The following is a 144,179-nucleotide window of genomic DNA, read 5'->3' as shown; positions in this document are numbered from 1 at the left end:
TTGGTGGGCAGAGAAGACTGCCTTCCTCCTCCTTGAATGGAATGAGGATGGGGGGATGCAGCTCCTGTTACACTGAGTGGAGGAGAGGAGTGAATGAGAAGAGAAAAATGTAATAAGATTAGAAGTGTGAATGTGTTAAAAAGTTTGTTTTCAAAAAAAGAGTAGGTTAAAATAATGATTATAGTATATTATAATATAAAAGGAGGGCTGCATATGTGTGGTGTGATTTAAAGAGCAAGAAGAAAAGTGATTGATGCAGTTTAAGAGAAGAGATTATGATAGAAAGAAAGGAGTCTCCTAAATTAAAACTTTCAATGGAACATGGAACATGTGCATTTGAAAGACACAGAGTAAAAAGCAGAAGAATAAACATTTTTCTGAAATTATCTTTTTGTTTTAAGTTTGAATATATTAAAAAAGAACAATAGGCAGAGTGGACTTAAATTCCTGACATAGCAATAGGTGAAAGACAGTCTGCTCCAGGATGGGGGTAAGAGAGAGATTTATGGTGTCCATGTGTGAACAATAAACAGATTATGTCTATTTACAGCACTAGGGAAATAGAGAAGAGGAGAGTTAAAAGAGAGGAGATCAAACTATAGATAAAATAATGAAATAGACTTTAACATTATTTGGATAGAATATAAGTTATTAATGAATAGATAAATTATAAAGTAGTATATTAAGATAAATTAAATGAGGAAAAACTAATAATAGAGTTATATTATATAGAAAAGAGTTTGAAACTTTACTAATGAAAAAGAATAAATGAAGCCATAGTGATCAATATATATAGAGATAAAAGAAGTATGGAGTAAAAGAATTTATTAATAAACAAATAGATTTACTAAATAAGTATGAATAAATAACATATAAGTTAGTTAATAAGAAAGAAAAAGAAAACCTGAAAAATTAATATTGATTAACTGAAGATTTAATTAGAAAATGTGTAAGCTTTAAAATGTATAAGAAATGTATAAGAAAACCTAAGAGCTAAAAACTCAAATTACGGAAAGGAAAAAGAATAAAATAGAAATAGAAAAATAAGTCCACTGTTTCATAGATAAAATTAGATGTTTAAAATATGCTTACAATATAGGCACATTGAACAGATAAGATAAAAAGTAAAAAGCAGCAACAATTTGAAGAAATAATTGACTTTAGATAATTTGTTTGTATTTAAGGGCAATAAAAATGTCTTTCTCAAAGTCAGCTATATCATTTATTTGTAGTAAAGTACAGTGATTCAGATGAAAATCATAGAAGCTAGGTAAATGTTAAAGAATGTGTTAGAGTGAGTTTAAAAGATAAATACATTTAAAAGTTTATGCAGTAAGAAGCTAAATTGATAAGTATACATTGCACTTTTAAAATGAAAAATGCTTTTAGTAAATAAATATGTGAATTTAATTAATAATATTAACTTTGAGCTATAGCAGTAATGATTTTGAACAGTTATACCAGATATTAGGCCACCATGTAGTATTGTTGAATTAAATCAAGTAGGGAAAAACAGATATGGAAAAAAAGAAATGCAATACTAAAATACGTGACAGAGAAAATAAAAGATAAGATAATGACAAATGGCAAACAGAAGAAACATTTGATGTAAGCAGTGAAAAAATAGAAACTGAGTATAGAAAATGTTACAATGTAAAAATGAGTGGTTAGTAAAGGAACACTAGCATAGATGAGGAGAAATGTAAAGTAAAGCATAATCTGAAGCTAAAGAAATTATTTAGAAGAACACTGAAGAAATAGAAAATTAAACATTTACATATGATAAAATGATTGTGAATTAGAGAAAAATAAACTGTTAAACCGTAAAGAGGAGAAAATAGATGAGAGGAGTCTTCATTTGATGAAAAAAAAATGGGAAAGAAGGAAAGACTTTTATGAGCTAAATTCCATATATTACTTAAGAGGACATAGGGATGGACTTTGGGGGACTGTGGTCTCTTACCTACCAGACATCTCTGAGTGCACTGGCAAATGGAAAAGGTGTTTGAAAAACACAATGGACAAACTGTTGGCTGTGGACATTTGTGAAAGCAGTGAGGCAGGCACTGCATGCCCAGGAATTACTGAGGACTGGAAAGGCTACTTATGTTCAGAGACACTAAAAAGAGGCAAACAAGCTAATGATGAACTGATCAAAGAGAAAAAGCGCTCCACCAGAACTTTACAACAGCTCAATGAAAGAGAGAGGGGGAAGCTGTGGCCCTGGACACCACTGAAAAAACTGCACCAATCTATGAACCAGTTGTCTTCTCAGCGTGTGAGGAGGGGGAGTCTGGCAGTCCATCTCAAAGCAGTCGACCTAGTCCAAATTGAGTACAATGTGACCACTCAGAGGGCAAAAATAAGAGCAAAAGTGTAGCTACCCATTCTTGTATCAAATCAGACTCCTGTCAATTTGATAAAAAGAAAAGTATCATGTAAACTGTATGAAAAGTCTTAGATGATAATATACAATGAAACTTTAAATGTGTTATGTTGAAATGATAAATTATGAAGAATGTTAAATTATTTTGGTTCATTTTCATAGGTTAATTCATAGAGATTATTGAACATAGGAGGACAAATTATAATGCATAGTGGTGACTAATAAAAGAAAAAGAGACAGCTTTTATAACACAAAAAATAATTTGGGTTAGAAGTTGATGGAATTAAATATTTAAGTTAAAAATTAGGGAAAACTTATTTTGAGTAAACTAAACCAAGATTTAAGAGAAAAATTATGTCAGAGATTAAGACAGAAAAGTGATTTATATTTAAAGGGAATGAAAAAAAAAAAAAAGGTGAAATGAACTCACAGTACTGAATAGGTCAAAAAGTAACTATTCTAAATGTACTAAAAGAATATTTGAAAGAGAAAAGTGTTTAAAAACAGAAAATAGGTTGTTTTACATATGTGAAGAAATAATTAAAAGCAAAAAGGATTAAGGACTAAAGATGAATAATCAGATCAGATAGAACCTATAAAGAAATCCAGTGATTTTTCAGTCAACTTGTAGAAAATTACAACAAAAGTTTATGAATAACCAGTTTGATGTGAGAACAGAAAGGAATTAGGAGCTGAAAATGCTGAAAAGTGAAAAATGTTAATTAATAGAAAATGCAAAATAAGAAATAGCTCAGAAATAAGAAATTACTTAGGTGTCAAATTTTAATAATGATTAACAGTTCAGGACATTAAGGGAAAACAAAATTAGCCAGCATAGGGAGGATTAATTAAAATTTAACCAGATGCAGGTCTGTTATATGCTGGAATAGGCATTATTGAAACTTTTGAGAAGAAAGCAAAAATAGAAACACTTAGATATGTAATGGCATTCCTAATTAAAGTCAATTTCAATTCAGTTGTGATTGTGTAGGTGAAGAATAAAATGGATTCTATTTGAATTTGATTTGAATTTAATTTTTGATTATGACATTAGTCAAAGCAGACAAAAGTAGATGTAAAATTTATGATTTAAGAACAGTCAGTGATAGAGAATTTCTTAGCAGAGGTTCCTAACACGCGCTGCACTTAAATTTGTTAGTTTGGATACCAAATATATTAAAGTAATTAATTGATTTCTATTTAGGTTATTAACAGAGGAGGGTAGACACTTGGTTACACTTAAAGTAAATAGGCTGTTATACATACATTAGAATGCATAAAAGGATTTAGAATATTTCGAGATGGATATTGTAACGTGTAGGACTTAGTTGTCTGCAGGTACATTTAGCTCAAGCTAAGTAAAAGACATAAATAAAACTTTTTAGGGATGACGGGTTTAGTGTTAACAAGATTCTGTATCTATTCCAGATGCAATAATAACTGATAAGCTGATAAATAAGAAAATTGATTTTTCATTAAAGAAAATAAAGTAGCAGGTCTAACAATAGTATAGAGTCACAACCTTAATTAGATTATAGTACAAATAAACAACGTACTAGTCTTTATAAACATGTGTAGCATCAAAGGGAAGCAAAAAAAGATAGGTATGATTTTTGTAATAGGAAGTACAGATTGTTGATACAACAGCATTTCTAGATATTGTCATTGGTGATGTACATGGATTGAATCAAGAGTGAAATGATAAGGAAAATTAAGCAGCAAGCAAAATGATTTGAAAAAATGATCTCCTTTTTGAATGCAGTGATTAGTGAATCGTTGTACACATGTGGCATTTGTGCAAAGTAGAATGTGAGTAAAAGATCAGCAATAGGCTTAAGGGGATATTCAAGAACTTGATTGTGGATGTTTTGAAATAATGAAACTAGCTTAGGGCAAGAGATACAAACTTTTGGGCATGACAGTTTTGGTAGATGAGTGAAGGTAATTCCATCAGCAGAGCAGGGAAGAAGAAACAGTTATTACATTTAAGACAAGAGAAGTCTCAGATTTGGAATACCTTTAGAAATAAGTTTAATGTGTCTACATTTAAAAATAAATTAGAGTACTTAAAGTCAATTAAATTGAATAAAGGTAATTAAGTAGATAAATAGGTGGATATGTGATTCAGTGAATAGATAAGTAAATGTATTGATAAAGTATTGGAAATTGGAAAAGAAAATTGAGCAATTACACATAATTGTAAGGAATGATTGAAAGAGCTGAAGATGATCCCTCAAGGCCTAGTTTAACAAAATATGTTAAAATAATATACTAGACTGGATTGATTTGTTACCTTTTGCATTAATGATTGCATGAAAACTGACAGAAACAAGCAACTAACATTGCATGAAGTACTATTGGGTCGACCCTTGCATGTAATCTCCTATTTAACCTTGTGGAATGTTTGGAGAACATTTCTAATGCATTGGAAAGAAGTTTGGTCTTTTATGAGGAAACTAACTGCCATGTGCAAAGCAATATCTGTACAGGAAACCAGAAAGGACCAGAAGCAGGAGATTAATCTGGTGATTGAGTATATCTGAGGTGTTCTGGAGAGAGTGGAGTGAAATCAGGAGAAATGGACCTTATGCCAAGGTTACCAAAGGGGATGCCATCAACTGGGTACCATCGGGACCACAGCACAAGACAGCCAAAGGAAAAACACTCCAGCAAGAGAAAGTTAACAGGAAACAGAGGAGGCAGAAAATCCCAAAGCTCAAACCAACAAATTGCAAAGTGTGACAGAAGAAGTTCATCAGAACAGTTAAAAGAGTAATTCTGATTATATACCTGAGTGAAATATACAGAAGGTGCCACAAATTCAAGTGATGATAATCACCACAACTTCAGGTTATAGACTCTCAACATAAAGTCTTTAGCAACACTTTTTAAGACTAGAACGAAACAAAGAATGCTCGCAAGTATGTGCCAGATTTAGGGTCAAAAAGATGAACTAGTGCTAAAAATTTTTATAGTTTAGATAAAGAAGAGGATGATGAAGAGGATCCATGCCTTGGGTGTTAAGTGCTAGTAACCTCTACCCCAAAACGGCGGCTCTCTACGATACGCAAAGTATCTGAGCTGAAGATCAACGTACTCTACGGATTATGTTTTGTGGGTGTTAGATTAGAATATTGTGTTGTGACCCTAGATTGGGAGATTGTGCATGTTTATTTTTTGTTTTAGTTTTATTCTTTACTGTATGTTAAATAATCATGACCCCCAGAAGCAAATAGATAACTAATTGTATGCTTAAAATACTACTTTTATGATGATATCAACAAAATAGAATCAAGTCTTTTACTGTGTCCTCGTCAGAACAGGACACAGAGGTTTGGCGTGATTCTATTCCAAAGTGCAATTACATAATTTGGTCATTTGTAATAATACTGTGACATATATTTGTCATTAGGTAATATGGCTGAGGGCTAGATCATGAAGTTGCACTATGGGCCAAAAGCAAGAATATTAAGACTTAAAGTCTTAAGAGGAGGGATTATATGAGGTGGATTTTGTGCTCTTTGGAGTGTGAAGTTAATCTATATATTCAGGTTATATGTGTATAATCTGCTTGTAGACTTGCATACCATTAAAACAATTGGAAAGGGGAAATGGCCTGAGGAAACAACTAGGGGTCATAAAAGAAGGGATGAAAAGAGAGTGGTAAAAGAGCCTGAGGTGTCTCAGGAAACAGATGTCAGAGGTGGTATTTGGGGTCAGGGGTTAAACTAGGAGGTATCTTGTGTAATATATGGAGAACAAAGGAAAACAACGGATGTAAAAGGGTATTTAAATAAGCCAAGAACAGGAGTGAGGCAGAATTTTTCAGACAGAGATGCTACTGGGGGTCTCCTGAAAGATCTCCTTTGTTGTCGACAATAAAGTATATTCTTCTGATATTCATAACCTCCAGACTGAGTTTGATTTAGTAAGAGAAAAACCAAGAAAACCACTACAGTAGCTATACAATATGCTAGATGCATGAGCTCACTGTGATTTAACTATTACAGAAACAGATGTAACTGGCTATATCATATCTAGATAAATATGCCTAGATATCTATATCATATCTAAAAAGCCAGAACAATTTACGTTTTTCTGCCTAATTTGCATGTATGCTTTGATATGATGCACATTTTATCGATTACAGTTATTTTATTTCACCAAAACTACACATATTTTATACTGTGGAAACAAATGTTAAGCTTCATTAGTAGTTAGAATTATTCAGTTTCGCGAAAGAGTTGTATTATTACCTCATCAACTTCAGCTCTTCAAAATAATGAATAAATGAAGTGCAGTGGCGGATTTTTTTAAACATCATGTGACAACAGTGCCACTCCCACCTGCCGGTAGATACAGGTACTGCTGAACAGCTGACCCGACACAAACACTCCGTGAGGTGGAATGTGCGTGATTTACGCAGTTATTTTCAGTACTTAGATAACAAATTAAATGTTATACACCATTATATATATACTTATATATTATATATTATATATACTTATATTTTTATTTAAGTGCAACATATTGCAAAAGATCAGGGGCTTTTGACAATACATCAGGGGCTTAAGCCCCCAAAGCCCCCGCCCCCCCCTCGCAACGCCACTGCATTACAGGCTGAATCACTGCAATGGTTTGAAACAAAACTTAATGTGTGTGATCTAGATCTGACATTGACCAAACTTCGTCAATTTGAGCCACCTTCTGGGTAAAATTGACAAACAATTAAATGATATGAATACAAATCATACAACATTTTTCAAATTACTTTTCAATAGTTTTGTCTATTGTCATGGGACTGGTCTTGCATTATACAGAGAACCTTGATATAATTTATAATTAACACAACTTCTGTTGGAAAATAGGAATTATTTTTTTTTATCATTTTTGTCTCTTTTTCTTTTAATCAAACAATTATTTGTATTGGTCATGTAAGGGTCATATATTAACTGAATTTCTAATGTTGTGTGTGAGTGCTGTGCATACTAATTAGCATTTTTGCAGAAGTAGATAGATGCGGGTCCAAAATTAAATTCAGCTCTGCAGAAACTTCCTGTCTGAAGAGAGGTGTTAAAACTGAACACAGAGCACAGAAAGTTGCTTTTTTGTTGTGCAGAGAATTCATAGAAAAACAGGAAGCATGTCTGGGGTGCGGCCAATGGAGGTCTGAACAATGACTGACAAATGAAGTTACACTAAAACTCCACCTGTTAATATCAGTTGTGTATAAATGCTGGAGTCAGGAAATGTATGTGAGTTGCGAACCTCCTGAATATAAATCTTGTATTGCATTGGGGTAACGTAACCCAGAGCTCTGTCATCGAATAATTCATTTGTATCTAATAAATTACTAATATTTTTGGCATTGAAGAAAACCCTCTCCAGACCTTTTCTTAATGAACACGCATGGAATTGACAAGATATTCCAACACTTCCTTTCCACTATCTTGAATTAGTTTGAAAATCTGTTGTTTTGAACTTTCCATATATTGTTAGATTAACTTCTAATGGTTTAGGAAAGCAATATGGTCCATAAATGCCCACATTTTCAAGTTGACATTTTAAAGGATAGCTAGTTGAATTGGGTAAAGCAGTCCAAATTACAAACAGTCACTCATGTGGGTTGCCAGATTGACTCAGGAATTGACAATGGGTCTTCCAAATGCATCTCCAATATCTTGCTGGATTTTCAAATATGTTTGGTAATAAAGCTTTTAGATGGATGGCTCGGGCCAATAACCTATTGACAATTGGGTAAATTTTAGATGGATGTCTGCTGGGTCAATCTTACTGACTGTTGAAACCATAAACCTTTCCCATCCCTCCATTAATATAACTCAGTGGTGATATATCCTCAACCCAATTGTTTAAGTTAGTCATATTTCAGATGTTCTTTATCCTCCTCAGATTTCATCGCCACTAAACTGCTTCATTTTTGGTGGTTTGTAAATGCCTTATTGTATCTACAGAGTCTATAATTTGCTGTAAATTATTTTATTTGAAGCAACATGAAATGGGATATAATCCAGTTAAATGAAAGGACAACACCTTGCATAACATACTTGGATTTTATTTATCATAATGTTTAATATTAATATTTTGTTAATGGTTTAAGGGGCCCATCACAATATTTTTACTCTCAGATTTAAAGAAACATATTGTGGTATTTTTCTGCTTTTAAAATTGCATGCGGCACCAAAGTAATGAGAAGTTATGGAGCACCTGAGAATATTTTGCCTTTGTGTTTCCAGCATTGCCTTAAATAGAATTGAATTTGTGAGAGGGCGAATGCATTATAGATAATGTTGTATTTCATATGAGAGAAAGCCATCAGGATATTCCAATGGGGATGCAGAATGTGAACTGAAAACAAAAACAATTGCATAAGAGTAAGACAAAAACTACCGGAACAAATAAACAAATCCAGGGACAGTGACCCGCCTGAGCTATGGATATTAAATTTATTGAGCCAGAGTGTGCAGACAATGTTTATGATGTATGAAATTATCTAATAGAATGCAGGATTTGTGCAGAGCCGCGTACCGAATTTAGTTTTTATCATTCTGCTCTGGTGGATGTCCTGGAATATAGTGTTCTGCGCATAAGAAAATATCCACCATCTGTCAAATAATAATCTAATTCCATTACATTAGATTTAGATTAAGTCTGTATTAGGACACATTAATATTCAGTAGACATATGAAATTGGAGAATATCTGAGCTGAGCCGTAACAAATCAGGCTTAATTGTATTAACACACAAGGGTCTATTACATTTTACACTCACTGAGGGACGGTTGTCAAGACTCTCTAGGCATAGTGTTAACTTTTAGCAAAGACTATAGACAAGACATGTCACTTGTCTTGTCAGTTTTGAATGGGGAAAAGTATAATGGTTAATATGGCAAATGAAGCCCCGCCTACCAGTACAGGAGCCAATCATCGATCGCTATAGACTGACAGAGAAGCTTGGACCAGACGTGTGCTTTAAGACAGTTTGGTGGTCAACAAACACACTGGCATCTCAGTAAATACTTGCTTCACACACATAAATATATTCACATAAAACTTGAAATCTACTTTAACTGAATCAAAGGCACTTGAAAATAAAGTTTTTGGTTTTGTAATCTGTATAAAACAAACGCGAGGTACTGTCCATCCTGTCAAACATACATTACATGACAGCAACAACTTAATTGCCCACAAACTTGTAAACAAAGAAAAACTTGTAAACAAAGAGTCAATATAATTTCTGGAGAAGATTCGCCATCAACAGACTGCGGACACGCACATCAACATTGCATGATTTTTGTGACACTATATCATTCATTCATTTTCTTGTCAGCTTAGTCCCTTTATTAATCCGGGGTCGCCACAGCGGAATGAATCGCCAACTTATCCAGCAAGTTTTTATGCAGCAGATGCCCTTCCAGCAGCAACCCATCTCTGGGAAACATCCACACACACATACTCATACACTATGGACAATTTAGCCTACCCAATTCACCTGTAACGCATGTCTTTGGACTGTGGGGGAAACCTGAGCACCCGGAGGAAACCCACACGAAGGCAGGGAGAATATGCAAATTCCACACAGAAACACCAATTGAGCCGGGGTTCGAACCAGCGACCCAGCGACCTTCTTGCTGTGAGGCGACAGCACTACCTACTGCGCCACTGCCTCGCCGACACTATGTCAATAATTAATTGATTAATTAATAATTAATTAGGCAGAAGCGATTGTAGGGGGGCTTATCTCCTTGTAAGGTAAAAAAAATATAACACCTGATGTTTCTCTCTCTGTCAGTGACTCGGTGACAGTAAAACGAGTATAGTGGTTCTATCACTGTGTTTAATCCTTTCTGTGCAAGACTGTATGGTAGAGTAAATGCCATACAAACTGTAAAGTGTTTTTATAGGTAGTTCATTTGAAATAAAAATAGCGAAATCTTTTTTAAAAGTTACATTTTTAGGAGGAAACAGCTGTGCTGATCAGGTGTATGCCGAGAAAACCCGACTGCTCCTCTATGACATTGGGATACAGCTAATACAAGGTTATCTATATCAAAGAACTACAAATAAGCAGATATTATAACAATTTATCAATAAACACACATCTCGTTCTCTCGCTGTCCACGGCTGTGGTTTGCTGATCAACTGAAAAACAAAAGAGGGGGAGGAGCTAAATTCTGCCACCAATTTCATTTCAAATTTAAAAAGGAACTGAGGTGAGAATTTAGTGTACAGTTTATGAGCTAATCGCAAAAGGTTTAGGGGGCTGATTAGAAACATAGGGGGCTACAGCTCCCCCTAAAACAGGCATAGCAATGCCCATGGGGTAGGCGTTAATAAAATATAATTTAGTGGGTAATTTAATAAATAACAAATAATACTCTTTACAACTGCTGTTTTTACCAAGAGTATCTGGCTGCAGCCTTTATGATGCAAGCTGAGATTGCATCACTGAGCAATGCAATGTCAGACACAATGTACTCAAATGGAGTGAGTGACGTCACTGTGAGGAGTAGGGTTAGGGGTGGGGTTAGGTGAGCACATTAAAACGCATTGGATGCAACTCAGATTGCATTGCACTAGTTCTGCATCCAGACCCCTCTCGTTTTTGCATTACTATGATGGTTGGGTTTAGAGTTGGGCTGGGGGTAGACATTAATAAAATACAATAAATGGGCAATTTAAATGAGTAGTTGATTTAGTTTCATCAATTTACATCAGTGATAAAGATAAAGTCAAGGTTTTACTAGGTTTTACTACCAATCTCTGCTGATTTGTTATCACTTATACAGTAGTGGCCAGCATACAGTACGTCAATCACACATCTCGCTTTTAAATGAATATTTTCTATTGACTTTATTTTTCACGTACGAGCGGGTGCAGCCATTGGAATCTTTTTGGCTCGAGACTTATGGTCTCATTCATTTTTGTTGATTTTTATACATTAAAAATGGCTTGTTATGCTGCTTCAAGTTGCTTCACTTATCTTTTCTTATTATATTCTTCTACTTTTTATGTATTGTCATGAACACACTTGTTTGTAAGGTAGTTTAACCATTTTCTGACCTTTATTATTTCTAGTCATTTCTCCCTTAATAAATAATATACATAATTCTCGTTAACTTCCGGCCGCAACTGTATCTGATCTAGCAACAACCGGATTAGACGATCATTATCCAGATAATGATAATGTGTAAAACGTCCATAAATGAGGTTGGTATCGTGATATTTTTCCTTTCGAGAGCGCATATGCATTAGCTTGGGCAACCTGAAAACATCCAGATTTTATTTAGATGTTTAGAAACAAAACATATGAGACGGTTGTTGTTTATTTTTATTGGTGGATCCAAATATGTAATCATAAGCTTGGCAAACAGTTTTGGAGAATTTGATGTTTCCCCATTTAGACAGAATGCCCTAGCATATTGCCCGGGAAGTATTTCAAATATGGCCGTCAAGTGAAATGACTTGCTTTTAGTCAATATATTGTTTTGATGCATTGATCTGTACATACTGTATTTTATTTAGGAATCAAAGAATAATAATTAAGCAATATCACACCATTGCATTACACTGCTGTGTTATACAACAATTCATTAAACAACAAGTTGCGACATCACAAACTCTTTTTCGGGGCTTTAATATGCTACAATCAGCATTTGAAGACATTATAATTTCAATAGCGTCTGTGCTTAAGTTAATCTATTTTTATTATTCCCGAGGTTTCCATAATCCTGGACTAGGCCGTATCCTGAGCAGCTGCTGTGGTGGTCATGGAGGAGTGGAGAGCATGAGACTGATTCCTGTAAGACCCTAGTGACAGTTTACCCGCTAATGACCACTCCTACCTGCAGCTTCTTCACGATGAACGTCCAGCGCTCTCCAGCTTCTGGTGCGTGGACTGCAGCTCTGCACAAGAAGTTTGGCTAGAGGAGAAATGGGAGTGTCAAACTGAACATGGTTTCTGAACATGGAACTTTTTTCCTTCATTTTCATCAATTGGTGAAGTTTGTTTCTCGTCGCTGTCGCCACTGGCTTGCTTGATTTGGGAGCTGCGCATTGATGGATTTGCTCTTCAGTGTTTGGACTTTAAGCAGTGAAAATTAAACTACACTGAACTGAACTAAATTAAACTTGAACTCTGAAAACTGTACTGACAATTTCAATTTACTAGAACTTCTATGTTAAGATGCTTTGACACAATTTACATTGTAAAAGCGCTATAGAAATAAACATGAATTGAATTGAATTTACTAGAGATGCATTTATAAAACATAGTTGAGTTTTTTGCAGCTGGTAATATTAAATGCATTCGTATTGAGTTTTCATTTCAGACATACTTTTTGATTGCGTTTTAATGCTTTGTGTTTATTAATATGTAATGTTAGAAGAATATTGGTTAAAAAGCTACGGGCCCTATCATACACCCGGCGCAATGCGCGGCGCAATACTTGTTTGCTATTTTCAGCTTGGCGCAAGAGTCGTTTTGAGGCGTTTTGCACCACGCTCTTCAAATAGCAAATGCATTTGCACTCATATGTGCGCCCATAGGCCTTCTGGTCTTCTGGCGTTTTGAGGCGCACTGCTGGCGTGTTGCTATTTTGAGAAACTATAATAGATTTTTCATTAGACCAAAACAAACCCGGTCTAAACTCCAGTGCAGAGTTGCACCTCGCTTACACACTGCTTAATAGCCTACACACAAGATGTAGAGCAATATGCAAATATCTTTACATATGAAAAAAATTTTATATTAAGGATAGGCCTATATATAGGATATAATAAGAATATATATAGGATATAAATATAAAGGATTAAAATATTACAAATCATATTATTTTCTAGCCTACATAAGTATGAAAAACCACTGCTTTTATGTCTTCTTCATCTCGAGGGGCTTTTTCAGTTCATTCATAACAATTTGCTTTTGTATAATGTTATTATTATTAGCAGTATTATTTATTATATCCTTATTTATATTTGTTTTATTAAAAACAAGCTTAGATTTGCCCACCTGCAGGTTTTAGACCATATGGGGCACAGCATGTGTTTTAGGATATAACTCAGGTTTTTGAACACACTTCATTATTATTATTCATTTATTCGTTTGCTGGAAATTAGAACTGAATTTAGAAAAAAGTTTTGAAACGAATATTTGTGCTTAACAAACAAAATGTATTATTTATAGGCTAATTGATGTCTGTGCGTAAAGGTTTCCCTATCCACGAGAGCGAAAGTGAAAGTAGATCAATTATCTCTCATTCTAGCATGGTAGATGTTAAAAAAACTGTTAACTGTTTGCTTGTGAAATGCTCAGTTTTTCCACTTACACTTACTTTATGTCCTGTAAATATCAAATGCACTTATGGCGCGATGCAGCTGGCTCTTAAAGGGAATGAGAGATGAGACTTTGATTGGTTTATTCTCAAAACACACAACTATAACTCATTAAGAAAATAAACTCAACACTTTTAGACCATGCGCCACAGCGCAAAGCGGATTTTCCCATCCTTAAATTAACAAATATGGATTCTGAAATGCCCTTAAAGCGTTTGCGCCTTGCGCTTTCCGTTTTGCGAATGGAGCGTCAAAATAGAGCCCTATATGTTTCTTTATTTTTCATGTTCCTGGTAGAACATTACTAGTGTGGACAGTTTACTGAAAAGCAATTAAAGTAGGAGTGCAAGAGACAACATTTACTGCTGTCCTTAGCAGCAGCTGATCGATTGGCAGCGAGGGCCGCAACATAACACAGGATAATAATGATTGGTGTGTGGATGAATGACAATCCAGGGGAGTAAACCTAAAAAACAGCGAGAGACAAGAATGGAAAGAGAGAAAAAAACACACGCACACAGACACATCGTTAAAGGGTCAATTTGACTCTAAACATGGGTTGATAGCTGCAGCTCCAACCACAAAAGTTTGCAAAGCTATTTGCAAATGTTTATTAGAATTATGGTTTCAGAAATACCAAGAATCAATTAATGATGGCAATAATGGTTGTTTTCACCATGGTTCGCTATGGAAAATGCACCCCTGACATTAGCAAATACTTAACCCTTTAACTGCTCCACTTAACTCCTAATGTAACAAGTTAACACTCTCAATGCATTTTTTTCAACACATCCCATAATTTCTAAAATATCAACCTCTTACCATAAACTGACATATAAACTATTTGGTAAAGTACTGGAATTAATCCATATACTATGAAAATCAGAATATATGAAGTGTAAGACCGATTTATTTCCAAACACAATCAAAATAAAACATTTTTGAATACTAAATCATCTATAGTTATTGAAGTATGCCATACATTGTTTCAGATTCTCATTTCTACATATACATCAAGTGTAGTAGTACAACAGGATTGTGTATGTTAGCTTTTTTTGTAAACCAAAAATGCTGTGAAGTGTAAACCATTATTTAAAACAGTGATCCTTTACATGGCTTTAACAGGTATTATTTAACAGTCAAAATATGGTCAACCATTTAATAGAGCAGGCAGTTGGAGGATTAAGCATGTTTTGAACTCAAGGAGACTACAAACCGTCACAAAAACATATCCTTCACAACCAACCCAACCCCTGACCAAACCAATAGCAAGTGGATTCAAAACACTCTGCAAAACAAAAACAATATTTGGGAGAATAGTAAAGTGAAGACTAATGTGTCATTTACACTAATGCATTTTTGTTTTAAAATGCATACGCTTTGTTACAATTCTGTCTACAGTCCACACTACTCTTGCATCTTCCTCCTGCAAGAATGGATTGTTTTAAAGGGCACCTATAATGCAAAATCAACTTTTGTAAGCTGTTTGGACAGAACTGTGTGTAGGTTTATCATATTAGGGTCATAGAAACACAGCAAGTATCTTTTTTTAATTTCCTGACATTTAAATAGAATCCAAATTCCAACGGAATTGATTGATGGGATCGTACTAACCATACCTGTCAACCCTCCCATTTTCCCCATAATTCTTCCGTATTTTACTGTTCTATCCTGCTATCATCCTGTAGAGGTACTTTTTTCCATTTTTTTCCCGTATTTTTTTTAAATGAAGATTGGCAATAATATTCGCGGCCCATACTGCTGAACCACCAGGGGATTGCCCCTCCTGTGCAATCCTCAAAACAGTCAAATAGCGGTGCGTGGCTGTTAGCTGTGCGCTCCATAGTGATAAATAGACGCTGTTTCCCAAACGGATTCTGTACACGCAATTTGAAGCGGAGCAAAGGTATGGATTTTGGGTGCTGTTTGAACAGACATAAACACATAATAATAATAACATCTGATGGCGATCTTGGTGGTTTTTTTTTTCAAACACAACAAATTTTGTCCTAAATGAGCATAAAAAGTTAGCAAAGCAATTGAACGCTTTCAATATAACTTTAAATGTGTGCAATTTTTAAGTGACACCTGTTATTTAATGTGATTAAACAAAAAATCTAAATAAATAAGAGATTCATTCGCTGCTCTTTAATCAGAATGTGTAAGTTATACAGTGAAGAAAAGAGATTTGATAACTTGTTTCTATTTATGGTTATGGTGGGCATATCCCTTATTTTTACATCCGAATGTGGACAGGGATGTTATTAACATGTCTCGTGTATAAACATGTCCACAAAACAGGATTTGCAAAGAAACTGTAATTAAAAGATGTTCAAACTCTCTGTTGTCTACATCAAGAATGAGTTTTACCAGTTTAAAACAGTGCATGTTTGTTGTACAGTATAGACAGTAAAATCACAGTCACACTTTACAATAAGGTTCATTAGTTAATGTTTATTAATGCATTTACTAATATGAACAAACAATGAACAATAATTTTACTACTGTATTTGTTCATGTCAATTAACGTATGCTAATAAAAAAACTGTAGTTCATTGTTAGTTCATGTTTACTCATGGTGCATTAACTAATGTTAACAAGCATGGACTTGGATGTTAATAATGCATTAGTAAATGTTCAATTATGATTAATAAATGCTAATAAATGAAGTGTTGTTCATGATTAGTTCATGTTAGTTAATGCATTAAATAATAAACCTTATTGTAAAGTGTTACCAAAATCACTATGTAATTCATAACTGAATCACTACAGCCGCATAGTGTCAGTAAACGCATGTGTACTGCAAACTTTGTGACAGCATTTGTGTATGACTCATCATTGCAGAAAGACTTAGAATACTCCACTACTAATACATCAAATAAACTTACTTGGTATTTTTGATTGAGCTATATTTCAGCATCATCCATGTCTGTCTCTATCACTGACTGCTGTTTATCTGACATAACACATGTGAAGCAGACACACACATGGAAATGCTGGGTGAGGAGAAGCAGCTCATTTGCATTTAAAGACCAGGCTATAAAAACACCAACAATTATCTCAATATGAGCATATTCTGTGTTATATAATACATAATCTGATGAGTATTTTGAGCTGAAACTTTACACACATTTTGGAGACACCACAGACTTATCTTACCTCTTGTAAAGGGGGTAAATAGGAGACTTTAAAAAACAATATGGATGTTGTTTTAGTTTAAAAAAATGTTGGTTTACCATATAACTCAGACAAGGAGCTTTTCTTTGAAAACACCATTTTTAAAACAAAAATGCACTAGTGTACAGTAAATGGCATACTCTATAAGGTGTGCAAGGGAGAGGGATAGAGAACATTGGCATAGAACTGTGGCAATGCTAGAGACAATGGTGAGGCTGAAACCGAAACAGAACAGTTCATTAATGGCCTCAGTGACCATGCCAGGGAGCTCAGTGTATTGAGTCTGCGTCTATAGCTGTGAATAGAAGCAAAAACTGTTTCTACAAGGCTGTAACTGTGAGCACAGATTAGGACAAGCAGAGGTTCAGGGCCAACTGTGGTTGACTCAGAGCAACCTATGGGGCCAAACTTTTCATTTATTCATTTTACTTTGGCTTACTCTCGGCTTACTTTTTGATTTGGCAGAGATAGTCACAGTGGAATGAACTACCAACTATTCCACCATATGTTCTACGCAGTGGATGCAGATTCAGCTACAACCCAGCACTAGGAAACACCCACACTCTCACATTTACACACACTCTCATACACTACAGCCAATTTAGTTCATCTAATTCACTTATATTGCATGTGTTTGAACTGTGGAGGAAACTGAAGCACCTGGAGGAAACCCATGCAAACCCAAGGAAAACATGCAAGCTTCACACAGAAATGCCAACTGGCTCAGCTGAGACTCGAACCAGTGACCTTCTTGGTGGAAGGCGATAGTGCTAACCACTGAGCTACCGTGCCTGGCTAAACATTTATCTTTTGTGCACACAAGTTCATAATTTCAAATGGAGGCATGTGGCATGCATATCCCAAACAGGGAGCAATTTCGTTGGTATGCACCTGCTTTTTCCAGGTGCAACGCAGTATGTTGATAACATCTCATTGTTTTGTCACGTGTCATGTGACAATATCCAATTCATCATCCTCACATTTTGTATGGATTACTCACATTTCAGTAATAACAACAGACCAATTACATCAGACTAACATAGTTCAACAAAACACTGCAGTACGTTTTAATTTCCTACGTAAATAAAACTTCTATCAGAGCTAGGGATTTGTCAGTAGTGGATCCTTGACGAGCACAACTGATGTTTGCTTAGCAAAGCTCAGAAACACATTAAAATTAGTGAAGAAAGAGATTTTCCTCATGGTTTTAACATTGATATGTGGACGAGTTCTGGAACCACAGCTGTAGTGGATGTTTTTGCCTTGGGAGGAGCTGGTAGGAGAAGAGTGAGTGGTGAAAGATGGCATTTAACAACACAAGCAGTGCAGTAAAATGAAAGTGAACTCTAGGACCTTCATTGAACCAAAATATGGTGGTTACAAGATAGAGTATTCAAATCCACCAGGGCAATTGCCACCAGGGCAATTCGACTGATCTTCTCAGCAGAAATGTATAATTTTTGCTCTTGTATTAATTTATATGGACAGTCGTTCTGTCACATGGAGGAAGGAAATGGAAGAAAGAGGATAAAAATGCAACAATATTTACTACAGAAAAAACACAAACAAAGATATTCCGACCAGAAAATTGGAATAATCTAAATAGAGCGAGAACATAATAACGAAAAAATTGGGAAACATGTTATAGGTTATAACACTAAAATCAAATGCCAAATGGTTTACCATGAAAGCTGTAGGTGACCTAAGTTCTACATTTCTCAATCCTTGCAGGGTTTTCCTAGTGTTAAAAAAGATGATTCTCCCATGTACCTCTAATTTAAATGCCTAATGTTACGTCAAGAACTGCTTTTTCAAAGATTACTCTTGTATGAAATGTCATAGCTTTGACCTTCTTTAGTGAAGTGCACTCATCTCTAGGGCCCGGCTGCCCTTCTTCATAACCTGGAACATTTGAGAAAGAAGCTTTACTGATTCGCTTTCTCCCGAGTGGAGCCTCTTGACTTCTCAAGCTCATCAGTGCATTAAAGTGCAGAATTAAATTCCCACAATTATCAAGAGATATTTGACTATTTAGGCTGTTTTTGCAAAACTGACTGATTGATGAAGGCTGATTACAGCACTTGAACTAGATGGGTCCTCCTGTCCAGGGTCTAGTAAGGTAGGAGCGAAGTAAATATACCTTTATGCCAACAGGATAATCTTCTGTGTACTTAAACAAAAACAAAGTTATTTCATGCAATTACCAAAGATGTTAGTTGTTGAACTTGCTCTACAGATTTGCTTAAGGGCCTACTCGCACTACTCTATCCGAAATTTGCCCAGGCCCGTTTCCCAGATCATTTGTGAAGTGTGAGTGCTCTAAATCGGGTGCAGACACGGTCAACTTGGCCGGCCCTGGCTCAGTTGGAAGAAGTCTGCCTGAGCGTGGTTCACATGGGCTTTGGAGCGGTATGCTTATGTGTGAGTGCAAAACGTGCCTAATCTCAAAACTAAAAGCAAGACGTGACTTTTAAGAGACTGTTTCATACCTCAACGAAAACAGATAAAGTATTTATTTTAACGGCACAAACCAGCACAAATTAGGGACAAATGAATGACTCCAGTTTTGTACGGTTTAGAGGAAATGGGGTGGAGAGTGACGCCACAGCTTCCGAAATTTTTTGCTTATATCTAAATGAGGAAAACAGATACCGTGTGGCAAAGCATTGGCGCAGTAGGTAGTGCTGTTGCCTCACAGCAAGAAGGTCGCTGGGTTGCCGGTTCGAGCCTCGGCTCAGTTGGCGTTTTTGTGTGGAGTTTGCATGTTCTCCCTGTGTTTGCGTGGGTTTTCTCCGGGTGCTCCGGTTTCCCCCACAGTCCAAAGACATGTGGTACAGGTGAATTGGGTAGGCTAAATTGTCCGTAGTGTGTGAATGTTTGTATGGATGTTTCCCAGACATGGGTTGCGGCTGGAATGGCATACGCTGCGTAAAAACTTGTTTGATGAGTTGGCAGTTCATTCCGCTTTGGCAACCCCGGATTAATAAAGGGACCATGCCGACAAGAAAATGAATGAATGAATGAATGAATGAATGAATGAATGATACTGTGTTTGTTTTAACAGCACAAATCGAGAACAAACAACCTGTGCTGATTTGAAGTCATTTGCGCAACATGGGTTGGAAAGTGGCATCACACGGTTAAAAAAAATACTGCTTAATATCTCAGACCCCAAACCAGCACAAACGTCTGTTTTTGTGGCACAAATTAGCACAAACGTAGCACAAACGAATGGCTTTGTTTTAGGGATTATTTGTTTTTATGGGGTGCCAACTTCACAGAGGTCTGTTACCTATATATATATATAACTATTATACATATTATTATGGTATAATTCCAACTATAACTATCCCTATCTCTAAGTACACAGGTAATTTACATTTAAGGATGTATGTACACAGTTCAGATCTCTTGGTTTGTTTAGTCCAGACCAAAAAAAAAAAAGTCTTGTTCTCTTATCATTAACATCATAAAAAATCTATAAAATTATAAAGTTTTTATAAAATACTTTACAATAGAAAATTATTATCTGAAATATTTCAGTGGCTTAGACTTTATGGCTGTATGCCTATATGCTATTTATATATTATACTATTTATATAATCTACTATTTTTTCAGTATTGGATTGCAGCTGGAAGGGCATCCGCTGTGTAAAACATGAAACAAGATCTCAAGCTCTGATGAATAAAGGGACCAAGCCGAAGGAAAATAAATGAATGAATATTATACTAGTGTATGTTGTTTATAATTTCAGTTTTTCTCAGTCGCTTCGGTGCATTTCTTACAACACTATTTACATTTGCACAACAGTTAATGCATTTCTCAAAACAATTAGTCATTTGTGCACATCATAGTAGCAGTTTCTCATTCCTTCCAACAAATTGCAAATGGTTTTGGACATGCAATTGCTTTCATACAACTCTCTGCTATTTATAACATTATCATTTGCTTATGTCATGTCAGTCAAAATTAACTTAACTTGTAAATGCTGAATAGTTGTTTCATTTAAAACTAATAGTCCTCATTTCATTACTTCAGTCATTATATACAAAAATGTTGAACTAGTGTTCAAAATCTGAATAGTATCTAATAATATCTAGTGCTGTCTTGAGCATTTTCAGGAAGTGTCGCCAAAATCTGACATTTTTTTTGCATTGCATTTGCATCTTGTTCTTAAACAATGGTGTCAGGACTTTTCATCTTGATGACACTGACAGTTTCATTGACATCAATACTTGCTTTTGAGGAATGAGCAATCCATTTTGAGCAAGTGACACGCTTTTGCAGGTTATCAACTAGGTTTTGCAGTTTGTACTAGTTGTTTTGAGAAATGCATTAACTGTTGTGCAAATGTAAATAGTGTTGTGAAAAATGCACCAAAGCCACTGAGAACAACTGTAAAATACGTTTACAGTTGATGTAATTCTTTGTGTTATTGTGATAACTGATCATAATATAGATGCGACCTAAAATTGCAAGGGAAAAAGTCTGAACTGTGCTATAAAAAGCATATATTCTTTATTCCATGGTGGATTCAGGCTTCCATAAATAATACACATGAATAAAATATTTTAAGGGGAGATTTGGCTCAGGACCTTTCTTGAAATCATAAAGATTGCATCGTCCCTGAGCATTTCATCTGGATTTTTTGAACTTTTAAACCATGTGTTGAAAGCAAAAAAAAAAAAAAGATTTTATATATATATATATATTTTTTTTTTCACAAAATAAATAAATAAATTTATATATATATATATATATATATATATATATATATATATATATATATATATATATATATATATATATATATATATATAAATGTATTTATTTATTTATTTTTTTTGTGAAAAAAAAAAAAAATTCTGACGTTCTCCAATAACCTTGCAACTAAACTCCTAGCTCTCTCCAAAAGCTCCCTCTTAAATACTTAATTTCCATGAATGGAAAAAGCTTGTCAGTGGAAATATTTTTTTTAAATCTCCACCACAGTCTAATGCATGCTTTCAGACTCCACAAAGAAAATGCAAACAGTCATTACAGTATATCCTTATTACATCAGAAGCAAGCTGTTATTGACCATGCAGAACCTAAAGCAATATCTGTATATTTAACCTACTGTTTCTTATAGTAAGCAGCATTCAATATTTGTCTCCTCTCAATTTTAAATGTTTTTTTTTTTTCCTGCAGTAAATGAGAGGTTTGTGCAAGGTAAAACTGTGCAGCTCAGCTCTGTCAGGGTCCTGGAAATGTTCTGTGCCAGCCTGCTGAATAATACATGTTTAAATGCTTCATGCAGAAGGACGACCCTGCGGTGTCCCTTCATCACAAGCCTCCTACAACCACATAATTACAAAGTGCCTATCACCACAGCTGCGTCCAGAATAATGAAAGGTTGGCCAGCATTAAAAAGTGAGCAATTGTCTTTTTCTGAGGAAAATATACTGTGGTTTGACATATGTTTGTGTTTGTACCTAGGAAAACCACTGGAGTAAAGTCTGCTCACTGGGTTTATAGTTTTACCTGCAAACTACAAGGCTTATGACAATTAAAGGGACTGAATGTATATGCAACATAAGCTCATTCTGAAAACGTAGCCCTGTACATATTTCTGGAAATCACAAATAATGGAGCCAGAGTGGTTTCATTTTGTCTTTAAAAGGTGGTAAGACGCTGTTTTTTTTTTTTTTTTTTTCGTGCTTACCAGCCAACTACTTATCTCCATATGGACAGCTTTTCCAATATTACCAGTTTTTCCAGTAGCTCGCTATGTAAGTCAGTGGACTTGAGACGCAGAGAGGAGTTAACCACGATGACAAGGTTTGAGTCCGGTGAAGAATGGTTCAGGTAAAACAAAAACAGAAGGCAAAAAATAAAAAGAACAAGTAAATAACAGGGTGAGAATGTGGCATATCTAAAAATGTGGTAAAAAATCAGCTGAGGGCTTTTCTTTTGCTGGATTGCTTTTTAAAAATCTGCGGTTGGGTTTAGGAAAGGGGGTAAGCGGGTCAATCTGTGCTTTTTAAAACACTATTAGTTGGGTTTAGGGAAGGAGGAGGGTGGGTCAATCAGTCAGTTAACATTGGCCTCTGGTGGATTTAAGCGACAAAAGCAGGTTTAAACGGCACTCGCGAGAAAAAATTGAGATCTCAAAAAGCATACACAGTGGCCTCTGGTAGAATTGTGAAAACAAAAACTGCAAAAAGGTACCTCCTGGGACGTATTTGACGCTCTCCAGAACAGAAGAGGTGCGTTCTAAGAATTAGCCAAGGGTGTGTCTATCTATTAGTCTGCTTCCCTGTCTGTCTCTTATATTCTGTCTACTATCTGTCTGTCTGTTTGAAGTCTGTTTTAAAACAATGATGGTGCAAAATTGCCCCCAATAGCAGGATTTTCATTTGGTGGTCAACAAAAAGGTGGTTAGTCCTGGGTCATTCAAACTCTAGATCAATACAGTTCTTTTCTCTTCTTGGATTAAGACAGTAAGTTATGGATTGTTTGAGCACAACATGTAACCTGTTTTTATTCTGACATAAGATGCAATGTGAGTGCAGGCCATCGAGGGAGAGGGCGGTGGGGACAAGGGCACTTCGGTTAGGTTTAAGGCAATTGTACCTAATGTGAGTACGCCATAAATTTGGACTGTCAGTGAAAATCCTAATAGAAAATGTTTACAAACTAGATGTCATAGATTAGAGAGGAATAAATGACTACACATGTGAAATCTGTGTAATCTGTTTTTGATGGCTGGTTTGTTTTTGAACTATTGTTAGACATCCAGCTTATTGGAGCTTCAAGTGATTCAATTGAAAGTCATGTGAGTTTTTTTTGACAATGTTTTAGTGGTTCCATATCGATTTTGAATGCCTGATGACTGTTTATGGAGTGTCAGAAAGCTTTTTGATTTGTATACAGAAGATGAACAAAGATCTAGGGCCCTATAATACACCCAGCACAATAAGGTGCAAGACATTTTTGGCATGATTTGTTGCTATTTTCAGACCAGCGCAATGGTAATTTTCCTGTTTTGCATCACATTATTTAAATAGAAAATCCATTTGCACCACTTTGTGGACTTATGGGCTTGCTGGTGTAAAATAGAGGTGTGTTAAGGCACATTGTTGGTGCATTGAAAAACTGAAATAGACTGTGCTATTGACCAACTGAAAGCTGGTCTAAAGTCCAGCGCAGAGTGTGTTAGTTGCACCTGTGTCCAAGAGAATAAGCACAACCCCGTTAGGCCATGTGCCAGGGCGCAGAGCGTATTTTTCATCCTTAAAATAGCAAAACTTTATTCAGACACACCCTTAATGCTTTTGAGCCATTCGCTTTAGACTTTGCGACTAGATCGTTAAAATCGAGCCCCTAAGGTGACTAGGTCAACATAAGTGTAAAGGGTGGATCAGCCCATTAAATTAAAAAAGCTCAATTAAGAACATAACAAACCTTTTCACTGTCTCTGCACATGTATAGATTTAAAGCAAAATATGAATTCATAAAAAATGTTTCTTAAGGGACCATAGCATTTGAAAGTACAACCATTAAACACAGAAAAGCACATTCCTCTCATCGGTGGTTTGCACTTGGCAACCTTTGTAAAAAAAACATGAGTCTCAAATAACTCGCCATCAGCAGTGTCTCCGTGAACTCTTCAGCACATTCAGGTGCTGTATTTCACTCTGCTGTCTTTATAAGGATCAGCAAAGTGACCTTGACATCTGTTCATTGTTAGCGTCATTGTCAGAAGTTAAACTGGACATTTAATGGGATCACTTCTGACTTGTAAATAAGCTACACGTGTCCTCCCTGTAAAGATAATAGGATATATGTACTTGACACTCAGGCTTCAAAAGATAGACTAGCATCTGATGCCAGGGACTGCAAGTGTCCTTGTTAGTGCACACGCTTCCCTTGCTGGTAACACCAGTTCAAATCTTTCTGAGTTGGTCAAGTAGAACCGGAGGTCTTAAATTGGTGCAATGACCCAGATGGGAGTGAGGTTTAGTGGGGTGAGGGTAATGGAGGTCAGCTAGTAAAAGCTGTTAAGCAAAATTGTACTCATCTGGCTTAAAAAGTGCACAAAAGACTTCAGTGTTTAGCTTCCTATACCACACACAGTACAAGACCATTGTAAAAAATAGCCATTTTGTCTGCAATACCATCTGCACAGGAATTCCTGGCCATATTTGATTGTTTTTAAGCAATTAATGACTCCTGTTTTACAAGTATAATACCTACAGGAGAAATTGGGAAGTGTTGTAACATGGGGTTAGTTGTCCACTGGCCATTTGACCAGTCATAAACTGCACTGGAGCTCACAGGAGAAGTTTAATGTGTCTACAAGTAAGATTGTGAGTTTAACCATTAAATAAGAAAGTATTTAAGAATCATTTTATCAGGATAATGTGGACATGTTTTTGCAAAATAGCTGATACAGATATTTTTGACTTGCTTAATCTGAAGAGGGAATTTATCTAGTTTGATTTGATGCTGGGCACTCATGCAAACATTAAACCCATAAGCTAAAAGAATTAGCTATGTTATGGCTTCAAATGAGTTTAGATGCAAAAACCTCTAAATGTCATCTGAAATTTTTCTCAACATAAACATAGAAGGTTGAGAATTTTTTTTTTCTATGGAGATTTCAGATGGCACTTGCTTTAGTTTTTTCATCTGAACTCTTCAAATGTTTATAAAAAATGTACCATAACCAACCCCTTATGATGAGTCAGCTTTTTTTCTCTTAATTTTGGTACATTTCTCTTTCTTTGTAGCATGCCTAGGCAGTGAATTGATTACATTTTTGTCAGTTTTTATTCAATTAAGTTCTTGCATTAACCAGAAAGAGTCAATATTATTTCACTGAATTTTACACCTATTCGCCAGCTAGTGTTACAACTCAAATTTATATTAGAGCTGTGAGAACAAAACTTTTTATATTTGGTATTAATTCACATATTCTGTCATTGTGTAGCACAAGGTAAAGTGTTTTGTAATTAATAGAAAAATGTGGCTACAATTTCTGAAAGTTGATCTAGACTGAACAATCACACTCAACATACTGAACAATCAAGATATCTCGACTAAACATTACTTAAAATGTTGCATTTTAGCCCCATAACTCATAAATACTTTGTATACCTTATTTGTCTTTTAAAAAAGCAATAAGCTCAAGATTAGAAGTGTTTTGAACTAAGAGAATAAAAAAAAAAACTTTTTCACAATTTTTTGTTCTTTTGTTTGACCATGCAAGGAGTTCTGCCTTGCAATAGGAGAACTAATGTTCTGATTGGGCTATATCAAAATTTGTAATTTCCGTTGTTTTTTTTTATATAATAATTTTTTAAAGGTTTTTTACCTTTACTTGATAGGACAGTAGAGAGTATTGACAGGAAAGCAGAGAGAGGGGAAGGATCGGCAGGACCGCCGGGCGGAATTGAACTCATGCATGTGTCGACGCACTAACCACTACACAATTGGCGCCGATATTATTTCCAGTGTTGAGGGTAGGCTACACATTACAAGTAAGGCAAGTTATAATGTTTCTTTTTCTGACTGACGAATAAAGTAACTAATTAAGTAATAATTGTTGATTTAGGGTTTGCATGTTCTCCACGTGTTTGTGTGGGTTTTCTCTGGGTGCTCCGGTTTCCCCCCCAGTCTAAACACATGTGCTATAGGTGAATTAAATAAGCTAAATTGGGCGTGGGGTATGTATGTGAATGCAAGAGTGTATGGGTGTTTCCCAGTCTTGGGTTGCGGCTGAAAGGGCATCCGCTGTGTACAACATATTCTAGATAAGCTGGCGGTTCATTTCGCTGTGGCGACCTCTGATTAATAAAGGGACTAAGCCAAAAGGAAAATGAATGAACGAATGAATGAATGAATGAATGAATGAATGAATGAATGAATGAATGAATGAATTAAGATTAATGTAGTCAAGTGAAATCCAACACAAGCTCAGAGCAAATCGTAACAAAGTGGCTAACTTGTATGAATTTCTAATATCTAATTTGTACAATTTAGGGGTGGGGCTGGGTGCCATGCCTCCTTTTAAAAATCAAATCTAATAAAATTAAATCACTTTAATTGTTTAATCGTAACTATTTTCGTTTAGTAAATCGTACAAATTTCTATGAATTAGCTACTATACTGACAAAACGTACATTTTCCTCATGAGATCAGGCTGGTGGAATCATATACTTAATGAGAGAATGTGTTCATTATTTTGAACACATTCAAGAGAAGAAAAAGGGCATTGACTCAATGGACAGTGATTTTACTTAAACAATAAGACAAAGTACTAAAGTAGCAAACACATTGCTTTAAACTGTATACAAATTCAAATTGCTCAATAATCTGTATTTATGGCATGTACAGTTGAAGTCAGAATTATTAGACCCCCCCCCCCCCCCCTCTGAATTATTAGCCACCCTGTTTATTTCTGTCAATATTTTTTAATAATTCTGACTTCAACTGTAGCTCTCGGATCAGGATGTGTTCAGAAGTCCCAAATCATACATTTCTTTGTTTTTTTTTGTTTTTGTTTTTTTAAGATAAATGACGGTTTAGGTTAGGTGTTGCAAAAATGAATGAAAAGTAATGTGATACAGCCTGATCTCATGAGGAAATGTAAGTATTTTAGGTTTTGTCAGTTTAGTGGCTTATTTGTACGAGTTCAGTCGTACGAAAATGTATGATTTTAAAAAGGAGGCATGGCACCCAACACCAACAGTCATTGGGTGATGAGCAAATTCTACTTAATTGTACGAATTAGATCGTACAAATTAATATGAATTAGCCACTAAATCAAAAAGTTACGAATTGTCGTGAGATTGCATTGAATATATACCATAACAACTAAATAAATAGCACAACTTGTAACTTTTTGGGGGAGTAACTCAAAATTCTAATGCATTACTTTCAAAAGTAACTTTCCCCAACACTTTTTTTTTTTAAACCATCTTTGCTGGAATTTTGACCATACAAGTTACAGACCTTCAAACAAAAAGTATTACTATCATCCCCCGTCTCCCCTAATTCTCTTCTCTCTTGAACTCATCACTCTTGTTCAGCTTTGTAAAGTTGCACAGCAAGCAGCTACACAGTATACCGAGGTCAAAAAGTGCTCATTATGGTGTGACAGTCCAAGAGCATGACATGAGATACTGCACAGTAATAAAGGCAAGGCTTCTGCTGCACGATGCAAGTCCACAGAGAGCGAGCTGTTTGCATTCTTGCTATCAGACAGCTTCATCTACACCTCAGCTTTATCACACTCCTTTATAATAGACTGTTACTCAGGGAAGAATTTAGCGGGGCACATCATTCGGAACTTCTGAAGAGGATGCACCTTGTCAAAATGAATGAAAGGCATTGTGCGTACTGAACAGATTTAAGCAAAATGAAGTTCAGCAACAGGAATGCTTTATTACACGAGTTAACCTTTGAATGGGGTTGAGAATATGAACGTTTAACTTTACAAATATGATGCAGTTCTGAAGCTTCACCCAACATTTCGAGATTTATTAAGGGAAAGGAGCCCTCTGGGTGTCAGCGTGTTTAAATAAATCAAAATAAAGAGACAAATGCATTTATCAAATGTGGCAATTTGCTTAATGGGTTTAGACAGAGCTGGCGTTTCTCTCTGTGTTTGGATGCAGATGACTGGCGTCATATTTTCAGTGTTGCTCCAGGGGATATGAGCTCAGTCATTTTACAGGAAACTCTCTGTCTCTTTGTTGTAGATAGACACGGCTTCTGGTGATATAAATCACCAAGCACTAATGAATTCTTAGCAATGCTTTCATTTTATTTTTTGACGACAATAACGTGCACACATTACAATCTAGCAGTTCTCCACATTCACTGAATAATAGGCTAAAGTTTATTATTATGACCATAATCATAATAAGCATTAAATTGAATTGATTTTGTGATGCAATATAAGCTGTAAGCAGAGACAAAAATAAATCATTGAAAAAAAAAAGAAAATCATTGAATTAATTTTAATTTCATCTTTATAAGGATACAATTCACCCATATCCATCCCCCACCATCACCCCCCACCCCAACCTTATTTTTTTAAAAAAATAACATTTTGTTCATTTATAAAGTTATCGTCTTACAACAAGAAGGTCGCTGATTCAAGTCCCGGCTGGGTCAGTTGGCATTTCAGTGTGTGGAGTTTGTATGTTCTCCTCGTGTTTATGTGGGTTTCCCCCACAGTCCAAAGGCATGTGAATTGAATAAAGTAAATTAGACATCACCAGGTAGCAAAGAACTCTGGCCCAGATTTGGCCTAAAGCTGACACAGCAGGCATTCATTTTGCACTGGCATACAGCATGTGGGCCAAACATGGCCCAGGTTTGGCAGAGGTGGCACCATCTTTAACGTGACACACAAGATTTAGACCATATGTAAAAAATGTTGTTAAAAATTGATATGTGGCCCACATAAGTTTGGCCTGTCTTCACCCACATTTAAAATACATTAAAATAATTTTTGAGTAAAGAAAAAGATTCTACCAATCAGGTCACTTTGAGAAAAAAGCACACCCATAGTGTGCCTAAAGCGCAATGCTTCATGGGTTTATGAATTTAATTGCAATTGTGACGCACCAACATATCTGGCCCAGTTCAGGCCCATTTATGAGTTATTAACTTGGCTGAGACTTGGCCCAGATATGGTCCATGTTTGGCCCTTGTATGGAAGCCAAACTTGGTCCAGTCATGTACAGTAATTCACCGCAGCATGTGGGCCAAGCAAAACCTGATTTTGTGGGCCAGAGCTGGGCCAGAGAAATTTTGCTATGTGGGTTAGTGTATGTGTGAATGAGTATATGGATGTTTCCCACACTCTCGGAAATAAAGGTATGTGAGCTGTCACTGGGATGGTACCTTTTCAAAAGTTACAAATCTTTACCTAAACGATCCATGTTAATACCTCAAGGGTACATTTAGTGCCTACATTTTTTTGGTACTAATATATACCTTTGAGGTACCAATATGGACCATTTAAATACAAATGTGTACGCTTTGAAAAAGTACCACCCCAGTGACAGCTCACATAAAGTACCTTTATTTCTGAGTGCAGCAGGAAGGGCATCCGCTGTGTAAAACATATGCTGGATAAGTTTGCGGTTCATTCTGCTGTGGCAACCCCTGATAAATGAAGGGACTAAGCCAAAGGAAAATGAATGAATAATGAATGAATGAATGAATGAATGAATGAATGAATGAATGAATGAATGAACGAACGAACCTAAAAAACATCAACATCAGCTATCAAATTATTGTATTCAGTCATATGCAAGAAATGCACTGTAGGCTATATAAAACCATAAACGTATTGTTTTACTTTTTAATAATGGAGACTGAATATTTCAGCAAGAGGAGGAGGATGTCAATATTTTACTACTCCAGAGGATCCAGGACAACAATGCAACCTTGTGAAACAACAGTGCCACCTGCAGATTAGTTTGTGTAAGAACATTCTACTAACGCATGCAAGTATACAAATTTGAGATCTACCTTCCTTGTACAGCTATTTAATATTAGATATACCATAACAATGGATGACATCAAGTACAATATAAACAAGAAAAATGATATAAGAATATCTAAAATATGCTAAAATAAGATAATAAATAACAGGGTACAGAGGCAAAACTCATTAATTCATTTTCTTGTCGGCTTAGTCCCTTTATTAATCCGGGGTCGCCACGACGGAATGAACCGCCAACTTATCCAGCAAGTTTTTACGCAGCGGATGCCCTTCCAGCCGCAAGCCATTGGAAACATCCACACACACTCATACACTGCGGACAATTTAGCCTACCCAATTCACCTGTACCACATGTCTTTGGACTGTGGGGAAAACCGGAGTACCCGGAGGAAACCCACACGAAGGCAGGGAGAACATGCAAACTCTACACAGAAACACCAACTGAGCCGAGGTTCGAACCAGCGACCTTCTTGCTGGGAGGCGACAACACTACCTACTGTGCCACTGAGAGGCAAAACTATCAATATTAATAATATTTACAAAGTCTTTTGAAGTTTTCACAGTTCTTACACTGTTTTTGCTGTAAACATTTTGTTGTAGTTGTAGTTAAACAATTAAAGTCACAAAGAAAATTCTGCAAATTAGGTAATGATGAAGAAAATGCAAATTTGTGAGTATAATATTTACCCAGTAAATAAATAATAAAATTGCCTATAAATTCTGTTATGTTTGTTATGAGAAAAGTAACTAAATCACATATGGAAAAAATTAATGTTGAATTTACATTTTGATGTAAAAAGACGGATAAATCAGACAAAACCCTTTAACATGTGGCCATTTGATAAAAAAATAAAATTATCGATTTGATGCTTGAGTTACAGAAGACACAATTTGATTTAGGATTACCAAATGTAGACGCAATCTTGTTACTGGGGATAAATAAAAATTCGTTTGACATCCTTCCCTGTAGAGGCGCGACAGAGGCGCCCGGAAGTGCCTCTCGCTGGTGTCATTAGAGCACGCGCAACTTCCGTCTGGTTCAAAAAATTCTGCACTCTCCGGTATTCGGTAAAGCAGATCTAATCTTCTGTTCGTTTACTGCCTGTTAGTCATCCAGTATGGAGATACAGAGTTGTAAGTATTCGTGCTTTTCACAATTTTTGAGTTTGTAGGTTTTGAAGTGTTTGTATGTCGATGAATTTGTGGAAACGGGCGTCCCCGTGGCTTAGCTAATGTCAGCACACTGCAGAAAGACGCGTGTTTTATTCCCCTTAATAACTTTATTAAACTATTTCTGTATGTGGGTGTTTTTATTTGCTGTGACGTGACAGCCAAATCAAGTGCCTGCCAAATAGGGTCTGTTTTTATGTGCTTCGTTGTCCATATCAAATTGGTGTTATCGTTAAAGGGAGAGTTCACGCAAAGAGAAAAATTGTCATTTATTTAGTTTTCTTGTTCAACTTTCTTTGTTCATGGTGTCCGCGGGGTTTTTAAAAAAATATAAAAAATGATAAATATATTTAGATAAATTTAAGACTCTTTTAAAGCATTAACAAGTCTTTTGCTATTTTACAAGGAATTCACTTTTGTATCAGTATGCTAAAGCTTGCCCGAGTCTAATCTTGGAATATTGGGATGCTGTGTAGTTTATGAAATCAAACAAATCCTGCTAAATTTGACATCACGCTGCTTTGTTTACTGCAGTAAACCTGATAAACACTTATTCCTGCTGCTGTAAAGGCTAGATTAATATTTTTATCTAGTTTATAAATACAGTTAAGGATTAGTTTCTTGCAATCAGTATTTATAGTCAGTAAATATATTGCAAATTAAAATGTTAGCAATGTTACTCGTTGAAACATGAAGTGGTAATGAGGTATGCAAAGAGTCTTAAAAAGGTCTTAAAAGGTTTTGAATTTCAATCTCTGTATATACCATGTTGTGTTGAATGCAAAGCCAGATATTTTGAGGGACTACTTTTTTCTTCTTTATGGATGTGTATTGTGTTTGGCTACCGCCTTCCAAAATTCTTCAAATTAGTTTTTGTAAAACAGAAAAAAAGTAAATCACTAAATGAGATAAAAGTCAGTTTGGTTTTATATTTGCACACAGACTTTGATAATTTATATATATATTTTTAATATAACTTAATTTCAGAAGTATACTTTGCAAATTCTTAATAGGGTAATCATATAAGCAGCTTATGACTATCAAAGTGCAAAATTAAATAATGCTAATGACCAAATATTTAAAGTAGCATGTCAAAGTGTCACTGTTCAAAAATGAGCGAATGTGTGAATATAAACAGGGTTCATACAGTCATGGAAAAGTCATGGAATTTGTACATTTTATGTTTAAATATTTTCCAGGCCTGAAAAGGTTTTGGAAGAACAAAAAAATCCACAAAACTAGACTGTCTAAAACTAGAAACTAGAAAACTAGAAACTAGAACTCCAGGAATGTTATAGGCTTTAATTTTAAAAAGCATTAAACACTGTAAACCTTTCAAATGTCTCATAACAGGTATTGAACCAATGACGCTCGGCTCTCCAACCTCTCCTAAGCCTGGGGCTCAGTTTTTACCGGGGTTTCTAATGGGAGACCTGCCTGCTCCTGTCACTCCCCAGCCCAGGTCTTTTGGTTTGACAGGTGGAGCAGAAATCAGGTCTCCTCTTCTTGCTGGTAAATGCATATAACAATGCTTGTTATTGGTTACAGTGCTTTGTTGATACCTTAATTATGGTTATTTTTATACTTATAAGCAAAGTTGCTTTCTTACAGATTTAATGTTCTTTTTTTCCATCAGGTGGGTCTCCTCCACAGCCTGTAGTCCCAACACCTAAAGATAAGAGCGGAGCCCCTCCAGTCAGAAGCATCTATGATGACCTCAATGGCTCTGCTGTGGGAATGTCACCACTTGCTGCTCGCAAACAAGTGAGAAGTGCTAACAAATATGAAAACTTTAGTTATTACTATTATTTTGGTTTGTGTAATTATGCAGTCGTGGATGAAGAACAAAAATAAATACTTAAGTGCGGTAAACATAAAGTATTATTGCAAGCATAGTGTTATGTACCATGTATTTAGTTTTTGTTTTTGACTTATGAATTAAAAAAAAAAAATGATAGTTTACCCAAAAATTAATTACACCATCCATTAATCATTTCCACAGGTTCCATACCTGTTTGAGTTTCTTCTGTTGAACACAAAGGAGGATATACTGAAGAAGGTTGGCAAAAAAGCCATTGAATTCCATAATATTTTTTGTTCTGACTATGGCTGTCAGTGGCTGCTTTTTCCAGCATTCTTCAGAATATCTTGCTTTGAGTTCAACTGAAGAAAAAAATGCAACAAAAATTTAAAACCACTTGAGTGTGAGAATTTTTCTGTTTGTGCAGGCTGTCCCTTTAATGAATGCTTATTTTGCAAGAAAACATGTTATTTTATTGCTGATAATTACACTATTACTGATAATTCTAGTGTACAACACTATGCTAACATTCTAGGTCAATTTTTTGAATGACTTTTCCTACAACGTAAGGAGTCACATAACCACATACTGTTAAGGCAGATTTATTCTTATTATATTATGATGTATATTTGTTATGTTATTATGATATTATGCTTCTGCCAGGTGCACGGGTATGGTCTGGCGCAGGCTTCGCATACATATGCTCCTCTACACATCTCAACTGTTACAGCTACACGTTACTTTACAAAACTTGTCACAAAACCTATCGCTATATGTAACTTGCCAACTATGAGGGCAAAAACATAAAATAAATAAAATAATAATAACACAATAATAATGTATTAATAATATATATATATATATATATATATATATATATATATATATATATATATATATATATATATATATATATATATATATATATATCATTAATCGGAATCGAGTTAAAATGTTAAATTAATCAAGATTTAGATTTTAGGCCACTGTAGCACATGTTTTTTTCTTAAACTTGCTGTATTCGACAAAAATATTAAATTGTGGACATGTCTATATTCGAGCATTTCAGATGGTTTCATTGTCTTATAAGAATTTGTTTTCACAGCCATTTGCTGGAGTTCACACACCATTGTCTGGTCTACAGGGTACACCAGGAACAGGTAAATATGCTTATTTAGTAGAGCTGTGGTGAAAAATCTCACAAGAAATCAATTCTGAGATTTTCAAAATGCCTCGCTGTTCTGTCTTCAATCGATTCTGAGTTTTTAACATCAGATTTTGCTGTATGCTTTACAAACAGGTGTGCTCTACTTTTATGCAATTCTTTACATCTACTACTTGAACTTAAAATAAACATTAATCAAGTTAGGAAAGGTTTAAGCCACAGGTGTCAAAGTCGGTTCCTGGAGGGTTGCTGCTCTGTACAGTTTAGTTCCAACCCTAATTAAACACACCTGATCTAACTGAGTCCTTTAGGCTTGTTTAAAACCTACGGGTGAGTGTGTTGGAGCAGGGTTGGAAATAAACTTTGCAGGGCTGCAGCCCTCCAGGAACTGATTTTGACACCCCTGGTTTTAGTGAAAAACGAGTTTTCAATGAGTTGTTTACATTTAATCTCGTGACATAAAGGCACGACTTTGCTGAACACGCAATTGATCTTTCTTATGAGTGAACAGTTAAAAATTATAGCCTAGAACGCCATCTGCTGTTAAAAACTAAGCTCAGCCTCAGAATTGATTCTAGAGAGAATATCGATGAGAGAAGCGATTTGCTACAGCTCTGTTATTTAATTTAAAAAAACGTATTAATTGTTCACTGTCTAAAAATAGATGCCTAATGCTATTTTGTTCTATAGTTTCCAACTTTTTTAGTCCCGTGAGTCAGCAGAGGAAAACAACCCTTTCACCAGCTCAAGTAGATCCGTTCTTCACACAAGGAGATGCTCTGTCCTCTGAAGACCAGCTCGATGACACCTGGATCACAGTGTTTGGGTGTGTATGTTTTACTTTTTTCTTTTTTTTTTTTTTTTACATTTTACTTTTTGTTGGTTATCTGTTGTATTTTTTGTACTTTATTTCTTGCATTACATTAAGTCATTAATCTCATCACAGTTAAGATGTTTTTTTTATGGCATCCACGTTTACATATGAATAACATTTTTACTTCTTTGTCCACAGGTTCCCTCCAGCATCTGCTTCATACATCCTTTTACAGTTTGCACAGTATGGAAACATATTAAAACATGTAGTAAGTACAGGTCAGGTTGCATCATTGCATTCTGGTTTATTTATGATTTATGGTCCATAAATGTATATTTTTTTTCATTCCAAGATGTCTAATACGGGCAATTGGATGCATGTTCAATATCAGTCAAAACTGCAGGCGAGAAAGGCTCTCAGTAAAGATGGAAAGATATTCGGAGAAGCCATAATGATTGGCGTCAAACCATGTATCGATAAGGTAATTCCCTTTGGAAAGACTAGCATTGCAGATGCAAATGCTCCTCTTTGTAATGGTGGTAATGTTAAATTGCTTGCTTGTTTTATTTGTCAGAGTGTAATGGAGAGCTTGGACAAGGGCAGCACTTCCAGTTCTGTGTTCACACCACCGGTGAAGGCTCCATGCACCCCGAGTCACCCTCTATCAACTCCTCGATCCGTCATGAGACCCCTCAGTGCTGCTTACAAAGCATCCAGCAGTGACTACCAGGTAAAGTGGACTGGTAACCTCCCTCACACTGTTATAAACACAATGGTAGAGTAGAAGAAATGAAATGAGTTATAACTGACAAAGGTTTTGAGATCACAAATGTGATAATGTTTTGTTTTGTTTTTTAAGTAATTTTTCCTCCAACAGTGATGTTCCAAAGGTCGAGCAGAACTTTTGTACACAAAAAATTGTTTTGTTTCTTAATTCATTTGCAAATTCATAAAGACATATTTGTTTCTAAATGAATCAGCCATTTTTGAGTAAATGATTCAGTGAGTAAATTTGTACATAATTTGTTTTGACAAAACGAAGAAAAAAAATAGTACACTACCGGTCAAGTTTGGGGTCAGTATTATTTTCTTTTCTTTATTTTTTATTATTAATTTTATTAATTTAAATAAAATGATTTGGTTCATCAAGGTGGCATTCATTAAATATAGAAATAATTGTTAAATATTTATTAAGTATTTATTTATTACTTATTGTATGTGTTATGGTTATTTAACATGGAAACGCTAGGGTTACAGCAACATTTAAAATTTTATGACATTTTTGAGAATGGTGGTGGCAATAGAGCAAACAAACAACCAATTATGCCTCAATAATAGTATTTATTTTACAAGGTGAGTAAATGATAACAAAAAAAGTTTAAAAATAAAGAAAACAAAATAAAATAAATGGTTGTAATAAAGGGGAAAAGGAAAGCGGCACCAAAGAAAATAATATAACAAAACAAAACTCTAACTGAAAACCCACAATCTCTAAATTATCTAAGAAAAGAAAGAAAAAAAAAAAGTCTTCAGCGTTTTCACACCCTATCTAAACTATTCTGCTAACCAAAATGCATAACAAAACTTACAATGAGTGGCGCACACTTCTAATCTAGTGTGTATAATACATTCGTAGAACTTTCGCGTAGCAGCATGTGGGTCACGTGACATCTACCCTGTTCTCGAATTCCCATTGATATTGTGGATCTGGCGATCAGAATGAAAACATAATTAGAAAAAACAATTGTATGGTAGATTCCAGCGCAAATGATAACAGAACACGCATGATACAATAAACTGTCAAACAGCCCAGCAAAACACACAAAAAGAAGAGCAAGCAAAAGCAAGCTATCTTTCCATGCTGGTTTCCTTTTAAATGGGAAATTCACCTTCTGATTGGGCATTGATGATGATGTCAATGAAGTATTAACGATGATTGACATCTAGCTCAACTAATGGGGAGCTAAATCTGGGCAGGCCTTAGGAATGACAGCTAGAGAGAGAAAGAAACAAAAACAAAACAGGCACAGACACTGGGCCTTAACCATATGTAGTTTCAAATGAAATTATTACCCCAGACATTATTGCTTTTAATACCATTACCATTAATAATAATAATTAATATTAGAGTTATTTCTGAAGGATCATATGACTCTGAATACTGGAGTAATGAAGCTGAAAATTCATTAAAAATCCTTGAAAAAAAATATTAAATTGTATAAACTACTTTTAAAGAGTCATTTTATAGTGCAATTTTATCACAATTGTACAATTGAACTTTGTTTTTGATGAAGAAAATGCAGACTTGGTGAGCAGGAAAAGCTACTTTTAAAGCATTTAAAAGTCTTACTGACCCAAACATTGACCGGTAGTGTATATATAATAAAATATAAATAATATCTAATAAAAAAAATATTTTGTCTGATTTAATTTTCACATAATGGGCGTTTAATATTGTTTTATTAATTTTAGTTTTCACATTTGAACATGAAATAAGTTAATGTCCACCCACCCCTAGGGGCACTTATATATGAGCTTTAGAATTAATAGTAGCTTTTATGTCATATTGCAAAATTGTCATAATAATTCTTAGTTGACTGACTAGTTACTGGATGAAACTGAAATGTGCTCAAAGGATTTTAGCAGCATCATTTATGAAGCGCTTAGCTTTTTGTTTGTGTTTGTTTTCATTTATAGGTTGTGTCAGATCAACAGACACCAAAAAAGGATGAAAGTTTTGTATCGAAAGCAATGGAGTATATGTTTGGATGGTAATCTTTCACACACAGGGTCCTGACGAAAAAGACCATCAACAGCCTCTTATATGTTGACATTGATTGCTCTAAAACAAACTCATTTTGGGGTTTTCTGGGCACAAGAATTGAGCGAATACACAAGCACTTTATCTCTTCGTTTGCGGACTGATTGACTTTGTGTGCTGTTTTCCGGAAGATGGACTCGAGTGTTTTTCACATGGACTGCTTTCAGCTGCTGAGTTTGGAGTTGGTCTTTGCAATCTGTCCTTAAAATCATACAGATTTAACAACTTAATCTTGAGCGTTAAGTGTTTTAGCTCATGCCATAAAGGAGGATCTGCTGGAAATGTAAGGGTCCAAATCATGACAGACTCCCATAATGGACCCTGTTTGTACAACATCAAATTCTTGATTAACGTATTCATTGGTTACACTCTTAATTTATGGCTTTGTGTATAAAACAAGAACTCCTATGGAGGTCATTAATGATGACTTCAGCTTTCTGAGAACAAGGCCTTAAATTAGGATTTAATCATCTTCTGATTGGGTTATATATATATCTGTTTTTAGGTTGTTGTGGCTTTTCACTGACTTTATTAACTATTTTAATAGAACCAGAAATTCATTTTTTAAGAAATGTCTGTTTTTGAAAAATTCTTTCTCTTTAATAAATACTCTCTGACTAGAAACTGTAGTTTTTTTTTTTTTTTTTTGAGCTGATGTAAGTCTTGTTTACAACTGGGCATAATGAGGCTAAAGCAAAACGTTACAAAACTGCTCCTTCAGGGCAGCATTTTTGATTCGAGAATGATGCAATTAAAGTCATAATGTGGAAACGTTGCCATCCTTCAAATTAAAATGAACACCCAAATTCCTGCCCTTGCTGATTTGAAAATTTTAATTTGAGTAAGAGGTTGCTTGTAATCTGGAATTTGTAAATGAATGATTAATGTTTTTTCACACCAAAGGCAGACAATTACTGAAACAGTCACAAAAATGGTTTGAGCAAGTGTCTGATCCTGTTTTGTTGAGTCAGACAGCTGACACAAGTGTTGGTAGACTTGAAGTGAAGCATTTAAAAAAGGAATAACTCTTTAATTACATTGCAAAAAGGTTATACAGTTGTACAATAACACTTTTCAACAATCTCATCTACAGTCACAAATGCAGCTTTATGGCAGTTATTCCTATTGATAGTTTTTAAAAAATCCAACTGAATTTTTATTTATAAGCCTATTTAATAAAATGATAACAACATAATCAGACTGATTTTTAAGATGTTTTTATGCATTAACTAAGAAATTAACATCACCTACAGTTGAAGTCAGAATTATTAAACCCCCTTTTTACTTTTCCCCCAATTTCTGTTAACGGAAAGATTTATTTTAACACAGTTTTAATAACTAATGTCTGATAACTGATTTATTTTGTATTTGCCATGATGGCAGTAAGTAATATTGGACTATATATTTTTCAAGACACTTCTATACAGCTTAAAGTGACATTTTAAAGGCTTAACTATGTTAATTAAGTTAACTATACAGGTTCGGGTAATTAGGCAAGTTTATTTTGTAACAGTGGTTTGTTCTGTAGAAAAAAAATAATAGCTTAAAGGGACTAATAATTTTGACCTTAAATTGTTTTTTTTAAAAAAAAGTAAACTTTTATTCTATCTGAAATAACACAAATAAGACTTTCTCCAGAAGAAAAGTATGATCAGACATACTGTGAAAATTTCCTTGCTCTGTTAAAATTATTTGGGAAATAATTAAAAAAGAAACAATTTCAAAGGGGGCTAATAATTCTGGTTTCAGCTGTAAGTTTTATTAAAGCTTTTGCAGTTTTCATGGTGAGTTTAGTTCATTTAATGTCAACTATTTGCTTTATTATTAGCTTAATTTCAACGAATTTAATGTAAATAAGCCATTAGATCAATTTTCAGAGTTTTCAAAGTATATGTACTTAATTTCTTAATAATCTTAGATCACTACACAAACAAATATATACAATAAAATAACCAAAGCAGTTCGAGGTCAAATATTTTATTTAAATGACATTAAAACATATAAACTATATGTTATAATATATACATACAAACTCTTACCGGTGACATGAATGTAATTTGACTTTATTTAAAGGCCCACACAAAATCTGCGTGCACGGAAATCCACAGATTTGTATCCAATCAAGTCTATTTTTGTTGTGTAAATGTGTGTAAACTTTTATATTTATTACATTTTTTAGTTTCAGTAGTATCATTGACTAATATAAAAATGTTCATATGGTTTATTTACAATACAGTTTGTAAAGTGATAGTTTCTACCTTTTAGTTAATATTTTATATGAGAGACTTGCTTTGTTTACTAATTAAATGCATCTAATTGGATTTGCATTGTAAACATCAAATAAGTTTAAATTTATTTATTTTTATTTAATATCTTACGTTTTTAGTTATGATACACCCAAAATCATTCAGCATAAATCTGCAGGATTTTTACAAAATTCTGCACACAAATAGTAAGAAATGTCCGCAGATTCTCTCTGGCCCTACTTATTACTAACTAATTAATAAATGAGTAAGTAAGTGAATTCCTTTTTGTAATGAACAGAAAAGCTGTAATGTAACTTAGAATAAACAGTTTTGCCAATAATACTCTGTAAAAAAAATGCTGGGTTTCACAATTGATTTGTGTTGGTAAAACTTGAAGAAATTAAGCCTATTTTTACAAATTTAAGTGGGCTGAACATAAAACAATTAAGCCCCCCCAACCAAAAAAAAAAAAACCTCAAGAATTGTTTTTTTCAGCTCATTTTTAAAAGAACAAACAGCAAATGTCATTTTTAAAAAACATTTATTTGTGATTGTTTTCTCAAACTAACTAAACATTTTGTACAATCAAGGTTGCAATTTTCCCCCCATTTTTGAACCTTGCTGTCGAAATGAATTAGCAAACAAATAAAATTAAAATACAGCTACTACAATAATAATAATAATAATAATAATAATAACAATAAAACAATATTTACAAAAAAATTATAATTACCTGCAGTACATGATAATACAAATCAATAATCTGATACATTTATAGTGGTCTTTTACATAAATATGAAACCAAACCATATTGGTGGTCACAATTAAACCTGTTTGCACAGATTTCTTTCTATAAATCAGTTAAAGGGAGAGAGTCTTCCTTTTTTTCAAAATATGTGATCATAGGTTGCCACGTCTCAAAAAACTTTTTGGACAGATCCCTTCATTAAGCAAATGTCATTTTTGAGTGTATTTTAGATCAATTTATTTAAGTGAGTCTTCATGTAAGAAACTGCATTACCATAGAATGGGAGCTTGCAAAAGACAGTTTTACTCATGTTCAGGATCTTTTTTTCTTACAAAAGAAGACAAAGAAAACCAAGAAACAAATCAATAAAGCTGATATTTTACTTCAAAATACAGCAAAATTAATTTCGTATGTACTGAGATGTGCAAATGAGAACAAATTGGCATGCGTAGCCTCATTCCTCTCAAACACTCTCACACCTCAGCGTATTGAATACATATATCGAATTATGGATTCCGCGTGTACTAGTCTCATTCATACGGATTCATTTCTATTTTTCTTTCCTCAAATGTGTCATGTATAATGAAATCCAATATATAATTTTCATCATCTACAAAGATCACATCTTGACCCATACCTCACACATGCACCTTCAGGCATTATTGATGCTTTTTCCTGCCATTATTTCACAAGATTTGATTCGAGACTCAAAGGTTAAGACTTGTAGTTGGAACAAATGTTTTTTTTCTATTGACCTTCCCGATGACCCTGAGCCTTGTTTCAGGTGTGTGAGGCGGGCAGCGGAGGTCAGGCAGGGTAGCCAGCTGGATGGCCGGATCAGACGCACGGCGCTGGGCTTGCTGAAGGTGACACGAGCGGTGGTCTCTGGAGGTGAAGCTGACCCTTGCTGTCAGAGGCTGCCAGCGCACAGCTCAGGTGATTCGCTCAGAGATGCACGCTACCCTCGGGCCCGCTTCACATATAATCCATCCTGATTACTGCTGCTTTTCCACCCGAGGCCTGATTTAGCTAACCTTGAAACAGGCTTATTTTTGTGGCTCGTGCAGAAGTTGAAGGAAGTGAAGTGCAGAGCTTGGTTTACCGTTGAAGCAGTCATGTTAAAAAAAAAAAAAAAAACAAGTTTAAATGCTTTATGAATGTTAGCACATTATGAGACCTAAACTGTTATGGTTTTATATATCTTATGTAGCTAAAATATGTTATAAGCTAATGGATTGTAAACATGTTCATTAAAAGTGGCTGAATTTGATAAACATTTACTAAGTCATATTGAGTAGCACACTTTAAACTTAAACAATGAATTGTAAACATAAAGACTGATTTAAATGTGTTAAAATGGGTTACCGTATTAACAATTTTAAGGGATGGTACATGTGAAAATGACATTTTTTGCACTATTTACACACCATCAAATGGTTCCAAAACTTTGTTTTCTTATTATTTTTTATTTTATTTTTTTTAAACATAAAAGAGGACACACCATTGTTCAAAATGTGTTGTTTTGAGTTTGGTAGAAAAAAAAAAGAAAAAAAAAAGGTTTGGAACAATTAAAGGTAAGGGGTGAAAACTCATTTTTTTAAGAAAACCTTCCCTTAGCCAAGGGCGTAGATTTCCCTCTTGACATCACTCTTGACGTTTTGTGCTTTCAAAAACATGATTAAAGTACATAATAATATAAAATAAACACTTAAAAATACAAATAACTGTCCCATCCCATGCTGCAAAGGTCAGTTTACATGATTTGACTGGTGTCGGGATTTGAGGAGGTATGAATACAGAGAAATTTAGAGAGGTTTGTGACACAATTTAACTGTTTTATCCCGATTATTGTTTTTCATAAACAATTTCGGAGGCCGAAATTAAAACAGAATTTTAATTATTTTCACAGCCTTGGTCAGTAGTGTTACGGTGAACTAGTAGCGAACATGACTTGGTGCACGTGCAAGTTAAGAGTTGACGAGGAAAACTTTATTTTGAAGTCAATTAAATTATTGGTAGTAGGGACATTTATGTAATTGGTGAATATTGGTAGGGACACGTCCCCTCCATCCATGCCAATAATTCTACATCCTTTCCCTCAGCATAATTTGTGTTGTATCCCAAGTAGGGGAAATCGGGGACTTTCCTAATTTTAGGAATGAGCTAGTGAGATGTTCATAATACATATTTTGTAATTAGACCCTCCCTCAATCTGAGAGAAATCAGTCATGTGACCATTCCTTCAGTATAAAACTCCTTTTAGGTAAAAAACAAAAACAAAACTATATATTTATATATATATATATATATATATATATATATATATATATATATATATATATATATATATATATATATATATATATATATATATATATATATATATATATATACTTACTGTCTAATCTGTTCTTTTGAAACATTCATTCGTATCTTAAATCACTTCCATCAAAAATATAAAAATCTTAAATATAGCCATTAAGCGTTAAAGCTATTCTCTATGCCTAGACAGTTTAATTAGGGTTGACAGATATGATAGTTAATTTAAAAAGCTTGCCATGTTCATGTACAATTTAAATTGTATCAGTTTTAATTTAATTTCAGAAAAAAATTATTAATTCATTTCAAAAGAAGTAGTTTAGTAAAGGTTTAGTCTAGATTTTCAGTGCAAATAATATTCAATTTTTTTAGGCCTAATGAATGTTGTTGCTTGTTTTTTTAATGGTCTGTATTTATAGGACCTAAAAACACATTTAACAATTTAACCAATATACATTTAGTTTGTTTACAAAAAATATATATAAATAAATAACATCCAACCTGATGCTTTAGAATGTCTTTTATTATTACATTTTACTGAATGTTGCAACTGTCTCTGTGGGTTTTTGCAACCGTCAGCCTGCTCTGGGTCAGTTGCAACGTTTGACTGTTTAGGTTTCAATTCTGCATATATTATCATATATTATAACAACGTGGCTGTCCAATGGATTTAGGTTTATTATTTTCAAATTTTGGGTTTTCACAAAAAGGTGTCTCTGAGAAACTGAAGGAAATGCAGAAAGTGTTGCAACTGTCCCCAGTCTCTCCTATTTTATAATGAATGCGTAAGTAAACGCTAAGTAGTTTAGCATTTAATGCTTTGAGAAACATTTACGGGTTTCTTTTAAATGTACTTCAAAGCAGCAAAGCAGTTTTGCAATTCTGACCTAAAGTGAATTAAGCGCAGATATAATGTTCACCACTAGATGGCAGCGTGTTCATTTACTACATTTTTAAAGTAGAAAGTAAGTTTCAAGTTGTGCGTCTTTCTCATGTTTTATATCTAACTTGCAAACAAAGTTTTACAAGTTTTTGTAAGTGGGACTTGCAGTTTTGTTTTAAGTTGCTATATTATTAAAATATTATAATAAGCTCGTTAACATTAAGGAGCTTTTCTGTTCAGTGCTTTTAGAATTGAACTGATAATTAATTTTTGTGTTTATTTGCATCTTTAGATGTGATTGTTGCAAATATGATATCTTAATAGGAGCAGAATTCATCGGTAGGGCTATTTTTTCAGAGGAAATTTGCACAGCTATATTATAGCTTTATTCAGTACAATAGGGCTTGTGTGCAGTATTCTGTAAAACACAAGCATCATGGATTCTGTTTTTCTCATTTTCTCTCTCTCTCATTTTTTTAGGTAAAACTGTTGAGTTTTAAAATCGAAAGGGCAAAAACTGCAAACCAAAGAACTGTCTTGGTTAGCTGATTAACTTCGTAGTCCATTGATATCATCTATTAATCTTCCTTCAGCTTAGTCCTTTATTTATCTGGGGTTGCCACAGCGAAATGAATCGTCATTTACTCTGGCATATATTTTGCCCTTCCTGCTGCAACCCAGCACCATGCTGAGAAATCCATTGATATCAATGTCAGTTTATTCTGATGTTAACACATTCCCCAACAAGTTGATGCAGCATTTCACATAGAGCATATATAGTACTTTTTAATTATTATTATTATTTTTTTTGCCATTTGTACAAGATGTGATATGTCTCACACTGGAAATAAAAAGCTTTAAGTCATCCAATTAAAACAATTAGAATAATGGTTTCACATTTAAATTTGATCACTTGACCCAATGAAAAAGAAATAATTTGCCCTTAACAAGATTTTTTCTATGAGAACTATTTTATGTAACCTGCTACAAAGCATATTTGTCTTGTTGAAGAAAGTCAATTAATTTAAATTCCCTTTATGTTCTAAACAAGAAGATAGCTTTAATCAAAACAACAATTCCCTCAAAATGTTCATTCATCTAATTAAAAAAAATAGGGATAATAGTTTGACATCTAAAATTAATCACTTGACCCAATGAAAAATAATCATTTGCCCTGAACAATATTTTTCTATAAAAGTACAAAGCATATTGTAATGATTGCTGTACATATAGGAGGCAGCACTTTCAGGTAACATTTTATTCTGAGCTCAGAAAATGAACAGCTCTTAACAGGACCACACCACCAGGGTGCTTTCTTTACACATTACCCTCATTGATAGTGATGGCCAACATTTTATAAATAAATGAAATATCAGGCTTAAATCACAAAAGCCAACTTAAACACAAGTAATGTTTATACCAAAACAACCCATGTATTTTAACTAATATAACACATCAACTAACTCTAATCCATTTACCATGATGCACCTGGCTATAGTGGTCATTACTGTGTGAGTAACCTTAAAAGTTTACAATGGTCAAAACAAATATATTCTAGTTGAGCTCTTAAACAAAAACATTTATATTTAACTAGGTTTTGAATTTTAATTCAAAAATAAAACAAATAATGTTAAACTCAAATGAAAGATACATTTTTAATTTGATGAAGTACAGCTTGAAATTAGTTTTTCAGTGAAGGTGTCCCCAGAATGGAATTTAAATTGGTCATGCCATGCTACTTTTATCATGCACTTTATCACATCATTTATTGTAATACCTTTGCTTGGCTTGAATCAAAAGACACTGTTTCATGTTTGTCTTTTAATTAAAAAAAAGAGTGTTTGAGCTACAGCTTACCGCAATCCATCACTGGGAAACACCCATACAGACACATTCACACATATACACTACAACCAATTTAGTTTTTCCAATTCACCTGTATGCATGTTTTTTGGACTGTGGGGGAAACCAGAGCCCCCGGGGGAAACCCACGCGAACATGGGGAGAACATGCAGACACCACACAGAAATGCCAACTGACCCAATGGGGCTTGAATCTTGCTGTGAGGCGATTGTTCAAACCACTGAGCCACCATGCCACCACCGTTGTAAAAAGTGATATTCTGATAGCAATTTGAAACCTTTCAAATACAAACAGTGGGTTTGGGAGGCTATTGTAGATCAAACAGTTAACAGTTTAAATAAATAAAAATAAACCACTATTAACAACTGTTGCATATTCATTCTGGCACTTTTTATGGTAAACTATAACCTTTAGACTCATTCTTTTAATGCTTCCACGTCTGTAATGACTTTCTGGGTTTCATTTATGAATTTCAAACAAATATTTTGTGTTAAAAGGGAGGTGACGACTAATTAAATTACTCTCTTTTTTTCTTAACTGTATGTACAGGTTATGTAAGGGTTAAGTTTTGAGCTTTAAACTAACAAATCTTTAAACTGACAAAGCTTACATATATGATGTTGGCAACACTTTACATTGAGGTTGTATTAGTTAATGTTAGTTAATGTATTTACTACCATGATCAATACATTTATTACAGTATTTGTTCATTTATTAGTATTGTTTATTTATCAGTATTTGCCTTAAATTTTTAAGCTGACTCAAATTAACCTTATGAGTTTATTGAACTTATGTTAAACTGTCTTAAAAACAGCTTACATAACTTAATAATTTAAGTTAGAACATGATTAGTTTTAATAATAAAGTACAATGACCTAAAACATATGCTGTCAGGGCTTATTGATCACTGTGATTAACTCACAGTGCATCAATTAATATCAACAAACATGAGTTTGGATGTTAATAATCCATTAGGATATGTTAAAATATTATTAAGAAATACTGTACAAATACTTTATTGGTAAATACATTAACTAATGAAACCTTATTATAAAGTGTTTCCATGATGTTATATGTATCATAATTTATCCGTCTATTATATTTGATTTGTGAAACAGTGGATAACACACCACTAACATTTTGCTCCCTAAACTCTTTAGTTGAATGAAATTTACTCAACATCAGGCCTGGTTTATACTACCGCGTCGAGTGATCGGCGTGTTGCCTTGCGTGTAGTCGTGCATTTATACTTCTGCGTGCGGTTTGTGTTGCTCTGCAATAACACTTCTGAAACGCTATTTTGCAGTATGTTTTTAATGTTCATCTGTGTCGAGTTTCTTCACTGGTGTTTTGTTTTTTTGAATGCTTCCTCAATGTAGAATATTGCTCAAACTTGCTCATTTCGAGGTGGAAACCGGCGGACGTGCAACATATTAAAACATAAGGTAAACACAAAACATAAGTGTCCACATGGAGCCCCTTCATGGGACTCCACACTTGTAAACACTCGCTCTAAAGGGTTTGCGGGGCCCTCAGTCCTGCCCACGCTGGTCAGTGCTAACAAGCCGACCAATCACAGTCGTTGCGACATGTAGTTAAATTTTTCAGATGTGCGTGTCAGTGCCACGGCGAGGGCAAAGTCTAGATTGACACTATATAAGAAAATCTGTAATAATTCGTAATTTCATCAGTTTTGCTAATCTTAATTATATATTCAATATTTATTGGATTAATCAGCATCTTAAAAATCCTGCCTCTGTGGAATTTCATACCAAATTCATTTTTCTCTAAATTAGGAGGGTTTAGATTTTTTGCTCTTGTGTAATTAAAATCCTGAGAAAATTCCTTCCAAATTATCTTTGTTTCATAAACTGTCTGTTATCATGGTCTTTGATCTACAAGCAAAACTTTTCCCCACATAATTATATAATTTGGCATAACAGAGATTTACTCTACAAAAATAAGTCCATTTAACTTGCCAATTGGGCAAAAAATAATATAATTTATGTTAGACAATTATTTAATAACAGAGGAGTGCCTTTTAAATATGAGGAATTGTTGTCCCTTTATAAATATCTAATTACAGCTAAAGAATTTGCTATTGTTTTTGGAGCAATCCCTTCTGGGATTATTATGTTTATGAAGGGATGGGACAATCAGTCTCTCTAGTTTGTGCCACATCTAAATGTGCTAAAAGCAGCTCTTGGTAAATTACTATTTACCACAAAGCCAAATATCAAAAAGATCCACTTTCTATTCCAGCATGAGATAATCTCTTGTCCTAATGCTGTCTTTTATTGGAACAGACATATAGGCAATATTAACTGGAAAAGTATAGACTCCTACCTCAGAAATTCCTAATGTACAGTAAAATCCATGAAGTGTCTCTTAAAATAATACATAGGTCCTACAAAGGTTTTTGTTTTTGAAGATTTTGATGCAAATGCTCGTCCTTTGATCACCAAACTAAAGATCTGTCCCAGGTTTTTTTTTTTTTTTGGAATTGTGAGTATATCAAAAAAGTTAGGAAAAATGTATTAGGGATATTTAGTGGTAAAACTCCTGATGTTATGTTACAAATAATAAGTAATTTTAGGATATAACCATCAGAATGAACATCCAGATGTTTTTTATTTATTTAATCTTATTATATTTTTATATATTTATACACAAGTGTAAATTTTGTAAGCGTAAACCTTCAAGAAAAATCTGAAAGAACGATCTAAATCTTTATATGTCTTTGATTTCTGAATCTACTAACAAGAAAGCTGTTAAAAACTGCTTATAATATGATATAATGTAATGTAAATGTTTCATTTTGTTATAATAAAAAAGTCTAGATTAGATGTACGGCCGGCCAGAAGTGTGAAATGCACATCAATATAGCAGCATTTTTTTTATGACACTGTACAATACTTAATATTTTACAGTACTGTGACAGTTGGGGTTTTGGTAGGCGTTAGCAATACAATTTATTGTGTAATTTAAAAGATAGAATAAATAATACATGGTACAATACTGTTTTTTCCTTACTGTGACAGTTGGGGTGGGGGTAGACGTTAATAAAATATAATAAATGAGAAATTTAAAAAATAATACAAAAAATTCTTGTTAACTACCCCAACCATATCCCAAATAGCAAAAACCAATGGCGAGGGCTATGCGACCACGCACAGGCTGTGCCGAAGCATACGCATGCACTTAACACAGAAGTTTAGACCAGCCTTTATTCAAACTGACTAAAAATATTAAGTTAAACTTTGTATAAATCAAAATATTTTGTTGAAACCTGATTAACTGTTAAAAATAAATTAAAGTAACACAAAAACATTTGTTGTTATGACTTTTTGTCATATTGTTTTTATTTTTTTTACAGTGTAACAACCACTTAACACATTCATGATATTGTGAACTTTACACTTCCAGAAAAATAAATAAAAAATAACCATTGATGAAGCATTTAGGGAGTTCAGAAAAGGCACTTCATTATATAGAGAAGAGAATAACACTCTTAGCGGTCGACTTTGCTTTTTATAACTTTACAAATCTAAACAAATCTAAAAAAACAACCTCCTCAGCTTTCAAACATTTCAGATGCAAGTAAAACACAGTTTCCATCTTGTCCCTATCATCAGTCAAACAGTTGACTCTGAGAGTTATGTTCGGCCTAATTCAAAACACGTCAGGATGCAGACCCTCTTAGTCACCACGTAATCTTATATTAAAGAGATCAGCAAGGAATTAAAGCAGACCTTGGCTGTGCAGCAGGATTTACTCAGGTCCTATTAGACTTATTAATTTATCGTTTTAATTAAATTCTGGAAATGCAGCTCTGCAGAAAAGTAACTTGTTCTTGGATAATCCGGGTGTGTGCAGATTCACGGTTCAGGGTGCGTATCAATAGCCAAAAGGCCACCTATACGGACAGTTTAATGAGAGGACGTGAATTAACTCGCCACCGTGTATAATGAAATGCTTCTTTATCTGGCACACTATGGAATAAGTGCAGGGAGAGAACAAAAAAAAAATCAATGATAATATCTCCCGATTACAATCATCAAGGTTTACTTCTCTTTCAGAATGATTCTTATCAATTCCCTTAAGAGCAGCAGTCTGTGTGAAGGATCGATATCAGGCCAGTGCTGTGGTTTTATTTAATGCGCTCCGCCCTGGGCATTGCATGAGTGTTTGTGAGTGAGTGAGTGAGTGAGTGAGTGAGTGAGTGAGTGAGTGAGTGAGTGAGTGAGTGAGTGAGTGAGTGAGTGAGTGAGTGAATGCATTCAAAGATTATAGTAGTGTCGCTGTTTTTTTTCTTTTTGCTCTTGATATGAATCTGGATCACATTCACACATTATCTAATTATTCCTGAAGAGCTGCTCTGTAATTGTTGATGGTGGTAATGAGGATGACAGGGAGAGCGGGAGAAGAGCACTGCCAAACTCTGTCTTTGTCAGGATTTTTTGATTGTGTGCTTTATTGTGTTTAGGGAACACAGACACAAGATCAGTTTATTGAAGTAGTTTATTTTACTGAATTACTACAATGTTTTTTTTTTTTAATTATTTTCTCTTTAATAATGGTATTGTATTAGTAATAATAAATAAATAATCATTGGATGCCTTTAATAATTGCAACAATTCATTGAGAATTTGCAGGCCTAATAATAATAATAATAATAATAAAATAATAATAATAATAATAATATTGACAGCAAGCATTAAATATTATAATCTGTTATGGATTAATAAAATGTTTTAATGTATTCCTGCAATTTTTATAATAATAATAATAATAATATTATTATGACAATAATTAATGAAAATGTAATCATATAATGTATGTAAAAATAATATAATGGGAACAACTGATAAAATAGTATAATATATTATAATTTAGTTAATAAGAACTATTAAAAAGGTAGCAGACGACACAGTGACGCAGTTGGTAGTGCTGTCGCCTCACATCAAGAAGGTCACTGGTTCGAACCTCGGCTGGGTCAGTTGGCATTTTGTTGTGGAGTTTGCACGTTCTCCCTGCGTTCACGTGGGTTTCCTCCGGCTGCACTGGTTTCCCCCTACAGTCCAAAGACATGCGGTACAGGGGAATTGGGTATTCTGAATTGTCCGTAGTGTGTGTGTGTGTGTGTGTGTGTGTGTGTGTGTGTGTTCGCGGATGTTTCCTAGAGATGAGTTGTGGCTGGAAGGGCATCTGCTGTGTAAAAAACATGCTGGAAAAGTTGGTGGTTCATTCCACTGTGGCAACCCTGGATTAATAAAGGGACTAAGCCGAAAAGAAAATGAATGAATGAATTAAGGTAGCAATTTATTACAATGTCATTTATGAATAGTTAATATGTCATAATGAATAAAAAAATATCATATAATGTATGCAATATGTATGTAGTAAATAATAATAATAATAATAATAATGAGAACAACTGATAAAATTTGAATATAATAATAACAATTTAGTTATAATAATTATTAATACGATCGATTAATTTATTAAATTATTACAATGTAATGTATAAATAGTTATTATAAAAACAACAACAACAACTAAATAAAAAAATAATAATAATGACAACAATTAAATATTAAAATCTATGATGAATTAATAAAATACTGTAATCAATTCCTATAGTTTTAATAATAGTAATTATAATAACGACGACGACAACAACAATTAAATATTATAATTGTTGTTTGTACTAATACTAATGATTTTAATAAATATTTTTTACATCAATAGCAAAATCACTGCAATTTATTTACATTTAATAACAGAAACATAAATGGCCTTGAAAACTTTTATATATATTCATGTAGCAGTGCGATATGGCTGTATATCGGCACTGGTAGGAGGCGTGCGTTGCCCCCACCAGTGCTGATATACAGCCATATCGCACTGCCACGAGTGTGATATTGCATTTATACAACAGTTTGACAGCATAATTGTGTATATAAAGACTGAATCAAACATGGAGAGTCTCAAAAACCCTTTTGTATGAGGAACTACTTTTTTTCGGATTCAAATCATAAGCTGGCAGTTAAACAGTTGAGCGTGCATCTTTTAAACTTTAGATCTGTAGTGTCTGCTTTTTGCTGGTTGTATTTGGGCGGAGTAATACACAAAGGGTAAAGAGGCTGTAGGAGTTCTGATATGGCAGAATATTGCATGGCTATCAGCCAATCAGATTTGAGAACCAGACAGAACTGTTGTATATATATATTTATATATATATATATATATATATATATATATATATATATATATATATATATATATATATATATATATATATATATATATATATATATTTGTTTTTTAGATATTTCAAATAATGTTTTTACTTATTATTGTTGTCTTTTAAGAAATAGAAGTGTTTTATTTAAAGTAGAAGTATTTATTAATGACAACAACTAAATGTCATTTCTAAAAAGAGTTAGGCTATAATCTAAAAGGCAATGATTAAGAAAAATAATGTTGTTGTTTACCTGCACCCTTCCAGCTCATAAAACAACAGATCTGGACAGATTTGGGGGCTTTATATGCATCACATGTGAGAGAGTCTGAATCACACTCACAGCACCTCATGGCCCCGTCAGCCCTGCTCAGCTTCCACTGAATGATGCAGCATGAAGCCCTGAGCAGTGCATACGGGCGGCTTAAGCCATGCGCAAACATCAGCACACTTTATCAGCACACACTGACCGGCGCTCCTGGAGCGGCCCGTGACTCCTCGCAGGTGTCTGATATGATGGGACTGGAATGTGAATGAAGCGTCACGTAGAGTCGATGCTCTTGTCAAGCGGGATTACACTCTGATGTTGACAGCCGCAGCTACAGAGAGCATTGTTGTGTTCAGATGAGATGCGGTGGCAAACTTGGCTGCAGCTTCTTGACTTGCCTTTGTAGAGGTAGGATTTGGAAAGCAGAGCCTTTGCACTTTTGCTAGACTAGAGATTACGCAGGTCTGGACTGAATTCTTGATTAAATTACCACATTTTATAGGCACGTGCCTATAAGTAGGCCTGTTGTGCTGGAAACTTTTTTTTTTCTTTTTTTACAATTGGTTAAGTGTTTTCTACTGATCTTGTGTTCTGTTCAACCCAAGCTCATTCTGAAAACGTAGTCCCGGAGCCGTTTCTGGAGACTGCGATTTACGTAGCCGGAGGTACGTATGGCCGCATTTCTTTTTTTAAGCGAACGCTATGGGGCTGTGTGACGCCATTCCTCTTCGCGCTTGCCTGCTGACAGCTTACCTCCATGTGGACCAGTTTGTCCGTATAGCTCGTCGTGTAAGTCTTGGAAGTGGAGACCCTGAGAGGAGCTGACCGGGTTCGAGTCCGGGGAAGAGTAATTCCAGAAATCAGTTAAGACAAAAACAGAATTCAAAAAATAAAGTGAACGAGTTCATAAAAGGGTGAGAATGTGGTGAAATCCAAAAACATGGTTAAAATGAGATGAGGGCATTTCTTTTTCTGGAGAGCTTTTGTAAATCGTTGCTTGGGTTTAAGGAAGCAAGCGTGCGGGCAGGCAGGTCAATCGGTTAAACCGGTCGGGTTTAGGGAAGGAGGTGGAGAAGGGTGGGTTGGCCGATTGGCCGGTCGCTCAGTCAATCCTTCAGTCAGTCAGTCGGACAGACGATCACTCGACAGCGGCCTCCGGTGGCTTTGCGAGAACAGCGCGGGCGCGAACGGCGCTCGCGAGAGACGTTCGAGATGCAAAAAAGCGCATACAGTGGCCTGCACAAATACGCACGGACGTATACGCCAGGACGTATTTTGCGGTCTCCAGAAATGTCTGCGGGACTACGTTTTCAGAATGAGCTGGGTTGGTTCTGTTTCTCAACATGTTAACCAATGTGACATATCTGTTTATTTATTTTGTAAATAACTGTGTATTAAGAACATACAGAACTGTCAGATTGTTGTTTTTAAATCCTCCCCATTATTATTATTATAATTATTATTATTATTATTGACAATATATGCATATTACTACAACTAATATTATTAAAAATAATAAAGATAAACAACACATTTAATTTACTCAGCTCATTTAATGATTACTATGAGGAAAATACAATGTCAAAAAATTCTATAAATATTTTTAAGGAGCAGACAATGAGTTCTATGAGCAACACCTGACATTTTTTACATTAAATACAACTTTTAAATGATCTCCATTACAATTTAATCCAAAAATCAACAAATAATATTTACCTCTCTCTCTCATCCTGGCATTGTATCTGCTGTTTCAAAGTTCTCTCCATTTGGTGCTGTCCAGGATATCTTCTGGCAATGCGTTGATGATCTTCAAGTCTTCCTTAATTCTGTCCATCCATTGTTTCTTCGAATGAATCTGATATGATTTCATTTGTAAATTAAGTCATGACTCATTTTAGTCATCATCGTGCATCATAAAACATTCTATGCCAGAGGGTGTAGACGGTGATTCCATTGAACAGTAAAAATCTTCACAACTGCCAATCTTCCTTCATTTTTTTTTACAACACCCATTCTTCCTATGGTTTAATCAGTTAGTAAAGAACAAACTGGAACATCCGGAGGGAACCCACGTGAACACGGGGAGAACATGCAAACTCCCGCAGAGATGCCAACTGGCCCAGCCAGGACTATAACAAGCAACCTTCTTGTTGTGCTAACCCCTGAGCCACTGTGCTGCTCTTTCACACCATGCTACTCTTCCACAATGTGTATTTTCTTTCCCTTACATCAAGAAGCACTTAAACAAATTCTTAATCACAGATTTCAACAAAATTTTCAGTAGGCAAGGAAAGCCAAATTTACTTATATAGCACATTTCACACAAAGTGTGATATAAAAGAATGAAAAAGAAGAGAAAAACATAATAGTGCGATCTGTCGGACGTAGCACTGTGCTCATTCAGTAAATGCACAGCTAAACAGATGTGTTTTCAGTCTTGATTTGAACGTGCCTAATGTTGGAGCACATTTGATCATTTGATCATGGAAGCTGATTCCAGCAGTGAGGGGCTTAGTGGCTAAAAGCAGATTCACCCTGCTTTAACTGAACTCTTGGAATTTCTAGTTTATATGATCCTAAACATCTGAGTGATCAGTTAGGTTTGTATTCAGTCAGGACATCTGTAATATATTGAGCTCATGGGCCATTTAGTGATTTATAGACCAGTAATAATATTTTAAATTCTATTCTGAATGTAACTGGGAGCCAGTGTAAAGACCTGAGGACAGTTGTGATGTGCTCTGATTTCCTGGTTCTGGTCAGAATCCTGGCCGCAGCGTTCTGTATGAGCTGCAACTGTCTGACTGTCTTTTTGGGAATGCCAGTGAGAAGGCCGTTACAGTAATCCACCCTGCTGCTGATAAAAGCATAAACAAGTTTCTCATAGTCTTCACTGGAAACAAAGCATCTAATTCTTGCAATGTTTTTGAGATGATACAGTAGTAGGCTGATTTACTAACTGCTTTGACATGACTATTGAAACTCCGATCTGACTCCAGAGTCACACCAGGATTCTTGACCTAATTTTTTGTCGTTTGATGAAGTCGTTTGATGAGGAACGCATTTACCTTGAGAACCTCATCTCATGTTCCCAAACGCAATGACTTCGGTTTTCTCTTTGTTTAACTAGAGAAAGTTTTGGCACATCCAATTGTTAATTTCATCGATGCATTGGCAGAGGGTGTCAACGGGGCTGTAGTCATTAGGCAGTTAGGCTAGGTAGATCTGAGTGTCATCAGCATAGCTGTGGTAGGAGATTTGTTCTTGTTCTTATTATTTGGCTCAGAGGGAGCATGTAAAGGTTGAACAGGAACAATAGCGTGTGAAGGCAGTGTAATAGGCAGATGCTCAAGTCTTACAAGTAACACATTTCAGTACATTTTTCCTCTTCTGTTGAACATTTTCTTTCTTCTGTTAAAAACTTTCTGAGCCCAGCTGAGTGCCCAAGAGCAAAAATGGCAGATTTCAAATCACACACTGAGCTTTTCAGGGGTCCTGCGCCAGCAGAGTAACTGGCATTGAGCAGAATGGGAATGCAAACAGACGGATATCTCCAGGTATTGCAGACCGCCTTGGTACCATTTATTTCTTACAGCATGTCTAAAACTTTTCAGATAACTGAAAAATCTGCCAAATGCACATTACTGTAAATGAAAGCTTTGGGCTTAGTACAATAACATTTTCCCTGCTGGTGGAAATAATCCTTCCACTGAACTACATTTATCTGTTTGTCTTATAATTATGCTCCAGTTCAGTGTTCTGTCTCCTTCTCAAGTGCGTTATTAGTTTAAATAGCGTTCGAACATCTGATGATATGAAGATGGGCTGTTGATGATGGAGCTCGAAGTTCTGAGTCATTTACACTCCTCGCATTTAAACTCCATATTCACAGCCACATTAATGAGTGAAAGTTCCAAACAAGTTGAGTCAGAAAAGCTGATCCCTTCTTAATGTCAAAAGCTTCAAATGTCAGCGCTCACCCCTCCCGAGCCTCGCCATTTATCTCCATCTCAGCAGCCTCCCGTTCCTGTCACAGGACTAGCTGCAAGATACTGCTGAGTCCCGTTCGGCTTTATCCTGTGGAAAAAAAAGTCAGCAAGGATAAAAGCGTGAGAGAAACAGTGAGCAGGAACTGAAATAAACAAGTGGAAAGGAGAGAATTGGAGTTACAGAGAATGAGAAGAAGATGAGCAGTGTCCATCTATTCAAGATTCCTGGGTCCCTCTGGCTTGTAACAATAAGTGGGACACCACTGTGTCCTGCACTTTTTAGGACTCGTTGTGTCTCGGAGTGTGAAAGATAGAATGGAAGATAGACAAGAGAAATGGGAGCCTATTTTCTCGGCCACGAGAGCCATGCTGGCATTGTGCACACAAATTCTACTTGCTGAGAGAAAGAGGTATACAAAAGAAGAGGAAAGTGATAACCACAGGTCGCCTGAACAAAGAGCAAAAAATATCAATAGATCTGCAAAGGAAAGCAATAGGATGGTTTTCCAATTACATTCACTCCAGCATTTATCTCTATCTGAGTTTATGCAATTTCCGTTCAGTGTTGGACACGGGACTGATAATGGGCTTTAAACCCTGAGGATAAAAAGAAAAAACATTTTGTCCACAAATCTTAGGAGCTTTAAAAAAATAAAAATTCAAACTCTCTTGCAATGAGATTTGAGGTGTTTACCATCATAAGATATAATAAGAGATTTGGAGTTTACCATCATAATTTAGTGTTCACTTTTCTTGTTCATGAGATGCAATTGGAATTGAAGAGTTTAAAAGTAGATAAACTCAATAAACGACTTTTGATATTTGTTCAAACTACTTGTTTACAATGAAAACAACCCAACTCAGTTTGTTTGGGCAACTTTATGTTCAATCCTCTTAACTCTGTATACCTGGTATCGGGTCTATGACATCATTTACTTCCATATTCATCGAATTTTAAATGTCTATACTTCGTACTACCCCATAAGTGGTTCCGTTCTCTCATCAGTTGGAATTGAATAACTTTTGCATAGTTTATGATCAAGAGATGTGCAGGAACCAACAAAATTAAATACAGCAACCTAGACCAACAGAACCTAGAGGTAAACTTTCAAATTTGAGTTAAAAAAGCACCTCTTTTTTTGGAGGGGTTTAATAAAGACAGCAATTATTTTGATCACTTTCAACAGTGTTTTATGAAAATTCAAAGGGTTTTCTTTAAAATGATACCAACCTTTTGCATTACCACATCTGCATGTGGATTTGGAAAGCTTTTGAATTTGGATAGGCAAAATCCAGTCGGAAAGCCCAAAATAGCACTTGACTTTGAGGTTAAATTTGTAAAAAATGTTTTTAAAAAAAGTTATGTAACTTAATTGGTTTGAACTAGGACAACATGAGGCAGACCCCCTAGTTTTTCTCGATTCCGCAATCACTGAATCTATTGCAAAATCAACTAAAAGTTACAAGTTTTTGCAATCCTGAAAAATTCTAAATATAAAAGCAAAATAGTTGTTCAAATAATATAAATAAATTGTTCAAAATAATAATTCAAATGAAAATGATTTGACATGATTGGTTCAAAATGAATTTTGCTCTTGAGTTCGGTTTGCCCAAAATAAATTGACATAAAATGATTCAAATGAGTAGAAGAGTGTTATGTTAAGGTACACCATTGGTTTATTTTTGTGAGTGTATGCTGGTCACTAAACTATAATTAGGTGTAGTACTTAAACAGAAAAACTAACCCTAAAATCCAATCACAACTCATTGATATATATCGGATAAAATGGACTCGCAAAATTTAAAGCTCCAAATGACATTGCGGAGAAGCTTTTCTTAATGATTAGCCATCTTTTTTTAAAGATATATTTTTTTTAAAATAATGACAAACTGGAAACTATTTGGTTATGTCATGAAAAATAATGATACAAATACACAAAAATTATTCGCGAAAGCGTTGTAAATTATAAAAATTATAAAAATAAAATAGGGATACTTAAGGTGTCCAGTACTAGTTTTAGCGTCTTTGTTTTCCCTCTTTAGAAACGCTGTAGTTTTTAGCAATTGCTAAATTCACTGTTTGGTTAGATTGATTCCATGTCACAAGCATGATTCACTGGACAGATGAGCTAATCGCACACTGAGGATATCTGCTGGTATTGCCAAATGAACAGCATCGAAAAGTCAGTGTATACGCAAAAATATTTATTGCTAAGTAGTTGTAGTTAGCGTGCTTGGTGTGATCAGGCCTTAATTAAGAGACTAAAACATGAATATGAAAGGTTGTTAAAACAACCCCAAAACTGGCAACAGCCTAAGACTTTATGCTTTAGATTTGTAGTCCTTTTCACACGACAATTAACCTGAATAATCCTTGTTCGAAAAAATGCATTGTTTGCATAGTCATGTATCATTTTTAGAGGAGGGAAATGTCAAACAATGGAAAAATATGTTAATTGGAGTGCAGAAGTAATATATATATGTTTTTATTTGCAGTCCGAAAACTATTTGATGGCAGCCATCAATATGAGAATGTGCAATGCTAGAGCCTTTAAATAAACAGGTCACATGTTGTGTTGGGCCAATCAATAACACTGTAAACATTGAATCAAAAACCTCTCAGAGTTTAGGAATGTACAGGGTAAAACAACAGCATATATGAATACCCATAATCAATTGGTAATCTATCTTATTAACGATCATTGTTAAATGTGATAAATGTCACAGATAACCCAATATTTGGTTAACCTAAAGTTTAAAATGACCCAGGTTGAACTATTTCAGATGCGAAAAGTGCAGTTAAAAGCCTAACAGGTCATAAGACAGACTGCAAGGCTTGTAAACCTTTGTATTTAGGATAAAGCCATACAAAGGCTATATCAAGCAGTCCTCCAAATAAATTCTGCATCCTGTCTGTCTGTCTGTCTGTCCATCTATCTATTGGTCTGTCCATGAATCCATCCATCCATCCATCCATCCATCCATCCATCCATCCATCCATCCATCCATCCATCCATCCATCCATCCATCCATCCATCCATCCATCCATCCATCCATCCATCTATCTATCTATCATCTATCGTCTGTCTGTCTGTCTGTCTGTCTATCTATCTATCTATCTCTCTCTTTCTGTCTGTCTGTCCGTCCATCCATCCGTCTATCTAATTGTAATCTGCATCCTGTTTGTTACCTCAGAATCAAGCTGACTGCAGATGAAATGCTGAGTTATGTAAATGTGCTTAGTCATTTATTAGTGTATTCATAGGTTAGTTTCCATATGGTCTTAGAGGACTGGGGAAAGGAATCAGTAAATGTTAGGGTATGCATACTGTAGTACATCAAATTATTTGAATTAATCATTGAAATAGGAAATTGCCCTAAGTCCCTGATTGACACAAGTGACTGCCAGATGTGGGCAGCTGTAGCCTCTTACCAAGCAGCTGCTGTCTCCGGTCCCTCCGCTGCTCATTGAGAAGGTCACAGTCCTCTACATTCCACATCTACAAGCACTGCATTTATATCCTTAGAGAAAGACTATTTGATGTCTCAGTGGTTTTCAGAGATGTTTTCACTTACAAACCCCGAAAAACATTTTCGTAATGCTTCTTTCATCTGATAATTGTTCAGGTTACGAGACAAGAAACCACCGCGCTCGGAGAGAGCGGACGCTAATGTTTATCAGATGAGCTGAGAGGAAGTCTAAAAGAGTTTGTGAGCTGATTTATGGGCTGACTTCAGATACGACATTATCTTTTCCCCTGTCTGATCACCTGAATGACAAGTGGCACCGACTCAGGGGAATGTGGACTCGTAGACTTCGCCCCGAAGTGTGCGCACCTGCCAGAACCCTATCTGTAGCCAATCAGTCATATGTTCGTTCAGCCATAGTCGGCCTCACTAAGGGCCCGGGCTCCTTCACAGACACGTACGAGAAGTGGGGAAGGGTGTTATGAACAGCTTTGAAAAACTGAAATATCCAATTGATTTGGAGGAGAGGAGGAGAAATCGTTCAGAAGCCAAAAGTTCTGCCAGCTTTTGCTCTGTTCTCAAGTCGATTGGACGAGGGGTAGAATCTTGCACTCAAAAATAAAATGTTTCTCTATGCTGTAAATGATGAAACGGTCGTTTGTCCATTTCCTTCATGTAATTGATCTATCTATCTATCTATCTATCTATCTATCTATCTATCTATCTATCTATCTATCTATCTATCTATCTATATATCTATCTATCTATCTATCTATCTATCTATCTATCTGTCTGTCTGTCTGTCTGTCTGTCTGTCTGTCTGTCTGTCAATCTATCTATCTATCTATCTATCTATCTATCTATCTATCTATCTATCTATCTATCTATCTATCTATCTATCTATCTATCTATCTATCTATCTATCTCACAGATAGTTGTTATGAGTAGCTGTAATAATCAATAAATCCATTGGTATAGCGTTGTTCTGTCTGTATGTATGTCTGTCTGTCTATCTACATAGGCCTTAAACTCAATACCTGGAGGGCCACAGCTTTGCACAGTTTTGCTTCAACCCTAATCAAACACAGCTGATCTAGTAGTGTCTAGCAGTCTTGAGCACCTTAATTAGTTGGATTAGCAGTGTTTAATTAGGTTTGGAGCAAAACTGTGCAGAGCTGCGGCCCTCAAGGAATTTATTTCGAGACCTATCTCACAGATAGTAGTTGTGAATAGCTTTAATAATCAATAAATCCAATGGTATAGCATTATTATGATATCTATCTATCCATCCATTTATCTCACAGATAGTTGTTAAATAAATAGCTTTAATAATCAATAAACCCAATGGTGTAGCATTGTTATAATATCCATCCATTAATCCATCTGCCTATTAATCCCTCCCACAGATACTTGTCATGAGTAGCTGTAATAATTAATAAATCCAATGGAATAGCGTTATTATAATGTGTATCTAGGGATGTAACGATATCAAAATTTCACGATACGGTAATACCTCAGTATGAATGGCACGGTACGGTATTTATTAAATCATTTAAAGGAAAAACAAAACTATTGAAGAGACTCAAAAAAAGTGCTAGAATGTTCAGGTTACCTCAACACTGAACAGATCAAGGACATACAAATGATCTATCTGTAAACTTTCAAACAGGAACTTTAATTATTCAATTTTAATAACAAAAAATATTAAACCATGTAAAAAAAAAAACACCACTCGAAAGGACAAGCCATGAGTGAGATAGAGGTCTCTTGGTGGTACAAGTCAATGTCTCCATCAATCTGAGCAGTGTGCTGTGTTCTGCTGTCCCGTTGACTAATAGAATCCCCATCATGTTAGTCGTATTCCCCGACTTGTATTTCAGCACAGTCTGGCAGTGCCTGCATACCCTTTTTTCTGTCACCTTTTCTTCTTTCTTGTTTCTTTTCAGAGAGAAACTGAAATGCTTCCACACTTCTGATTTAAAACACACTTTAGGTTCGACCATTTTTTGCTCTTTCTCTTTGCCGCTACTAGCAGCACCCTCCATTTCTGCATTACTGGATCTGTAGCGACAACAGACCGCAAAGGATGATGGCTATTCCTGGGCTGATGAAAATTGTAGTTTCCGCTACCTCCCATTCGCCTGAGCAAACTTTTCACCAAAAGACCTATGATTTTATTCAGTTATACCCACAGTAATATTGAAAGAAATTGCTTTAATAATCAATAATAAATAGAAGATAATTAATTATTAAAAATCCTGTTCACATATGGACTGCAAGGGTTTTACTGTAGATTGAACCCATATGAAATGTTCCTCTACATTGAGCATGATTAAATGTCCTTTGTCTTGCACTTTCATCATTCAAGGATGGGATTTGATGAACCTAGATGTGCACTGTCTAGATGTATGGCTGATGTTTTTCATCTCAGTCATCGGCGTAGTTTATAAATGCATGTACTCTTGGTAAGATCAAAGAGGAATGCGAGTTTTTTTTGCCATGAGCGCATTAAAAAGTAACTAAGGCAATATAAATATGAGAGCTGAACTAAAAGCAAGGGTGTCCTCAGTGACTCTTCCACAATGGCCCATTGTTCACGCAGTATTTACCAGTCGTTCTCTGTCATCCATCTTGTGTACATTTCCCAGCTCTCAGCATGAGATGGCCTTCAGCCAGTGCTCTGGGCTTCTTGTTATAAATCTAACAGCATTGTTTGCTATGATGCTCAGCCTCCAGCAGTCTGTCATCACAAGGATGCACGCCTGGCTTGAGGAGAGATTTCCCCCCAACCGCCTTGTCTTGCCCTATTTCTTTTTCGATAATGTTGAGAAGAACAGATGGAAGTGTAAGTTTGCAGGCACGAGAGCCCGCGGCGGCCATGTTTCCACGGATGTGCATTTGAAGGGAACGGTCTCACTGCCTTTGCTCCCAGTGCTTAGAGGTCACCGGTAATCACAGCTTTGTACCGACGAGCCGTCGAGATAACGACGGTCATGCGACTTTCACTGCACAAAAACACCCCTGGGGCCTTGCTTGGTTCAGAGCTGGCCAAGAAAGTGGCAGCTAGAGGACCAATCAATGTATATTTGCAGTTCCTCCTCTTTCATAATTGTGATGGAGATACATTTGAGTTGACCTCCAGTCACTTTGGATGCTACACATCGCCGAAACCCTCCAAGGAGCTTGTTAGCATTTTTAGCCTCTTTTTCTTCTCGCTGTTTCCATGCAACAGATGCAAAGACGAGTGGCTCTGTATGACCTTAGTTAAGGTAGGTACATCCTACGAGACTCCCGGCATCTGCGAAGGTGGGATGACACTGAGTGATTGCCTTCCCACAGGGAGCGCTGGTAAGTGGGAGATTTACCCCGCAGGTTCTCATGGAGGGGGCACCAGGATCAGAAATAGATTTTCACCAATGGTAGATAATAGCAGTCAGCAGAAAATTATTCTGGGGAAGAAAAAAAAAAAAGAGTATGAAGCGTATTATCGGGAGTTCGGAACAAGGCCGTCTCCTCCCCGCCCAGAGGAGGCGTGGGCGCAGAGAGAGAAGCAGGGGAATTCTAATGGCATTTATTCTTCTCTCGGTTACAGGATAACTATAATATGTCAGTAGTGTCTCGTGAACAAATCCATATTGGCTGGCTTTTTAGATATTCAAGGAGTTTTATTTCTCGCAGGTCCTGTTAACACAGCATTCGTTCCCCAGCAACGTGGCACCCTATTTTTCCTCAGTAATTTGCTGTATACTTTGTAAACATACACTCGAGTCGATGTTTAAATTCATTCTCCGTGGCAAACAATGTGTCTTATTAGAACTCTTGGGAACGGCTAGAGAAAATGAGCAAAAGAAGTAAAACACAGTCCATTTGCAATATGAAATCCTGCTCGTTTCTTTTTTTATGTCATTTTATGTAAATAACAGCTTTGTGCAAAATTCGGAATAGAAAATAAATGCTTGTTTTCAGTTTACAAGTTGGTATTTGAATCAGTCTCAACAGATAGGAAGATATATTGCTGTCTGTTTATGGATCACTGATAAAAACTGAATGAACAAAAATGACTTTAATATATGGTCACACTTTGGCCCAATCCCAATTCTTTTTTGTACCCCTTCCCTTTGGCCCTTCAAACAGAGTGTGAAGAGGAAAGGCTTCAAAATTTCCCCCTAAGAAATGGGACAGCACTAACACCTGCACACGTCCTCATACTGTATGTCATTGCGATCTCTTTCTTTATATGAGATCAGACGATCGCAACTGCTGTAGTTATTCCAGTTGCTTTATTTTTTGGTATTTATCTTCAGGAAATCACTGAAGGCATATATCATTTTATCATAACGATCTAATGTGGCAGTAAGATTGTAACTATCGTAACATTTACACAGTGGCCATATTCATCTATGTAAACACACGAAAACAACATTAACATTATAGCAGACACTGTAAAAAGGTCAATTCCAGCCACTAGACCTTTCTGCCAGGGGATTCGAGTGTCAGAATGACTGCTATACAGGAGTTATTATTAAGGATTATATATATCAAGTTTCAGAGATTTTTATTTTAGCTTTTTTTAAAGCATGATGGTAAAACACAAACACGGTCATGAATATATTAAAACATGAGCTTGTTTGTTGCAAAAATTGGTATTAATGACAAAAAATACTAATTTGTGGATCTCTTTACTTCTGGGTGTAGCTATGCAGGCGCTGATGTATTCTGGGAAATTTTCTTACACCTTGGTTTTGAGTGTGGTCCTGAAAAATTTCAGTTCGAAGGGCTATCTACCTCTTCCTCTTAACTCTACGCCTTCAAGCTAAAGGGAATTGGGACACCCCTACCCCTTCACGGGAATGCACAAAACAAGGGGTAAGGGGAAGGGCTAAGGGATATAATTTGGATTGGTCCATTTGTTGAATTTAAGTTACAGTGCATCTACATACCAACTAATTCTCATTAGATTATAAGTAGACTGTTAGGTTGGGGTTAGGGTTAGTGTATTTGGGCTTGTACTTGCAAAGTTTCTTATAGTCAGTTACATGTCTGTTGAAGGAGCAGCATCAGCAGATATTAAGCAGACAGTCTATTAATGCTTAAATGGACCATCAAAAGAAAGTGTTACCAATATGTGTATTGCTTGTCAGACCTAGGCTGCGTCCGAAACCGCATACTTCCATACTATATAGTATGTTTAAATCAGTATGCGAGCCGAGTAGTATGTCCGAATTCATAGAATACGAAAATCAGTATGCGAGAAGTACCCGGATGACTTACTACTTCCGGTGAGATTCTGGAGTGCGCATCCCATGCACGCTGCTCTATCCCATGATGCCCCGCAAGCGAATTCATGAATGGGAGTGAAGCGACGCAAATGACGCAGGTAGGTCGCGTGACCATGACAAAATGGCGGATGTAGTACGTCCGAATTCCATTCATACTTTTCACATTCATACTGTATAGAACATACTTTTCTAAAAGCCGAGTAGTACGTTTGCATTCAAATGCAGTACCTACTGAGTAGTAGGCAGTTTCGGACGCAGTCCTAGTGCTTATAGTAGCAAATAGTAGCAAAAGTTTGTGCCTGACTAAAAATTAACTGAAATTTTAACGATCTTTGAAAAACTCCCTTTTTGTCAATACACTTTTTTTTGCTCCAAATCTGCCCTGTATGACATCTCGAAAAAAAAAAAAAAAAAACACTATTAATTACTCCTCAGACAAGTGATTTTATTCCAGGGATTCTGCAGGTTTCCCACAATCTAAGAAATTGCTGTTTCAAACACCTGTGGCCCACAAATATATCACACTAATAAAAACCTTGTTTATCTTCGTTCTAGGAGAGCCTACGGCATCAGACACCCTACCAGAAAAAAATATATAAAAATGATCACACCGTGTCAGTAATACCTGCTTTAGTGAGTACAGGATGCGTCCACAGGAGGGATTAGCCCTATTGATCCCAGCTGGCAGACAGAACTATTTGAAAGTCAGAACAATCACATCGGGAGCAGACTCTGTGGGCATGTGGACCAAAGGAAATGGGAGATGTAAGATATAGTCACAGAAGTGTGTGTATAGAGCAACAGGGGAAAGCGCTGAACAGATAAGAAGGAACTAACACAACTATTGCCAACAGCTGCTTCTCCTATTCACCTCACAACTCATTGTGCCCTTTTTCCCTTAAGGGTTAGATTTTTCTCCTCTCCCTGTGCATAAACAACTGCAGGTCAATTGTAACATACCTAATAAATGAGCACATGCTCAGTTTTAAACTATTTTAAAGTCAATCTGTTGTTACAGTTAATCATTTTTAGGATTTAAAAAAAAAAAAGTATTTTATGCACAACACCCTCTTATGTATAGTCTAAAAGTCAATTTCCAACAGACCAAATCAAGTCAATGATCTATAAATGAGAAATTTCACCAAGAGATACACTGACTGGCCACCTTATTTGGTAAACCTTTTAGTACTATACTAAGTTGGACACCCCTTGTACACTTAGAACTGCACCAATTCTTTATGTAGAAGGTGCTAGAAGTCTTCCTGAGAGATTTTGGGATGTTGGCATCAAGCACCGGTAAGTAAATAGCCGCGTTTCCACTATCTTGCCTAAAGCGAACGAGCCAGGCCGAGCCAAGGCCAGTCGCGTTTCCACTGTCACTTCCGGGGCCTAATCGGGCCAAATCGGGGCTTTCTTGGGGCTAGCGGCCGGCCTTTTTAGGCCCGCCGATAACCTTGGGCCAACTGGGGCTTCAGTGCGGAGTGCGGACACTAGTTACATGCGCCTATCAAATAAATAAATAAGGGAAAGAAAACATCTAGCCTTATAGGCTGGGCTCTTTTTGCATATGATCCCCCTTTCCCTTCTAAATGTAAGGCTGTTGCATAAAATAATAAAGTTTTAATTTATAAGTGACTTCTTTGCTGTGTCCTCCTTGATGTTTCAATAACGCATAATAATCTTTACACCATATTTAAGAAATAGCAGACTGTAAAGGTTTTCAAAAGATTTTGTCATCTTTTTAAGGTGTGTTTGTGCGCGTTTAGATACCTGTATGTGTGTGAGAGACCGAGGAAAATAGCGATCCCTTCTCAGCTCTGTTGATGCCGCGCAGCTTTTTTCTTTTTGTTATTTATTTTGGAGATAATACACAATATGAATACAACAGAAAGACATGAAACTTGACAAATTTCTTGTCCACTTTTGTAGGCTCAAAACAATAGTGTCATATCTTCATAAAATAGCCTAAGCTATATTGAAATAATTTAAAGAATTACAAATATCAGATAAAATAAAATCACATTAAATAAATAAAGCAGTATAAAACAAACAAAAGCTAATCCAATTTAGCTATTTAAAACACCCATATATCAAACCGTTTTAAAGCCATAGTAAACTTTCATTTTACAAAGGCCTATGTGAAAAAAAAAAGATTTTAGATATTTCCTAAAAACAATAAACACAGAAGAAGGTTTGAAATATTATTTAATAAGTATTTGAATGCGATGATATTAATTAAATCTTGCGAACAGAGCATTTTTTTGGTAAGTGGAAGCAGAAAGGCGACCTTTTTTTCTGTAGGCTAGGTTATCTTTTTTTCTTAAATACATGAGGAGCTTTAGTAGTGGATAGCTGCTGAGCGCAAGGAAACATAAGCTATATTTTATTACTTGCTCTAATGTGCTGAAATACTTAACACTTTCTTTAAATATCGTTAAATAAAGGGGAATCACCTCATTCTCATAAGTGTCATTTAGCCTATAGGGAAAAATTAATGTTTCAGGTCTTTCTGGAGCATTTGGGCTGAATGTTTGGCGGCGTCTATCAAAATGAGGATTTTATAAAATATATTTTCTTTCAATTTTTCTGTCTTTATTAACAGAGAATTTCTGTGGTTTTATTTTTTGGATGGTGCGCTCACTGCGCTGGGACCCTCCGTTAGTGGCGAGACCACTCAATTTCGATGCCAACAGTCGGTCGGTGAGTAAATGAATATGATGAATGAGAACACACAGGCCTGTGCGTATAGACAGATAATGTAATGTTGAACAGTAACGGGTCATTTGTTTGTTTCGGATGTCTTTATTTAAATGGTTTATAATGATGTGATGGTGTGCTTTATCTGCCTGATTCCCGCTGAAGTGGGCGGGTTGTGTGACGTTTTGATTCGGGGGACGTTCTGGGGGCAGGGTTTGCGTGACGCACTGCGAGCTACTAGCCCGACAGTGGAAACGCGACATGATTTCGGCCTCACTGCTCAACCTCCCGGGCGATTGGCCTGGCCCAGCCCGATTAAAGCCCTGGCTTGCACTGGCCCGACAGTGGAAATGCGGCATGCAACCTTTTCATTAAATGTTCCTCACTGGCCGAATAATCTTCGCACTCTCATGTGGACTGCTGATTCACTGGTTTCATTCAAATGACTAGTAAAAATCTCTTTTGTGAGCATGTGTACCTAAAAAAACTAATCTCATTTCTCTCCTTACTCTAGCTTATCATTTATTGCACTAGGAGATCCTTTATGTAGGTAGAACTTCATGGTGTATCATTTAATGCCTCCTCATTTGTTTGTTGCTTTTAACAAAAGCCTCTGCTAAATGTAATGTAAACATGAGACCCAGTGAATGCGCTGGGACATTTTAGTTTAGTAAACTTATTACAAGAGCTGTGAACCTACACTAGTTTCACGGTTCGGTTCGGTTACGATTATCATGTTATCAATTCGGTTCAATTCGATATTTCGGTGGATCACGGTGCATTGACGATGCTGTCATATTTTCTTCACAGCAGCAGCTCTTGTATTAAAATGTATGAATATATTTATATTTATATAGGCTATTATTTGTAATACAATTGTGTCATTTAATATAAAACAGTCAGATATATAAACTGTAACTTTAAAAAAACGAGCATTTAGTAAATAATATAAACAAATATAAATATCCAGCTCAATTTCTGATCCTTGTCTAGTTCTCTTACACCCCTTTGATTGGTTACATCCTCAACAAAAACGGTTGCGGTTGGCTCTTGCGCGCTGCGCTCTTCAGATGAATGATAAGCGGCAGGCGGCGATCTCACAGCCGATCTATGATAGACACGGTGGAGAAAACTCTGCAGACACGCGCTCGTTTCTGTATCCAAAAGTAACACTGTAAAACAGCCAAGAGGAGAAGAAAAGCCACGCCAGCAGGTCAAATGGGCCACTGTGTGTGTGTGTGTGAGAAAGAGAGAGAGACAGAGCGAGAGCGAGCGAGAGAGAGAGAGAGAGAGAGAGAGAAATGGAGTAGGCTACTTTCATTCTCAAACATACACAGTGAAATTGTGCACAGTTCATGAGTATTAAGTAGTAAGAGCGTTGTAAATACTCGCAATCGTCTCCCTCGCGACAGAGCGCATATGAGGTAAATGACGTCAGTAATAACCAGTTATGATTATTACTAAACCGATACCGAATTGTCCGCGTCTGCATTGCGGTGCATCGAAGAAACGATTAATTTTGACACCCCTACTTATTACCGTGAATAAAGCAGTTTGTCAATTCTGGATTTGAGTGGTACGGTTCTGTACAGTACAGTACTCATTTATTTCCATTTCCACTGTCTAATGGCCCATTTTAACTGAACAGTATGAATCGGTACAGTACACATGGCCCGTTTCCACTGAACAGTCCAGCACTGTCGTGGTGAGCTGAGTGGTATATCTATACATTAATTTATACCAATATAATTTTATACGCAGTGTAGGATTATATAATACAGGGTATACAGTGGTATTACTTGTAGTTCAAGAAGGAGAGTGTATTATTATCATCAATTTTCTGTTTCTCCCTCACTCACACAACTGCAACCCACCGCACTCTTCCAATGTGCATGCCGTAAAAGCAGCTCTAGTAAGCTTGTATTGAGAGGATTGAGAACCAGATTTAAATTTCCTAATTTCAAAGTACAGGGATTCCATATGAAACATGAATTTTGATTCTGTTTATCAATTTTTGACTTTTTAAAAATAATTCTTGTGACCATTTTACAGTTGTATCTATCTGGCAGGACCTGCAATCCATGGTTGTATGAAGCACCTTGAGTTTTTCCCTTAATGATGCTTATGATAGGGGGTAATTTACCATTAACTATGATAATATTTTAAGGGTGTTGCATATAATCCCCTCTATAGTTATTTTAGGTAAGTGAAGCTGTTAAGGGTTTCATGGATATTCTGCTCATACAATTTTTAAACCCAGCAGCATTTACTTTATCACTTTATAGTAAAACTAATTGTCTACAGAATGTGAAGTTGAATAAAGACTGACAAAGCAGTGCTTTTATGGTATGTGTGACACTATAAACGGTGGGTTTTGGGGGGAGTTACATTTAAAAACTTGATATAAAAGAATTAAGTTTACAATTTCCAAAGGTTTTGTAACCCTAAGATGAAAATAGATTTGGTGTTTCAAATTCTAATTTGTAGGGGCCACTCTTGAACTGCTTTTGTACAGCTTTCTCACGTCAGAGGACATGCAAAACAGCTTCGGTGTTTCAGCGTCTATTTAGAACTGATTTTGGATGGCTTTCAGATGGCTTTCAGTCAGTTTATGTTTAAAGGTTTAGTGTCTCAATGTCTGAATAATAGGGACTGATTTCAGATGACAGTTTCCAGAAATCAGTGGTTATACAAAACAGGTTAAATTTTTCAAAGTCTAATTTGTTGGGGCACTTTTGGACCGCTTTCATACGTCAAAAGATGTGAAAAACAGCTTCGATTTTTCATTGTCTAATTTGTAGGAATTGACTTTTGGACAAATTTTGGACATCATTAGATGTGCATAACAGGTTCAGTTTCTCAGTGTCTTTTATTGCTTAGTAGGGACTGTTTTCAGATGTCAGTGGACATAAGTGGACTGCATACGGATGTCAGTGGGTGTGCAAAACAGGTTGTTGTCTCAACATCTCATTAATATGAATAGCTTTCAGAGGTCAGTGGACGTGTACTCTTTTGTACATCACTAGATGTGCATAACAGGTTTGGTGTCTCATCGTCTGATTGGGTAGGGACCACTTTCCGATGGTTTTTGGACAGCTTTCAGACGTCAGTGGATGTGCAAACAGGTTGGGCATCTCAGTGTATGATTATTAGTGAAGGCATTTGGTCATCAGTGGGCCACTTTAGGATGTTGATGGACTTACAAAACCGGTTCAATGTGTCAACGTCTGATTAGTATTAGAATTTTTTCCAGAGGTCAGTGAACGTACACTTTTGTACGTCACTGGGCGTGCATAACAGGTTTAAGGCGTCACACACCAGATGCGCCGCTCAGCACCACGACACAGCGTGCACATGACAGTTGAAAGTATCGCACACCAGATGCGCACATTTGCATGATATTTAAAATGAAACTTATCAGATGGCTCTCTGTGGCGCTGCAGAAATATGAAGAGTTTCCGGAGTCATGGCTGGGCGCTGCCGACAGCCATCGACTTGCCACGCCGGTGTGTGTGCCCTGATAGAAACCTATGTTTAGAATTCTAAAATGCGTGGCATTGTGCGGCACGTTGCCGAGCGGCACTTCTGGTGTGCGACCAGCTTTAATGTCTCAACATCTGATTAGTAAGGACAATTTTCAGAGGTCAGTGGACCGCTTTTAAACATCTCTGCACATACAAAACAGGTTTAGTGTCTCAATGTCTGATTAGCAGGGACCACTTTCAGATGGCTTTTGGACAGATTTCAGACACCAGTGGATGTGCAAACAGGTTCGGTATATCAATGTATGATTATTTGTGAAGGCATCTGGACATAATTGGACAACTTTTGGATGTTGGTGTACTTACAAATCTGGTTTTGGATCTCAGTGGATGTGCAAAACAGATTTGTTGTCTCAACGTCTGATTAGTATTTATTGTTTTCATAGGTCAGTCGACGTGTACAGTTTTGTACGTCACTGGATGTGCATAACAGGTTTGGTGACTCAACATCTGATTAGTTGGGACCATTTTCAGAGGTTAATGACCACTTTTGGATGTCTCTGCATGTACAAAACAGGTGTAATGTCTCAACATCTGATTAGTAGGGACCACTTTCAGATGGTTTTTGGACAGCTTTCAGACATGTGCAAACAGGTTTAGTATCTCAGTGTATGATTATTAGTGAAGGCATTTGGACATCAGTGGACCACTTTAGGATGTCGGGGGACTTACAAAACAGATTCGGTGTGTCAACATCTGATTAGTAAGGACTGCTTTTGGATGTCAATGGATCTTCAAAACAGGTGTGGTGACGTAGCAAACATTTCCATTCTGGCTCCTCAGTGAACGTCTTTTGAACATCAATATTTTATGTTACTTGAACTTTATTATTACTCTAATTATAACTCATAGACATCTAAAAATTACATGAGAAAAAACTTTCATTCTAGCTGCTCAATGGATGTCTTTAAACATTCACAAGTGGGTTTTTGTAATGGTGCCATAGAAGAAACATACCGTATTTGGTATTTAAAGACATGGCATCCTAGTGTGGTACTCATTAAGAAATCTTCTGTTCTTTACTGGATGTTGCACACTGATTTAAGTTTCCCACAGTGCACACGGTAAGCGTTCGCACTTTAATTTCTGCACATAGTGATGTTTATGTAAAGGCATTAGAAATGATCTGGCCTCCACTCTGGGGACCGAGAGAAACCCACGGCTCTCAGGGGTACTTCATTTAATATTCAAAGGAAGAAATCTTTGCTCTCGTCGACATCCCACGATTCTGAATTGGTTTTTAAGATTGTAAAAACATAATGTTCCTCTCAAGGGATGAGAATTAATTAGCCTCACATTCTGGTAATTAAACTAAAAAACAGTAGGTGAGATTGTTGATAATCGTTTACATGTGTAGCGTTTCAACTCACTCACTTTTAAGGCTTGCATCAGGATATTGCTCGCTGCTCTGTTTACACCGAATGGCATTATCTGTTTGAGTGCTCACTGTTACCACAGCAGAGCACTTCTTATCCACAGTCTAATAACTTATATCTTCACAACCTCAGGTAAGCAATATCTTGGAGTCTGAGTTAGCATTCTGCCTGCTTTTTTTTTTTTGCTGTCCATTTCCAATGTGCCTGAGGTTTCTGACCTGTTCTTAAAATATAGAATAATTATGTTTTTATACAGAACCAAATTTGCCTCTTGGTTGTGTGTATGGGTTTTGAAAATGTTTTAATGTTAAAAGTACTGTAACAGTTTAGGGGAGAGATGCAACTGTAAGTGTGTAAGAGAAACCAATGCAATCTCACGGCAATTATAACATTTTGATTAAGTGGCTGATTCATATGAATTCGTATGATCTAATTTGTACAATTTAGTATGATTTGCTCGTCACCCAATGACGGTTGCGTTTAGGGGCGGGGTTTGGTGCCACGCCTCCTTTTTAAAATCGTGCATTTTCATACGTCTGAACTCAAATTCCAATAAACTGACAAAACGTAAAATACGTTTTCTCATGAGATCAGGCAGGAAATACAATACAAAAACATTTTGTAAAAGTGGCTGTTGGTATATTTAACAAGATGGTATATTTATATAGTTGGTATATTTAGGAAAGATAAAATCATTTCTTTCTTTCTTTCTTTGTGCAAATTAATTTTATGTTAATATGCACTCTAAAACTGTCTGCTTATGTTATGACACAATATATAAAATGTTGTTGCAACACCCGTGTTTTTGCGTGCATTATTAGGTTATTGACAACATTAGTAACTTTTCATGCATAAACATCTTAATAGATGAACAAATCTCTTTGAATCCTTTTAGGTTCAGTCAAATGAAGTATATATATATATATATATATATATATAATCTTTAATTAATTAAATTCTGCGCACAGCCTAATTGATTACACCCCATTAAAAAAAAATAGAAGAATATTTTTATCCATTTTTAGCGAATATAGGCAATTTATTTTGGTGCATTTAAACAAAACAAATATATTTTTTGTCACCAAACATATTTAGAAATTGAAAGATAATACAATTAAATTCAAGCAAAATATTGAAAAAAAATTATATATATATATATTTTTTTTTTGCTTCTCTTAATTTTTCCTCTTTTTTTTAAATTTGTATTTAATATTTTTCTATAACATAAATTTGGGTGTACTAGTTTTTGGACCGTCATCGTAAGTTATTTTATTAGATAAGCTCCAGATTTAGCATCGGTATTGACTAATCTTATGTATTTGCACAAATATGATATTGTATAGCCTTATTGAAAAAATATGACTTCAAAAAAGAGATTTGTAAGGGGTGTACTTATATATGCCGAGCACTGTATGTTTAATAGCTTTGCATATTGTAACATTTTTAGATACAAAAACCTTTATAATATTATAGTGTAAATACATACGCATTTATAAATATATTATAAAGGATTGATGATTTGTATGTTTTCTGAAGCTCCGGACGCATGGTTTTATGTTTTAAATGATTTTACCTGTATGTTGTGTTTTAGCATATACACTGAAAAAAATTATATCCTCATAACAATTTGCACAAGCAAAATTCTAAAGTAAATTCTACTAGCTTATATCAAGTAGAATTAACTTGTCAATATCATGCAAAATGTACACTGCCTGGCAAAAGTCTTGTCGTCAATCCCAGTTGTAAGAGCCACAAATAGTAACTTGACTTCTATTTGATCCTTTGGAAAAGTGGTAGAAGGTCGTAGATTTCTCCAATGAATCATTTGTTGAACTGCATCCCAATCATCACAAATACTGCAGAAGACCTATTGGAACCTGCATGGACTCAGAAAATTCTGTCAGGTTTGGGGAGGGAAAATCATGGTTTGGGTTTATTTTCAGTTTGAGGGCATGGAAGGGATCTGCAGAGTGAATGGCAACATCAACAACCTGAGGTATCAAGACATTCGTGCTGCCCATTACATTACAAACCACAGGAGAGGGCAAATTCTTCAGCAGGATAACACTTCTCAAACTTCAGCCTTTATATCAAAGTTCCTGAAAGCAAAGAAGATCAAGGTTGTCCAGGATTGGCCAGACCAGTCACCAGAAATTAACATTATTGAGCATGTCTGGGGTAAAATGAAGGAGTCATTGAAGATAAATTCAAAGCATCTTGATGATTTCTGGGAGTCCTGCAGGAACTCTTTCTTTGCCATTCCAGATGACTTTATTAGTAAGTTATTTGAGTCATTGCAGAGATGAATGGATGCAAGCTTATGGGGGTCAAACACAATATTAATTTTTTTTTTTTTTTACTGCATCATGACTTTATATTCTGTACTATACATTATTCCTGTTAAGTGACAAAACTTTTGTCTAAGCAAAGTCATCGTACTGTCCTAATTAAATTATTAAAAAATCAAGGCAAATTTTAATTTTGGTAAAATAAGCGCAATCTAGAGGCCCTTGACTTTCATATAAGCCACTTCTGATACCAAATGAGCTACTAGAAGTCAAGTTATTATTTGTTGTTTCTTAAACTTGGATAGGAGCCAAGACTTTGGTCAGATAGTGTACTTAATGTTTTACCTAACACGCCTGAATAAATTAAGTAAAGTAAATTGATTATCTATAATTTTGACTCTAAATTACTTTTTATTTTTTTCAAGTACTGGGTTGCAGCTGGAAGGGCATGCGCTGCGTAAAACATATGCCAGAACAGTTGGCGGTTCATTCCTTTGTGGCGTCCCCTGATAATTAAGGGATTAAGCCCAAGGAAAATAAATGAATTCATTTAAATGAATCAAGTAATGTCAAGTTCTTTTTTAGCAGAAGGAACATTGCTTTTATCAAAGGAAGTAAATCTTATTATTTACAAATTAGTACACTTGGCATGGCTTAATTGAATCAAGACACACATTTCCACTGACTTGAAATGCGTTATTTCACTTTATTTACAGAAAATTTAAAACAAGAGCAAATTTACCATAAAATGCGTATGGCCTCAGAGCTAGTGTTAGCACAGCTACTGTATGGCTCTTTGAGTGAAGCATCAAACATTAATATTGATAATAAAAATGTCAAGACTCAAAGCATGAGTGCTACTTTTCTGCAAGGTGGTAAAAAACTGTATTCAAAACACTTCTTAATCATTAAACTAATTAGAATTACACCAATAAAATCTTAATAAAATAATATATATATATATAATAATCACTAATAAAATAATGTTGCTTATCCTTTAATATTGCTTTTATTTTCAAAATATTCTCCTCTAAATTCAATCCCATGCAAAACATGTTGGGAACTACACATCCACTTAGACATATCCATTATTAAAATTGACTTAATGTTACTAGGTTTGGGCAGCACGGTGGCACAGTAGGTAGCATGATTACCTCACAGCAAGAAGCTTGCTGGTTTGAGCCCTAACTGGGTCAGTTGGCATTTCTGTGTGCATTTCTCCGGTTTCCCTCACAGTCCAAACACATGCGCTATAAGTGAATTGAATAAGCTAAAATGGCCAGAGTGTATGAGTGTGAATGCAGGAGTGTATGGGTGTATCCCGGGGTTGGGTTGCAGCTGGAAGGGCATCCGCTGCGTAAAACATATTCTGATAGGTTGGTGGTTTATTTCACTGTGTTGATGCCTGATTAATAAAGGGACTAAGCTGAAAAGAAAATGAATAAATGAATGGGTCCGAAAATATTATTTAGAAATAATGATTAAAAAATATTGAAACATTACAAGTAAATGAATATTGATATTTAACTCTATCCACTCATTTTATTTATTACAACAAGTAAATTTGTACATTTTAAATATTTAACTTAGAGAATTCTAGTTATTCTTGACATCTAATATTACAATAAAAAATTACGACAGTATATTTATTAGATTTTACCACACCAAAAAGTCATTTTACTTTAATGTATAAACATAAAAATTGTATGTGTGGAAAAGCTATATATGGAATTCTACAAATAATAATGAAATCAGCCTGAATATTTATGTACAGTCAGTACTCTCTAGAATCATTATGTGCTCTAGGAAAAGTAGGAGCCAAACTGACATGTGTGCAATGATGTGTGACAGCTGGGTTTGACATTTGTCAGTGAGCCCAAATCAAAGTGATTGCATCTCAAATGCATTGTAGCACCTAATTTAGTCAAGCATATTTTTATAGAAACATTCTTTCCTCCCCATTTCATTCATCAACTGTCTTCTGCCACACATGGTTTACATAATTCTCTAATGCATATGTGAAATAAAGAGAGTTTTGATAGATCCCTTTTTACTTTTTGTTGACTGTTTCAGTAACAATGCAATGTCAACTCTCTTTTGTGCAATATTGTTAGGTTAGAGTTAGAAAAGATTATCCATTTAAAATGTTTACAAGTAAGGTTGCAAGTTTCGTCGTTACAAAAATAATTCGTTGATTTGACGTTTTCCAAATCCACCATTCCAACGAACATTCGCAAACATTCATCGCAAACTTGTACGCTTGCAGCTACACCTAGTACTGTAGTTAGAAGTATAGTTCCCCTTCGGTTGGGGAACTTCAGTGCCATGAATGGGAGGATTCGGATCAGAAGCCGCTTATCTGGAGAGTATTGAACGGGCCAATGAATGAAATTAATTGGCAGCGTAAGCTTGCGCAGGTGTGCGACATCTGCAATTATCTCAGCATATAAGCACACCTGAAGCCAGCAGACGCCATCCTTTTCGCTTCAGATCCTTTCTGAGTGAGTCGATGAGGGTTCCTCTTGCTGATCAGCACTTCAGAGCGAACGAGTGTGTCTCCCGGTCCAGAGTGGGTCTTCGCGGTGGCAGACGGTCGAGCTGGGTTACTCCCTTGCCTGCGGTTCTTTGGGTCCGGTCCTCCAGAGCGTATAGTTGCAACTTTCCTAAAAGAGCAACACAGTCGTGCAGCACGTCCTTTTCAGGATGGCGCTCCGACTGTGCGTTTCTGGATGCGGGGGTTTCCTGTCTCCGGATGATGGACACGATCACTGCATTGCATGTTTGGGGGTCCAGCATGTTAATGCGGTGCTCGCGGGCGGTTCATGTCGTCATTGCGATGCCATGACCGTTGCACAGCTAAGATCGCGGCTAACTTTCGCAAGAGAGCGAGCCACCCCAGTTGCCTCCTGCTCTAAAAAAGCAGCGGGCGCTCGGGCAGATCTGAGGGTTTCAGCGGGAGCTAATCCGCCGCCCACGGGCTCGCGGACCTCTCGCTCCTCACGGCGCTCCATCCAAGCTTCGGGTGGTGAGAGTGATCCGTCTAACCAGATGGTAGCTCTCACACTCGCTGACACCGGAGATCAGATGTCCTCCGCGGCATCGGAGGGTGGGCTTTCACTGTCCGACGAAGATCCGGACCCGCTCGCCCCCTCCGGGCAGGTGAGCGCTGTCAAATCGGATCCTGAAGCGGACATGTTAGCCGTGCTTTCCCGGGCTGCTTCGGCCGTGGGGTTGGAGATGGTTTATCCCCCAGCTCCGCGGCCGGACCGACTAGATGGGTGCTACGTAGAGGACCAGAAGGCGAAGCCTTCGAAGCCTCTCGTCCCCTTCTTCCCGGAAGTGCACAGTAGGCTCACGCAGTCCTGGAGGGCACCTTTCTCTGCCCGTGCTGCGAGTGCCTCCGCCCTCACCGCCCTTGACGGCGGAGCTGCCAGGGGGTATGAGGCGATCCCGTCAGTGGAGCGCGCTATCGCGGTCAATCTTTGTCCGCGCGGCGCCTCTACGTGGCGGGGTTTGCCCCGCCTCCCGTCCAAAGCCTGTAGGTTGTCTGCCTCCCTCGGAGCCAGAGCTTATAAGGCTGCGGGCCAGGCTGCTTCTGCTTTGCACGCGATGGCCACCTACCAGCGCTACCAAGCGCAGGCGCTGGCCGAGCTGCACGAGTGCGGGTCCAACCCAAGCTTATTACATGAGCTGCGCACCGCGACCGACTATGCTCTTCGGACTACTAAGTCCGCCGCGTGTGCGCTGGGGAGGACGATGTCCACACTTGTGGTTCAGGAACGCCACCTCTGGCTAAACCTGGCCGATATGCGCGACGTTGACAAAGTTCGCTTTCTTGACTCGCCCATATCCCAGGCTGGCCTGTTCGGCGACACCGTCGGTGAATTCACCCAGGAATTCAAGGCGGTGAAAGAGCAGTCGGATGCGATGGGCAATGTCATCTATCGGCGTGGCCGTAAGCCCGCTCCGCCCGCCGAGCCATCCACCTCCACTGTTCCTCGCAGAGGGCGCCCGCCAACGAGTGCTGCCCCGCCCCCGCCTGCGCCTCCGGCCAAGCGGGCGCGGCGTTCACCTCGAAAGCAGGCAGCCCCTCCTGCCCAGGGCGCCGTTAAGTCCGGTAAACGGACAGCGAAGCGTCCCTGAGACAGGCCATCCGGAGAAGAGGAAACTTGCTCTTTCCCCGCTGGAGGGCGGGGCCCCGATAACAACGGTACTTTTCAGTGCCACCAAAACATCAGTAAAAGAGCACTTTTTCCCTTCCCCGGATGTGACTGCACGAGTTCTGCCAGTCCGGGACGCGCTGCCTTCCGGCTCGCAGACTCTACGTGCTTCGCCAGTGGCTCACGAGCGCTGGGGGGACGGTCTCCCTTTCCTCAGCCCTCCAGCCCCCTCTCCGGAGTCAGGGTGCGGAGCCAGAGCGGATCGCTCTCCTCCAGCTCTTACGCGGGACCTTCGTACTTCCCGGATCAGCACACCCACTCCGCGCTGCCCCACCGCTGGTACGTCAGCGATTGTAGCGATGACTCCATTAGCGAGGGCTCTGCCTGCCTGGTTAGCGCGGGCCAGCCCCTCGCGGTGGCTCATACGCACAATCAGACTCGGTTACGCGATTCAGTTCGCGAAACGGCCCCCCAAGTTTACGGGCGTGTATTTCTCCAGGGTCAACCCCCTGTCCGCCCCTGTCTTGCGAGAGGAGATTGCTGCCCTCCTGGCGAAGGGTGCAATCGAGCCGGTTCCTCCAGCCGAGATGGAGAGTGGGTTTTACAGCCCATACTTCATCGTACCCAAAAAGAGCGGTGGGTCACGGCCAATCCTAGATCTGCGCGTTTTGAACCGCTGTCTGCACAAGCTGCCGTTCAGAATGCTCACGCAGAGGCGCATTCTCCAATGCGTTCGTCCTCGGGATTGGTTTGCAGCCATAGACCTGAAGGACGCGTATTTCCATGTCTCCATTCTTCCACGCCACCGCCAATTTCTGCGGTTTGCGTTCGAGGGTCGAGCGTGGCAGTACAAGGTCCTCCCCTTCGGGCTCTCTCTGTCTCCGCGGGTCTTCACCAAACTCGCGGAGGGTGCCCTAGCGCCCCTTCGGCTCGCGGGCATTCGCATACTCAATTACCTCGACGACTGGCTGATTTTAGCCCACTCGCGGGAGCAATTGATTATGCACAGGGACAAGGTGCTTCGGCATCTCCGCCTACTGGGGCTTCAGGTCAACCGAGAAAAGAGCAAACTCGCCCCCGTGCAGAGGATTTCTTTTCTCGGGATGGAGCTGGACTCGATCACCATGGTAGCGCACCTCTCCGAGGAACGCGCTCGCCTGTTGCTGAACTGTCTGAGGGAGCTCGACAGCAAACTAGTGGTCCCACTGAAGTTCTTTCAGAGGCTCCTGGGGCATATGGCATCCGCAGCCGCCGTCACGCCGCTCGGGTTGCTCCATATGAGACCACTTCAGCACTGGCTTCACGATCGGGTCCCCAGACGCGCATGGCACGCGGGCACACACCGGGTCTCGGTTACTGCGCTGTGTCGCCGCGCCCTCAGCCCTTGGAACGACCCCTCGTTCCTACAGGCCGGTGTGCCTCTAGGACAGGCGTCCAGCCATGTTGTTGTTTCAACAGACGCTTCCAACACAGGTTGGGGGGCCATGTGTCGCGGGCATGCGGCTGCGGGCCTCTGGAAGGGTGCCCAGCTACATAGGCATATCAATCGCCTAGAGCTGTTGGCAGTGTTCCTCGCTCTCCACCGCTTTTTACCGGTGCTGGAGCGGCAACACGTGCTGGTCAGGACGGACAGTATGGCGGCGGCGGCGTATATCAACCGCATGGGGGGTATGCGCTCTCGCCGCATGTCTCAGCTCGCCCGCCGTCTGCTCCTCTGGAGTCACCCGCGGCTGAAATCGTTGCGCGCCATTCACGTCCCAGGCACGCTCAATCGTGCAGCTGATGCGCTCTCACGACAGCTGTTACGCCCTGGAGAATGGAGACTCCACCCCGAGTCTGTTCAGCTGATATGGGCGCGATTCGGGGAGGCCCAGATCGATCTGTTTGCTTCCCCCGAGAACGCTCACTGCCAGTTGTTTTTTTCCCTGACCGAGGGCTCTTTCGGCACGGATGCACTGGCCCACAGCTGGCCTCGGGGCATGCGCAAGTATGCGTTTCCCCCAGTGAGCCTGCTCGCGCAGTTTCTGTGCAAGGTCAGGGAGGACGAGGAACAGGTTCTGCTAGTTGCGCCCCTTTGGCCCAACCGGACCTGGATATCAGAGCTCTCACTCCTCGCGACGGCCCTCCCCTGGCGGATCCCTTTGAGAGAGGACCTACTCTCTCAGGGACAGGGCACCATCTGGCACCCTCGCCCCGATCTTTGGAACCTCCACGTGTGGTCCCTAGACGCGAGGAAGACTTAGGTAACCTACCGACTGCGGTGGTTAATACCATCACTCAGGCTAGAGCCCCCTCCACGAGGCGCGCCTACGCCCTGAAGTGGAGTCTATTCACTGAATGGTGCGTCTCTCGCAGAGAAGACCCCCGAAATTGCCAGATTAGTGTTGTGCTCTCTTTCCTTCAGAAGTTGGACAGCAGGCTGTCGCCCTCCACTCTCAAGGTTTACGTGGCCGCCATCTCCGCTTATCATAGCGCGGTAGCTGGCGGCACCGTGGGAAAGCATAACCTGGTCATCCAGTTCCTTAGGGGTGCTAGGCGAATTAATCCATCTCGCCCCCCTCTCATGCCCTCTTGGGATCTCGCCCTCGTTCTCACGAGTCTGCGATCCGATCCCTTTGAGCCACTCGAATCAGTATCTCTAAGATTTCTGTCCCTGAAGACAGCTCTGCTGGTTGCGTTGGCCTCCATCAAGAGGGTCGGGGACCTGGAGGCATTTTCGGTCAGTGACTCGTGCCTGGAATTCGGGCCGGATTACTCTCACGTCATCCTGAGACCCCGCCCCGGTTATGTGCCCAAGGTTCCTACCACCCCCTTTAGAGATCAGGTAGTGAACCTGCAAGCGCTGCCCCCGGAGGAGGCAGACCCAGCCCTTTCTTTAATTTGTCCAGTTCGCGCTCTGCGCATTTATGTGGACCGTACTCAGAATTTTAGATCATCTGAGCAGCTCTTTGTCTGTTATGGCGGTCGGCAGCAGGGAAGTGCCGTATCAAAACAAAGATTATCCCACTGGATTGTGGATGCCATTTCACTCGCTTATTCGAGTCGAGGTCAGCCGTGTCCCCCGGGAGTTCGTGCACACTCCACTCGGAGCGTTGCATCCTCTTGGGCGCGTGCACGCGGCGCCTCTCTAACAGACATCTGTAGAGCTGCGGGCTGGGCGACACCCAACACATTTGCAAGGTTTTACAATCTGCGAGTGGAGCCGGTTTCCTCAAGGGTATTAGGTAACCCTTTGGTGATTGAGGAGACAACTCGGTAGGGTGTTGAAACACGCTTGCGGCGCCATTCTCCCTAACACGGAGGTACGTGCGCCTTTTTTATCTGTCAGTAAAGTTCCCCGTCAGGTGAGCCCTGCAGATTCCTCCGTGGCCCCCAGCACTGACTCAGCGGAGGAGTCACTTGCTGGCCCACTACGTTGTAGGTCTGCCCGCTGGTCAGCCCGCGTTTTGGGTATAGGTGCCTGCTATGCGTGATCCCCACTAGGCGATCCCATATGCTTATTCCGCCACGGTTAAGTCCCCCCCCTGGGTGGACCCGTGTCTTCCCTCTCCGCTAACCACTCTTTTGCTATGCGTACTCCCCCTTTTTAGGGCTAGTCCATAGGTAAATTCTGCCATCTATCCCCCCCTTGGGTAACGGATGGCCTCCGCAGCGTCCTCCCTATCGGGATTGCACGCTTCCCAACGTACTGTCGTATTTCCTAGAATTATCTAGATGCTCACGACTTCCCAAAAAATATATCTAAATCCGTAAAACTTCTGTTGAAGTAGGATAAAATAGGGCCAGGGACACGTTGGAGGACCGCGCCCCCCATGATGTGGGTGCGTCACGCTTGCTTGACTATCTCCTCATCGGGGGTGTTGGTAAGGTGCAGTCATTATGGCGCTTTCCATATTCTCCCATTCATGGCACTGAAGTTCCCCAACCGAAGGGGAACGTTCGAGGTTACAGAAGTAACCCTTCGTTCCCCGAGGAGGGGAACGGAAGTGCCATATTCCGTCGCCATAATGACTGTCCCTTAGCTGTTTGAAAGTCTCTTCAGCTTAAAAGGATGGCGTCTGCTGGCTTCAGGTGTGCTTATATGCTGAGATAATTGCAGATGTCGCACACCTGCGCAAGCTTACGCTGCCAATTAATTTCATTCATTGGCCCGTTCAATACTCTCCAGATAAGCGGCTTCTGATCCGAATCCTCCCATTCATGGCACTTCCGTTCCCCTCCTCGGGGAACGAAGGGTTACTTCTGTAACCTCGAACGTTCCTGAAAAAACAACATTAAAGTCATCTCTCTTAGGTGTAATTTGCTTTCCAAGTATTTTTACAGTTCAGTTTTAGCGATCTTCATAATGAGAATTGCACTCCCTTCGTAGTGCACTTTGAAAATTTATGCCATTTTGAATGCAGCCTTGGCTCATGACAAAAGCTATAGGTGACCATTTATTTAAAAGCGGAATTTATGTTACGTCTCCAAAGCTTGTAAAAACAAAAATATATAGCATACGCTAATGCTTTTAGTTTATAGAAGGCTATTTATCAAGAAATGTTTCTGTACTGTAGGCCTATATGACATGGGCCTATTGGTTAGAAGATTTCTGCAGTGGCTTGAATGTGTCAAATAAATAATATAAACAATATCTTACTTAATAATAATAATAATAATATTTTTTATTATAATTATTATTATTAAGTAAGTTTTTTTTTCATTTCTTACACTGCAAAAAATACCTTAATTACTTAGATTTTGTGTCTTGTTTCTAGTCCAAATTTCTACAAATTCTTAAATCAGTGAGTTTTTCCTCAAATCAAGCAAAATAATCTGCCAATGGGGTAAGCAAAATAATCTTGTTTTTCAATTTGTGATAAGATTATTTTGCTTGATTTAAGGAAAAACTTGCTTCATTTTGGCATATTGTTTCATAAAACAAGACTATATGTTTTGCTTGTCTAGAAAATGCTTCTTGATTTAGGAACTTTTAGATATTTGGACTAGAAACAAGACAAAAAAAAGCTAAGTTAGAAAAGCATTTTTTGCAGTGTAATAAAAAAACTTGGCCTACATGCATTACCGATTTCTGTGATTTATATAGGATTAGCAAACATGTTAGCTAAATTATAGAGGTTTCCTCTAAAGAAGTAGTTACTCCACCATGTTTAGAGCATTATTATGAACGTTTTACGTTTTAACTAACATGATTCAAACAATGGATCTGCAACAGTTTAAATCACTACATCGTTCTTTTCCCAAACGATGCATCGTACTATGATAGTTCAGCCGCGAGTAACGTTATTGTTCTGGAAATGCACCCCTTATCTCTCAAGGAAATGCAACTATTTTACATTTTGTCAGTTGAGTAGCTAATTCGTACAAATTTATAGTTCAGTTGTAGAAAAATGTAAGATTTTAAACAGGAGGCATGGCACCTAACCCCACCCCTAAATCCAACCGTCTTTGGGGAATGAGCAAATAAGATCGTACAAACTCCAATGAATTAGTCACTAAGTTACGAATTGCCATGAGATTGTGTTGTAAACACTCAATCTACTAATATTCAATGACTGCTAGTTGCCATGTTGTTTAAAAGTTACTTGCAGGTAATTCATGCTGTTTTTGTTGGTTTGATGGAGACTAAAAAAACACAAAATAATTTTTATTCCTTGATTTGCTTAGAAATAATTCTCATTAATTGAATCAAAAATAGACTATATGGACTACAAATATGGACTACATATTCAGTCATGCATCACACACACTCACCTGCTCCAAGTCACTATTCATTAGACTCTCACAGCTGAAGCTGCTTTTGGACTGATTTCTGCACGATAAATACAGCACACTAACACACAGATTTTGCTAAGTGTGAGTAAATAGTGGGATTTCTATTTAAGAGGTTTTGAGCTGCTTGATTTGGCACACCAAATGTCAGCATTCACACTTATTCAAATTGAACCACTATAGCAGCAGACAATTCCATCAAAAAATCTAAACAAAAACCCAACCTGCCAAGTGTGAACACACCTATATTCAGAAGAACGCCTAAAGGGGACCATCCGAAATAATGTGTTACCTGAAAGTGCCACTTAGTTTCCTATAAACAGCTAACAATGTCTGCTGTTTTCTTCAGCTGAAGTTTGCATCCCTAAATGTGACCTTTCTCAAATCGGACAGCTCGTATCCCCTCAGAGCTGCGGCAATGGCTTTGCTATATATGGACCAGGTGCGTCACAGAACAAAACACCCCTTGGCGCCGCGTCACCGTATACCCCCAAGACAACCCAACAGTGAGCAGCGTGGTAATAGTCACATCCCATTCTGTCCTCTTCAGTGGTGATGCCTCTAAAAGCGTCCCTCCTTGCACTTAAAAGATGTCACTCACTGGTCCTGACTCAGCAATCGCAGCACTTTAGCCATATCTGTGTTTGCTGATGTCAGGGGTCTTCAATTCCCCCAACTCCAGCGCACTAACCTGCTCTTCAGGTGAAAAGGAGCCATTTTAAGTTTCTCTTTCAATCTCTGACCATCCATCAATCCATTTTTTTCTTTCTTTTCCTTTTACCACCATCTCTCAATAGCTGCAGAGAGGGTGAAGTGAATGGCCTGGTATATGGCCAAGACAATAATCTGTGGAGCGTGAGGCTTCTCGAGCACACAGTCTTTTCTCAATAGCTGCTTGATGCATTTCCCACCTTAAATCTCTCTAGAGCCTTTTCTTTTATTGTGAGAGAGTGATTTATACCCGCTCGCTCTGAATAAAAGACCTCTGCCACCAATTAGGTGATGGCGGTTGTCTGTCAGCCTGTCTGGGCAGTCAGCCTTGTTCAAATTTATTGTTTCTTGATTGAAGAGAGAAACTCATTCAGTGCGAGTGCGAAGCGGGCGCCAAGCCCTTCGTGATCCCACACGCGCTCCATCTCCTGCCAGCCTGTCTAATAATGCGTTTAACTTTTTTTTCTAAGACGCACCTATGGTTCTTAATGAGATGACGAGGGACCTGAGCAATTAGGTTTTTCGGCTGTCAGACACATCCGAAAGAGTGCTTCCTGACGCATTGCTCCATCTGTAAGAACAATTTGGCTGGAATTTATTTTTGCATGCTCGTTTTTTTTTTTTTTTTTTTTTAAGCGGAGTGTTGTATTTCACAATTGGCTGAATGATTGAAGATCCGTCGTCGAGAGCGGAGCTGAGGAAAGGTGACAGAGACAGTCACCCCGAATCATAATAAATGCATTAAACATTTGTCTAAGACTTTCATTCCGAATTGAAGCCTCATATAACACCGTCAGCTCGGCAGGAATCAGCCAAACCTCTAGATGCCGTTTGGGCTCGTTTCCATTTCATTGAGGTCGTCTGCACTCCCACGGCTTCATCTCATAAAAAATGAACCTCCTCCTCGAACATCGCACGCAAATTCAGGGTAAATTCCTTTCGAGGCTGCGTGTATTTGTTTAGAGAACGGAAGCTTAAGGAGATTAAGATGACATTTGAATGTTCGCAGTGTTTACGGTTCTGCTCTATTTGTGTCTTAATGTCTTGCATTTTAAACGCACCGGGCATTTTCTGCTAAAATGTGGATCATCTGCTCTCTCCTGGATACGGATTTAGAAATAATACAGCGCAATCTCCAGCTCCTCAAAAGCTGGAATATTTTGACAGTTTGAAGTTGAGCCGAGTTTCAAACAGAGGCAAGCCGGGGGAATCGAATTCAGGTCAAACTCTGTGATCCACAGCAGATTGCTTTTATTTGTACATCACAAACACAATTGCCTTTTGCAAATGCTTCCACGAAGAGAAAACTTTAGGCGAGATGGCTTTCAATGGAAGTCAGCCTCTTGGCCTCCACGGAGCGCCATGCGCGCCATTGGAAGTGACAGAATCAATGGCTGCTCGCCTTAAGGCTGAGAATTAGAGTATTGATGCTTGTGTGATTTTCTTAATGGCTTACTGGCAAGCTGACCACTCAATTATCTCGAAAGAGTTGATACATACTCAGCTCGATGATGCCATGTTGATATGCACTGTGAAATTATAGAGAATGTATGCTGAACGCGTGCAGCTGCTCGAGTTGAAAACTGGAAAACATAAGCATTCCTCATGCCACGGCTGTTATAATTGTAGTTGCTGCAGCAACCGAGCCTCCTCGTGAAGTAAGTGCGTGCCAAGTCGCATGCTTTGATTTTCTCAACTCATTCCTCAGAGGTTAGCAATGCATAGATTATTGAAGAGATCTATTGCGTTGGGTGGCATTTCTTTTGTTTTTCATTATGTTTAACTGCAGGATCGATTTGGGGATTTTTTCGGTACTTCTTTGGCCAGCATTAATCATCCTGTTAACGCATTGCTTGTGCAGGAAGTGCAAATTGATGAAAGTTCGATTTCTTGCATTGAAGTATCACAAAAAATTGTGGACATACATGTGTTGCTATGCATTAGATTACTAGCAATATACTAGGATGTAAAGCTGTTCCCTTGCATTTTTGAAAAGTTGTACAAGTGGCAACAATGTCACAACACCCCCTACTGACACAATAAAACATTATTTATGTATATTATTACAGTATGGCCCAATCCCAATTCTATTTTTGTACCCCTACACCTTTCGTTTTCCCTTCTCCTTGAAAGAGAGTGTGGAGGGGAAGGGCTTCAAAATGTACCTGTAAGAAATGGAACAACACTACAGCACCTGCGCAAGTCATCAGATGTCATCATGATCTCTTGCTTCATATGAGATCAGATGATCGCGACTGCTGTAGTTATTCCAGCTGGTATTTATCTTCAGGAAATCACTGAAGGCATCTATAATATTATCATAACAATCTAATGTGGCAATAAGCTCATAACTATACTGCACATTTACCCAGTGGCCTATTCATCTGTGTAAACACACAAAAACAACAATAACAATAATAGCAGACACTGTAAAACAGCCACTAGAATTTTCTGACAGGGCATTTGAGTGTCATCGAGTGTCAGAATATTGTGGGACTGCTGTACAGGAGTTATGATTAGGGATGATAGATGGAGAAATTTAGCAGGTTTTATTTTATATGTTTTTTTAAAAGAATTACGGTAAAACACGAATGCAAATGTATTAAAACATATGCTTGCGTGTTGTAAAAAAATTCATAATAATGACAAAAATACACTAATTTGTGGATCTTCTTACTTCCGGGTGCGGCTATGCTGCCGTTGGGGCTGGTGTATTCTGGGAAAATTTCTTACCCCTTGGTTTCAAGTGTGGTCCTGAAAACTCTCTGTTCAAAGAGGTATTCACCCATGCAACTTAGCCCTATGCCCTCAAGCTAGAGAGATATGGGATAGGGGTAGGGCTAAGGGGAAGAATTGGGACTGGGCCTATATGTCAGATCATGCATGCAATGTCACTCTATTAAAAAAAAAAAAATTGCACACCTTCTTACACATGGCCCTGTAGTGAAATGTTGTTGTCAAGAACTCACACATGTCTATAGACTGAACACAAATGCACATGTTGTCACAAATCGTTCACAAATTCACATCCATGTACTGTAGCTTACAAGGATATTATAACCGTATTACTTTTTAAAGGTAATTTAATGCCCTTATAATGTTGTTGTTTAAATAAATGACCAAAACAAATAAATTATTTTCTCTTTACAATTGTGTCATTTAAATGTGCCCTTAGATAGGTCAACAAAAGACATTTTGCAATTGCTTTTTATGGCTAAGGGCATAAAATCAGCATGTTTGACTAGCAAATATCTGAATTTTAAACTCGCTTTGCCTTTTTTAACTTCTACAGTAAATATTTCTTCGATTTAATATTTTATAAAGTGTGAATGTCTCCAAATAGGTTTTGAGCCTATGGGAACAATTTTGAAACATCTAAAATGTTCACTGTACATACAAGCTGGCTTGTATTAACTCAGTGTTGAGTCAAATATAGACAGTTTTTTTTTTTACAATAAAGTCAAATTGCAATTTTTAAAAACACTTTATTTTAATGGTCCATTTGAGTATTAGTAGCTTAATATCTGTTGATACTGCTCCTTCAACAGACATTTAACTGCCTTTAAGAAACTTTGCAAGTACTGTATATGTCAACTTACACTAACCCTAACCCCAACCTAACATTCTATTTATTATCTACTGAGAATTAGTTGGCATGTAGATGCAATGTAACTTAAATTCAACGAACAGACCATCTAAACAAAAAGTTGTGAACCCTTTTTTAACCTAACTGTTGGATTTGTCCACATTTGACCCAACATTTGGGTAATACAAATCAGAATTGTTTGTGTGTATATACACCTCTAAAATAAACCTGATAATTCCAAGATGGTACAAAACTAATTTTACAAAACAAACTTTAAAACAGTACTGCAAGACCACACATTTTATTTGAAAAAGCTCTCTTTTATATTTACACCAAGTTGTCCTCTTTTAAACGTCTGACTCATCTCACTAAAGCTAGCAAATAGATTTTTCTGTCAATTTCTTCTAAGTCATGGACAGTGTGGATAAGAGTTAAGAATAAAATGAAACCAAAAGTTCTTAAATGAGTAATGCAACTTTTCTAGGAGAACTTCAGTTCTTACTTTATTCCCCGACTTGATGGTTTTGCCAAATGGAGCCAAACATTGATTTAAGCTGCAATTCTTTGGTCTTTCTTCCTCTCTTTATTTTTTTTTTTTTTTTTTGGGAGACTGCAGTCACTCTCTAAGCCAATCCTGGAAGCTGTCAGGACAATTGTGCCATCAGAATGAACAGTTTCAAGTCTGTCACTCGTGAAAGATTTGAAAAGAGACTTTGGATGTCTCTCATTTCACTTCCAAATGACTTCTGGTGTGCTTAGTTTGAAATATAAACACACCACAGACCAAATACATTTATAAAAAAACAAACTAAAACTAGGGGTGCAACAAATCTTTGGCTGCTGAAATTTATCAGCCAAAATTTGCATTTTCAGTTTTTGGTTGAAAAAGAAAACCGCCTAAATATAAGCCAGAAAAAAAAGTACAGTATATGATACATTATCCCTCCAGCCGTAGCCACTGCATTGAGCACAATAACTTAAGAAGCACTGCACAATAAAACCTATTCATTTATATTGCACCATGCAAAGGCCTGTTTGTTGCTGTGCTTATCAAAGCGCAAGAGTAGCTAATAGTTCAAAATAGCTCAATATTTCACTCTTTGGATATTTTGTTGAACCCCTATATCTTTCCATGAACCACACGTTTACAAGGAGAGCAAAGTTTAAACATATAACCCAAACACAGGTGAGTGGGCTCAACAAACCACCCATAGAAAACACTCTCATTCATCTCGCTGACACATAAACCAACACAAACACTGTGCATTTATGAAGTGTGCTTCACACAGGTGAGTGGGCTTAACAAACCACCTGTAAAGTGTTCATTTTGACAGCAAATTTTTAGTCTTAGTCTTATCTTCAGTCAATCGCAAGTTATTGTATAACGATGGTTTGTTCTGTAGACAATCACAAAAAAAAGCTTAAAGGGGCTAATAATTTTGACCTTAAAATGGGTTTTAAAAAATGTAAAACTGCTTTTATTTTAGCCAAAATAAAACAAATAAGACTTTCTTCAGATGAACAAATATTATCAGACATACTGTGAAAATTTCCTTGCTCTGTTTGACATTTTTTGGGAAATATTTAAAAAAATAAAAATATAGAAACACAGAAAAATATAGAAACATAGAACTGCTGCAGTAAAGACTTTATTTGTAAAAGGTATTTACATCACTGCAAGATATACGAACAGAAAAGCATCGCAATTATAATAAAAAAAAAGAAAGAAATCTTCTATTCTGCCCGGTCATCTGCATTTGGCCACATGTTCTCATCCACATCACACCTGATATCTTCTCTAGTCAAGGGAAGAATTCTCTTGTTCCTTTTTCACACATAATTAGCCCAAAGAGTTCTCTTTTACAGCATTTGATCATGTGAATGGAAATTGGTGAGTGTGGTTCCTAGATGGGAATCTGATGCGATGTATTTACAGAACTGCAATAAGCTGTTTCTCATTGGCAATGGAATAAAATACAGGGAATATATTTTTCACAATATGAACAGCTGTTCACTTTGGCTTTAGCCTATATGAGTTCTGTTTAGAACATGATGTTATCTGTTCTGACATGCAGTTTTAAATTTATCTGTTCTGACAGCATTTGTAAATTTGCCTGTAAAATTACATTGTTTTGGTCTTGGTTGAGCTTGTGTGTAAAAGAAGTTCAAGCATTTGAAATTGGTGTTAACTGTGTGCATTTTGTATCAAAGCAACAAGAAATGTGTTAATTGTATAGCCAAAAAAGAACAATTGTTGTGCTAACTGTGTTAAGAGTTTAGGAAACTTGTTAAATGTATTGAAAAAAAAACTAATACTAATATGCTTTCATGGCAACGCTGACAAATGACATCTCTCAAATTTGTTTGACACCTCTTAAAATCAACATTATCTAAATTATTAAGTTACATTTAAAAAGTATTACCAATAATTAAATAAGAAATAATTATTAAAAAGCAGGGTGACACAGGGGCTCAGTAATTATCACTGTCACCTCACAGCAAGAAAGTTGCCGGTTCGAGCCTTGGTTGGGTCAGTTGGCATTTATATGTGTGGAGTTTGCTTGCTCTCCCTATGTTCGTTTGGGATTCCTTCGGGTGCTCCGGTTTCCCCCACAGTCCAATGCATACCTGCCAACACTCCCGTTTTTCTCGGAAGTCTTCCGTATTTCAGACCCATCTCTCAGAAAACTTAAACATTTTACCCCCCACGCCCCGCCCCCTTCAGTTCGCAAATTACCACCCCCTACCCCCACCCGCTCTTCAGTTCGCTGCTACCCACTTCCTCCCCCACCCCTCCTGCTGTTCAGTTCGTGAATTACCCCCCCCCTACCCCCACCCGCTCTTCAGTTCGCTGCTACCCCCAACCTCCCCCACCCTCTTCAGTTTGCGAATCCTGCAACCAACCCCCACTTCCGGCAGAAACCTAGCTTTCCCATGTAGTCTCCCATCCAGGTACTGACCGGGTGCAGTAGCAAGTGCATCCAGAGTTTTCTGTATGGTTTTGGCTCAGAATTTGTTGTGATCATAAAGGGACAGAATGCTAAAATGCCTAAAATTTTATTTCTGAAGATGCCTCAAAAAAACTAACCTCAGTCATATTTCCCCCTCTTGCCTCTTTCTGTCTTTACATTTCTTACCTACATGAGCTGACGGAATGTTTATGTGGATAAGCACCAGTGAACTGCAGAAGCGAAATGGAAACCTATTTGGCGACACGTGAAGTTGGGCTGTTATCAGCAGAGAGCGACTCCCCGTACACCTCTGTATTCTGTCAGGCCTCGGCAGGTCGAGATTGAGAGAGAGAAAAAGACTTCTGCTTTCTCCTTCCTGATAAGTGAATGACATCTCCACAGGCCAGGTCACTGCATGTGAGGCACGACAAGATACTTCTGATTGGAGCTGCGCATTTAGCTCTTATCTCTCCCTGCTGAGCCTGTGCGAGTACAAAGGCAGAAAATGGTCGAAAGAGAATCAAATAAAATCATTCAGAAGACCCAAATGACGTATGGCAAACAACCGCCGTCTTCCCTGTTCTCACAGAGCCATGATAATTCTCAGGAATGGTAGAAGTGCCCTTGCTGTGTGTTTGGTGTAATGACTCACGTTTAATGCTCATCCTTGTGAAACGTTCACTCTTCTAAGTGTCTATACATAATTTGTGTGTAACTTCTGCAGGCTCAAATCCCATCTGAACAATATCTATAACGTTTAGCGTTAAATATGTTTTTCCTGAACTTTTCATGAACATCCTTGCCTTGTGCTAAATCTGCGGAGAGGCATCAGCTAAGCTCTTAGAGAAATAAAAAGTGAACACTGAGAAATAACAATGAAACGTGTGGTGGTTTATTAGTTTCTCTTTATAGCTCCAAGTCGTGAGGCTATGAGGTAGGTGTTGCCATGGAGAATTTAGTTCTAAATTCAAACCACATCTTCTGATTAATTTGTTTTACATTACTGACGCTTATATATAAATCACTTTATATATAAATAACTCTCTATACTGTATAAACAAAGTTGAAACTATCAGCCATTTTTAAGCATAATATATTTAATAACTCATTTCCAGCAACTGACGAATCTAACGAAGGATCTGAGAATCATTGTAGCAAACTTATGTATGTGATGAGTTTTAGGAAAACAGCTATTCATTTGTGTTGTTTTATTTTCATTCGTTTGTATTAATTTATTCTTTATTTAATTATTTTAATTAATCATATGATCATAAGTCAATTATATAAATATCATTATATCAGATATATCATAAACAATACTGATCATTAGTTAGCTATTTGATTATCATTTGCCATTTTTATGTCTTTGCTATTATTATTTTCCTATAATTGTTGCTTTTTTATTTTTAGTATTTAATTTTTCCATATTGTTATAATCTTATGACTGTGTGGATTCAAACAATACTTGTTTTTATGAGTAGCAGATAAGAAAATGTCTCAATTTTAAGGTCTGTGTTCACAACATCATATGATATAAGTATTTGCTTATATTTTGGTTGTGACGTCAGAGGAGTAAAATCCAATGCCAGTTTATGACAGATACATGACGCCATAATAAGACGCGGGCGAGGCAGTGGCGCAGTAGGTAATGCTGTCGCCTCACAGCAAGAAGGTCGCTGGGTCGCTGGTTTGAAACTCGGCGTTGGTGTTTCTGTGTGGAGTTTGCATGTTCTCCCTGCCTTCGCATGGGTTTCCTCTGGATGCTCTGGTTTCCCCCACAGTCCAAAGACATGCAGTATAGGTGAATTGGGTTGGCTAAATTGTCCGTAGTGTATGAGTGTGTGTGTGTGAATGTGTGTGGATGTTTCCCAGAGATGGGTTGCGTAAAACTTGCTGGATAAGTTGGCGGTTCAATCCGCTGTGGCGACCCCGGATTAATAAAGGGACTAAGCCGACAAGAAAATGAATGAATGAATAATAAGACGCCTATACAATGTCAGTAGAACATCTGTAGACATCTTTTGTTAATTTTAGGTTGTGGAATTAACTAATATAAGTCCAACGTCAACTTAAGGTCATTATGTGACATCAATACAACATCAAAGTCTAACATCAGTAGACTCTGATCTTTGGTTGGTTTAAATTTGTGGCTTTAACTGCCCATTATCCGAAATCATATTAATGTCATAATGTGACGTCCATACAACGTTAAATTGTAACATCAGTACACATTGATCTTTGGTTGGTTTTAGGTTGTGGAATTAATCAAACAAAGTCCAACGTCCTGATGACATTGCGGTAATTTTCCATTGAAGATTTTGACTTCAAATGTACATTTATATGATACATCTGTATTGCACAATAACAGTATAATCTATATTGTAATTATATGTACAACAATTAAATATTATATATTTATTATATATAACACTGAAACTCATTTATTCATCCATTCATTTTCCTTCGGCTTAGGTCTCTGATTGATCAGAGGTTGAACCGATGACCCGCCAACTGTCCATATCTGTCATTCAGACTGTGCATATAAGACTGTATTAATATTTTGTCATGTCCTATACATTTAATGCTTACTTAAAAGAGATTGTAGAATATAAGTTTTGAATGTACATTGTCATATTATATAAAGTCATTACCGTAATATGTAATGTGCAGTTTGTGAAGGTGCCAAACTCGTTTTGTTTGGGAAACAGAAAAGCAACGTTATTTCACCACAGTAAAAATGTTGTTTTTAAAGGCATGTCTGAAGTAAAGAGATGTTTTTGCTATCAGAAAGTTATATTTTTGTTAGCAGAAAGTTGCTAGGCAACAGAGGCACCCATATTCAATGGCACAGGAAAAAGTGGATGTTGAAATGCATGCAGGCATTTTGACCATTAATGACCATTCAAGTGAAACTCTTGTGTTTTGTAGTAATAAATATTAAAACGAAACATACACATATTTTGGAAAGTTTGTAGTTATATGGATTTTATTTTTTAAAAAAGCTATTAATTTACTAATGACTGCTTCAGTAATTCTAAAGTACACATGACAACAGTTCAAGGGTTGAAGCAATTGGTACAACACACAGCAGATATTGTATCGATATCTGACTCCTCTCCGCTGATAAACCTGTTCTGATGAAGCTACAATCATATAGTTTGCAATCAAATCAGACAATGCTTCTTTGTTCGTTCTTGCTGTCAATTCAGAGTTAAAGTTGATCTTAGTTCAGTTCAGTGTGGTTTAATTTTCACTTTTGAAAGTCCACACTTTCAAAACACTGAAGAGCAAATCCATCGATGGACAAGTCCCAAACCCATAGATATTTACATTAGATGTCGCCTACGCTATTGTTGTTCATTGGAAGGAATGCGTCAATAGAGCCGCCATATTAGTACAGGGTAGCGCTCCTTTGAAATTAATGTGCAGTGGACTGGCCCAAGATATCTAAACATTTATACATATCTCTACGTTCGGGAGTTTTCCTGGTTATCAGTATGCAAATATTTATTTAAATTACGACAATCATAATTTTATGAAACTTTTCTACATCAATGGATAAGTGACCGCACGGGCATTGCCGACAAAGAACAAGTGTTTTTGTGCATGGAAATGTATCATTCTCCCTCCCTGTAAAATTTTTCTGCATTCTAGGTCTGCAGCTTTCACATGCGTATAAATGGAAGAGCTATTCACCTTATTCTCAGCTGTCGAGTGGGCGCTGCCATTTGAATCTTTTTGTCTCGCGACTTCCGGTCACATTCACTTCCATTCATTTTTTGACGTTAACAACTGCTCGTTACGCTGCTTGATGTTGCAATTTAATATTTTCTTATTATATTATGCTACTTGGTCTGTGTAGTCATGCAAATATTTGTTTGTTGAGCAAGTAGTTTGGCCATTTTCTGCCGTTTATTATTCCTAGTCATTTCTCCCATTGGCGACTGAATCGGAAGTTCTAAGACAATCGCGAAAACAGGCGCACTTCCGCGTTTTAGAATAAGGTCAATAGGGAGAATAGTGGAGTGTGACCGGGACTTTAAGCTGTAACTCTAATTAAACACACCTGATCAAACTAATCAAGGCTTGTTAGAAATCTACAGGTAATGTTGAAGCAGGGTGCGTACTAAACTCTGCTGTGCTGCAGTCCTCCAGGAACTGAGTTTGACCCCATGGTAAATAGTATACTTTCAAAGCAACTGCCAACATTTATCACAATCACAAATCCAATAAAAAAACCTAAATTAACTAATTAATTAATTAACAAACTCAATCTAAAGCAAAAAATATATATATATATATAAAATGGTCAACACCGATCCTCATGTTGCTCTAAACCTGTAGGAGTAATAAAAAACTAAACAAATAATTTACGCATAAATATAAGAAAGTCTTTATGCTATAAATGCCACTTTACTTACTTCATTTTAAGTTTTCCAGAGATTTAAAGTTTTCCAGTCAACTCCATTGAGCCTCTGCAAAAATGTATGTAAGTGCTGTTTAAGAGTGAGATTTTTTTTTAAACACATTCTTAGTTATTTAGCAAGATTCTAATATTCAGCTTCCATTGCAATTTAAAGGCTTAACTAGGTTCATTGGGAAAAGTAAACAAAGTTATAAGAAATAATTTTTTTTTTTTTGCTCTGATAAACATCACTTGGGATATATTTAAAAAAGAATTAAAATTTTAAAGACTGAATAATTTTGCTTTTATATGTATGTCATTCCTATATAATACTTACCTTTGAATAAGCTCTACTGTGGCATTACTTGACTCCTGATATAGAAGGTTAAAAACATAAAAGAAACAAAACACACACACACATGCATGCACACACACACACACACACACACACACACACACACACACACACATGCACACACAGAAAGTGCTGCAGTGAAATGTGTTACTCTCTCCTCAATGCTGACCATGCATAAAAAAACTTAACAGCAAAAAACACAAAATAATTAATTTATTTTAAAGTTTCAAATAATTATAAAACATAAATAAAACATGCATATATATATATATATATATATATATATATATATATATATATATATATATATATATATTTTTTTTTTTTTTTTTTTTTTTTATAAAAATAAATAATATGCACATATAAATAGCAACATAAAGCATCAGAGTAGATGGGGCAGTAATGGTTGAACAGTATTTATTGTCACAGTAAATATCTGTAATGGGTAAATAAAGTAAATTACTTTAATTTATTCTTCGCACTACACAATTTCATACAAACCCTTCCCCTTTTACAGTAAAATACTGTTTCCTTTCATTATAGCAAAACACTGGCTATTTTACAGTTATTTACTGCATAATCTACAGTAACATCTAAGTAAGGTTAACAGTGTATATCAGGGCAGTAATAACTGTATTATAGTGCTAAAGTCCTGCATCTTCACACTGGCTCTAGTCTTGACTAAGTGATGTTCAATGACAATTGTCCTGGGAGCACTGTACAAATGAGGCAGTGCTATTGATGCATACTTGGGCTCCGGATGCAATATTTAGTGTATATATCTATGTCCCAAACCAAGCAAGCCAGTTATTGGCACCCATTTACTTTCATAGTAGTCAAATGGTCTAAGCTACTAGCATTATTCAATATATCTTATTCCGTGTTCAACAGAAGAAAAAAACAAGTGAAGGGTGAGTAAAAATTACAGAATTGTCATTTTTGGGTGAGCTATCCCTTTAACGTGTCAACAATCAACTCATCTGGAGTGTTTGTCCTGATTTGTATTACCTCTCATAGCCTTCATTTGATTGTTAGGAAACTAGGCAGTGCTTTCATTTCTAGTTCGCTTTTGTGGAGACTAACAACCCTTTTCCTCACACTCTCTCAGTCATAGGCTCTCGCATTATGTGTGTGAGTGTGCGCAAGCATGCATACACAAAGCAGTGCCTGGAAACGTCTATGTTATTTTGGCTGTTTGCTTTTCTTATTTATTTATTTTCTGCTCTGTATGCAGCGTGCAGCTCAAAGCCTCAGGGTAAACGTAGGTTAAGGCTTCCTGTGGCATTTCAACTTTGCATAATTTGTTTGCTGAGATCCTCCAGCGATGGCTGTACTACTTTAACCGGCAATGCAATCTTGAGAGGTATTTCAAAATGTAGCTAATGACGACTTAATTTATTTTCATGTCACTATGTATAATGGACGTTTGAGCTGGTGAGACAAAGGTTATTTTGTTTGTCCTTTAAGGGGATGCATTACCATGTGAAGTCTTTATTTCCTCGCCTTTAATTAAGATATATTTGGTGCGTGGTGTCTGTAAGGTCAGAGCTTCTGGTTGAAGTGGCTGTTTTTCAAGCATGTCATTTGCTACTCTGGCTTGTACAGAAGTGGGCTTTCATCACAAGGTCAATGACCACACTTTCAGAGTAGAACCGCTTGTATATAACTCACCGAACATACACCTTTCCTGGTTTCATTGTCAGCTATAAGCCAGGTGCGCAGAGGTTTCCTTTCTAAATCCATTTCCAAGTGTTTGTCTCTATAGCAACTGAAGGAAACAGTCAGAAGTTTGAGTGCTGAAAATGTCCTTGTAGTTAAGAAACTCAGATATCCATACGGCAAGTCAAGACAGATTAGCATAGAGACGCTCTCTCTCTCTCTCTTACTACATCAAATAACTCCATGTTCTTTGCATAATATAGTTCTGAGCGCTGCGTTTTCTGCTCTCTCGGCAGATAATTCCCTAGCACTCGTCATTAGGTTAATTCCAATGGCGATTTCACGTCTTTGAAAGTTCAGTCATTTAGGGATTTCCCTATACCTAACTGGAGTCATCCTTTTCTAACACAAAAAAAACGGATATGGATAAATTCACATATATACCTGCCTAGAGATTAACTAAATACTTTATATAAATGAAAAGACATTTCCATATTCTGTGTGAGTGCTTACTCAACTTACAGGAACTTGTAACATTTAAATACAGCAAAGTTGTTATACTCTCAGTTTGCCTACATGGTGTAACTTCTGAAGATTCTAAAGAGCCCTATCATACGCTCAGCGCAATGAGGTGTTTTGCACGATTTGTTGCTATTTTCAGACCTGCGCAACCGTAATTTTCATGTTTTGCGCCATGTTGTTTGAATAGTAAATCCATTTGCGCCACTTTGTGGATTCATGAGTGTGCCAGCCTATAAAGGAGGTTTGTTAAGGCGCATTGTTGGCGTGTTGCTATTTTGAGAAAAGGAAATAGACCACGCCATTGACCATCTGAAAGTTGGTCTAAAGTCAAGCACAGAGCGCGTTAATTATGCAGGTTCAAATGCTAACATATTGCTTAACACAAATATCTTTATGAAAAATGAAAATGAATGAAAAAATAAATTAAAAGTATTAAAATGTTTATTTCAACATTTTTAAACATTATCAACACATCAAAAATTATTATTTACTACATTGATATAAAAAGTGGGCTTTTTTCAGTTTATTCATGACAACTTGCATTCTTATAATAATTTCATTATTATTAGCAGCATTATTTATTATATGCTAATTTATATTTGTTTTAATAATTGTTTTGGAGACGTTTGCATCACCATATGGGGCATAAGAATAAGACGTGTGTTTGAATATAACTTTTTTGACCACACTTTGTTATTATTTTTCGTTTATTCATTTGCTGGAAATTAGAAACAACCCTGTTAGACCATGCTCTGGGGCGTAAACCTTTTTTTTTATCTTTAATATAGCAAAAATGGATTTGGACACGCTCTTAATGCTTTTGCGCCCTGCGCTTTAAACTTTGCGCCTAGATCGTTAAAATGGACCCCAAAAATTGTATGTCTATGCACATGTCATGAGTGAGTAAATGTTAGAACAGTTTGGGCACAGTTATATGACACAATTTTTGACCTGATTTTCTGTATCAAAAACATGGACCGAAGAAAACATTGATTTCAGAGCCTCTTTCCCTGTCTCATAAAAAATCACACTGTTTACACTGTCCTTTAAATTCAATATGGCGTCTACCCTAAATAAAGGGACTTTATATGGCAAAACCAGTGGCTTTAAGCAGTGTTGGACAGTAACTAAGTACATATTTTATACTTTATTGAAATATGTTTTATTTGAGGTGACTTTCACCTCACTCTATTCCAAAACAATATATTGTACTTTTAACTACATTTCCTGACCGAATCGGACACATGGGCAGAGCTGAGCTCCAGCAAGGGAGAGCTTAGGCTCCAGTTCCTCCTGGCTGTACTTCTTCTACAAGTGATGTCACTGGGGTTGTAGTTAAGAGCGGGGTGGGTATACGCATTAAAACAACTTATAGAGGGAGGAGCTGGAGCTCAGGTTCTCCCTCATTGGAGGTGAGCTGGCCCCCTCTCATTAAATTGTCACCTCCTCAGAGATGCAATAATGGTGTTAAAAACAAGCTACGGCTGATTTTATCAGTTAACTTGTTAAATCAGTTTATAAATTGTGAAATATCTGACATATTAATTTGTGAATTGGACATATGTTCATGAGTAAACAACTCACTAATTCATATGATCCGTTCAGAGTGAGCCAGCAAATGATTCACTGATTTTGCAAAGTGATCTGAATAGGGTTCAGAAAGTGAATGCTTTTACTTAATATCACTGTGGCAATCCTTGATGATTCAGGGACTAAGCTGAAGGAAAACGAATGAATGAATTATAAATGATCAGTGTGGTTATAAAAACATGACAATTTTTGGTAATTCAACTTGCAAAATAAATATTCATCGATATGAAGGTCTACTTTTACATTGATTATTTATTTAAATTCAAAATCAAATACTTTTGTACTTTGACCCAAGTAACATTGACAAGGAGGACTTTATACTTCTACTGGAGTAACATTTTCCTAGGATATCTACTTTAACTCAAGTTCCTAATTTGGGAACTTCATCCTCCACTGCTTTTAAGTGAATTGCAGTCGGAAACTTACTGCTTATGCTTGCACTTGTGCACAGTGTGATTCAGTGCCCCCAAGTATTATACTCAGTTTAAAGTTCTTTTTTTTTAGTAGATAAAAATATTCTTTAAAAAAATTGCTAGCGGTCATTGATAACACTAAAAGAGACATTAATTTAACATTTAAATATTTTGCACCTTGTTCTTAATAACAAAATTAATACACCAAAATGATGGCATTATAAACAGGTGAGGTCATTAAATGAAGTAATTTACAATGTTATAACAGTTTGATTATAAATATTAGAGGCTAGTATACTAAGTTTGTCATTTGAATGAATCAATTTCTTTGCATGGCACATTGATATTAGAATGTTACAGACTCCTCCAATATTACAACAGAATGAATGATGGCTCTCGGCAGTGAGTGTAAACTCACATTCCTTTGATTTTTTGAGTCCTTCACATAAAAATCAGTTTACAGGCTTTCACAGACAACTTGTGAAGTCTAAGAAAGATCTTGCTTTTTATGTTTTGTTGCAAGCTGTTCTCCCATTGCCAATAAAAATAGCAATAAATACGTTGCTTCCTACAGTTCACTTAATGGCCATTGGTGGTGTCGCTAATATTTCTCAATTCTACATATTACCCTTGAAAAGCACATTCAGCAGACTGATATTCAGCATCTGACTTGTATAATATTTGAGAATGTTCTTAAAATGATTGATTGCACTGATATCAAAATCAATTTTTGATCACAGATTATTCAGATTAAACATCCGTCAAGTCACAGGAAAACTATTCTAAATTATTCTGAGGGACCATTTCAAGATTTGCTATGAATATGTTATATTGTTTACGTTATTTTAACTGATGAATAGGCTCTATGTGTAACTTTAAAAAATACTTCTTTTTCGCCAGTTAAATTTTTATTTAATTCTGTTGAACACAAAAGCAGATATTTCAAAGAAGAAAACTAGTAAGCGCTGACATCCATAGTATGCAAAATTAAACAAAATGAGTGTCAGTGGTTACCGGTTTCCAGCATCTTTCTATACATCTCCTTTTGTGTAAAAAATAAATAAAAAATCATGCTAGTTCGGAACAAGTGAAGGGTATAAGTAAATGATCACAATTTCTGTTTTGGGGGGTAAACTATGCCATTAAAGGCTTATACTTGAAATAGTGGTGATACAAATAGCAACATCAATTTTGTTTTAAAAAAATGGCCAATTTGGCAAAGTCTTATTTATAGCCTGCATCCTTACAAACACACAGTTAAATACTACTTCTACATTAGGTTTACACAAGTGTAGAAAATTACAGCTTTACTGGAACCAATGCACACTAAATAATAATTATTATTATTTGCTATATTGACACACTAAGTACTGTAGGCTCAATGCTGTTGTCTCCATGTTAATCTTTTTTTTTTCAACAAAATTGTTGTTTCAATTAATAGAAATCATTGGCACACAATAAACATTAATATATTTTTAGCAATTTATATATGTATTTCACAATTTTTTTTAGCTCATAATAACATTTACAAGTAATACCCTAATTGGTAACACTTTAAAAATAACAGTCCATTAGTTGCATCTATTGCACTATGCATTCATCTTTGTCAGTATTAGTTACTAAAAAAAGTCATTCAAACAGTAGTTTATTTTAACTCTCTAACTAATGTTAACAACCACAACTTTGAATTTTAATAATGCATTAATAAATCAAGAACTATGATTATTGAATGTTGTACAAGATTGTTTATATGCTGGTCCCTCGTTATTCCAGAGAGTTGCGTTCTAAAAATAACCTGCACTAAGCAAAACCCGCAAAATAGTCAGCTTTATTTTTTTTTTTACAATTATTATAGATGTTTTAAGGCTGTAAAACCCCTCTCTACGCACTTTATACACTTTTCTCAGACAGGCATTAACATTTTCACACTTGTTTAAACACTCTCAAAGTTCAAACCTTCATAAAAAAAGGGCAGTGTTATACAATAAAAGTAAAGATCAAAACCATTTGATCTTCATTTAATTTTTTTCATAATGGTGCTGTACACCCACGTAACTTCTACCTTCCTTCATTTTAGGTGCTGCCTTTGACAATACAGAACATTTTGTCGACATTGTGGGGAGAAAACTTGCAAACACGCAGTACAGCAGAGTCAAGCTGCAGTCACAATGAAGTTTGAGCTTGCAAAATTCTGTAGTACTTTTCTGTGAAAAGGGGCAGGATTAAACAAGATGATTAGACATTAAAAAAGTGAGTGATTACTCTATATTTTAAATTCCTGACCAGAGAGGTCATGTTTTGATCCTCGATTGGTCTCACACAGTCAGGTGATGCAATTTCGCAGATCAGAGCTCACCAAGCTTGAACTTTGCAACGCAGCGAACTGTGAAACCTGTCGCACGAGCGACATTATTATTAATGAATTAATAATAATAATTATTCATTATTTTGAATTTCTTTTGCCCATTTTGAGCTACTTTGTGATTTTTTTTTTTTTGGAGATCTTTATTTCGATTGTTTTTGTTTGCTACTTTCAGGCCCAGCTCTTACCTAACAAGATTGAGAGATTTCAAGTTCACACTTTTCCTCAGAGTAAGGTGGATAGGGACCCACATAGCAAAATTTCTCTGGCCCAGCTCTGGCCCACACAATCAGGTTTTGCTTGGCCCACATGCTGCAGTGAATTATGGTACATGACTGGACCAAATCTGGCTTCCAGACAAGGGCCAAACACAGACCATATCTGGGCCAAGTCTCAGCCAAGTTAATAACTCATAACTGGGCCTGAACTGGGCCAGATAGGTTGATGTGTCACGATTGCAATGAAATTGATAATCCCATGGAGTGATGCACTTTAGGCACACTATGGGCACGCTTTTTCTCAAAGTGACCTGATTGGTAGAATTTTTTTCTTTACCTTAAAAATGATTTTAGTGTATTTTAAATGTGGGTCAAGACTGGCCAAACTCACATGGCCCACTTATCAAATTTTTAAATCTAAGCCAAATACTACGTTTTACATCTGGCCCAAATCTTGTGTGCCGCCTTAAAAACGGTGTCACCTCTGCCAAACCCGGGCCATGTTTGGCCCACATGCTGTATGCCAGTGCCGGATGAATGCCTTCTGTGCCAGCTTTTTGCCAAATCTGGGCCAGAATTCTTTGCTACTAGGGGAAGATGTCGTATGACTTCCATTTTGAAAACACGTAGACAAACACCAGATGAAGAGTGAACACCATCTGTGTATTCATTTTAATATAGTTCAGTATAGGGAAGAATACGGCACAAGGTGCTGAAGACATTTCTTTTCTTTTTCTTTACATGTTTCTAGCGAGGTAAGGGGTTTGTTATGAGCTAGAATAGTTATATTTATTTATTTTATTTGGTTTTACTATCAACCCCTTACTCTTGAATTGACCAAATTTTGTTTGATACTTTGTTTGAATTTGCCACTTTATTATAATTGTAGATATTTCTTCTTTTTGTATATATATTTAGGCATTACTCTGGTTTCACTTTTTGTACATTAAATCACTTTTGTTGGCAGTTCTGTTGTTTGTGTCTTTTGCTTGCACCCATCACTTGTGAAAGTACCACACCTTTTAAAAGTTATTACTTTTACCCTAGACTAACATCAAAGAGGTTGTAACACCTTAGCTTCACACTGCTAGCGCTAGAAGATTTATGTAAATTTGGCAAGCTGAACATACTGTACAGGAGACACGGCACGGAGGAGATTGATTGACAATGATTTACAGCCAGTCAGGACACAGAACACAATGCGCCGTAGAAAAACAATTATGTCAAATTACACAAAAAAATATCAGCGAGACTGCAAAAAGTGAACTGCGCTATAGTGAGGGAACACTATACCTAGTACGTTAATGCAGTGTATCCCAACCCTGTTCCTGAAAGCACAACAACAGTACACTTTTTTAACCTCACCCCAATCAAACACATCTAAATCAACTCATCAGAACATTAGAAGAGATGAATGGGTCAGATCCAAACTGTGACACCCAAAATATGTACTGTTGGTGTTCCTCCAGGAACAGGGTTGGAAAACACTGCATTAATGAACCGTTATTTTGAAAGTGTTTTCATTTGTTTCATTTCATTCATTGCATGTTCATATTTTAATATGATTTCCTTGTTCATAGCACCTTTTAAACGTATTCCTAAACAACAACAATAATTAAAATCAGTTATTTAAGTGTCAAGATGTAAAGAAACCGCCATATATAACAAAACAAAGGAGTGTATGAAGAATGAAGAATGTCAATAATGGATAATCTTGTCAATAATGTCACCACAGACCTTTCAACACACCGAATAATGTAAAATGCTAATGCCTTTTACAGTAATAACACTCATTGATCACCTTACAGCAGTTCAGTGAATTAACCATGATGTTTTTTTTTGATGAGGCTAAAAGCTGGGTTAAAACCGGGGGCGAATAAGTTAACCCTTAATCATCATTAATCCATCAACCCCGCAGTTTCACAGCACACTCCTCCATCAGGAAATGTATCTGAACTGTGCAAGTGAGTCATATGGATTCTCAATCCTGTTTACCTGCTAATGAGTTTTCCACATAATTGCCACTTCTTTTATAGGTTGTGCTTTAGTGCTTCTAATCAGTCTGTCCCGCAAATTCAAAGTGACAAACGACGGATGCAAATCACACATTTGTATGCTGGTCTGAAGTGTATGCACTCATGCATCTGTGTGTGTGTGTGTTTGATGAGAAGGTAAGCCTCTTAAACTCTCTAGCAGTTCCTTGGCACTCTGGGTCTTGAGAGGGTGGAAGAACTGACCAAGTTTATGATGAGCTTTCCTCAACAGACCACTGACTTCTCAGTTTTTTCCCTCTTAAGCTCCTTACGCAGTGCTGCTCATCTGTTTCTCAGCGTCCGGTAAATAGACTGTGCTCGGAATCTCTTATTTTACTCATGAAATGACTTTTCGGCAAGGTGAAAAAGTCTCATTTGAGCGGCGTAACTCCCATCAACCCAACACCGGTGCTTTGTGCTTTAAACACAGGAGCATTTTTGTTCCCCACTTATGAGTGATTTATGATGTAATTCAAAGGATGGCAGCTGAAGTGAGAGTGCTGTTTAGCCCATACTGTGAGCTCATCATCTTTGCAGTGGCTGTGAATGAACTACCCGGGAAACAGCGCTGCGTGTTTGGAATCATGGGGACAAAGTCACTTAGCAATTCCCGCTAGATTACAGTACACCTTTACAAGCTCCGTGTCGGTATTCTTAAAGAGGAACATTTGTTTTGCTGTTGTTTTTTTGCACATGTGCTTACCATAACATTAGCAAGTATGGAAATTTCTAGAATGGAAAATTTATAAATGGCTGTTTCTCTTTGTTTTGTTAAACCGCTCCTGTCTGAAATGCCACGCAAAATGCATTGCTTCCTGGTGGAAAAACTCAAGACTTTCACATTTTATGCATGGAAAGTAGAGGGATTAAGGTAAACAGATTTGTTAAAAGAAAACAATGGAATGTTTCTAAAAATTCCATTTGCAGTCGACATATACAAATATGTAACACTTAACAATGAGCTCCTAGTTAATGTCAGTTAATGCATTAACTACCAGTAGCATTAGTAAACTATTGTATTGTGTATCACGGTGGCTCAATGGTTTGAACTTTCGCCTTACAGCAAGAAGTTCCCTGCTTTGAGTCTCAGCTGGGTCAGATAGCATTTCTGCGTGAAGTTTGCATGTTCTCCCCGTGTTCATGTGGGTTTCCTCCGGGTGCTTTGGTTCCCTCACAGTCCAAAAGTAGCAGCACTGGTGTAAATAAAATGATAGCCACCCTTTGTACTGATGTCTTTGCCGTTTATTTGTTTCTCTCTCTCTCTCTCTCTCTCTCTCTCTCTCTCTCTCTCTCTCTCTCTCTCTCTCTCTCTCTCTCTCTCTCTCTCTCTCTTTCAGCAGACATCATGAAAACTATAAGAAATAAAGCATATAACATTCAAAATATGCATTTCTCACAGTCTCTCATTCAAAATGTCTGCTGGTATGCGTATGATACGGTGGCTAAGAAAGCTTGCAATTTAGGAAAACACCAGCAAATTAGGATTTTCTTACAACACAACTGAAATGTTTCAAGGAGACCCTGGAACATAACGAATCCCGGTTAGGTTATGGTTATTTAGGCTAACAAATATTAAAGACAAGGAGGACTCCCCTTTCAAAGATCTCCTACAACATCAACAGTGTCTGTCACGATGTTGAGGCCCCTTGAAACATTTCCATTGTGTTCCATTCTTTTTGTGTTGTGTGAAAATGCAGCACGTTTTATTAATGTTTGTGTTGTGTGAAAATGCAGCACATTTTTTTATGTGTATGCGTTGTGAGGATTTGTAATATGGAGCTAACAATATGCCAAAACAATCTGAATTTGAATTGTATTAATTTGAATTATTGACAATTGTAATTTAATAAATCTAAATATTTATAAACTGTTAAAAATTGTTTTGAATTTGAATTTCTTATTTTGAATTTGAATTTCTTAATTTGAATTTCATAACTTGAATATTGAACATCTGAAATTTATTCATTCATTCATTTTCTTTTTGGCCTAGTCCCTTTATTAATCCGGGGTTGACACAGCGGAATGAACCGCCAACTTATCCAGCACGTTTTTACGATGCCCTTACAGCCGTTACCCATCTCTGGGAAACATCCACACACTCATTCATACACACACTCATACACTACGGACAATTTAGCCTACCCAATTTAACTGTACCACATGTCTTTGGACTGTGGGGGAAACCGAACACACGCGAACGCAGGGAGAACATGCCAACTCTACACAGAATCGCCAACTGAGTCGAGCCGAGGTTCGAACCAGCGACCTTCTTGCTGTGAGGCGACAGCACTACCTACTGCGCCACTGCGTCGCCCTCATCTGAAATTTACGACAATTGAATGTTTTAATACTGAAAACCTTCACATTTTTTTCTTCTCTTGTTGATGACCCCTGACTTACTTTCTGCTGAATCTGAACTTCACAATCTAAATTTCTGGTTTTGAATTTTAGAATATTGAATTTAATGCTCTGAATTTCTTCATCTTGAAAACTTGAAACAGTTTTTTTACAAACTGGATATCTTGAAACAGTTTTTTTACAAACTGGATATCTGTAGTCTATGAATTCCGAACACAAAAAAAAATCTGAAGTTTGAAAATACATCTATTAAAAAAATCAGCATTAAAAAATACAGTTGTCCTAAATTTCAGTTGTTTAAGTCTGTTCAAGTTATGAAATTCAAATTTAAATTTAATTTAAATTGTTAAAAATTACCAGCATTTACAAATTTAGATTTATTAAATTACAATTGTCAATAATTCAAATTAACACAATTCAAATTCAGATTGTATTATTATTAGCTCCATATTGCAGCAGCTGTGCTGTCAAACGGATGAAGATCTTTTCTTTATTTGATGGTGTTTTATATAATTGCATGTGTGCCACCATAGTATGAACAAGTATGACAACTCCAGTAATAGCACGTCATCTTGGAATTATAAGGTTTTATCTGCGTTCTGAATGATTTTGAGATAATGAGCTTTAAAGTTTTTGCATTCCATAGCAAACAGCATGTGTGTAACATTTGTTTTCTAAATAAACAGTTTAAAATTTAAACAACTTATAAAAAATATCACATAATGTAAATAAGTTGTCATTTAATAAGAATATGTTAAACCCTCAGTTTTGACAAAAAATGTCAGATAGAACCTTATAATTCTCAGGTGACGATCAGTCTTTACACAGAACATTGTTCAAGTAAACTGACATAAAACAATACACAAAATGTAACAGACTAAAATATGAATTACTGTGTGAACCTTCTTAGACCATGCAGATTAATGAATATTCTCTTTCCCTGTATTGTTAGATTCTTTCTGCCACCTTGTCAGATTGACCCATGATGCAATGGTCCCTCACTTCACCCAACTCAAACGTGTGATCAGCTATGCTCTAATAGGAACTCTTTCTTTTAATAATAACTTCCAAACAATCAAGGCTACACTTTCTCTGCTTTGAAATTAAATGTCACATTATAATATGGGTTTATAGCAGAAATTAATATAAAAAAAATTAATGTGAGTTTACAACAGAGACACAAAAATACACAACGTGTCTTTGACATTTACACCAAAGGCATGCACTATAGGTGAATTGGATGAATTAAGTTGGCCGTAGTGTATGAGTGTGTGGGTGAATGTTACTGTGTATGGGTTTTTTTCTGGTAATGGGTTGCAGCTGGAAGGGCATTCACTGCGGAAAACATATGCTGGAATAGTTGGCGGTTCATTCCGCAGTGGTGACCCCTGATATATAAGAAACTAAGGCAAAGGAAAATTAAGGAATGCATTGTTCAGTAAGTGCTAACAATAATAAACTTTCAACATTCTGATGGACTACAGTATATGAGCAACCCTGTAACTGCATATCAACCAACTCTCATTATTAGCAGAATGTTAAAGTTGACATGCTTGACAGTTTGTAAATAGTTTGAAGTTATTAAGCAGATGGTGTAATAATTGAATGACTGATATTTGAAATGTACTTGCAAGGTTATACTTATTTAACTCTGCAGCCAGGGGCTGATGATAAGAGACTTAAGATCCAAAGGTTGCAGGTTCGAGTCCTGGCTCCAGCAGGGATTGTGTGTTGGGAATGAATAACCAGTCCTTTTAACACCCATAGTACCATGGCTGAGTTTACTCCCTTGAGTATTGCATCACTCACCCAACTGCTACCCGGTAGCCCACTGCTCTGGATGTGTGTTCAAAGCATCTGCTAAATCTTTAAATGTAAAATTTAGTCAGCAGAATGTCAAAAAGGCACCATTAAAATAAAGTACTACTAGAAAGAACTTTTAAATTAAATACTGTATCAATAAAAAAGTTACAATTGCAATGAATTTAGATATATAATGCATTCAAAGTAGTATTGTTCTCCATTTGTAGGCAAATGTTTTTGTTTATCTTTTAAATGTATGATACATGATTTATGTAAACTACTGTATGTCTCCAAAGTTCCTTTAAGAAGTCTAACCTTACGCATCTATGCTTGTTCGATTCTTGCATAAAACACAGTCTTATATTATTTTGATTTAGATTGTACTTTTTTAACTAATGATGTAGTCGTTGGTGTATTCCCCTACTGACCACACTTAAAATTATAAATAAGTCAACACTTAAAGAGCCCTTATTATACATTAAAAAGGGTCATATTTTGGTTTTAAGGGTCTCCAACAAAAGGCTGATATGCATGCAAGGTCAAAAAATGCTTTCATTGTCTTATAATATGCATTTATTTTTACCTATGTATCCCAGCGACTCCCATATGAATCGTTCAGCGATTCATTTGTTCCCAAACCCCTTCTTAGCATGAAGCTCATCTGCACTGATTGGACCGATGACAGTCTATTGCGATTGGTTGACAGCGTTCAGCGTGAGACAAAGAGAAATGCCCAGAACAGCATATCAACAGTATTGAAGTAGTCAGAGTGCATAGTGTATGTGTGAGCATACCTGCCAACACTCCTGTTTTTTCCCGGGAGTCTTGCATATTTCAGACCCATTTCCAGCCACTCACTCATTTTGGTATTTATCTCAGAAAACTCACGTAATTTTAAATGCATTTAAATCTGTAAACAAAGCGGCACGCGATGCATTTTCAACGTGACATTAGACGCAAAATGAGAATATAAAGAGTTAATCAGGCACAGTACAAGCGATTACAAGTAACAAAACACAATTAAATACATAATTTGCAAGCTAGTGAAAACACAGAGGCAACCATTTTAATTGCTCATATTTACACTTGTGGAAAGGAGGAAGAAACTGATCCATGATCCACTGATCGATGTACTGTAAAGTTCCTGTCGAGCTCTGACAAAGTCCCATACATCAATAGTTATTTCTGATCCTTCCTTTTACAACAGCCGACGAATCCCCTGTTTTAAGCGTGTAGATTGCTGGAGCAATCGTTAGAAAAATGATGGGAACAGCACAAGCCTGAGCTATAATGCTAAGGTATTTTTGCTAAAATAATCCTCAAACACTGACTTTTCACAATTTCATCTTTGGGTAAAGAAAATAACACTAATGCCGAGTTCAGACTGCATGATTTTTAAACTAGTCGTGTCACAGATGTTTTCACACTGCTTGACTATCTGGGCTAGCGTTTCGTCGCTGCTTTGTTTACACTGGAAGATGGTTCGGCGACATGGACATTCACATTGCATGACTTTACTATAGGGAGAATCGCCGACAACTTCGACCAAACTACGTCTCACAGCCAAAAACATGTAGTATATCTTTTGTTATTAACTACATAATGAGAAAGAAGCCTTTAATGGGGTAGAACATGTACATGTTTGCTCACCTGGGTTTAAAGGGAATTAGCCATTTCTCCTCAACGTTGATAATAAACTAATTTCTTTCTGTATGAAACGTCAAACAGACACGGTTGCTCCTGAGTCCTGTCAAACCTCCACTAGTTTTTCCTCCATTTCGTGGGTCCAAATAAACCGAAAAAGAGCGCTTTTACCTTCTCCCCCAGCCTCCCGCTGGCCTGCAGCAGGTATACACACACGCACACACAAGTGAAAGCTGCTCTGTCATTGGCTGTAGGTGATCGCTGATGTTATTTTCAGTCAAAACTCAATTCACACGGCATGATTTGAATCGCCAACAGCACCAGATATTTAGCATGCCAAATATCTCACAGGCATCGGCGACTCATCGGCGATTCTCTCAGATCGCGTCTTTGATAGTTCATACTGTGTGATTGTCACTCACGTGCACGAGCAGCGATTTGCCTGTGATTGCAGGCATTTGTCGGCGATTTCTCAAAACCTGTCGGCGAGCCAAAATCGGGGTTAAAATCACGCAGTCTGAACTAGGCATAACGTTCCCTCACACTTCTAATAATATATAGCCGAGCACAGTGTTTTCATGACTTGATTCAACCGAGATCTGCTACAGCGTTTGTCTTCCTCTTTTTCTTTGCTACTGTGTTTGTGGCCGGCACCACAGGTTTCAATTTTCCCGGGTTTGTGTGTGCAACAATTGGGCGGGGTTAAGTTTTGTATTGACGTCAATTTGAAACGGCTAAAGACTTGTTATCAAGATGATTCATTTGAAGCACTATTAGTCGACTCTTTTATAAATGAATTAATAGTTTTAAACACTGTGCACTTTCAGATTTAAGTCTTAGCTGGGTATTTCACTTCACTTAGAGCTGTATTGCACAGATGGAAGGTCATTTTCAAAAACCCATAGTAGGGGTTCTTTAAAATTATTGGTTAAAAAAATTGTAAATATTGATCGGCGTTTATGGTTTTTTGACAGTCTTTTTAACATAAATGCTTCAAAATTAAATAGAATTTAAAAAAACTGCTACAACAACAACAAAACATTCATTAGATGTTCAACATTTTCTAGCACACCTGTAAATATAAGTTTCAGAAGTTTAAGAAAAAAATTAACTGTATAAGCTATTGCACTTAAACTGACAGTGTCTATGAAAATCTATACCTTTACACACATTACACTCTGCTTTTAAAAGACTTTTGGGAAAAGTTGTAGAAAGGCTGGAAATGTAAAGATGGGGCCTTTAGAAATGCGCGTCTCAGAACAGAGTGTCATGACTAACCGCGATTAGCCACAATACTTAGAGAAATTCTCTGACTCAGGACATACATTACCAGTAGGGGGCAGCTAAGCTTGATCCTCAGTAGTGGCCAATTCTGAAGGTTGAGGACTCGATGCCGCAGGTGGCTGTTTTTCCATCGAAGGTGGAGGTGTTTTCTCCATGTTTTGTTCATTTTGCTCAGTTAAATGCTCTTTAATAAGGCTAGTTATTAATAAGCTGTTAAAGTCAAAACAAATGGTAAAATACAGGTTGTAATTTAATACAGGAGAAATAAATAAATACAATATAATTTAATGGTAAACTTTATTGATGATCCATTTGAGTATTAGTAGACTGTCTGCTTATTATGTGTTGATACTGTGTTGATAAACCTAAACCTGTTATTCTAAACCTACATCTAACTGTAGGTTAGATAAATATAACATACATATTTATACATATTTTCAGTCAAATATGCTATTTTCTGAAATATGGTCATGTCAATGTTCATTCCATCCATTTAAACACAAATACGACAAATAAGTATATTCCGTCTAACATGTCTAAGGCTGGAAAAGTTATTTGGAATGTGATTTGATTTCAGGCTGTATGACAAACAAAGTGATTATTTCAGAGGAGTATGATGATAGTTGACTTTAGTTGAATCGCATAAACTTTTTAAGAAACAACAGCTTCCTAAATTTCTAAAGAAAAACAAAGCAACTCTACTGGAACTACTGGAATGTCCCCTGCTGAACTACAGTTTGGCAGATTCATCAACATCAAATTACCAGCCCCAAATTGTGCCAAACAAAGCCTGGGCAGAACATTAGTGCATTTCAGAGCAACACTGTGGAGTTTTGTTCCAGAATCAATCTGTCTTAGCACAAATCATTAAAGTCAGGGATTCAGTAATTCCATAAAGTCAGCTTTTTAAGATCATATTTTTTTGTCAATACTGGAGACCTCTATTAGGTGCGTTGTTTGACTTTATGTGGAGCAGAATGAGAAGCCCCTTAGCTATTCTCAAATCATTGTGGATAATGGCTTTTCAGGGCTTATGCTTTAATAAAATAATTATTTCATTAATGTTTTTTATTTTATTTTATTTTGTTAATTGACCAAAAAGTCTTCACAATAGAAAATCTTGAAACTTTTGGTCATTCTGTCTGGCGCTGCAAGAGGGGAAAAAAATTAGAAATCCTGGTTTAGTTAATAAAAGACGTTATTTTTGTTGAATGAAAATGTACTTACAACAATTATGGTGTTCATGGTACATGCTAAGTTATAACTAGGCCCCCACGGAATCTGCGCATGCATAAATCCACAGATTTTTAGCCAATCATTGAGTCTATTTCTCTACTTGTATAAATTTGTGTAAATTTATATTTTTTTCAGTTTTAAATTGTATTACAATAATATTATTGACTAATAAGAAAATATTCATATAATTTATTTATAATACAGTTTGTAATATCTACTGTATTTTAGTAGATATTTTATGAAAGAGACTTGTTTTGTTTGCCAAATAATTGGATTTGCATTGTAAAATTACAACAAAAAAAATGAAATCTTATTATTATTTTTTTCATATATTAAGTTATGAGTCTCTCAAAATTATTCTGCATAAATACTTTTTTTTTTTTTTTACAAACTTCTGTGCAGAAATAGCAAAAAATGTCCTCAGATTTTGTCTGGCCCTGACTATAACCAAACATAGTCGGAATTTTGGCCTAATTTATTAAAATTTTTTGAACCCTGTAACCTGTAGGTTAGTATATCCTCCATTCAGCTGATTTCATTTGTGCAGTTTACATAAATTAAAGAATATTTCAGTTTAATGAAGTTTATTGTTTGACCACAGTAAACAATTCCTTTGTTTTGAAATGAAACAGTTTAAATTGGCAATTTATTCTTCTCATGCATGTTTATTATTTACAATACAGTGCTTTAGTGATATAACAGTTTCTGAACTCGTCAAGCTCACACATGTCTATGTGAGCAGTGCTGTGGTCAACAGAAGGTGCTGTTCATTAAACAGAGCAGACACAGGAAAGCAGGTCGCACAACCGATGCGCCCCTTAGTGCGGCAACACGGAGCACATGACAGTTGAAAATATGGCACACCAGACGTGCATATTTGCATGTTATTTAAAGTGAAACTATACTAAATGCACTCTGTGGCGCGGCAGAAATATTAAAATAAAAATAAATTTAAATTTAAAATAAAGACGCTAAAGGTATCTGAAAACTCCCAGAATTTTTTTTACAGTTTTTGCTGCTGCCTAAGCTCCCCTAAATACACCTATGATATCATCATTTTCAAACACATTTGTTTTCAGGTGTTTACATGGACATGGCCATGGCAGTGTTGTCCACTTCCACTTTGTTTTTATGCCCAAAAATATCACATAAATGAACAGGTAAAACATTAAAAGATTCAAGTCAAACGGACCTTGAATTGTCAAAAAATGATCCCACAAGCATTCACCCCAGTAAGGTCCTCTCTAGCTTCATTCATCTGTCTAGCTATTTTCTCAGCGTCACATAAAGGCATTAAATGTGAGCTTGTATGCTGTGATTCTCTCTTTTAGTCCTCTTCTGCTATCTGATGTCCTCCACAGCAGCTAGTTCATCACATGCTGATCGTCTGATGTCAGGACCGGGCCTCCTCTGTCCAAGCCTCAGCCCCTAATAGAGTCATAAACCTTGGGGATCAGCTTGATTGAGTAGAATCAAACCCAAAGAGGATGCTAATCTCATTATGTTGGTCCTTCATGTCAACCGTGTCCCAAACCCCTACATTTTTATGGACTTGCATACGTTTTACGAGACATCATTTAACGATTACAGGAGCCCGTCTGTTTGACCTTAATGGTTCAATGCTAGTTGAAAGCTTTTAACTGCATTTGTGACCCACAGGCACAGAGATGTTGATTGTGAGTTATTATTTTTTATTATTATTAATTGGTCTTTAGTTTTGAGTTCAATTTATTGTGGTTTAAACCAGTGTTGGGTAAGTTACTTTAAAAAGTAATAGATTACAAATTACTGACTACTACTGGAAAACTGTAATCTTATTATATTACTAATTACTTCATGCAAAAAGTAATCAGATTACTATTTACTTTACTTTGAAGTTACTTTTAAAACAAAAAATATACCTATAAAAATACAAAATAAACTACAGCTCTTTTGGTAATATAATATTCACTAAAAAACATTAGAATGGGTTGAATAAAATCACAGTAGCTTGACATATTCAAAAGACTTAAAGAGTATTCCTGAAACTTAAAAATCTCTCATCATTAACTTGTTCCAAACCTATTAGGAGAAAAATGGATAACTGTGACAATTGACATTAATAGTATAAAAAAGCATTGCAGTGTTTGGGTGTTCAGTATTGGACTGAGGTAAATAGTTTATCTAAATATACAATATTTTAAAGTATGAAGCTGATTAGTCAGTTCATCACGTTAGTGGCGGTTGGGCCGCCGTCTTTTTTGGGCCACCGTGTTTTTGAGCGCCGGTGTCCTCCTTATCGATGAGTATTGTCATAGAATGCTTTGTATTCAAGTGCTTGAACAAGTTACAGTACTGTTTGAGTTAAAAGCAGTGGAAAGTTCTTTGGAGGCTGAACATAGACTGCATTTCACAGCAATATTTTTGTTTTACCGCCCAATAAAATCAATGTAATGTCTGTATTTTAACTTGAAGTTGCAGCCACTCTCGTCAGCAGCCATTTCAGCTTGAGTTCTAAAGCTATTTAAAAGTGCATGCTTATTAACCGATGGTAAAGCAGAAAACTTGATTCTAAAAATAGCATTTTTTTCTTCCAAAAACTATGTTTGTAAAGTAACGCAATAATACTAACTTTGGTAACGGTAATCAAATTACACAAATGCAAAATACACAAAAATTTTCTAAATCCCCTCTGTAAAAAAAACGGTTAAAAAAATAATCATCTGACTTCATTCACTATTTAGATTTTTGTACTAGAATTGGATGCAAACTAGTGCATATGCAAAATATAATTCATTACATTACAGCATTCCTCAAAAATGTAATTACAATACAGTAAGGTGTTACTGTGAAACGCGTTACACCCAACTCTGGTCAAAACTTTCCTATAGCATACCTATTATTATTAATCTTCTTGTCTGTGTCAACATGAACCACAGCAAACCTAAAGTCTCTAACTCAAACTCTCTAGCGCCACCACTTGTTCAAAGTTTCACATATGTATCACGTTATAACTTTTGAACTGAATGGGATACAATCAAAATTATTTTCCTTTGATTCCTTGGCTCAAGCCGATTCAAATGTACCCTAAGACGTCATGCAAATTTCTTCGCAATTTTAAAATTTTGCAAAAAACTACTTGATCAAACTTTTCCTACACTGTTTATGCAATTTTAAACTAAATTAAATCACGAGATCTACAGGCCATGCTAACCAAAAGTTATTGAATTCAAGTTGATTAAACAAACTGTTTTTGTTCAATTTGCAAACAAATTTAATGTCTAGCTTGAAAAAATTAACTTAAGGTGTTATCTCCGTAACGCGTTGACTTATTCATACCAAACTTGGTTTGTATTATAACAACTATGGTCTGAGGTTATCTGCAGCGTTTTGGCACCCTGCCCCCTATTGGTCAGGAGATAAAAAAAAATGCCTTTTATTACTTATAACATCTTAACCGTTTTCCAAAATTCATAAAATTTTGGACAAACTCTTTACATCCGGTGAAGCATGTCGAGTCTAATGATGTTTAATTTTCCCAGGTCAGCCATTTTGTCTGTTGGCCATTACATACTTCAAATGTGTCAAAAACTCCTTACTAACCTTGTTGCTTTTGTCCTCTGGACTGCTTTGCTCATTCTGGCTCTAGACTGATTTGCTCATTCTGCCTATAAAGTGCTTGGCCCCTTAATTGCTGCTTGCAGCTATATTTATTATTATTATTATTATAGAATTATTATTTAGCATTTTCTAAATAATGAAGTGATATAGAAAAATATTTTCAAAATCCCCTCTGTAAAAAAACGGTTAAAATATAATCATCTGACTTCATTCACTATTTAGATTTTTGTACTAGAATTAAATGCAAAGTAGTGCATATGTAATGAAATAATGTGTAATTTTCACATTTAAACAGTACATTTTAGAAAACTTGCAATGCATTCAAAAAATGTTTGCAATTCCTAGTGTGATCAATCCACTTGTGAAGTATGATGATAAATGTTAGGATTTTTTGTATCCTATTTGCCTGCCATGTCTTTTCTTAAATTGTAACTCCTATAAATTGTTAATTGTAAAAAAATTTGATTAGGTCCATCGATTTACAAAAGCATTATTTTGATTGCAGCAAGGCACTTGATATGCATGCTATTTAAACACAAGACTTACATATGATACTGATGCGACTGAACTGCTTACTGACCCTTTCTGTGTAAAGTTGTATGCAATTTTTCCACTTTGTTGCCATGACAACCCTGGCCAGTAACGTGTCCACATGATACCAGAAAGGGATGTTTTGCAATTATCTACAAAGCTCTGTTTACTACAAGAATTATTGCCAGTTTGGGGAGATCTCATAAAGAATTCTGCTCAGAAACAGAAAGATGTGACAAAATCATGAAAAAACACCTTTTACACTCGCTAATTAAGAAATGTTGCTACAATAAAAACCCATTTACTGAAAACTAAACATTTTTTAAAGCTTGTTACAATCATCGTTTGGATTTGTTTTTCTTAACAAAGACTAATAATAGTCATTGTTGTGAATTAAAATAAAATATAATTCGATTTGATTAGAAAATCTCAAAATTAACAAACTATGGCCACATTATTTCTACAGCATTCATTAAGCTTTGTTGCATTAGCGCTTATTTACTGTTGGGGATGTTTTCATCCACTCTGAATCTTAATTTAGCCATAGCTTTTTTTTGTTTCAGTTGGCGGAATGATTTTTGGTGACAAATCTTATTATGACACTGATTTTGAGAAAAAGCTTTGAAAAAAAACAAAACAAAACTCAACAATACGCTCTGGGCCAATTGACTACCCTTTTGTTATGTCCAGAATGAAAATATCCACTGAATTAAACTGCTGTAAAAATGCATCAGATTAATAATAATAACAACAAAATTCCATAAATCTGTTAACCAACCTTAGTCCTGATCAAAACTACTAATAGATTTTTTTCTGTTTAATTGCCAAATTTATAAATGATGTCACTGATTTTGGTGCAAAAAGCACACAAAATTGTGTATTTTCAATATAAAAGTAATTGTGGACTGGATTTAAAAATATATATTTTATCAAAGTCTTGAACACGTGAAACAACATTACCTTTGATGCATCATTTTTAATTAATTTGCATTATTTTATCCCTAATTTACTGTTGGTGGCTGTTTTGCCCCATTAACTTCTATCATAACCACATTTTTTGATTGCAAAATCAAGACACCTTATAATCATGCAGTTTTTTTATTGTTGGTGGTTTTCCCTGTTGGGAAGAGGTCAAATTTGTAATTTTTATTGTTCATCAGTTGGCACCTTTAACCCTTAAGATAGGCCTGTGCCAAAAAAGCTTAGTTTCTGGATTTTGTTTGGAGTATAACAGCAAATTAAAGTGTGTGTATGTGTCTTTGAGAGTGTGAGACTTACCTTAATGTGTCTGACAAAATCAAAATAAGCCTCTCGGCTCTCTGAACTACATGGAGTAAATAAAAACAAATACTATGTATTTATACACCATCAAATGTGGTTATAATGGAACTCAATGTGTCAAAAACAGCCACCAACAGTAAATTAGGGAGAAAAAAAATTAAAATCTAAAAATGTATCAAAGTCATTGTTGTTACTAATCATTCAAATGTCCAAGACTGTGATCAAATGTGAAACCACAATTACTTTTTATATTGAAAATACACCATTTTGTGTGTGTGTGTGTGTGTGTGTGTGTGTGTGTGTTTTTCCACCAAATCAGTGACATCTTTTTGAATTTGGCAATCAAAGACTTAAAATCCTGTATTTTTTCTAATCAATTTAGTAGGAATGAGGTTGATTAACAGATTTCTGCAACAAAAAAAAAAATAATAATAAATAAATAAATAAACAATCCGATGCATTTTTACAGCAGTTTAATTTGGTTGATGTTTTCACCCCAAACACAACAAAGGGACAGTGAATTTGTGCAGTGTACAAGGGTTAACAATTTTTGTTGTATTTTGTTGTTCATATAATATCTTTTGACATTAGCAGTGCAATAGTAAATATAGAAATGTACCTTAACTAAACTTAATAAATGTGACAATCAAAATTTATTGTTAAATACAGTTGATAACTTATAATGGAAACATAACTCTTTTATTTTTTTAACCTTTGTGTGTTTTTCAGGATGTTTACATCCACTCTGGGGTGATTTTAAATCTTAATTTGGCCGAAACTTTTCTGTGTCTCAACAAATTAAATGATCTGATTTTGACACATTTTTTGGGAAAATGCTTTGAAAATGTTAAAAAACTTTTAAGGGTTTAAAAAACCCTTTCATCACGTTGGTGCCTGTTTTTGACCCATTGTGATCTTCCCATTATAATCAAAATTTTTTTATTGCAAAGCTATGACACCATATACTCATGCAAACTTGATTGCTGAGATACAACTTGTAATTTATATTGTTAATAATCAAAAGCATTATATAATAATAAAAAGCATAGTTTCTGGCTTTTATACATCTATATCTAAAGGGTTAATGGTGAAAACTAATTATTAACTGTAAAAATTACAATTTGTACCTCTTCCCAGCATGAAAAAACACCAACAATCAAGAATGCACAATAAAAAAGTAATTATAATTGAAATCAATAGGGCAAAAACAGCCACCAACATAACAAAAGGGTAGTAGATTTGAAGAGTACACAACAGATAAAGTTAATAGTTAAAATCCTTCAATTTTTTTCGAATGTATTGGTAGATGGCGCTTAACAAATCATATCCTGAGGATTCTAGATTCCATTAGAAAGTCTTGGCTGTGGCTTTATTGACTGAGGGAGAGTTGTGGGGATTCAGCAGTACCTGTATATGACAATGATCTATGCGTCTGGGCGATATTTTATTTTGCACTTCAGCATGGTTTCATTTCTTACAGCATAATTGTAAATGATGGCCAGTTCGTAACATATCTGTAGTGCACATTTTATTAGAGTCAACACAAATCAATGAAATGCCCTGCTTGTGATAACCACAGACCAAGCGTCTTCTTTGGAGATCAATATTACTGATTTATTGACTTTTCCTGCCCTAACTGGATTTCTCAAGTTGCACACAGGGTTTCCAGCCAGCACATGTGTCACACAAAGAAACGCGTACATGGATAAATGTGAAATTTACATTACATGGAAATATTCCTCCACTGAAACATTTTCATTTATCTCTCTTAACCAGTTCGGCGTTGACCTTTCACTTTGTGTTGAGGCAATCACAAGTTGCCAGCATTCGAGAATTGCATTCACAGAGGAAATGAAAAGATGATAATCTTTGCAGTGATAAAACGAATCCCAGCACAACGAAGACATTTTGGGATGCCGCTAGTCTGGATTCACGTTGGGAGGGAGAGCTGAGAATTCACTCTTTTCTTCCTCGTTGTGTAAAATCCCGTTACCTCTCACTCCATGTGGATATGAGAAAACACCTCAGCGCAAACGCTTTCTCTGCTCAACAAATACCAAACCCCCCAGGAGACCCGATAAACTAGCTTCTTTTGAAAATGCACTAAATATGTTCAGAAATGCAACATTTTTCAATACGTGATGCATTTTCACATCCAAATGAAGCTGAATGTATGAGTGTAAAGATTACTGGGTAAAATGTTATGTTTAGTAGTCGAAACAATGTGTTTTATCAAAAATAATATAAAAATTAATCTGTATATTAGCTGAATTGTTTAAAACTTGTTTGAAAACTACTAAACATAAAATAAGTCACTTTGAAATGTCACATACTGTATGATTGTTACATTTTTAAACATGTCAGCATCAAAAGTTATCTGAGCAGAGATCAAGGAATCATAATTCAATTAAAAGATTCATAAATAAATTAAAACTGCAATAGGGATGTTCATTTTAGTGGATGCAATAATGTAATATTCTCACATGAAAATGTTTTTGAATGTTTTTATATGTAGATATTATGTTTATAATTTACATTCCATCTAATTAATTTAAAGTTTTCATCCAGTAGGACTTCTATTTATTTATATTATTTCAATTTATATGTTGTTTTTCTATTCCAACTTTGTAAATGATAATATATATATATATATATATATATATATATATATATATATATATATATATATATATATATATATATATATATATATATATATATGCTTGAACTAAAATGCTAATGAAATATGAAATGATAAGATATAATATATGACTATTCTGATTACTGTTATTATATTATCCACATTTATTGTCAACAAAAATGTATTATCTGTTCATTATATTCTGAATCTCTGTAAACGCTCAAGCTCTTTAAAACAAGATGGATTCTGATTGGCTGTCAATGTTTTTAGTGCTTATCAACTGGAAGAAACAAAAACATAAAAGGATTACAACAATACTGTGTTGTCATTGTAAACTTTGATCTTTTATATGTAAATCTACTTTTGCAATTTTAATAACATAAAAATATAAATAAACATTTTTCATTACTATTTGCTCTTGAAGGGTTAAAGGGATAGTTTACCCTAAAAATAAAAATGACTTCATCATTTACTCTCCCTCATGTAGTTTTTAAACCTCAAGAGACAAAATACGATATTTAGAAAAATACTGACAGCTGGCACTTATTGACTTCCATAGTAGAAACAAAAATACTATGGAAGTCAATAAGTGCCAGCTACCGACATTTTTCAAAACATCGAAGAAAATGTCCGGAAGACACTCAAATATGCTTCGAACAAGTGAGTTGTGAGCAAATGATGGCAGAATTTTAATTTAGGGTTGAACTATACCTTTACATTTTGAGCTGATGATTTTATTACTGTCATTGAAGTACACGAAGTACATACAGCATCTGGCTCATATTCACAATCTCAGCCTCAAAACTGTCATTTCCAACATCTTCACAATCAATAATTTGTTTGCTGGCAGCTTATCTACCAACGAGGGATAGTGACACTCATTTAAGTTTTTCAGAAAAGCCATTCAGACCATTTCAATAGTTGCTGATGATATTGTTTCGTTTAAATGGTGATTATTGGTAAAACACCATGACTATTGTGTATCACACATTTACACTTTGATAAATAAAGGTAAATTGCACTTATTGAATCAATAATTGATTCAGTACTCAATAATTGATTTATTGAGTACTGTATATAACAAAATAGACTATAAGGATGATTTCTAACCTTAAAGCTCCTGTAAAATCATAATAACGTATTTTTTTTAGATCTTAGTATCAGTGTGTTTTTATAAAAATGTCTATAAGCTATAGTGTGCTTCAAAACAGTAATGAAAACTTTCAGAGATTTTTGCTGCTGGAACTTTTTGGGTGAACATTAGCCAGTGGGGGAGTGTCTTTTGTCTCACCATGTGTGAATTATTCATGACCAATGTCACTTACGCATACAGCTGTGCTGACCCAAATCACACATTAGAAAATGTAAATCATTAAAATGTTTTCTCTGAAAGAGGGAACAGAATAATTTTCACATAATCGGGAAACTAAAAACAAATTATCTCTAAAACCTAATAACCACGCATAACATTTTTAATATATATTTTTATAAAAAACGCAAGCATGTACATCAATATTTCTCACATATAATTGTAGCACAGTTTGTGCTGAATACAAAAAAAAAAATTGTTGACCAATACTATGTAATAAGTAGCTTAAATAAGCACAAATGTCAGGGCATCTCAAAACATCTTAGAGGCCCCAAAATCACCTCAGACCCCAGAGGGTAAAATGAAATGAAAGGACACAATTCTTAATAGTTATTAGGACAACTTAATTGTTTTATGTTCAATCCACTTAAATCAAATCAAATCAAATCAAATCACTTTTATTGTCACATCATCAGCGACATGTGTGCTATGAAGAGTGAAAAGCATAGGTGCTGGCTCCAGACAGTGCAAAATACAGACAGTGAAAATACAACGACAGTGCAAAATACAGACAGTGCATAATACAACAACATACAACAGCATACTCCCCCAACACCCCCCCCCCCAAAAAAAAAAAAAAAAAAAAAAAAAAAAAACAGGAAAATGTAAAATTAGCAATGTTGACAGCAATATGTACAATGAATAGGTGTACACATAGTTGTAGGCAGTATTGTTTTATGTATGGATTGGTTAAAGTGCAGTGCATGCTATATATTGATGGTGTGCAGTGAGGGCTGTGGAAGAGTTTGTGTGGGGTGTGTTAAGTGTTCATCAGCCTGATAGTCTGAGGGAAGAAACTTTCTTTCAGTCAGCTGGTGCGTGACCGGATGCTCTGGAACCGTCTGCCTGAGGGTAGCAGAGAGAAAAGTCTATGGCTTGGGTGGTTGGAGACACTGATGATTCTCTTGGCTTTCCTCATGCACCGCCTGGTGTAGATGTCCTGGAGGGAGGGAAGCTCACCTCCTACTACGCGTCCAGCAGTTTGCACAATCCTATGTAGGCCTAAGCGATAGTTGCTTGTGCTGTTTCCATACCAGGTGGTGATACAGCCAGTCAAGATGCTCTTTACAGTACAGGTGTAGAACGAGCAGAGGATGTGGGGGCTCATTCCAAACCTCATGAGACACCTAAGGAAGTCAAAATTAGTAAAAATGATTGAGTTAACTTGGATTTGTTTTTTACAGTCTGTTCTTCTCATGTTGCCATGAGTTTCCTTCGGGTGCTCCGGTTTCCCCCAAGTCCAAAAACATGCGTTATAGGCAGGGCTTAATTTGTGTTGGAACACTTTGAATCCGGCACCTCATTTTACCGATCCCCCTCCTCAACCGCCCTTCTCCCCCATCCGCTCTTGACTTTCGTTTTCTTCGGCGACTCCTCAACCCTCTTTACTGTCGTCCGCGACACCCCCGCCCCGCTCGCTTTCATCTGCGACACCCCTCCTTCACCATCCTTTGCCATCCACCACACCAAAAACCCCCCATTCACCCCACTTTTGTGCGGGTGACACCTCTCAATCCACACGAAACATGCCAGATCCATTACCATGATCTTTTCCGGGATCTTGCAATTCAAAAACAAAGCACTGACTATAGGTGAATTGGGTAAGCTAAATTGTCCGTAGTGTATGTGTGTGAATGTATGTATTTGGGTGTTTCCCAGTAATGGGTTGCAACTGGAAGGGCATCTGCTGCATAAAACATATGCTGGATAAGTTGGTGGTTCATTCCGTTGTGGCAATCCCTGATTAATAAAGGAACTAAGCTGAAAAGAAAATTAATGAATGAATCTCCCACCCTGTCTTCGTGTTTCAGTTAAAATTACACATCACATCTAGCAACAATTTATTTCAAAAACACATTTCTAAGCACTTCATAGTACCATTACAAAATAAACGGGGTGTTGCAAATAGCATCCTTGGTTGCTTAAGACTCAAAGTACAGTATGCATTAAAGAGTAAACAATTTCCCTAGAAACAACATCGACCTTCGGCTATCAGAATGAAGATCTGGATGTCAGACTGTCTATTTGAGAACCCCTGCTATATTAATACTGTATCTCAGAAATGGGTCAGACCATCCATTATTTCTTCCTCTAAACATCTCATCCAGCTCCAGTGAAAGGATTGAAGGAGAGATATGTAAGGACATCCGAACTGTAAAGCACGAACGCTTTCCTGAAATAAGTCCACTTGGTAATGTCAATTGAAAGACAGCGATGAAACCCAAGGAACAGACAGCCCAATAAATCAAGAGACTGTCAGACAATACAAGGCCTTCACGCAGCACAGCCCTAACAAGGCACAGAGAAGAATTGAGAAGGTCTGTTGGGAGACCCGTGTTGCTAAACCACACACAGAGCTCATCATGCCCAGGCTGAAGGCTCTGCAGCCAAAACAAGGTGAGGGGGAAAGAGCAGCAAGGAAACAAATCAAGGAAACAAGCCTTGGCACTGGCTTGCTCACAGAAAAGTGAGTGAGATGTTTGACAGTGGAGATTCCAATAAGGGTGCTGGTGGCTGAGCATTTCAATTACCCGCTGGGGAAGCAACAGACACGGGGAGGGATCTGATTGTGGTTTGACATGCTGTTGGTGGACAGGTCTCAGCCGCTGCCCACTCCTCCAGCCCTCAGGGCAGCTATCACTGTAAACATACTGCCATAACAATGGACACCACCAATGCAGACATGGCAAGAGTAGCTTACTAAAAAGTTATTTGCAGCCCGTTCTACCTGCGCTCCCTGCACACCCACATCTTGCTTGCTCAAACTGAGTGGCGTCGTCATTTTTAGTATTTCGATGGGAGTTTTTTTAAAGGTAAAAATGTGTTGTTAACGTTACCAGAAGCTATTAATGACCATCTGTAAACATGTTTTAAAGTGCCCCTATTATCCTTTTAATATAAAATCTGATGTTGCTGGGAATGTTGCTGGTCTCAAATTGATACTTTAAAACCAATGGTATTATATCAAATTTTACAAGTGTTAAGGAAGCCTCTGTAACTGAAATGTAGATATGGTTAAGAATAACTATTGGTCATACGCAGCTCAGTGACATGGAGGCAAAAAAACAGTCAACAAAAAGAGGAAAATAAGTATTCATTCATTTTCCTTCAGCTTATTCACTATTTCAGAGTTCATCACAGTGGAATGAACCGCCAACTATTGTGTCCAGCCACAACCCATTATTGAGTAACACTCATACACACTCATTTACACACATACTCATTGCCAAAATATTTTGTTCAGTTCACCTATACTGCATGTATTTGGGCTTGTGGGGGAAACCAGAGCACCCACAAACCCAAGCCAACACAGGGAGAACATGCAAACTTAACACATAAATGCCAACTAGCCTAGCTGGGACTTAAACCAACGACCTTTTTGCTGTTAGGTGATAGTGTTAACCACTGAGCCACCGTGCCACCTGGAAAATAAGTAATGACAACCCGGGCTCATTGTGGAAATGTAGCCCCGCAGACGTTTCTGCAGACCGCGAAATAAGTCTCGGGAGGTACGTATTTGAGCAGTTTTTGTTTTCGCGGATCCGCGAGAGGCTGCTGTGTGCGCTTTTTCGTGTCTCGGACGCCTCTTGGGAGCGCGCTGTTCGCGCCCGTGCTGTTCTCGCGTGAAAAGCTGCCGGAGGCCGCTGTGGAGCGACCGTCCGTCTGACTGACTGGCTGAACGACTGAACGATCGACCGAGCGGCCGGCCAATCGGTCGACCCGGCCACCCTCCTCTTCCTCCTCCTCCTCCTTCCCTAAACCCAAGCGACGGTTTGCAAAAGCCGTCCAGAAAAAAAAAAAAAGCAAAAGCCCTTGTCTTTGATTTAGACCACGTTTTCGGATCTCGTCGCGTTCTTGCCCCTATATATTTTGGATTCTGTTTTTCATCTCACCTGATTTCTGGAACCGCTCTTCCCCGGACTCGATCCCGGTGGTCCCCGTGGCCGGCTCCTCCTCCTCCGGGCCTCCGCTCCGCCGACGTAACGCTGCAAGCTAAACGGACAAACTGGTTGCAGCGGGAAAGCCCTCCACACGGAGGCGAGCCGTCAGCCGGCGAGCGCGTAGAGGAGGAGTGGAGCGGCGTCACACCGCCCCACAGCGTTTGCTCGAAAAAAAACTAGACGCGGCCATACGTACCTCCGGCCACGTAAATCGCGGTCTCCAGAAACGTCCACGGGGCTACGTTTCCAGAATGAGTTTGGGTTGACAGTCTCTCAGAAATCTGTTTTGAAAGACTGGATCTTTGAATGAACTGTTTCAAACACTGTGACAAAACAGGTGATGCTGCAATGTGTGTTATGAGAAGTTACATTTTATTAACATTGCCAGAATATTAGACAAAGTTAAATGTTCCTTGTTAGCTTACTTCTTGGCATTCACAAGTACAATATGAATGCTTAGTAAACATTAGCATAGACCAGCACATTAAGCCGATGTTACACATTATTGTCAGGGGGGCTGTGAGCAAGTCTGTTCAACATTAATACTTAATGTTCCCCACAGCACCTAATGCAAAAAACACACAATCAATTTGATTATGCTGTGTTTACTTTTAAATAACAAGCCGAGCTTTTCTGTGGAGGACTGGCATAAGCCACATGCATTGCTAAAGGTCACGAATGGGAATTGGCTCCACTCCCTGACAATCAGAATATGAACAATGGTGATGACAAGAGCTTTTTTTTCTTTGCACTTATTTCTTCATTTTCAAATAACCAGATTGTGTGCTGCAAAATGCAATTTGACCAAGGCCATACAAAGGGTACGAACCTGACTGTTAAATGCTAACCTCGTGCTGATATGATTTTTCATTATTTTTGCTTCTTTCTTGCAGTAGGTCAAAGGAACATTTGTGAAGGAGGACTGATGACTGCTGGAAATTTTCAGAGGCCAATTATTTTCTTTTTTTATGTTATACGTTTTTGGTAATGCTTTAGAGGAATGTCCATGACTTACAGTAATGTTAGTTAATGTATTTACTACTGCTGGGCCATTTTCGGCATTAACATGCTGCGTTTATGTGAGACTCTTATCGCACGATAATAAAAATACCGTCGTTAATTTATTCTCAAAGTTGGGTTGGGAGCTGGGTCTTTTCTATGAAAGCTATAATAACTTTTACCTTGATTTTTTAGCACGGATGTATACCTGACTGTTGAGCCATCAGACAAAAAAAGTGCCCTTCTGAATCAAATCAGCAGGATGCCTGACTTTAACTGCAGTTCGGCAGTTTCACTTTAACTAATGAACATTTCATTTATGCCGCTGTGATAAACTGGGGTATTGACGCAAATAAGGAGTAAGGACTGGTGAGAGTGTTATGGAATTTAATAACGCATGCCAAATGGAAAGAAAAAAACTTACACATTTTGTGGTGTGTGTGTGTGTGTGTTTGCGGTCCTTTACTGACAGCCTCGTGTGTGGATTTTGTCAGAAAATGTGGCAAAAAGATAGATTGTCCTACCTCCGATTCAAAATGTTGGTAGCATATTTTGATGATGCAATATGCTACCTGTCAGATTTTGCTACCAGTGTAAATTTTAATGTGGATTAGTGTGATATGAAGCTGTAATATCGGCCTAACCCACAACTCAGAACAATTCAAATACAGTGTTGGTAGCATAATCTGACGGGTAGGATAAAATGTCAGGACAACGGTAATAGTTTGATCGCGGTGTTTACTTCAATAATGCCTCTAATATATGCATACTTCACATTTCTGTTTAGTTCAGTTATGACTTTAGTTGGATTAAGGTGATCAAAAATCGTTGTTTAGAGCGTATGTAAGCCTACAGTTTAAAACTCATGTTTAAATGAATAAACAGTTAGTAAACACAAGTACATCTTATTGAACATAATTTATTTTCTTCACCGATTATCATAGTAGAACAGTTTCTCAAAAAGTTTCTAAAGCATTTTGGAAACAGGGGATGAGCCCTTGGTCTAATGCGCCACCTGGCTTAAGAAACCTGTTCTTAAAGACTTATTATTTGGGTAGCACACATATTCTGAATGCCTTCGGCAGAATTCAAATGAGCCATTTAATCTAGACAAAGATTAATTCCAAGATTAATCTAGATTAAAAAACAAATCTATTCCCACCTATAGAATTTACTAACATTTACTAAGTATGAATAGTAGAGCATTACTATCATGAATCCATTATTAAAATCCAAAGTTGTGCTTGTTATTATTAGGTAATGCACCATGAGTTAATATTAACTAACACTATTTAACTTTAAGGTGCAGTATGTAAGTTTGACACACAGCGGTTGAACTAGGTACAGACTTGTGGTAAAGACTAGGTAAAGACTTGTGGTACAGATGAATTGGGTAGGCTAAAATTGTTTTTAGTGTATCTGTGTTCCCCAGAGATGGATTGCAGCTGGAAGGACATCCACTGCATAAAACATATGCTGGATAAGTTGGTGGTTTATTCTGCTGTGGTGACCCCACATTAATAAAGGGACTAAGCCAAAAAGAAACTGTTTGTATGTATGTATGAATTTAATTGTTTGTAATTTTATATAACATAGAAAATCAGTCTATTTATCCATCATCTTAAACCAGTGGTCATGTAAAGTACAATGTAATATTTCATTTTATCCTTTTTAGACCAGGCTTCCATTACAATGGACATTACATGCAAGATTATGTTTAAAAATTTCACCTGCTGTCTATGATATTGGACTTTTGCTATCCAATCAAACTGCAGTAAAGCACTGCCTGTTGTATTTTGACAAATATCCACTGCACAGAAGAGAAGCATTGCAACACATTGTTCCAAACACAGAAATAAGCATCATTTTCAATGGATTTACCTATATTTATTTGTGTGTTCGCCAATATTTTGTAGATTGTAAAGAAAATAAGGATTGCATTTACTAATTATTGTAAAACGCTGATTGTATAATTCTAAGCATTTTAGATGTTGCAATTTTTGTGTGTCCATTATAGTGGATTCTAATAATGTGTAGTCTATAAAGTTAAAATGTTATATTTGGATATTGTTTATGCAGTACAGCTGTGTTTTTACCCGATGCCTGTTGAAATGGACAAAACATTATAAAGAATATTGACATTTTAAGTAATTATTTGGTCTGATTTTTAAAATCTCTTAAGAAAAGGGGAAATACATTTCTACATTTTTCTGAAACTCTGAACATTGTTCATGTCTGAATGACATTACAAAATAACTTTACAAAATAGATTGTTCCAGCAATTCTAAATTCAGTTGTGCTCACTCCTACACACATTAACTACATTTTCCATTAATGCAGCAAACTGTGATGTTACTTGGAAACCAAGGACCAAAACAACCAAGCGCTTTGTTGCTTTCTTCAAATAAATATAAATAAAAAACCTCTTCATCACAAAAAAAGCTCTCTTCTTGACTTGTTTGGGACATATGGTTTAAGCTGAATTTCAATTGCTTCTCCACGAGGCAGACTCAATATTGGCATCAGATTGCAGAAGCTGTCTGAAAGAAACTGTTGCCGCTCACAGTTCAAGGTGACGGGTTGAACTCGGTACAGCGGTAATGTGAAAGTCCCTTTTGAAGAATGTCAGAGGTGATGTTTTATCTCCATATAAATGTGCTCCCTGAGTGCTTTTGAGAGGCTTGTCTTGCCTCCTCTTCTCAATAATTATGCCTCTGATGATGCATTCTCCACTGCAAAATAATTGTGACTAAAGGCTGTTATCATCTGAATTCGCATCTTCATAAGCACAAATAGGACATAATGTACAAACAGTGCTCTGAAAATAAATGCTTTTTTTGGTGAGTAACCAAGACACTTCTTGACAGTGTTGATGATGATGAACGGGAGGAAATGACTGGACAGTGAACAGATGTAGATGATCTAAATGCTTTTGGGTCAGTGATGGAAATATTTTTTTTCCCCCCGTAAGATCTTTGGAGGCTAAAATTTATTAAGGTTCAAGAGATTTTCTATGAAGTCATGCATGTGTTTACCATCTGCTGTGTGGTACGGGCATCCTTCTGAGGAAGTGCTGCTCAGAATGTAAAGTTTATATTACCTTAAAATTTTTCCTCAGACTAATCCGCAATCGTCTCAAATTTTGGTAATGGTAAGTCTTGCTTGGATCCTCACATACTAAAAAGGCATTCATTACTGTGGGCAAAACCGTACTGCACTGTACCAAAAAAGTAAAAAGAATCTTGCTGATTTATAAAGGCACAAAGAATGACAATAATCATTTTTAGTCGTAATAATCAGCAAAATATGCAAGGTTGGTTTGTTTTAGTGGCTTTGTTTACATTCTGTTTCTTTAATATGCCACTCTAGGAAAGTAATGCAGGGTAAAAGTTTTAAGAGGGTAAGAGTTTTAAGGTATTTACTCAGGGTTAAACATGACATGCTTTCAAGATGTCTTCCTGCCAATTATTGAAAATGTTCGGTGAAATATGGATAAGAAACACAGGAGCCATTTTTTTTGCAGCATAAAAACATTTTTGTTATAGTCTATATATTTTTTAATAAAAAAATATGTTAAAGTAAGTAAATTATTTTATTGTTGCGATCACATCTTCTTAGCTAAAAGATGCTACCATGTTGAAAGATGTAAAAAAAAAAAAAAAAAAAAACACAGTGACTGCTAGCCAGTTTTGAGGAGAACACAACACCATGGGGTTAGTTGTAACAGAGTGCTGCAAATAAGCCACACACACACACACACACACACAAACATATATATATATATATATATATATATATATATATATATATATATATATATATATATATATATATATATATATATATAGATATATATATATATATAGATGTGTGTGTGTGTGTGTGTGTGTGTGGCTATATATATATATATATATATATATTAATAGAAAAAAATGCTAATACTGCAAATAAATGCATTGTATAATATTGGATAATAATGAGAATAAATTCAAATGTGTTTATCCAATAGATAATACATAAATAAATTGATAAATAAACAAACAAACAAACAAACAAACAAACAAACAAACAAACAAACAAACAAATAAATAAATAAATAAATAAATAAATAAATAAATAAATAAATAAATAAATAAATAAATAAATAAATAAACATACTGTGCTAAGTTAAATAGGAAAAAAAAAACTAGCTGATAACTTGTGGAAATATAGCCACTATTTAAAGTTAACTGGTTTTGAATTAATTGTATGAAATCTTTATGTGTTATAATTAGTCCTCTGTCCGTTACAACTTGCCCCACAGGTGGGGTAAATAGGAACATTTTTACTCCTGGAAATACTGAACAGAAACCATAGGTCCGGTGTTCATACTTTCAGTGCTCATTTGTAGGAGAGGCTTGTGTGCTGTTGGGAAAAAAAAAAAAGGTTTTGTCTAACCACATTACTTTGTTCATTATTCGGCAAAAATGAAAAAGTATTACTTTGTGCCCCGCTCCCCTTGATTTGTTGCTGTTTTATGTGTGGATTGATAGTGGAGCATTAAAGGTCTTGTTTTAATAGAAAATTGTATTTTGCATTTTTTCTCAAGAATGCAAATATTTGCTTACTTTAAAACAAATTAATAAAACTCTCTCAGAAAAGTTGTATTTTCATTCAAATTTGCTGTTAATTAACTTGCCCACATGCTGTAAGATGAATGTTTTATTTAGTAGAACTTTTTATTTACTTTTGCTGAAACTGTGATCATTGCTGAAGTAAGACAATCAGTTAGTAATTTACAGAGGTTGAGTAAACTGACTGCAAATATGTTTAATTATACTAAGGATCTAGCTATTATTAGGATAAATTAACATCTTCACTTTCATGCAAATATTTAATTTCTTACCACTAGAGTTATTCACTTATAACTTTTAAATAGGCTACATAGCCTAGTATTAGGCCTATTTGTTAACTGAATGTGATTAAAGTAGAATCTTTAATATCAAATATAGCATAATTGTGACCATCTAAAATCAAAACACCATAAAGCTTGTTTCACGGCGTCATCAACTTATTAGAACGTGACGTGCACGTGTACGGTGACGTTCTTTCTTGCATTGCATGTTTTATTTTTCTCACAGTGTGTACTCTGGTTTATATATTAGTTGTTTTTATACTGAGTATGTGTCGCTGTGTTCATGATACTAAACTGATAGGATTTTTGGATTATTCGCTTGGATTAGACAACACACCTTTTATTTTATGGACATCTTCAAGTGTAAAGAAAAGCCACACGTCGTGTAGAGAAGGTGAGTAAATTATGATGTGTTTCTTCCCCATTTTATGTGATATATTGCTTTAAAACAGACGAGTAAACGACCCGTGCAACTTATTTTTCGTGAAGTTTTGTATACTTCCGTTTGTTTGCGCCTTCGCGGCATTTCTGTAATACAAACAAACGCCTTACAAACTCATGTCAAAATCATGCAGAGCTGGATTGAAGGACACACTGCGAAAGTAGGCTACTCTGGGCTCCATTCTGCAGATATATAAAATGTTATTTCCTTACTGCGTGGTTGTTTTCTTGTTCGCGCTTAACCCATCTTTTTAATCAGCAACTGTAGTCCTCTCAACTTGCAAGTCTAATTACATATGAGGGAGAGATGTAATACTTAAGTTTGTTCATGCAATAGCCATTGTGTAAATATGTCAGTGCGTTTTAAAATTCAAGCCTGTAAAACATTTACATTTGGCCCTTGAGGGAAAGCAGCAAATTGCTAGGGATAACCAATCCAGTGGACAAATATGTGTATGTTTCTATGTCAAGGGAATGACAAACATTTACTGAAGAAAACAAGAACAAGCAATTCAGTATACATTTGTATATGGGACATTCTACCAGAAGTGTACACTATCTCTCCCTGAAATAAAAACATAAATACAGTGAATAAAAAGTTTCTCAAAAGTTTCTACATTTTTATCTTTATTAAAAGCATTTTACAAATGTAAAAATCCTGTAATTTTTCTGTTCTCAGCCCAATTTAACCTACAGCTTTAATAGTTTTGTTATCTAGAAAAAAAAAAAAAAACTTCAGAAATAGCAAGTTTAAGTTGTTATCATTCAAGTCAATTGATTAAAACTTTAAATTATAAATAAATTCTGCAAATAAATGTATATATACATTATTGTAAAATTATTCTTCTAATTCTCTTGAAAATTATAAAACTATTATAGTAGCTACAGTAGATATTCTAAAGTTATATTTCATGAATTATCATATATAGAGAATGTTAATGCTTCACTTGCGTGCTATGTTTTTATTTATATTGCGTAATGCACAGCATCATTCACCTAAATTATTAATTTTTGGTATCATCTTGGCACAAAAACTCTAAATTATTGAAATTCACACCAAAGAGAAACATTAAAAATTATGATATAGTATGTAATTATGAGATTTTTTTTATTTAATTTCCCTCTTTAAATGGAATATTGGCTTAGTATTTCTCTATACCAGAGATACCCAAACTAGGGCCTGCAGTTCAAAGTTGACCCATTCTAACCTTTGATTTGGCCCACTATCAAATTTGAGAAGAGAGGGAGAATGAGAGGTTGGTGGTCGGGGCGAATATCCTTGAAATATAATGTCATTTTGAATGTAATGTGACTTTTTGTTTGTTTGTTTTGTAATTTCTTTTGTTTTGTAAATTCATCAAAAAAATAAAAAAATTAAACTGTCACTCAGGCTAGGCACAAGACATCGGGGAGCAAATAGGTATGCAGAGCTAGTGTTTCTTCCGGTGTACATGTGAACACAATGTGACTTTTTCAATTTTATACAGTTCCTTTTACAGCATCGATGTTGTAATGTAATTAAAATATAATTTATATAGTTAAAAAGACTTAAGCATTCATTTAGTTGTTGAAGCGTGAACCGAGATGAAAAGCCGTTTACATGCACGTGCCCATCAGGACCAGCAGGCGAGAGCAGTAATTGCAGTGGAAACACTGGAGTAAAATTAATTAAAGATTTTAAAGACATAGCGCAGAAAAAATTTAATTTAATGGAGTACTTCTTGTACATTCTGAGAGCCACTTTATATTGTATATCAATCAGGCAGTGGAGATTGTTGATTTTTTAAAGAAAACAGACCTTAAACGTGTTTACAGTTCACCGGAAGTAACAAATTTAAAGTCCTTCTGCATAAACTCTATCAAGGCAAAGGCAGGTGCAGCTTTGTGTATTCAGTATTGAACTTCATACGCTTGTTTCACGCGGCCGCCATTTTAAAGTATAAAAGCGAGGCTGTGGTGAAAAGAAACCCTCAAGTATAGGAACAGCACTGTAAACATTGCGACAACATGCTGTGTACTACAAACCTCCAGCTGTTGCCGCGATTTCAAAATGTAGAAATGGTTAAGTTTAGTTTAATGTAAACAATTAAAAGCCTATTAGGCATCAAACAAATACACAATCTCTTTAAGAGTAATGCATTTAGGTGTCCTGGTAGATTTCAGTTCATGGCACCAGGTAAACACTTTGAGGATGCTTTTCTGCTTCAGCCTATGTAACCCGGTAAGTGATAAAACAATACAGTCCTATGTAGCGCAACCTCGTGTTGTCTGTAATAGTGTAGCTCGAGTACTGAAACTTTAAAAACATCCATTTTCCGCTAACATTTAAGTGCCACTGAGTGCGTTCTTAAACAGCTGATTTGCCGTAGTATTTACCAGTGCTCAACAGAAATAACTGTGATTGGTCGTGTTTTGGAAAGAAAACGTCAGCTAACTAGTGCCATTTAACTAAACTTAGCTGAAAATGGTCAGATGTTTTTGGTTTTATTTCAACTATTCATTCAGAATGGATAAAGAAGTATAAAAGAAGTATACATTTGTGTCACTTTCTCTTCGCTGATAAGATATACAGCCAAGTACACAACAATCCTGTGTGAGTCAGCAGATACTTCAGGGTTTCTTCCCACCGCGGCCTTGATTTAGCTGTTTAAAAGGGTGGCCGCGTGAAATCAGTCTATTGTATTATAGGATTATGTTTTGGTTGTAATAACATCATTAACCATTTTTAAAATGATCTGCACACTGTAATACCTTCCCAAAATTTCCCAACATGATGTTACTGTAATTTTATTTTATTTTTTACAGTAAATGACTTTAGTGTCACTTTACAGGATTTAACTGTTTAATTTGACATACTCAGAATTTTATAGTGAAATTAAGGCAGGCATCATAATTACAGCAAATTACTGTAAAAATAGCTTTTGAATGTTAGTTATAGGAATTTAAACATTATTAATATTTTAATTATATAGAATATTTTTATCAACATAGAAATTAATACACATTATCTTTTTTCTTATGCTAGTACAGGCACTTCTTGGATATTTATAAATATATAAATAATTGTTGTCATTATTAAGTACCTCCGTTCATTTCTGTGAAAGTACTGCAATTTTTAGCCAGTAATGTACTATAAATTTAAGGTAAAATACTTTACAGTGCAATCATTAATATAATTTAAAGCAATGTTTTCTAGTTATTTTTAAATATTGGAAAATAAATAAGGAGATTACTCCTAAATAATGGAAACATTAATGTACCTTTGGCCCACAGCCCTCGAGTATGGTTTTTGGGCACCCCTGCACTATACTGTATCAGGAAGAGATAATTCCTTATGACTGGAATCTTGATTGTTACATCAGCGATGTCTGTAATTGGGTTTTGAACCCATTAGAGTGTAGGATAATGTTAATGACATTCCTTTTTGAGAGCTCTCAAATCAAGAGTGTACACAAATGGCTCAATCCTAATGATTTGACCTTTCGGCAACCTTTTGTATTTTGTAATTACTCATGAACATCTGAGTACTTTTCGTCATGTTGAGTCAACTTTTCATCACATACTGTGGAAAAAACTAAATCTTTGCAAAGAATGAGTAGTTAATACCTCTGAAGTAAAAGATTTAAGCTGATTATATATTGATATATAATGAGAAGTTAACTCGTGCTTTCGATGATATATGACAGATGCAGATTTTGGTGTCATGTAAGTTTAATTAATGTGAGCGTCTCTAGAGAACAATTCTACAGCTTAATTAGTTTCCTCCTCCTCTCTCTGATATGGTTCATTAACAGGATGAGCTGTGTTAGGTGTGGGTTCCCAGATGTGTTTTTGCGTGGTGCTGTATTTTGTGTGCATGCTGAGTCGTTACAGTGCGGCTGAATCACAGCTTTATCTGTCATTCAGTTTGTCACCTTTTACTTGTTTTGAGAAATGCGTTGGAAGAGATTGTTCTACTGCAGACCCCTGGCAAAGTTTTAATTTCATTTTTGTTACAATTTCATGTGTTGAAATGTCTTGATTCAGCCAGTTGCGGGATATTATTGCTGCCATTTGGGGTGGTTATCTAGAAAAAAGGCAGCTGCTGGGGAAATCACAAAGGATATTAATGCCATGAATGAAATAATAATAATGTCATACATATAAATACTTCATAATGAGTCTCTCCCTGGATTTTTTATTTTTTTTGCTGACACAGCAATAATGGAAAGAGGTTTATTGCTCTCAGTTAAGCGATGAGGGCTATTGATATTGCATATCTCATGCTCGAAATGTCCCTGAAGGATTTCAGAATGAGTTTTCTCTCAGCCTCAGGAATGAATAGAGAAAATCCACTTTCTCACCCCAGTTTCTGCTTCCTCTTCCTTATCATTTATTGAGAGAACCGTCTGATTGGTTGCCACCAACGCTACCTGAACAGGGCATTGTGTGTTAAAGATGTTTTCTCTATACACTCCAAAACATAGTGAGGTATTAATTGTAGAGAAGCATTAATATTGCATCAACATTGTGCTCCTGTCTTGACATTGAAAGTTATACATGAAAGTTATTTCCGAATGTATCTTAAATATGCTACAATTTTCATCTATTTAAATTCGTAGGCAGCATCTTGCTTATTATGGATTTCTTTAAACAAGTTCAGATACCATATATATATATTAGGGTTGTAACGGTATGAATTTTTCACGGTATGATAATCTTCTAAAACAATACCACGGTTTGACGGTTTCGCGGTATACGGTATGTTACAAATGTTACAAAATAATAGAACAGTAAAGCAAATTTGACTTTTTCCAAATAATATATTTTTAGTTACTATAAACAACACCACTTACAATGAACAAATAAAAATAAGAAAATAATAAATAATGTGTCAAAGTCCAAATAAACATGGTGCAAATCCTCAGTAAAAAATAGATATAAATATTTACCATACTATAAATAGTTACATAACGAAACTAGATTCAATATGGAACATCCTTAGGTTTTATGTGCCAGCATGGATATGGTTGTCTATGGATATGGATTTGGAAATGGTTGTTTGCAATGCAGACAAACAGCTGCATCTTCATTTGCTTCTTTTGAAAACAGCAAGAGCAGCAGTTCGTCTTTGCTGTGTCACTGTTTTGTCATGTTTCTCTGCTGCTGTGCATGCAAAAGTACTTAGTATGAGAATTATTTCATGCAAAACTTTTTTTTTTTGGCGTTTTATTTAGCCGCTCATAAATGTATGCCTATCTCTCATTCCGTGTTGTTCAAAAAGCTTGGTCCACAAACAAAAGCGAAACCTATGCTTATTGGTTGTGATATAGCGAGTTTGAACCAATCTGGGCATGGAGGAGGGATAATGCATCAATGTATCATGTCTGATTTGTCCGGAGACACAGTGACGAGCGTTTGTTTGTCAAATCAGCGTTGTCAAATGTTGATGACGTAACCGCACTGATTCCGGAGCCTCTGAAAGTCCGCGTTATGTTACTGAATACAGCACTGGAAAGCTGAGATTCTCTTCTTTATGCCAATCTTTGAATTGTATGAATCAGATCAGCGGATCAAAAGTTATTAAACATTTAAGAGCAATACTTATTTTTAGCCGCGGGCGGCTGTCTCGGTCTTTAAGGGTTAAAACCGTTGATATGCAATTGTTCATGGTATGATAATCGTGCACGTTCAAATCGTGGTAAACCGTCATACCGGTATATTGTTACAACCCTAATATATATATATAGTTATAGAATTAAAAACAAGGCAAGCTAAGTTATAGTTGACTTAGTTAACTATGGAGATCAGTCTCAAAAGGGTGAGGCAGTGGCGCAGTAGGTAGTGCTGTTGCCTCACAGCAAGAAGGTCGCTGGTTCGAACCTCGGCTCCGTTGGCGTTTTTGTGTGGAGTTTGCATGTTCTCCCTGCCTTCGCGTGGGTTTCCTCCGGGTGCTCCGGTTTCCCTCACAGTCCAAAGACATGTGGTACAGGTGAATTGGGTAGGCTAAATTGTCCCTAGTGTATGAGTGTGTGTGTGATTGTGTGTGTGGATGTTTCCCAGAGATGGGTTGCGGCTGGAAGGGCATTCGCTGCGTAAAAAGTTGCTGGATAAGTTGGCGGTTCATTCCGCTGTGGTAGGGCTGTGCAATTAATCGATTTCGATTTTGGCTTTTAACGATTATGAAAAACCATTAATCGAGATAAACGATTATTCCATCACGTACCGCCCCCTTTCCAGTTGTACAAGTGTGAAAACTCTTTGCCTCTGCAAAGCTCAGTTCCACGTGAAAATGACTAAAATCATGTGCTGTAATGTAACTTTTGCAGCACGGGATTCGCATCATTCATATTTTTAAAAGCGCAAAAGAGCACGTGCTGTTGTGTGTGTGTGTGCGCCGTGCTTTGCCTCGGACAGGTAGCGTATGTGTGTTTGCGCGTGCGCCGCGCTTAGCCTCGGACAGCAGAGCACACACACATCTAACACGATCTTAATGTGAGCGCTTTAATGGTGAAATACATGCACACTTGTGTCAGAGCGCGGTGTTTAGTGATTATTCATATTAACCCTCATTTGTTTAATAAACAAATTTAATTTTTGCTATGATGACAGTACATTATATTTTACTAGATGTTTTTTAAGATACTAGTATTCAGCTTAAAGTGACATTCAAAGGCTTAATTAGGGTAAATAGATAAATCATTGTATAACAGTAGTTTCTTCTGCAGACAATCAAACATATATATTGCTTAAAGGGGCTAATAATATTGAGCTATTAAAATAGGTTTCAAAATATTCAAACCTGCTTTTATTCTAGCTGAAACAAAACAAATAAGCCTTTCTCCAGAAGAAAAAAATATTATAGGAAATGCTGTAAAAAAAAAACCCTCTGTTAAACATAATTTGGGAAATATTTATATATAAAAATAAATTCACAGGAGGACGAATAATTTTGACTTCAACTGATAATCGTTTTGAATAATCGTGATTACAATTATGACCAAAATAATCGTGATTATGATTTTTCCCATAATCGAGCAGCCCTAAGCTGTGGCGACCCCGTATTAATAAAGTGACTAAGCCGACAAGAAAATGAATGCATAAATAAATGAATCAGTTTGAAAAATAATACATTTATGAAATAAAACTTATACATGCACATCACAATTCACATTTACCAAATCCATTTTGTAAATTCAAACTACAGTTCATTAATACAACACACAGTTTGTGAAATCACAAGTAAAAGTCAAAAAGATTTTCGCCAAATGAATTGGATTTGTGTATTTTTACATAGTGTTTTGAATTTTGGAATTGGATTTGTGTTTTTGTATTTTTTTAACAGTATTTTGAATATAAAAATTGGATTTATGCAGTTTTGAATAGCATTTTGGATTTACGAATTGGAATTATGTTTAAACTTGCGGATTGTGTTTGTGTGTTTTTGAATTGCATTTACGAATTGGATTTTTATGCATTTTTTTATTCGTATTTTGAGTTTACAAAATGGATTTGTGCAGTTTTTTAAATCATGTTTTACATTTGTAGATTGAATTTGTGCATTTTTGATTTGTATTTTGATTTTATTTGGATTTGTGAATTTTTCAATTGTGTTTTACATTTACAAACTGGATTTGTGTGTTTACTAATTGTGTTTTGAACTTACAAATTGGATTTTGTTAATGTGAATTGTGTTGTGGATGTATGAATTATATTTTGTAAAAGTATTATTTTTGCTCCATAGTTAACAGCTTCTTGTCAGTTACATTGACATTATAGTATCACATGGCTTGATTTGTCTAGCATGTAGCACTCTTTTGTGCCATTTGGAGATTATAACTAGTTTGTGGTGGTCAGTAGTTGTAGTCTGTTATAGCAGGCAGTCAGAAACTCAGTAAAAATAATAATACCATATTGTGAAATAGACAATTTTAATATACAGATTTAATATATTGTAAATTTCATTTTTTTTCAGAAATCATTATAATGCTGTTTTGTTTTTAATATCTATCTTATTATTGTCAATACTTAAATGGTTGTCTTAATGTTTATATAAATGATTCAATCTATTTAGAGTCTTTCTTGATAAGTACAGGAACTGGTTTCTTAAAATAGAAATCTGTAAGATTATAAATGTCCTGTATTGCTGCTTTTGATTATGTACAATATATAGTGTCCATGATCTAAAAAGCTCACTGAGTTTTGGAAGGTAGCTTTAGACTCACATTTATTACATCGCCTATGCCTTAATGTTTATGCAAATGCAATATCTAAAGCTTTATGGCAGTTTATTATGTAGCACTTGGTCAGAGTCCCAAAAGTCCCTTGCACCACTCATGCTAAAACAGTTTTACTCTCAGAAGTTATTAGAGTAAGTGGCCAGCTCCGTATTGTTCTCCAAGCCAACCCTATTTCCATATTTCGCTTGAAATGAAGGATTGCAGAAAAAACAACAACATATGTTTTAGTCCCAATAAAGTCCTCAGAGTATTGTTTTGGAGGCTTATAAACACTGAATAACCAAGCAACTTCCATATGCTAATTGAAACTGACCTCAGAACCTTTTTCTGTCCGCCAAATCAATGACCCTATGCGAGACTCAAAATGCTAATATAAACAAATCAATATCCATCTCATTTATTCAGGTGATTAGACTTAGAAAGGATTTTGGAACAGCCACCGATGCCAAAAACCAGCCCCTGCGTCTTTCTTCAGTATCCCCACCAACATTACTTGAACGCCATCCAAGTAAGCCATTTTCGCCTATTTGTTCCCCACCCCTCGCTCCCCCACCTCCGCCAACTTTTAATTTTCTCATTCAAGCTGTACAAGTCGCAGTGACTGATCTTCTACAAATACATATTCATTATTTCAATTGATCCGCGAGCTTAAGTCGTCTCTGAGGAGAGGTTTGTAAGAGCGAGGTCTGCTAGAGCTTTCGGTGATGTCATGAAGTGATTGTTAGCTCCATTTTTTTTTTTCCACAGACGCCTGGTGCTCCTCAAATTGTAAATGCCGACCGCTTGCTTAAGGATGAGTTAATGGGAGTGTTTTGTCTTTCCGCTGCCTTTAAACATAGACAATATTTCAATGTAAGCAGGTTTGCCAACTCTTAATCATGACAGAGTAGAATTTGTTTTCAAAAGCTTTTACCCTTTAATTACATTAGAAGCTTTGCTGCAGGGAGGGTGGCGAGGAGGAGGAGGGGGGATCCTGGAACAGTTGAGGAATTCTGCCCGTGGCTTAGTCAGCACATTGAATGGGAATAATACCAAGCCACTTAAAGCTATTAAGTCCGCCAGCAAAACCACATCTGCAGTGTGGATAAACCTTGGCTGCGAAATCAAGCGGTGCATTAAGTGTGGGACTTATCAAGCCATTTAAAATATTACAGTGGGTTTATTAGCCATTGATAGGGTGAATGTACCCACCGACTGCATGAAGATGTGGAGTCATCACATTGCTGGGCTTCTCTAGGATGAGGGTCTTGCCCTTCACATCTCTCTGACCTCGCAAAAACCGCTGCGCTTCGGTTAATGACTCGAGCCCTGGGTTGTGCTTTTTCAGCCCCTGCTGTTTAGAGGACGGATGCTAGCATGAGTGCTAGCTCTCTTCAGCTATGAAAAAGTATATTCTAGTCCCTGTGTGGGCAATTTGACTGTGTGCTGAGGAAGATTTTTTTTATCTCAGCGCACTGTAAACAAAGGGGAGCTGACATTTAAGAGCACAATTTATTATACATTCAGTATTATGGTTTGACCTAGATTTATGAGAATCAGCTGTGTTTGTGAAATGAGATCTGCTTAATTTTACTTCTGCAGTGATGGATTTTTATGTCAGAGTGAGGTTGATGTAGTGGGGTGAGATGTGTCATGAACAAATGTAGGTTGGATTTAATTCAGATGTATTGTGAAGGGAGTGATGTGTAGAGCGGTTGGTAGAATGACTTGTTCAGTTCTGTGATTTCTTTTTACTGTAGTGGCTTGATTGACTTCTGGTTCATCTGCTGACCTCAGTTCCTCACCCACTGCTGCTCTA

General features: G+C 36.5%; 2 protein-coding genes across 23 annotated transcripts in view; both read left to right on the top strand.

Annotated features, from left to right (window-relative positions):
• Positions 1-31,390: 31,390 nt before the first annotated feature.
• nup35 (nucleoporin 35) lies at positions 31,391-117,866 on the top strand. Of its 6 annotated transcripts, none has more exons than XR_012384873.1 (10): positions 31,391-31,556; positions 32,946-33,104; positions 33,229-33,356; positions 34,499-34,553; positions 35,249-35,384; positions 35,571-35,640; positions 35,725-35,853; positions 35,947-36,102; positions 41,972-42,123; positions 115,797-117,866. XR_012384873.1 is itself a non-coding variant. In XM_009304508.5 (9 exons), the coding sequence occupies exons 1-9, from the start codon at positions 31,541-31,543 to the stop codon at positions 42,005-42,007; spliced, it is 885 nt and encodes a 294-aa protein (XP_009302783.1). In that variant the 5' UTR covers positions 31,391-31,540; the 3' UTR covers positions 42,008-43,424.
• Positions 117,867-133,879: 16,013 nt separating this feature from the next.
• Positions 133,880-144,179, top strand: part of znf804a (zinc finger protein 804A) — a 265,574-nt gene continuing 255,274 nt past the window's right edge. For 16 of the 17 annotated variants that reach the window (XM_073912068.1, XM_073912065.1, XM_073912072.1 and 13 more), the window contains exon 1: positions 133,880-134,115. The gene's annotated coding sequence lies outside the window, so the exon portion shown is untranslated. Of the gene's footprint in view, positions 134,116-142,786; positions 142,890-144,179 lie in introns of those variants that run through there. The other variant, XM_073912077.1, reaches the window with a different exon arrangement.

Source organism: Danio rerio, chromosome 9 (assembly GCF_049306965.1).
Source record: "Danio rerio strain Tuebingen ecotype United States chromosome 9, GRCz12tu, whole genome shotgun sequence".
Lineage (NCBI taxonomy): Eukaryota > Metazoa > Chordata > Actinopteri > Cypriniformes > Danionidae > Danio > Danio rerio.
The sequence above is the reverse complement of the archived record's forward strand: the minus strand, read 5'-3'. Positions and strand labels throughout refer to the sequence as shown.

What these genes read in the sequence shown, in the direction of transcription:
- nup35 (XM_009304508.5), top strand. An exon ending in CAGGTCTCCTCTTCTTGCTG is followed by an intron (nt 33,105 to 33,228) that starts GTAAATGCATAT and finishes TTTTTCCATCAG; the next exon opens with GTGGGTCTCCTCCACAGCCT. An exon ending in ACCTGGATCACAGTGTTTGG is followed by an intron (nt 35,385 to 35,570) that starts GTGTGTATGTTT and finishes CTTTGTCCACAG; the next exon opens with GTTCCCTCCAGCATCTGCTT.